The 142,460-nt window shown below is 47.5% G+C and overlaps 7 protein-coding genes across 17 annotated transcripts in view; 6 read left to right on the top strand and 1 right to left on the bottom strand.

Annotated features, from left to right (window-relative positions):
- The first annotated feature begins 2,545 nt into the window (after nt 1-2,545).
- STX8 (syntaxin 8) lies at nt 2,546-13,575 on the top strand. Of its 2 annotated transcripts, none has more exons than XM_032961206.2 (8): nt 2,546-2,687; nt 5,108-5,207; nt 6,409-6,503; nt 8,850-8,963; nt 10,966-11,084; nt 11,176-11,268; nt 12,142-12,243; nt 13,157-13,575. In XM_032961206.2, the coding sequence occupies exons 1-8, from the start codon at nt 2,671-2,673 to the stop codon at nt 13,219-13,221; spliced, it is 705 nt and encodes a 234-aa protein (XP_032817097.1). In that variant the 5' UTR covers nt 2,546-2,670; the 3' UTR covers nt 13,222-13,575. The 2 variants fall into 2 exon arrangements, with proteins under 2 accessions (XP_032817097.1, XP_032817098.1); XM_032961207.2 differs by lacking the exon at nt 2,546-2,687 and adding an exon at nt 2,909-3,048.
- Nucleotides 13,576-30,691: 17,116 nt separating this feature from the next.
- On the top strand, nt 30,692-48,005 carry LOC116946074 (alpha-1,6-mannosylglycoprotein 6-beta-N-acetylglucosaminyltransferase B-like). The gene is made up of 11 exons (XM_076069832.1): nt 30,692-31,236; nt 31,588-31,758; nt 32,783-32,952; nt 40,042-40,173; nt 40,679-40,812; nt 42,079-42,203; nt 43,776-43,922; nt 44,809-44,955; nt 45,425-45,659; nt 45,960-46,182; nt 46,583-48,005. The coding sequence occupies exons 1-11, from the start codon at nt 30,829-30,831 to the stop codon at nt 46,773-46,775; spliced, it is 2,085 nt and encodes a 694-aa protein (XP_075925947.1). The 5' UTR covers nt 30,692-30,828; the 3' UTR covers nt 46,776-48,005.
- Nucleotides 47,800-56,398, bottom strand: LOC116946211 (DCN1-like protein 3). 4 transcript variants are annotated; one of them, XM_032961199.2, is made up of 5 exons: nt 56,190-56,398; nt 53,371-53,734; nt 51,987-52,204; nt 50,401-50,555; nt 47,800-50,107 (listed from the first exon to the last, which is right to left on the bottom strand). In XM_032961199.2, exons 2-5 carry the CDS (start codon nt 53,635-53,637, stop codon nt 49,707-49,709), a joined length of 1,041 nt encoding a protein of 346 aa, XP_032817090.1. In that variant the 5' UTR covers nt 53,638-53,734; nt 56,190-56,398; the 3' UTR covers nt 47,800-49,706. The 4 variants fall into 4 exon arrangements, with proteins under 4 accessions (XP_032817090.1, XP_032817093.1, XP_032817092.1 ...); XM_032961202.2 differs by lacking the exon at nt 56,190-56,398 and adding an exon at nt 56,085-56,153; XM_032961201.2 differs by lacking the exon at nt 56,190-56,398 and adding an exon at nt 55,713-56,000.
- A 219-nt stretch (nt 56,399-56,617) lies between these two features.
- POLR3H (RNA polymerase III subunit H) lies at nt 56,618-62,784 on the top strand. Its single transcript, XM_032961204.2, has 6 exons — nt 56,618-57,043; nt 58,659-58,755; nt 59,005-59,091; nt 60,050-60,113; nt 60,914-61,151; nt 62,639-62,784. Exons 1-6 carry the CDS (start codon nt 56,933-56,935, stop codon nt 62,690-62,692), a joined length of 651 nt encoding a protein of 216 aa, XP_032817095.1. The 5' UTR covers nt 56,618-56,932; the 3' UTR covers nt 62,693-62,784.
- A 5,219-nt stretch (nt 62,785-68,003) lies between these two features.
- On the top strand, nt 68,004-109,820 carry LOC116946210 (mitochondrial Rho GTPase 1). 3 transcript variants are annotated; one of them, XM_032961197.2, is made up of 19 exons: nt 68,004-68,236; nt 70,049-70,107; nt 70,326-70,407; nt 70,528-70,571; nt 71,382-71,435; nt 71,615-71,667; nt 72,589-72,697; nt 73,630-73,731; nt 74,824-74,922; nt 75,860-75,968; nt 76,433-76,553; nt 77,407-77,491; nt 77,596-77,741; nt 78,299-78,399; nt 79,027-79,157; nt 81,559-81,642; nt 85,350-85,472; nt 88,094-88,302; nt 106,522-109,820. In XM_032961197.2, exons 1-19 carry the CDS (start codon nt 68,200-68,202, stop codon nt 106,637-106,639), a joined length of 1,866 nt encoding a protein of 621 aa, XP_032817088.1. In that variant the 5' UTR covers nt 68,004-68,199; the 3' UTR covers nt 106,640-109,820. The 3 variants fall into 3 exon arrangements, with proteins under 3 accessions (XP_032817088.1, XP_075926007.1, XP_075926006.1); XM_076069892.1 differs by lacking the exon at nt 106,522-109,820 and adding an exon at nt 102,570-102,783 and having other exon boundaries at nt 68,006-68,236; XM_076069891.1 differs by lacking the exons at nt 68,004-68,236; nt 70,049-70,107; nt 70,326-70,407; nt 71,615-71,667; nt 106,522-109,820 and adding an exon at nt 102,570-102,783.
- Nucleotides 109,821-119,143: 9,323 nt separating this feature from the next.
- On the top strand, nt 119,144-137,726 carry LOC116946209 (uncharacterized). Of its 2 annotated transcripts, none has more exons than XM_032961194.2 (11): nt 119,144-119,780; nt 127,105-127,182; nt 128,314-128,340; nt 129,059-129,142; nt 129,467-129,564; nt 130,457-130,842; nt 132,297-132,398; nt 132,644-132,757; nt 133,425-133,627; nt 134,164-134,196; nt 135,221-137,726. In XM_032961194.2, the coding sequence occupies exons 1-10, from the start codon at nt 119,712-119,714 to the stop codon at nt 134,185-134,187; spliced, it is 1,185 nt and encodes a 394-aa protein (XP_032817085.2). In that variant the 5' UTR covers nt 119,144-119,711; the 3' UTR covers nt 134,188-134,196; nt 135,221-137,726. The 2 variants fall into 2 exon arrangements, with proteins under 2 accessions (XP_032817085.2, XP_032817087.2); XM_032961196.2 differs by lacking the exon at nt 119,144-119,780 and adding an exon at nt 119,926-120,115.
- A 3,845-nt stretch (nt 137,727-141,571) lies between these two features.
- Nucleotides 141,572-142,460, top strand: part of LOC116946208 (rhomboid-related protein 1) — a 31,665-nt gene continuing 30,776 nt past the window's right edge. The window contains exon 1 of one of the 4 annotated variants that reach the window (XM_032961192.2): nt 141,572-142,460. This exon is cut by the window's right edge and continues 175 nt beyond it. The gene's annotated coding sequence lies outside the window, so the exon portion shown is untranslated. The other 3 variants (XM_032961193.2, XM_032961189.2, XM_032961190.2) reach the window with 3 other exon arrangements.

Here is a 142,460-nt window from a genome sequence, read left to right as displayed (position 1 = left end):
TCATCTGTGCTAATGTGTTGTTGTTGATTGGGTTTATATACGTGTTAAGATAGAGTTGATTTTTTTTCTCAAATTACACGGTTTTTTCAATGCCGCAGTCAGTTGTATGGAACATGTCAGGTGGAATTTTTTACTTTTTTCATTTAGAGCAGTCCAATGTAAACAAATTATTTGGCGATGCTTCTGACGTTGGCAATGGCTCACAGGCACAAACAACGAAAACCCTAACACATTCGTCAATGACACTGTGACCTCAAAAGGGAACGTATTTAATAGGTGACATTTTGGGCAATGGCCTTTCTTTGTAGTACATTCGTGTGCTATATATATAGTTCCCTTTTAGGCAGTGTTATTGACGAATATGTTGAGTTTTGTTGTCTGTAGAACGTCTGGTTGTTTAATGGACCTGACCCCATGGTTACCCTTGCAAAGCAGTATGTGATCTCGGTCGCCTCTCACCTGGCTATTTTAATTCTTGTACATATGGTGTTCTTATTCGGGTCTTAACTGGGTCACTAATTGTGTCAATGTGTTTTTTTTACTAGTGTCCTGACATATGGTGATGCCCTGCTATAGGAATGCGTTGTCATAACTTGGCTCATTAAGGGTGTAGCGATTCAGTGAATTGTCACGATTCAGTGTTGCAGTTAGATGTACGTATATTTACTTTTATTTACATTTCCGTGAATGTCGCGGCCACTGGATGTTAGAAGGATCACGTGAACCAACGCCAGCACGTACAACATACACAAAATCGGAAAAAAGCATCCATACTCACACCGCATAGCAATTCACGTGGCATGAGCTTAACAGCAATTACCGATCGATTCATTGACTCGTTCAGTAATTACACCTCCAACACTCATGAGCGGTTACAAAATGACATGCGCGTGTGGCTATCGAAGGTCACTCTGCCCCCCTCCACCCGCCGAATTCATGCAAATGGACTGCTTGCCACATTCTTTGCTCCCTTCAATCGATATCTTTAAAGGGCTCTCTTGGCTATCTGACATCACCCCACCAGGGGTATTTTCCCTTAAGTTCTTGCCCGATGGCAGTTCTTTGGCTCAAACTCCTTCCAAACCTTATTGAGACATCCCCATTTCAGTATGACGCCGCACCCTCCTTCCCAACATTCTTAACCCTCCCAAAATTTAATGTTTGCAATATTTTCAATTCCATACGTGGCACAGATGTTTTAGCTTTTGCTCTCATTTCTTGTTCGCTTAGCTTTTACCATTTTCTAAATGGGACTGATCTCGTGAGTTTTCACATGGTCAAAGAAAATATACCTGAACTTGAACCTATTGAGAATGTGCCTCGTGAACATATTTGCCTTTTCTTGACCGTTCTAATTAGCCGTCTAACTTGCCAGTACAACCTCTCCACGTTGCTACGCGCCTGCACAATACAGGCTTGTCTCGTGTACCGTGGGTCATTTGTATGCATGAAATCTCTTTGCTCTGCTGAATTAAGACGCTGAATTAATAAGACATCCACGTGGGGGCTCTTTGACCATACCTCACCACGCTGGTCTGTGCAGTTTTTGTTGAAGGCGGGCAACACAGACGTGGGAGCATAGATGCACAGTGCAACAATGGAGCAACAGCTGCTCTCCGCTGCCAACTCGTGTATACGTAGCTCAGTGCACGAAGGTTGCCCATTCAAGCATTGTCCAGGCTCAGCGCCTGCTTAGCTTTTCAGAGATCTGACGCTCCAGTAGCCTAACCTAGATATGAAATATATGTACGTTGAACTTATTTCGCCCCGTACGTAGCCAACCGCGCTTATCGTAGGACAACAACATTACACACACACAAAAGCAGTTCTAAAGAAACGAGTTTTGGATCTAGATTGAAAAGTGCATAAGCTCCAGTGGCTTCTTAATATGGAAAGAGCGTTCCAGACGGCAAGAATACAAACTTTAGAAGTCTGAAGTATGGATTACCCGCTACCGAAGTCACTATCATGAATGTTTATTGTATACTTCTACACTAATGACATTTTTTCCAGATTATAAGACGCACTTCCCCCCACCTGTATTTTAATTTTTAAAAAATGTGGGGTTCGTCGATATGGTCATATTCTAACACGTTTTACTCAGTTTGGTGCGTATTTATAGTCCGGTGCGTGTGCAGTACAGCTTTATTCACGGGTCCTGCGTCTTATAATCCGGTGCGTGTGCAGTAAAACTTTATTCATGGGCCCTGCGTCTTATAATCCGGTGCGAGTGCAGCACAAGTTCATTCATGGGCCCTGCGTCTTATAATCCGGTGCGAGTGCAGCACAACTTTATGCATGGGCCCTCTTATAATCCGTAACAAAAACAAATGTGACTCGAATCACGTGACCTTGTTGCTAGGAGACCCGAGGGGCGAGACGGGGAGGGAGGGGTGTCACGAAAAGTCACGTGCCACTACGCGTTACATTCCCCAGTCTGTATGAGCACACCCCCCCCCCGTCCACCGAAAACAACACACCCCGTGATCAACGCCCCGACCAATCAGCGACAACCCGAGTGAGACGTCCCTCCCCCACCCCGCGCTTATCCGTGGCACCAATTCTAAACCCGACTTCGTCTCGGTTCTGTGTGGCCGCAGGGGTTGGTGGTGGCGAAGAACCGCTTGTTTCATTCTCTGAGAAGGAAATGTCCACGCTTTGAGGACGAGGATGGCGTCGGACAGTTGGTAAGGGAGTCGCCACCCTCCCCCGCTCCCTCCCGGGGCTCGCGAGGAAACTCGGCGAGACGAATAATCGTGGCGACGTCGCTTTTAGTTTGCTCGGCTTGTATCGATTTAACAACAATAAAATTAACCGTTTGGAATCGATTCGCGTCTGGCACCACGCAGGAATCGATGTCGTGCCTTAGGCGCTTGGAATCGATTCCGATTGTGTTATACTGTACGTCGTTTGCATGTCGGCGTCAGATTATCGGGAGGCTAAGCGGGGTTCGAGGCTGGCTCGGTCCTCGTCATGGATAGCCACCGCGCATAGCTAAGTTGTTTATAGGCTTGCGGGTGCTTACGTTGCGGACAGCAGCGGGGGGTGGTAAGTAGTAGCAGAATTGTTGTACCGTACTTCTATGCCCACCACCACCACCCACGCGAAGTTCCAGTCACGAGTTGCGCGCGGCCTTCGCGAGTCGATGCGGAACAAGGAACGGGGAAACTTGAGGCCTAGAGCTCGAGTTAAAACGTCAACAACAAACAAACAGAAAACAGAACAACATACGCTAAGTATGAAACACTTGATGCAAACAGAATGTCCTGAACAGGAAAGTAAACCCACGGTTGGGGGCGTTTTTGTTCAAAGTAAGTGCGCTAATAAATCATAACGCCGATATTAAAAGTACCACGTTACTAAACCACAGAAAGGTTAATGCCACGGTTATGGTTAATGCGCCCAGAACCCTTCTTCATTGTCCATGCAGGATCGATCCCCATCGGCAACTACTCTGTGGGAAGTAAACTCAGCCTTGGCCCTGTGGATAGACTGATTCTTCTTCTTTGGTTCTTTCGGTAAGGTCACGTAGAATGAGAATAAAATAACAATAAAATTATCACGACGTTTCGGCCACAACGCAAGCGGCCGTCTTCAGGTGAAAGGCACAGACCTGTCGGGACGACAGAGCTTCAATGAACGATGTTAAGATTCGTAGCGACTTTTAAGCTGGTTGGGAGAAGTGAGGCACCTTGACAAAGGGGTTTACATATCAAATAGCTGAGGGATTAGCTTGTGACTGGTCACAGGAATGGCTATGTTAAAGTCAAAACCTACACATCCACAGAGGCAACTAGTAATTTAGCATTGAAATAGCTAAGGGATTAGCTTGTGCAAATGGCTGAGGGATTAGCTTGTGACTGGTCACGGAAATGGCTATGTTAAAGTCAAAATCTACACATCCACAGAGGCAACTAGTAATTTAGCATTGAAATAGCTAAGGGATTAGCTTGTGACTGGTCACAGAAATAGACTGATTCTTGTCGTCGGAATGTGGAATTTACACCAATCGCCCACGGGCTCATTTCAAAATAGAGTTGACTTAAGTACAGTTCTGCTCGTGAGAGTATTTGTATGTATTACGTACCTGCAGGGAGATCTCTTCTCAATATTGTCAAAAGCGTTGGCTCCATTTCTGACGGGAGAGTGGACACATTGCCGACAAAGCCATTGCCACCAGAATTACAATTGCATACTACAGTACACCACTGTCACTTCTCGATATGGTATGCCTGTCAACCCATACGGTTTACCCGTATTCTTGTACGGGCAAATGTCGTTTTAGGTCCATGCGGTGTACAGCCGTTTCAATACGGGCAAAATAAGTCATGTTTAAAAAATACTTTTTTTTTAAAACGCGCTTTAATTAAATGTACCGTACGATTAATGACAGAACTCCACAACTCCCAAGAAGTGGCTCCGAAGCTTGCCATAACGTAAGGGACCGTGGTGATTTACTGCCAATGTGAGTTGAACGTGGACAATTAGACCCAAGCCGAAACATAACATATAAAAGATAGTTTAAAAATATATATTTTAGTTTTAATGATAGAATATAGTATTGTCATCAGTATGACATAAGTATGCGAAGTCTGCAATCGATACCACATTGGGAAGTGGGTTAAAATTCAGTTACAAGATTTGAAGATACGACAACAGACAGTTAAATAAAATCATGTAATAAAAAATGTCTTTGTATTTCTCCCTTGTGATGGGACTTTCTAGGATATGAACGGTTCGAGTTATAAGGTCACGGGGTAACCAATAAGGTCTGAATTGGTCTGTAACAAGGTAGGGCACCGATAAGGGATTGACAGGTATGACATGGTCTTGTTTTCTAGAGACTATTTGAAATAGTTGAGGCAAGCAACTGTTTACGCACCACGACTCACGTGTCACAAGAGTCCTTGAGCGGGTGATGCGTTCTTTTTTTGTAATAACATGGCCCCGTGATGTTTACTGTTTATCTGTTAAGAAAAAATATTCTAATCCAATTTGTTTTGTCATTGTAGCCTTGTTTGACGTCTCTTCTTTATACGTGCGTTGTTACTTTACGCATACATTATCTGGATGTACATACAAGTGATGCATTTCAATTCTCTGTTAGGTTGGCTCAGCATGAGGCCACGTGCCGTATGACCCAGGACATAGCGGAGAACATACAGGAGAGGAACCGGCAGCAGAGAACAGGAGGCAATCCTGCCAAGGTACATGTGCTAGCACCATACTGAACAAACTTTCCTTGACAATTCTATCCAGATTTTGTGATTGGTGTCAGAATGAAACGAATGTATACATTGGGATCAATCGCAGAACATTGCGAGAATTGTCCACGTCATTTGATGTCACAAATCCACCTCTTAAGATCTTTTTAAGAAACTTCTGGTTGACACAGCAGGGACAGCACTTTCCACTGCCCCATGATGGTAATTGTTGTCTCATCACCCATCAAACCGATATTTCAATTCTCAGAGCATTGGGAAAATCCAGTGAAGAACCAAATTTATTGTGATTGTTTTTTTTGTTGCGCAATTATTTGATAACGTGGCAGAGACCATCAACTCGCTACACATGAAAACCCAGTTTAATCACAGGCAGTGGCCTGGTGTTGAATCCAGGTTCTCAGCTGTGCCAGCACAGCACTCTAACAAGTATTTTAGATGTGGCTGGGTGGCTTAGAGGTCAAACTCCACGCAATTAAAGTTCCAAAAAAGCAATTTGCATACCCATCACAATTGTTATGCATGTGATTTCAAGTGTTAAATAAGGCCCAATGTATATTAACCCTGGGACGTGTTTGTCTTAAACATTTCGTTTTTCACTTAACATTAAAGGTCAACTTGTGTTTGTGGTGATTTATGGAAAATGTTGCTTTGTATTATGCCTTTAACAGAGTTTGGGGCAACAAGCTATTCCAGCCCATGTCACTGGATGATTATTGTGTAAATAGTATTCAGAAAGAAAAAAAACAAACGAATGTTTAGTGCATTGTATTTTTAGATATAGGTGAATGGGAGTGTTTTTGATTTATTTTTAAAGGCAAACTTCTGAATTTATTTAAATAATTTGCAAGGCTTACTTTTTATCATATATTAAAAGTCACTCGGTGAAATATTGTCTCATCTGTATGCTTTCATATCGAGTTTAAGCCCAGTCTCATAACTTGAGCGTTATCTTCCTGTCCCTTTTGCTGAGGAAATTACGTACGTATCAATGTTATCTTTATGGTGCGTGGTATGCTTTCGGTTTCCAGAGCTTAAGTGCAATGTTGGCAAATGCTGTACAATACGGTATGACTTGCTTTTATATTGCGTGTAGATTAAACTGCACCTTGATGCAAGTGTAGCCTCTATTTGACGCCTTGCTATGCTCATAACTTGTGTTGATTTTCTTTCTAACGTTTGGCAGGTTAGTGTGACCATCCGATTGTCCCTGCAAAACTTGAATCGAGACATCGGGCGCCTGAGAGACGGTCTGCTTCGAGCCTCATCGTCAAACTTCATGTACGCCATCCGCTGAGTGTCTGTTGTTGGTCTGAACCCGAAACAATGGAAGTCACATGCTCACAAAACCACAGCAAGATGTCTTCTTATCGTTAAAAAATACTCAACTGCATACGGATAGAGAACCTTGACTGATATCTCGTTTAAGAATTGGAGAACTATACATGGATATATAAAAAAATCACTGTTGTTTGTCTTGCATGAAGTACCTTGTTATTGCAATGTAATGGTCTAAAAGAGAAGATAAAGCCCCACCGTTTAGTACAAAACATTTTGTGATACAACGCCTCAACTGGCTGAGACCAACTTGTGTTTGATATCTGCCAAACACTGACTCGTATGACTTTGTGATTGCAAAGCGTGCAATTTAGATTATTTTTTCGTACACCAGGGAGTGCTCACGTGCACTGCTAGAGAATGCAATTGTTACATCTTTATACTGTCTATGAAAGAGATGACCACTATAGAGAGGGGGTACTGGCACCGTTGGTGCTGCAACTTCCTAAATAACTAATCAAGCAATTTGCTGCATTGTTGCAATTATAATTACAGCTTGTGTTTAAAGAGCGTCTAATGCCGTCAGTCGCACATCAGAATGCGTTACAACAAAAGACATTGACCTGCATAATAAGGGGAACGGGAATATATTTGTTTATGGGGTGGAGGAGGCAATCGGGGGGTGGGGTAAGGCCAGATAAGGAAGCTGATGGCATTTTAAGGTGTATTTGAATGTATTTCTCGAGGACAAAGTCATAGACATAGAAGAGAATGAGCGTCGAATTTAATGTTTCTCCTTTGTATGGCATTTGAAAAAAAAACGGACCATGTTTATAACTTTTTGTGTAGAGTTTGGAGAAGGCATTCTATGGTGTCTGGCTGGGGCCACCAGATGGATTCCATTTGTACCTCCTGCAACAGCATGTGTGTGGCAATGATTGGTGATGTGAGTGAACGATTGGACTTCACCACAGTCACATTTAGGCAATACCTTAGTTCCCTACTTAGGGATGAGACTCGAATCGAAGCCCATAAACTTAAATAGAGACTCCTAGAGATCCCCATCCTGACATAGACCTACTACACAATGTGATGTGAGTAATGGATCGGACTTCATCGCAGTCACAATTAGCAAACTCCTTGAATTTCCATTTATAGAGGAGGTGTTCGCTCCTCTCATGTACATCACTTAACACGGTTAGCTGCAGTCGAGTGTCTTTGAAATGAGAATAAGCTAGGCAGTTGTTTAATTTGATCTTCAATAAGTGACTTGTTAGGGGAATTACAGGCTGACAACGCTTCTCGCCGTCAGTGACATAAAAACACACGTCCCTCAACATTGCGGCCACAAACACATGGCCTCCGCCTCCTCTTCCCAGATAACAAAAGCATCATGGCATAGGTACAGATATATTTCCTAGACTTTATAGGCAGCTGGGTGTTGCCAATTTTACATCTCGACATGTATCGATTCTGCGCTTGAACTGGATAAAAGAGTCGGGCCTAGATATGATGTCAGGGCGAGGGTTTAGATTTGTCCTGTGTTGAATAATTGTCATATTCCATTATTTTTTTTTTACATTGGAATAAATTGGTGTGTATAGAGGCGCTCCCTGCTTGTGATAGCTCGCGCTGAAACGCAACGTTTCATCTCATTTCTTTTCACTGGGCTGATTCCAGGAAAATGTGATGTCAGGACTTGAATGACATGCGATGGTGAGGTTACGCTTGTTTAATAAACAGAAATAAACTGTCTACAAACAGAGCAGTATTTTTCCAGTGTAATAGTTTATTTAGGTGTCATTTTTGAAGTGCGTTGGTTTGAGCCGGTTAGCAGACGTTTAATCCTGTGCACACTGTTTGGCTATAGCATGCTTGGGGTATTTTTTTGTTCTCTCATGTTCTTGCCTATGTGATATATGTTTAAGTGGTCTAGGTGAGAGAAATAGGGACAATAATAAAACACATGTAGATGCATTTAGTTAATACACTACTGGATGAGGGTCTCCACACGCAATGTGGGTCATGGGGGGTGTTTGACCACACTTCGGCACACTGCCCAGTGCATGTTTGGTGTAGGTGGGGAGCATATATGCGAGACCATCGAAGTACAGTTAAACATTGCATTTGCTGCACTACCCTCTGCTGCTCATCGCATAGCCATTTAAAAAAAATAATCCCTGCCATTTGTGTTTCCTTGAGACTATATTTAAGCGTTTGTTTTTTTCCTGTGTTATAATGACACTCATTGTTCTTTTGTGGCATCTGAGAAAGTGCCAGTAATTTAGACGTGTTCATTCGTAGGTGTCGAATTTTCCCAATTGAATTCATTGTTGTCATCGTCAACAGCACCCAGCGCGAGGCTGAGCGCAGGCAAAGCTTATTGGACGAACTCGAGACCAAGGATCGGCAGCTGCAGACCATGTTCAGTGGCAACGGAGGAGGCACCACCGACTCTGCCAGGTACCGGCTCAAGTGCAACAAAGGGAAATTTCACTAGAGCGGGGGGACTATTAGTCAATTAGGTCGATTAATAGTTCAGCAGTGCCGTGTGGCTCATAGCCCACCAGTTGAAGTTTGGCGTATGGCAGTGTTCTTCACTAATTTTCAGAGGAGGGGGGAGCACTTTCGCCGATAGGACATCATCAGTGTGAGGGCCGCAACACATTGGAAATCATTGGGGTTTGGGTTTGACAGCACGATGTTGAGGGTCTTTTTTAGTTTAACACGTAGGCTTTCGCGACCAATATCATCCATAATAGAGGTTGTTGGGTTAGATCGCGTAACTCTATAAATGTGTCGTTAAAACCCGCCGCCACCCAACACAGCCAACTAGTAAAGGTTGTCACGTAAACAGAACATGCCAATTCGTCACGAGTACAGCACACCGGTGTGCTGGGGAGCCAAGCCACAACATTATCAAACCGAGTACGACGTTTCGCCAGTATTTACAACTTGCTTCTTCAGGCGACAGCCAGATTTGTGGAGAAGTCTATCTGTTTCGTTCCTTGTCTAGAGGCGTAGATGTGTTGACCACCCTTCTGCGCTCTTGCACAATGTGTGGGGGGGGGGGGATTACTGATGTAACGTACATTATGTATGTGCATTATGTGAGCCCTTTGAACTTGTCCTTCCTGTCTATTGTGTTTATTAAAATAGCCCCACCAACGGTAATCCCTTTTGAAGTACGCTGCCCTTTGTAGGCATGCATTTAAATAATGTATTATTTGATGATTCGCTTCCACGCAGCACTAAGACGGTAGCTATCCGAACGGTTAAAATTACATTCTTAGCTCTTTCGGTAAAGTCACGTTGAAGGGAAAAAATAAAATAATAAAATATATAACATTATTTCGGTTTCTTTCAATTTCGATAGATTCTCGAATTGGTCATGGCCAGTCGTAGCTAGTTTTGCATGAAACTTCAACATTATCCAAATAAATTGAGTGTCCTTGATGGCACGCGTGTTCTACTACTACCGACAGTTGCATTTGGGAGAATTTAATATAACATACAAGTCCACATTTAATTACATTCACTCACACAGAGACTCGGACTCGCATGGAGACAAATGACTGACTTTGCCTAGAAAATACATTTCCCTACGTTTTTCCTGTACAGCGTGTTGATGAGATCGCTATCAGAAGCTACGTAAATCAACATCGTATTGCATTGAATAGCAAGACAACACCCGTTTAACACGTAGGCTTTCGCGACCAATATCCGTAATAGAGGTTTTTGGGTTGGTTGTAATTACTGGCGAAACATCGTACTCGGTTTGTAAATGTTGTGGCTTGGCTCTCCAACACACCGGTGTGCTGTTCTAGTGACGAATTGGCATGTTCTGATAACGTGACAACCCTTACTAGTTGGCTGTGTCGGGTGGTGGCGGTTTTTAACGACACATTTATATATTTATGCGATCTAACCCAAGAACCTCTATTACGGATCTATTTACATTTGTGTATTGTTGGAAGCAGCACGTCAGGGACTGCACTAAAGGCCACCAGGGGCCGCCAGTGGCCCGAGGGCTTTGCAATGAAAATACTGGTGTGTGGCATAGTTGGTAGAGCATGCCTCCTTGTGGACAGTCCTCCACTCGCCAGTTACAGGCAGCACGAATGTAAATCAAACATTTGTTCATACTGGCAGCGGTGATGGAGGAATAAATATTGGAGGGGATAGGAGCTTGGTGAGAATTTGGGGAGGGAGATGGTATTATGTTGAAAACCGTATGATTTCTTAATCTATAGGTTGGCTGCTAAATGGTCGTACATGATCCAGTTTAGCCTCAAATTTTCCAATTCATTGTGATCTATTAACTTATATATGACCAGACACCATCCCTGTTAGTGTTTTTATGATATATCGGAGCAAAGAGTATATTGCTAATTTGGTTGCATTCGCAAATTAGCCTGATTAAGTTCGTTTCATCACCATTTTTGCCTGTGTGGGTGCTCCCCAGGATGGGGCTCTTGGGTGGTGGTGCCACTGGAGCCAGCTCCTGGCTGGAGGAGGAGCCAGAGGACACTAGGGGGCGCAGCTTTGCCGATCTGCGACAGCAACAGAAAAGCATCATCCAGGGTAAAGCAGTGTCACCCAATCAGTAACAACAGCAAGTCTGATGTTTAAAATTCTGTGCTTGCTCTGCTAACCCAGATTGTGCGTGGAACAGAGCAGGATGCTGGGCTGGAGGTGCTTTCTTCCATCATAGCGAGGCAAAAGCAGATGGGCCATGCCATTGGAAATGAGCTGGAAACACAGAATGGTAAGTATTCAGTCTTTTTTTGTATTAGTTGTATTTTTTGTTATTTTGCAAATGTGTCATGATTTTATTGCTACAGCTGCATGGTGATTTGTGCAGGAGAATTAGCAAACCTTCACCATCTACTTAAAATTACGCGTTTCGCTGGAGCAGATCCATTGTGTCCAAGTGTAGTTACTGAAAATGTATAAACCTGGATGTTATAATTAGGCAAGAATAATACATTTTTGTTTGTTTGGGAGTGAGCATCCCTGTTAATGAGACTTATTGTAAAGTCATGTAAATGTTATGTTTGCTTAAACATGTGGCACTTTTCTGGTACAAAAATAACCGGAACACCACCACATCATATTACACCCGTCTTGGCCTCCCTGCACTGGCTTCCAGTTTCACATAGAATACAGTTTACAATCCTATTGTTACCTTACAAAGCAGTGAACCATCTTGCCCCAGCCTACATCAGTGACATGCTGCACCCATATATCGCCTAAGATCTGGGAATGCAGATAGCTGCATTCCCAGGTCGAGGCTTCGGTCTATGGGTGACCGAGCTTTTTCCCGTGTAGCCCCCAGGCTATGGAATGCTCTTCCACGAGATATCAGGATCTCTGAATCTGTGGACATTTTGAAAATGCGCTTTAAAACCTATTTATACGCTTCCGCTTATTAAACGCTTAGTTCATTTAGTAAATAATTTTAATATGTATTTATAATATTGTTTTTATGCTGAGTGTCTGCTGCTGCTGTGTTTTGTACAGCGCTTTAAGATCCTTGATGAAAAGAGCTGCATTATGTAATTAGTCATTATTATTCAAGAAAGACACGTGTTGTTAATTGAAATGGCTTTAAAATATCGAGCTGTCCTCTGTGCTGCAGAGATCATCGACGATTTGACCAACCTGGTGGAAGATACCGATGGGCGGATTCGTAGAACCACCAAAAGCGTCTCTGTTGTGCAAACAAAGTCGGCAAACTGCGGTAAGAGCCAACAAGAGATAATTGCACGCGGTGACCAACATCGTCAATTTACTAGCAGCCTTGTACATCTGCAGTAAAAACTACGGACAAAAAGTATTTTTTTATTTTATCAGGTAAGGCCCACTGGACTATATACCTCTTTTTCAGAAGTGACCTGGCCATAAATGATAGCTCAACGAAGTGGCTTATCACGTGGAAATTATTTAGCAGCCAATTACTCTTTAAACGCATGTTTCTAAATGTGGAGGGAAAAACCGGAGGACCTGGAGGAAAATCCACGTGACCACGGGGAGAACATGCAAACTACAAATGTACAGGGGTCGGGATCTAATCCACGACCTCCTGTATACCAGGCAATATAGTTAACATATTGGCACCGTTTTGCCTTAGAGCTGGGCTGTCCAATTATTCTAATAACATATTACTCTACCGATTATTGTTTCGATTACTCAATTGGACAACGACAATATAGTTGGGAAATAAATGTCTTCCCACTTGCTGCTCGATGGGAGGTGTTAGGCGGGGCTTGGTGACGTCATTGACATAATCAGCACGTCACATTTGATGTGATTTGGTGAGGGTTTCCAGCCTTTGAGACACAGGATATTGGTCGGGGTGGTGGACATTTTTAAAGGGGTCTGAGTAATCGGTTTCAAAAAAAGTTATCGATTATAGTATTTTGTCAATTAATCGACTCATCTTTCCAGCCCTAAAATACCCTAGTCTGTGCTGTCACCATAGCTGTCCTGCCCCAGGGGCATGACAGGAGTGCAACTACCAATATGTGTGTGTGGTTGACTGTGTAGCTCTGGACACACATGCAGGTGGTCATTGTGCCTTTGTGTTGCCTGGACTTACATGCTGGTGCTGACATTGACCTTGTGCGGTTGACTTTGTGTTTGTCACTGGACAGGTATGCTGGTGGTCATCGTGCTGCTACTCATTGCCATCATAGTAGTGGCGGTGTGGCCCAAATGAGGCCACCGGACGAAGTCAGGAGGATCGTTAGCATCTCGCTGTAGGGCTTCATGCACTTAAGAATGGCCGGGTTTGTCTGGCTGATCGGAAGATGAGTTGGGCATTGGATCAGATGATGAAGGGCTACACATTCCACGGTTATCTGTTAAGAGCATTCGCTACACGTGGACACATGACACATTCATGATTGTGTTCGCAAAGTGCATTTTGCGTGCGTGAAAAAAAATCCTCAAAACTTGTACATGACAGAGTGCACACGCATTCAATAGCACCCAGACAATTGTACAGTTAGCACGATTATCCCATCGGTAGGTTATGGATTAACCGCGCTTGTGAATAAATGAATGAAATGTTTCTCGTGCCCGCTGGTTTATTTGCTCGCTGCTCCTCAATCGTAACTCGGTGCCCCCCCAAATTTGTTGGCAAGTAAATCGATCACCTTAAACAATGAAAAGCAGAAAACACATTTTACACCTTTGCCCACCATTCGTGAGAATTTTATTGTGTTATTTTATTCTCATTCTACCGGACCTTACCGAAAGAACCAAAGAAGAACCGAAAAAAACAAAGAAGACAATAAATACACGTTTGGCATAACTTAGGTATGTTTTGTAGCATGTTTTTTTTGTATCTGGCCCACCCCTACATCCACATGACTTCAGACAGAGAGTTGGCCATGCACACAGTGCATCTACAACAGACTATGTATTCAACAAGATATTTAAAGTAAATACCACTTTAACTTAGAGCAGATGGATAATGGAAATGTGTGAAAGAAAGTGATTTGTATTTCCTTTTCAAGTATTTCAGATTCAATTTAACGTGTACATTTTTTTGCATCGATATTGGTGATAATTATCTGCACTCAATATCGCAGGTATTCAGTACAATGTATTTCACTGCACGTGGCTCATCAGCTGTGGTTGTTAAAACCAATGCGCGCAAGCCCTAAACAGCAGTAGTGTGACAAGACATCGAGCTACGGAAATAGTACGAAATTTCATTTGCTTAATTTTTGTACAATTATATGCAAAAAGTGATTATTGCTAAGAGACATTTTCATTCCCAACTCCACAGAAGAGCCCCAGACGATGTCACATAACTCCTTCCGAATCACTTCACTAGGTCTCTTAATGCTCTGCAAATAATGTTCATGATATGTGAAAACTTGTGTTTTACCTTTCAGAGCTGTAATATGATATGACAGTTGTGCAGTTAGTTATCGGTGACTGAGCTGAGGCAATATACTATTTATAAAAAAGTGTATTCATGGGTGGTCGCTTTAATTCAAACCCAGTGCTTCTACTGTGCTGTTAGTCCACCTGAGCATGCACAACATGTTCCTAGATAATAGTCACCACATAGATGTGTACACATTATATACGCCACCCATTGCAACGCACAAGGAAAATAGGTTACATTTTGTGTACATGCTTCCGAGCCGTGTACCAGTGATTGTGTGTAGCATGTGCACAAGCTGCACATGCTGCAAAGAATTCGCATCTTACCGGCAAGATAAAGCGTCGGTGTGTTCGCTGTTTTCTGAATGTCTGATTTATATGTGGTGAAACTGAAAAATCTGACTTCCAATGTGTTTGTACATACAGTAAGGGAAAAAAAGTATTTGATCCCCTGCTGATTTTGTACGTTTGCCCACTGACAAAGAAATGATCATTCTATAATTTTAATGGTAGGTTTATTTGAACAGTGAGAGACAGAATATCAACAACAAAATCCAGAAAAAGCATGTCAAAAATGTCATAAATTGATTTGCATTTTAATGAAGGAAATAAGTATTTGACCCCTCTGCAAAACATGACTTAGTACTTAGTGGCAAAACCCTTGTTGGCAATCACAGAGGTCAGACGTTTCTTGTAGTTGGCCACCAGGTTTGCACACATCTCAGGAGGGATTTTGTCCCATTCCTTTTTGCAGATCTCCAAGTCATTAAGGTTTCGAGGCTGACGTTTGGCAACTCGAACCTTCAGCTCCCTCCACAGATGTTCTATGGGATTAAGGTCTGGAGACTGGCTAGGCCACTCCAGGACCTTAATGTGCTTCTTGAGCCACTCCTTTGTTGCCTTGGCCGTGTGTTTTGGGTCATTGTCATGCTGGAATACCCATCCACGACCCATTTTCAATGCCCTGGCTGAGGGAAGGAGGTTCTCACCAAAGATTTGACGGTACATGGCCCCATCCATCGTCCCTTTGATGCGGTGAAGTTGTCCTGTCCCATTAGCAGAAAAACACCCCAGAGCATAATGTTTCCACCTCCATGTTTGACGGTGGGGATGGTGTTCTTGGGGTCATAGGCAGCATTCCTCCTCCAAACACGGCGAGTTGAGTTGATGCCAAAGAGCTCCATTTTGGTTTTATCCGACCAACAACACTTTCACCCAGTTGTCCTCTGAGTCATTCAGATGTTCACTGGCAAACTTCAGACGGGCATGTATATGTGCTTTCATGAGCAGGGGGACCTTGCGGGTGCTGCAGGATTTCAGTCCTTCACGGCGTAGTGTATTACCAATTGTTTTCTTGGTGACTATGGTCCCAGCTGCCTTGAGATCATTGACAAGATCCTCCCGTGTACTTCTGGTCTGATTCCTCACCGTTCTCATGATCATTGCAACTCCACGAGGTGAGATCTTGCATGGAGCCCCAGGCCGAGGGAGATTGACAGTTCTTTTGTGTTTCTTCCATTTGCGAATAATCGCAAAAACTGTTGTCACCTTCTCACCAAGCTGCTTGGCAATGGTATTGTAGCCCATTCCAGCCTTGTGTAGGTCTACATTCTTGTCCCTGACATCCTTGGAGAGCTATTTGGTCTTGGCCATGGAGAGTTTGGAATCTGATTGATTGCTTCTGTGGACATGTGTCTTTTATACAGGTTAACAAGCTGAGATTAGGAGCACTCCCTTTAAGAGTGTGCTCCTAATCTCAGCTCGTTACCTGTATAAAAGACACCTGGGAGCCAGAAATCTTTCTGATTGAGAGGGGGTCAAATACGTATTTCCCTCATTAAAATGCAAATCAAGTTATAACATTTTTGACATGCATTTTTCTGGATGTTTTTGTTGTTATTCTGTCTCTCATTGTTCAAATAAACCTACCATTAAAATTATAGACTGATCATTTCTTTGTCAGTGGGCAAACGTACAAAATCAGGAGGGGATCAAATACTTTTTTCCCTCACTGTAGCTGGCCCACAGAATGTAGCTCATTGCTTCCTATAGGGCTCCCATCTCGTTCAAAATAAAGGAATTGTGGAAGAGGGCGTCGTTGTCATGAAATGTTTTGAAAATGATGGTTTTCAGAGCTTCCTTGAATTGTGATTTTTCAGTTTATATTTTGATGTACTGTAGTGTATGTAGACAGGTCTGGATATAACCAATTCAGCTTCTTGGGTCATGCACCATATTCTTCGGATTATAAGAAACTTTTTTTTACACCCCTGTATTTTAAAGTAAAAGTTGGTGCGCAAATTATCCGGTAGGTGCGTGTGACCAGATTTGTAACTTGATTGACACTGGGCACAAGTTTCGAGTTTGACCTTTTCCGGTGCATCGTGGACAATGTCGGTGTTCAGTCGTTTTTAACGAACCAATACGATACATGATGGCTTCAGGATTAGAATTCGAATCTGTGAATTGTTGATGCGCTCAACATGTACAAAACCAGAGCCCACTATGGCCCTCAGTAGATCAGCCATCACTCGCAGATTGTTAACGTGGTCACTTGATTATTTACTGTGAAATGAGGCTAAAGAAGCACATGTCATTTGCAAAATCAAAGGACGTGTATTATATACACATCAATGCAAGTCAAGTGTAGTTGAAAACCACATGTGCAGAACGCACAACTTTTTCACGTGTATCTTCGCTTCGCAAAGGTTTCTCTCCTACGATACGGCTCGGCAGCTCGGTTCACTGCATCCAGAACCCAGCAAGACACGGTACATTTGTTATAATCCTGTGATCGGCAGCGTAAGCGGGCATGGGCTGGCATCATTGATCACAGCTGTTTAAATGTTATGCGACAGCTTAACGGTATAATGTCACGAGTGGTGGCACACACCAGTGATCATGGCTATGGCAGCAAGGGATGGTGGGTCACAGATTTGTGAATCTTCCCAACCCCGCCTGCTGCGAGGTATTCGGGATATTGGTCGTTAGTTCGTTAACCCCAAATGTACGGAATTTCCATTTTGATGCCATCATGCGTGATCTCTTTCCACAAAAAATATATTTGACAACCCATCGGCCTTTTTGGATTGCAGATTTTTTTTTTTGCAGGATCTGAATCGGCACGAGCAAACTGGACAGTTTTCGACATACTGTGTCTAATCGGCAGAGTCGGGCTTGCTTGAATCAATGATGAAGTTCTCGATGTTAAAGGCAAGCACCCGTTCGAAACGAAGAGGCGAGATAGGTGTTCGTGGCATTGGTCAGTAGGCATGGTGTCACTTGAGAGGGGCGGGACATCATTGAGGGGAGGGGCCACAGGTGGGAAGGAGGCGTGGCATGGGTGAGTGATCTGGGCATGAGTAAGTGAGTTGGGCATGAGTAAGTGAGCTGGGCATAGGTAAGTGGACGTGGCATAGGTGAGTGAACTGGGCATGAGTAAATGAGCTGGGCATGAGTAAATGAGCTGGGCATGGGTAAGTGGACGTGGCATAGGTGAGTGAACTGGGCATGAGTAAGTGAGTTGGGCATGAGTAAGTGAGCTGGGCCTGAGTAAGTGAGCTGGGCATAGGTAAGTGGGCGTGTCATAGGTAAGTTAGCTGGGCATAGGTTGGTGGACCTTGCATAGGTGGATGAAGCTGGGCATGGGTAAATGAGCGTGCAATATGTGAGTGAGCTGGTCATCGGTTAGCAGCAGAATAGTGTGCGAGAGGAGGGGGCGGGAGAAGGGCACAGGCGAGTTGGGAGAGCAACGGCGAAGAGCGCAAGGGATGGGGTGACGTTCAGGTCGTCAAATCGGGGGGAACAATGGGAAAGGAGGAGCCTGTGGGCAACAATGGAAAGGGGAGGGGCGCAGGTGGCAGTGGTCCGGGTAGAACAGGTGGATGGTCGTGGGCGGACTCGCATATTTGGTGGAGGAAGAGGTGGAGGAGAAGCAGTCGTGTTGACATTCGTTGCAACAGGTGTCGTTTACGCAAGCGAGAGACATTAGATTCGGGACAAGTTCTGCTCTAGAAAATCAGTCGCCGCACGTGACAAATGGCATAGAGACGTCAGTGTGAGCAGGAAGCGTCTTCATCTCGGTGCGAGCCCATCGAGACTCATCAACATCCGTGAGCGAGGATCTGAGATAGCCATCGGAAGAGAAGGCACGCCGATGGAGGGAATTCAGAGCGAATATTAATTCGTGTCGAGCTGCGCGCGACTCCATCCTCACATCAGGGCACACACCATGCGTGTCTGCAGACCACCCTGCTACATGAAGTGAGTATCAAACACTATTCTACATCACAGTGTGTATTACTCTATTCTGCATTGAGTGGATCGCTAACCTAGATGTCCCATAACAGTGTGGTCTTTTCATAGCGTCATACAAAGTAAGATAGAAGTAATAATTAAATGAATAGCCCGCCTCCAACCCGTTGGCTGCGCTTCCTTGCAGGAGTGCATATGTTATCGGCAGCGTTGGGTTCGTTTTCAATCTCGAAGATTTAAAAGTGCGAAGCTGCCAGTAGCTTCCTCATATCGGAAGGAAGAGCGTTCCAGACGGCCGCAGAAGCGCATCTGTTAAAGCGCGCGATGCCGTGGCGGTCTTTGTTGGATGGTTGCCTTCTCGATTGTCCACAACTTCACCCGCGCCTCTTCGTGAATGGGGTCCTCTAGAATAACATCATACATTTTATATTTGCAGTGAGGGAAAAAAGTATTTTATCCCCTCCTGATTTTGTACGTTCGCCCACTGGCGAAGAAATGATCAGTCTATAATTTTAATGGTAGGTTTATTTGAACAGTGAGAGACAGAATAACAACAAAAAAACCAGAAAAACGCTTGTCAAAATTGTTATAAATTGATTTGCATTTTAATGAGGGAAATAAGTATTTGACCCCCTCTCAATCAGAAAGATTTCTGGCTCCCAGGTGTATTTTATACAGGTAACGAGCTGAGATTAGGAGCACACTCTTAAAGGGACTATTGTGTGTAGGGTGTGTAGGCATGTAACTACTACTGACCCTATTGTGTGTAGGGTGTGTAGGCATGTAGATACTACTGACAATATTGTGTGTAGGGTGTGTAGGCATGTAGATACTACTGACTCTATTGTGTGCAGGGTGTGTAGGCGTGTAGATACTACTGACTCTATTGTGTGTAGGGTGTGTAGGCATGTAGATACTACTGACTCTATTGTGTGTAGGGTGTGTAGGAATGTAGATACTACTGACTCTATTGTGTGTAGGGAGTATAGCAATGTAGATACTACTGACTCTATTGTACGTAGGGTGTGTAGGCATGTAGATACTACTGACTCTATTATATGTAGGGTGTGTAGCTTTGTAGATACTACTGACTGTTGTATGTAGGGTGTGTCGGCATATTTTTGCCTACAACATAATTTTCTTTTTTTTAGGTGGGTGGGGGGAAGTGATTGATTTTGGTGAAGGGGGTCGACAATTTTTGGAAACCTGTTGTATCAACTTTGTACCTGTTGCGTCAACTTTGTACCTGTTGCATCAACTTTGTACCTGTTGCGTCAACTTGTACCTGTTGCATCAACTTTGTACCTGTTGCATCAACTTTGTACCTGTTGCGTCAACTTTGTACCTGCTGTATCAACTTTGTACCTGTTGTATCAATGTTGTACCTGTTGCATCAACTTTGTACCTGTTGCGTCAACTTTGTACCTGTTGTATCAACTTTGTACCTGTTGTATCAAGTTTGTACCTGTTGCGTCAACTTTGTACCTGTTGTATCAACTTTGTACCTGTTGTATCAACTTTGTACCTGTTGCATCAACTTTGTACCCGTTGCATCAACTTTGTACCTGTTGTATCAACATTTTACCTGTTGCATAAACTTTGTACCTGTTGCATCAACTTTGTACCTGTAGCATCAACTTTGTACCTGTTGCATCAACTTTGTACCTGTTGCGTCAACTTTGTACCTGTTGTATCAACTTTGTACCTGTTGCATCAACTTTGTACCTGTTGTATCAAGTTTGTACCTGTTGCGTCAACTTTGTACCTGTTGTATCAACTTTGTACCTGTTGCATCAACTTTGTACCTGTTGCATCAACTTTGTACATGTTGCATCAACTTTGTACCTGTTGCGTCAACTTTGTACCCGTTGTATCAACTTTGTACATGCTGTATCAACTTTGTACCTGTTGTATCAACTTTGTACCTGTTGCGTCAACTTTGTACCTGTTGCATCAACTTTGTACCTGTTGCATCAACTTTGTACCTGTTGCGTCAACTTTGTACCTGTTGTATCAACTTTGTACATGCTGTATCAACTTTGTACCTGTTGTATCAACTTTGTACCTGTTGCGTCAACTTTGTACCTGTTGCGTCAACTTTGTACCTGTTGTATCAACTTTGTACCTGTTGCGTCAACTTTGTACCTGTTGCATCAACTTTGTACCTGTTGCATCAACTGTGTACCTGTTGTATCAACTTTGTACATTCTGTATCAACTTTGTACATGTTGTATCAACTTTGTACCTGTTGCGTCAACTATGTACCTGTTTTATCAACTTTGTACATGTTGCGCCAACTTTGTACCTGTTGCATCAACTTTGTACCTGTTGCATCAACTTTGTACCTGTTGCATCAACTTTGTACCCTCGCATCTCGGGGGACGGGGGGTCCACTTTCTAGAACTTTTTAATTCAGGCCTTCTGAAAGTCTCTTAGAATTTAGTCGGACAAACGGAACGCCGAGCTTTTATAATAGATTTGAAAGAACGTCGTCTGAGAATGCGCGAAAGACAAAAACAACGCCGTATGTGTACTATAAAATACAAAACAAAAACCACAAAACTCAGAAAATGAAAATGTTTATCTGCTGGCCTCTAGTACCAGGAGTCAGCCTAGCAACAGGTGTCCATGGCAACGGTGTCCCTAGCAACTGCTGGACCAGGCAGAGCATCACAGGGTGCGTAGTTGCTAGGACTGGAGGGAATGATTGAATGAACGAGGTAAGGATGGGAATGAATAATGCAATATTGATTTGAAGCTTTCGTGACTGCAGGAATTCATACTCTCTGGTTCTTTCGGTAAAGTAAGGTAAATATCATTAATAATAAAAGAACACGACGTTTCGGTCGCAACACAAGCGTCCGTCATCAGGTGAGACGTAATGATCTGCTGTTGTGGCTTTATATAGACACGAAAGAACCAGAGAGTATGAATAATACAATTAGTGCACTGCTTTAATATCGGAATGTGTGTTTTAATTAGGTAATGTGAATGAATAAGAGGAAGGAGCAATTAAATTCGGTAAGAATAAGAATGAATTATAGGTATCTATGAATGAGGTGAGAATGAGAGGATCGAGTGATGAGGTAAGAATGAATGAATGAGAGTATTAAGTGATTGAATGAGGGAGGAATGAAATAAATTGACCACAACTGTTTTTAAATCTCACAATTTTCCTTTATTGCATTGTGATATTAAACAACTGGACCTTAAACAGCTAAAAAAAAAAGTTAGTGAATGGGAGATAAATGAGTGAATGAATGGACTGAGAGATTTGAGTAAGGGAGGAATGAGAGAATAGGTAAAAATGAATGAGAGGCATCAGAGTTAATGACGGAGAATTAGGTGAGCGAGTGACTTTGAAGGCTTAGTGGCGTGGTGCAGTTTTGTGGTACAGTATAACGTTAAGTGGTAATGGAACAATGTGGTCATGAACACAAGTGGTGTAGTGTTGCTATAGTGCCGTCAATGCAGGGGTGTAGTAGTAGTAGTACGGTGCAGTGCATGGGTGTACTTTAGTGGTCTGGTGCAGTGTAATGCTGTGGTGTAGTCGTGCAGTGTAGTGGTGCAATGCTTTCATGTAGTGGTGTGGTGAAACTGCTGAGTCTCAGGTCTGTCTGGTGAGGGTCACGTAGATGACAGATGAGTGGTGTCAGATGACTGGTGGGTAAAACTATTTAAACTAAACTTTTTATTAAAATTGACGAGATTATGGCCCATTGAGCTATATAGTTATTTTTTTCAGAAGCGACCTAGCATAGCGATGATAGCCCAAATGAAGTGGCTGATCATGTGGAAATGTACAGCAGCCAAATACTCTAAAAGTGTGATGTTGATGCTAAATGTGGAGGGGGAAATCGGATGACCGGGAGAAAAATCCACTCGACCACGGGGAGAACATGCAAAATCCAAACACACAGGCGTCACGGTCATGATCGAACCCACGACCTCCAAGTATACTCGGCCAGGGTAGCTATCAAGTGAGTCGTGTCGGGCGTCAGGTTCGTGTTGAGAGTCGTCAACACAGGCGGGGTGTAGCAGATGGTGGCGAAATCAGTAAGGGGAGAGTAGTTGAGAGAAGTGGACTGAGCCGATGGGAAGGATAGGACGGGCTGCTCTCTAATATTATCGTAACAAGCTTACACATACAATATGCATCGTATTACAATTGTAGACAGTACATTCCAAAAGGATATCTGCGCCCTGATAACGGTTGTTTAATGGCGCTTTATGAGTGTAAATTATTATTTTAAAAAGGGTTGTGTTAATTAACAGCGTTGTAAGATCTTCCACGGGCATCATTCTGGTTGATGCGCCTTTATTCAAACTGATGACATTTTTTTAAATTGCCGCAAATGATCAGAAAAATAAAAACGCGCACACAAAAAAAGAATGCACAAAACTGGGCCGAAAATGGGCACACTCATGCCCATTCGCAGGCCCGGTGGTGAGTACACCTTGTTCCACAGCAGGGGCAATTGCCACTGGGTGCCACTTCGGCTCGACTAGACTAGACGGTGGCAGGGCATTGCAGGAACGGTTGAGATGAGGTGTTTTGTACGGCGCTTGGAGCTCCTGAAGTGTTTAAGCAACGTATACATTGAACTCCTCGTGTAATTTTCCTTCCTTCGCACCCAAACCCCATCAGGATGAGCCTGCGGCTCTGTCTTGCCGTCTTCATGTCTTCGGGTCTGGTGCTGCTGCTCCTGCAGGCTTATCAAATAGAGCGGGTGACGAGGACGGCCGTGTCTGGCCCAGGTGAGATGGTTACTCACGTGGCACATGTGAGATGGTTGCTCACGTGACCCAGGTGAGATGGTTGCTCACGTGACCCAGGTGAGATGGTTGCTCACATCGCCCATGTGAGATGGTTGCTCACGTGACCCAGGTGAGATGGTTGCTCACGTGGCCCAGGTGAGATGGTTGCTCACGTGACCCATGTGAGATGGTTGCTCACGTGACCCAGGTGAGATGGTTGCTCACGTGACCCAGGTGAGATGGTTGCTCACATCGCCCATGTGAGATGGTTGCTCACGTGGCTCACAAAGCAAAATCTTAGTACTCCAAGGAGCCCAAGAGGCCTCAGTTTCATTAAAAAAGGGACACACCAAATATCGCGTTGAATTAATATCGGAATCAACTTCAACAGCCAATAACGTCATAATACTGGTAGGCAGCTGTGTTGAGCAGGTGGACAACTGTATAGGTTTCGGCAGACACCTGTACAGGATAGGTGAAAACCTACGTAAGACAGGTAGACATCTGAAAAGTACACCTGTATAGGTTTAGATAGACACTTACAAACAGACACCTCCATTGGACAGGTGGACAACTCCATATGACTGATGAACACCTACATATAACTTAATGGACATCTGCTGCTTTAAGTTATGTATCGTCGATGCAGACAGCAGCCTCTTGATGAGTCATGAAGGTTCCGTTCCTTCAAACGTGATTAGGTTCTCGGCAGCAGCCTTCACGTACGATGTTGGCTTTACAGGCTTGCTCTTTTAAAAACCCGTGACCTTTACAAAGCTGAGAGTCAATCGGATGACGTCATTCGTGCTTTTATTTTCATTATAAAATCCACAATGTATATTTACACAATCCTGACCTTAACATGAATGATCATAGTGCAGTTCATTTTAGATCGTTGTCTATATTTATCAGCGTCAACTGTGATGTGTCCCCTGCTGAATAAATACCTCCCAAGCCATTTGCCACACCTCATCTTGTCTCGAATCACCCTGTGTAAGAGTAGGGTCCGCAGAAGTAGACATCACAGATCTACTTCGAAGATCCCTTCGAGCTTTACCTTTTATATCCACTCGTAAGGGCTGCACTTTTCCATTTGTAATTCTCAGAGCTAGGTATTATCCTAATTCAGTATCTACTGTAACAACTGTTACAACTGTTACTGTAGATACTCGTGCGTTTGCACAGCCGCTTGAATTCCACACGTTTTTTTTTTTTTTTACCAGAAATCCTGAACACGCACCCCAAACCAGAACACCACACTTCAATTTCACAATCATTGTTTATTTTTTTTTGGTCAATAATTGGAGACCGGGCTGAGATCATCAGCAAGCAGCTACAATTGATAACCTGGCTTCATCGTTCGCGGCTGAAACCCATGATATTAAAGCCCTTGACCTCAGCGGCGGTGACGCCAATGTTCCCACCAATGCTCCACCTGCTCACCTGGTGCTGAAGATCTCATGAACACAAAAGCAAATGGTGACTCATCACTTTTGACAAAGGGTTTGTATAATGCGATCAACAGTAATCAACCCACCAAGTGTTTGCATACGTATTTCCGTGCATTTGGGTGTTCTCTGAAATTTGTAGTTGCGTGTAGGTAGTGGCAGATCCAAGGAGGCAGGGGCGATGGGGGTGATCACGCTTTGAACCCGATGACACCTGAGGTTCATTACCACTCACAGCCAACATCCGTGATGAATAGATCTGAACCGATCCTGGGCATCTCCCCGGTCAACATAGCCTTAAATGAGTACCTGGCGTGGTGTGTAGACACAGTCACTGGGGAGACGGAGGGCCAGGCGTTGTCTTTGCCACACCACCAACTCATGCGCCGTGCCGAACTTTACAGGCGCTCGCTCACAGCACTTCCCCAAGTCTGTAAAAGGCTACACTGAGGATGTGTGTCTTTGTAAGTATGTGTGTGCATTTAACCCGTATGTGCAAGCATATGTGGCTATGTACTTTGTCCGTTTACCTGCGTGTTTGACTTTCTGCGTGTGGCTTCATTGTACGTCTGCCTGTTTTTACCTGTTTGTGTCTTCATCGTTTAGACAGCATAGACTCCAGTATAAGCAGCCTGAAGCACCTCTTGGCATCTATGGATGCGAAGCTGCAGAGGCTGGAAGGGCTGGAGAGCATCGTACAATCATTGCGCGACCTCAACGGATTGCTCGACAGGTGAGGGCAGGGTGGGGAGGAAGGGGTTCAAATGCTGGAAAATGCTTCTCGGTAGTGGACAATAGTGCCATGATTATTCTTGGTTCTTTCGGTAAAGTCACGTAGAAGGGAAATAATGAAATAATAAAAATAAAACTATTAAATTCTCACGACGTTTCGATTGCAACACAGAATTTTATTGTTTTATTTTTATTATTTCCCTTCTACGTGACTTTACCGAAAGAACCAAGAATATGAATCCCTGCAGTCACGAAAGCTTTAAATCGAAAGTGCCATGATTGTAAATGGTGAAGACGAAATCTCGGTACAACGTTACCGTGTCAGTGACTGAAAAATGCCCTGAGAACAGATCTCAGCAGCATGTTGCAGTGTCGGTGACGGGAGATGGCTGAGACCAGGTCAGTGGTACAGAGTTACACATGGGCAGGAGACACTTGCGAGCTTATCCCCAGTGCAACTCTCTCGGATTTGCAACCTTGCACACCGCAGCACCTCTGCTCGCTTCGTATTCAAACCCGGCGATCTGTGCCACCCTGCCGCTCGGTTTGTTCCCAAGACCTTTGGCAGCCCCCCCCCCCTCCACCCACGAGCTTGCAACCCTGGTCGAGTCCGTGAGTCTGCGACACTGTGAGGCTCGTGAGCTAAGGCTCACACTCCCCATTCCTTGGCCGAGCACCTTGAGTCTGGGACCTGTGCATCAACAGCTATTAGGACCGTGTTGATCACGTTTGTAATCTGCCGAGTACTTTCTCCTGCCGTTGACGTCGATGTTTACGTGACCTGCATTGTTTCGTATCCCTCGAACCCACGGAAATACCTACACATTCCGCGGCGTTGTTCTCTACAAACACCGGTTGTGCAGTGCCGAATTAAACTAGTGTGGGGCCTGTAGCACATGTTATAAAGGGGCCCTAAGTATAAAAAAACGTAAATATTAAAACACACATTTTACAATATTCTTTGGGTCTTTCGATAAAGCCACGTAGATAGAACAAACAATAAAAAATAATAACAATATCACGACGTTTCGATCGCAACACAAGCAATCGTCATCAGGTGACAAATATCGCGGGAGAGCTGCTGAGAATATGTTGTTATTATTTTTTCTATCTACATGGCTTTACCGAAAGACCCAAAGAACATTAATTCCTGTAGTCACGAAAGCTTTAAGACGAATTTTTAACTTGCATAGTAAAGTAATTGTATTTTAAAATTTGCTATACAGCCAGATAATACGATAAATCGCTAACCATAAACACCCAGTCGTTCATAAAAGTTGAAGGCGGTATAGTACTATAGTAATAGAGCAAGTGCAGAATTACTGAACCGGAATTGATAGCTTGAAGGCATTTAGCGCGGGGCCCTTGAAAGTGCGGGGCTCGTAGCTACTACAAAGGTAGCTACTTTTGCTACTAGGAGAATCCGGCACCGCGGTTGTGTCCTACTTTCTCTTAACCCTTGTCCGTGGAATGGAGTTATCTGGATAGGTCTGTCGTTCTAGACAACAACAACAACACGAATTAACTGAGACGTTGTAATTGCGACAGTTTGTGTCATTTGCACTGCGGTTTGTTTTGCATATTAGATCTTGACCAAATTGTAAGGTGAGGATCAATGTCGAGAAAACCACGATGTGACCATAGCCCGTCTGGTGTTCAGCGGGGGGGGGGGGGGGGGGGGTGTGAGTTGTTTGCAGCCCTGGACCTTCTTTCGAGGACGTTTGGGTTGAGGGACATTTTGAGGTTTTTTTTGCAATTTCACCTTTGAGACGCGATAAACCCGAACGCAACCCTCACACAGCGCTTACCTGGCCCAATGTAAAGCCCTGGTGCTGATGCGATCTCTGTGCCACCAGGTGCCGCCCCTGTCAGCCAGATCAACGGCCGGAGGCCCCGGTCCAATTAGCATCTCAGCTGCCACTGAAACAGCCTGCAGAGGTGCCTCGCGGTGAGACCACACAGCCACACCACGCGCTGAACAAAGATAACCCTCGTGTCGCCTTATAGACTCTTGGGGGCGAGTTCTGTTAGCGGGCAGCTATTACGGCCGGAACGGCACATAAAGAGGTTGGTGCGGACAGATCACGTGGCCACGGTTTTGTGAAGAGACGAGATCTCCGCAGCTGAATTGATGGTTGGATGGCAACACAATAGGGGTAGCAACATTCAAGCTGAAAACAGTGACATGGATATTCGCGGCTGTAACAAACGGGACCAAAATAACAACGTGAACACAGTCCCCGGGTTGATCAAATAATAAAAAACTGTTGAGCTCTTGGATGCGTTTTCAGGATGTACCAAGTGTTGTTCAGCATGATTTCCGACATTTTGCTCCATGTGCTGGGGAGCTCCTTCGGGAACTGAATTCAGCACTGCTGTTCCTCATTGTCCGATATTGTGCTGCTCCGCGTACCGGAAGATCCTTCAGAATTCAGGAATCCCCTGGCCTCTGTCCAAGCTCCCAGAACGCGGAGTGAAACGTCGGACTTGGCGCTGAACAACACGCTGCTTGACCTGAAAACACGTTGGAGAGCTGTACAGCATAACCGTGGAAAAAAAAGCCCTGCACAGTTGTAATAAACAAAGTAGTGTGGTCACGAAAGAATGTAATAAACTGGTTGCCATTGAAGTAAAAACACGAACTAGATCGTAACATTTTATCACAATCGATAAAAGACTTAAGGTATGGCCCAAACCCAAAAACAAACGCCACTTAAAGCTACACTTGTGCGTCCCAGCCTGCTTGATCTGTGAAAACCGGCAGACTCCACCGTCCTCCTCCGTCACCTGACCACGCTCCCTTCTCGATCATTCCCGTAGCCACCGGTCCCTTCGCACTCACAGCTGACTCCCCTGTCATTTACCTCCCGTGGCCACGAGTGCATTCGCACTGCAGGCTGACTCCCCTGTCATTATCTCGCGTGGCCACTAGTCCACTCACACCGCAGATAGACTCTACTAGACATTACACATTTATGTAAGAAGTCGTTCTCCTACACACGGCAGTGCACTGCTTACCCGCGGGAGCTCTGAATAGAAATGACGTCACCTCACGGCAAATTTGGAATCCTGATTGGGGCAAACCTACTTGGAGTACCTCGGATACAAACTGGGAGGGAAGAACGTGGACGTCCAAAATCTCCGGCATCCCTTCAGAGGCAACCCTCTCACCCTGTCAAATTCACCTCCCTGACCCCGCCCCCCCCCAAATCGTAAATAATTACAGGACCTGGTAAAAGAGCTCTCTGCACAGGGGAGGGAATGCCCGTCCCCTTAAGCCAGTGCTCTTCATTATAAGGCCCACGGGCCACTGGAGGTCTCCTTGTGACCTTTAGCGCGGCCCCCGACAATACAGAAATGTGAAAACATCCCAACATCATCATTGCCGTGCTGCTGTCAAACCCCCAATTGGTGTCAAATGTGTGACGGAACCTCACACTGATGATGTCTCATCGGCGAACGTGCCCCCCCCCCTCTCTGAAAATGTGTGAAGGACACTGCCTTAAGCTGACCCCCCCCCCCCCAGTTGCAAGATCAGACAAGTAACCCTCGAAGCAAACCAATACGTAGTCCAGACGCAACTGAACAGTGAAGACGTTTGAGTGCATTGGTCCGCTTTGTTTTTTGCATGAAAGAAAGACAAATAAAGTTTTCTGCGACACAAATAATAAGTTGGGTCTCCTGGCTCATTGTGAAACAACAACAGCAACAACAACAACACAAAACATGAAAATCGCAATGTGTCCTGTAGCTTCACAGGACTGCGAAGTTCCACGGGACCCCGGCTTCCCGCTGTGCAGCGATAAAGTGAAGGTGCGTCCGTCTCGCGTCTTCGCTTCGCCCGCCACGGGCTTCAGGTGTCACGCCGGCGGGCGGAGGGTGTGAAACACGGCTCAGGACGGATCAACGCGTATGCGCTGTGCACGTGCATGGTGAACTTCTTTCGCGCCGTACGTCGCAAACGGTGCTCAGAAAACGTTGATGACGCTTGTGATCGTGTTTTTTTTTTAAAAAACAAGGCCGCGTTGAAAATGTTTGCCGGTAGAATGTCGTTGAAATTATTATAATAATTCTTATATAATAATCAAATAATACAAATATAAAACAATCATTGTTTTATATTTTTTATTATTTTATTGTTTCCCTTCTACGTGACTTTACCGAAATAACCAAGAATATGAATCCCTGCAGTCACGAAAGCTTTAAATCAAAATATAATAATCATTTACATTTATTTGTAAGGCTCCTTCCACTAATGTCTCAAGGCGCCTTCTAAGAATAAGGAAAGGCCAAGAGAGACAGAGAAGCTAAATAGAATAAACTTACTTAAGAAGATGTGGGTTTAGACGACATTTAGAAGTGTCCACATTGTCGGATAAATGAATTTCCAACGGGAGGAAATTCCACCACCGTGGCGTAGCGAGCTGCCCACTCACCCCAGGAACGTAGCCGGGATCGAGGAACGCACAGAAGGACGGAGTCTGCAGATCTTAACGACCTTGAGGGCACGTACGGATGAATTGACTCGTGAATATATGGTGGTGCCAGCCGATGCAAGGCTTTAAAAACTAGTGCAGTAGATGCCTATACTCTGGTTCTTTCGGTAAACGTCACGTAGGTATAAATAAAATAAAATACCTACATGACTTTACCGAAAGAACCAATTAGTATGGATTCCTGCAGTCACGAAAGCTTCAAATCAAGATAGTAAATGAATATTAATATCGTCAAGGCAACGATGATTACAGGTCTCGTGGTGATTACTGTCATGATGATAATGATGATAACGAGGAATAACGATGGTTATGATCCTCAACATGATGACGACGATGATAATGATGATTATAGCTGGATAAAAACAACTTTATTGGATGCTTATGGTGGTAAGAAGTTATGGTTTTGATCATGCTAATGGGGATGACTTGATGATAATAATTATGATAGTAAATGCTATGATTAAATATATTGATATTTTAAATATGATGCTGCGTTAGCAGTGGTGCACAAAAGAACAATCATCATTTCTGTTTCGGGCAGTGTTATCAACAAACGCGTGATGTTAGGTGAAACATTTTATGATCGTGACTATTGTGACGATGGCAAAATTGACGAAAAATTAACGATTAAGGCTATGACACGGAATGCCATGATGTGAATAGGTGGTGGTGATGATGATGAATTGCTGATGATAACAACATGTTTATATATTGTATGGTATTACCAAGTGACGCTAAATGTTGTTGATGATGTGTGTCATTACCATCACGATGTGTACCATCATCATCGTCGTCGTTATTGCCCACCAGTACCTGCAGAACACGTGGACCAGAGATCCGTGCTACTCACACTACGGAGTGAACGGCTCCACGTGCTCCATCATCTCCTACCTGGGCCAGGTGGAGCACTTCTGCCCTCCTCGTCGTCAACCAGGACCCAACACAACTGGGATTCTCCCCACGCCAGCGAGTGGCACAGAGGTTCTGTCTCAGCTCTCACCACCACTGCACCTCCGATTACCGCGTTTGGCTACGTCTGGGGCGAAAGAAGTTCAACAGAGAAGTTCAGCTTTCCAAAGGGGCTCCAACCTGCTCTCGTCCATCCATCGGCATGGTTGCGAACATCAGTCAGGGTCAATCCACTGCTAGATGCGGCGCCCTAAATCGTAGCCGTCACAGATGAAGCTACATCGCACGAGCTTAAACTATGACTTCAGAATACAATATTTAGAAAATAAACGGAATATATTTGGGGAATTTTTTTTTAAATACAGGAAATGTAAAAACGACGTTCCCTGTCAAAGAGATGCATGCTTATACTCTTCTCCGGTTTTAAGATAATGTCTTTATCGATCTCCTGTCCATCTGCCCCCGCTCTCTGTCCATCCACTCACCCACTCACCCACCTGTCTCCTCTTTGTTCCATCCTCGTCGTCCTCATCCCAAGGCTGACCGTGTGCGTGCGGACGCTTTGCCTCGCGTCGTTGGCGTCGGCAGGCGGCGATGCGACGCAGCGTGAGTTCGCTGCTCGCGCTCACGGAGCGGTACAGAGCCATGGACGCGGTGCGCTTCATGGAGCGGCGGCTGCAGCAGGCGGAGCGGACGTGGTCGACTGCGGCGCACGAGCTCGCGGCTCGGACGAACGGGACTTCGCGTGCCCGCATGAAGGCACGCGCGCCCGCTCCGCTTCAAGCCACGCGAGGCGCGGGAAAAAGTAGCCGAGGTTTTGCGGGGTGCCCAAGCAGCCCGAGAGAGGCATCGTCCCCAGTTGTGGGGTAGCGGGCCGGTGGTTGAGACTAACGACTGACTGGCAGCCAAAGGAGGGGAAGCTCAACTCGAGAGGACCACCCCCCTCCCCAAGAGCATCAGCTCGTGTGCAGGAGCTGGACGGATTGTTAGGAGATCATAAGACGGTGGGAGATGGCGGAGTGCTTGGGGAGAGAGAGAGAGGCATTCCTTCCCAGCTGCTGAGCGGTGGTCGCTCCCGCGAGCGTTGGCGGACCGTACGCGTGCGTGTGTGCGCGTGTGTGTGCGCTGGATTTCTTTCGCACCGTACGTAGCCAACCGTGCTAATCGGAGGTTGCGGGGGAAGAACAACGGCACATTAAACACGTGCGTTGTCGATCTCCTTTCACGTGGGCGTGAAAGGAGAATGCAGTACGGCAGGTGTGGACCCATCCCCGTGTAGTGGCTGTTTTAGCTTTTACGCACTGATCGTTACCCGTGGTGCATTATGGTTGCACTTTGGGCACCATAATACAGGTTTTTTTTGGGTTAGATTGCGTAAATATATAAATGTGTCGTTAAACCCGCCACCACCCGACACAGCCAATTAGTAAGGTTTGTCACGTAAACAGAGCATGCCGATTCGTTCCTAGTATAGCACACCGGTGTGTTGTAGAGCTAAGTCACAACATTTACAATCTGAGTAAAGCCAACATTTACTTTGGGCTCCATCACTGTGCCAGATCACACTTATCCTCTGAAGAAGGACGAATGCTCACCAAGAGGCTAGCTCTGATAAATGCCCAAGTATCGGTTGACTCGCTATGCTTGGACTCGCTACGCTTGGGCAATTGGGGACCATGATTCATAAACACGCAATCTTACCCACCTTTCTTGACAAACGTTTCGGAGGCCGTTCTGATCTCCCCCCCCCCCCCCCCCCCCACCATCGATCGCCCCTCAACAGATCCTCGTGCACCTGGGCCTGCTGACGGGGGACAGCGGGCGGTGGTTCAACTCGGGCACGGGTCAGGGCGGTCCCCTCGGGGAGCTGGTGCAGTGGGCCGACGCGCTGGCCGCCCTGCACGCCCTCGGCCACTCGCTCTCGATCACCGCCACGCTGCCCGACCTGCACAGGTGACCGCCGGGGCCTCTCACCCTGTCTCCCTCGCGGACGCAGAAGGGGGGGGGGGGCAAAAAAACAATGGTTGCGCAGCGCGCACGTTTGGCATGGAACCCCCAAGCAAGGATTTAAATGGGGCCCTATCCCCTCTTCAATTCGGCCCCCCCAAATAACCCCTCCGAGGCCGCCCATTGGGAGGTAAGCCCTGTGTGGCGAGCATCCCACGTCTGACCACATTTTTCCCGAGTTGACTTAGGAGAAGCCAGGACCAGTTGGTGTACATCGCTTGCTGTTCCTCTTCTTTCGTACGGCTGGTGTAGATGCAGAGCGACAACTACAATTTCACATTCGGGTGGTCAAAACCAGCGAAACGTCGTACTCAAATTGTAAATGTTGTAGATTTTTCTCTCCAACACACCGGTGTGCTGAAGTAGTAACTAATCGGCGTTTTGTTCACGTGACAAAGCCCTTACTAATTGGCTGTGTCGGGTGGTGGAGGATTACGACGCATTTATACTCACGCGACCTAACCCAAAAACCTTTAATATGAATAATATCGGTCGTAAAAGCCTGTTACGTGTGTTCAACTAGTCAAAGCCAGATAGTTTTCATCGATCCCATTTTCCTTGGCCAAGGCGCTGACACTGTGCGAGTTGTTGTGTAAAGGACCTCCGACGAGGTGTAGAAAGGGGGGAGGTGAGACCAGTGGCGGATTACGCTAGTGCGGGGCCTGTAGCATATGCCATAACGGGGCCCTAAATGAAAAAAAAAACACACGTAAATATGAAAACACAATTTTTTTACTTGCATAGTAAAGTAATTGTATTTTTTCATTTGCTATGCGGCCAAATAATACGACAAATCGCCTACCTTAAATACCAAGTCGTTCATAAAAGTTGAAGGCAGTATAGTACTACAGTAATAGAGCAAGTGCAGAATCACTGAACCGAATTGATAGCTGGAAAGCATTTAGCGCGGGGCCCTTGAAAGTGCGGGGCCCGTAGCATCACATGTAGCTACTTTAGCTACTGGGAGAATCCGGCACTGGGTGAGACCTTTATTTAATAGTTAACAACGAGGGCTTTCAACAACGCGAGGCGCGAAGCCAGAATTTCGGCGGCCTGCCTCGCTCGTCGTCCCCACTGATGTCCTCCCACCATGTGTGCAGATACTACTGACTCTATTGTGTGTAGGGTGTGTAGGCGTGTAGATACTACTGACTCTATTGTGTGTAGGGTGTGTAGGCGTGTAGATACTACTGACTCTATTGTGTGTAGTCATGTAGATACTACTGACTCTATTGTGTGTAGGGTGTGTAGGCATGTAGATACTACTAACTATTGTGTGTAGGGTGTGTAGGCATGTAGATACTACTGACTATTGTGTGTAGGGTGTGTAGGTGTGTAGATAGTACTGACTCTATTGTGTGTAGGGTGTGTAGGCATGTAGATACTACTGACTATTGTGTGTAGGGTGTGTAGGTGTGTAGATAGTACTGACTCTATTGTATGTAGGGTGTATAGGTATGTAGATACTACTGACTATTGTGTGTAGGGTGTGTAAATAGTACTGACTCTATTGTGTGTAGGGTGTGTAGGCATGTAGATACTACTGACTCTATTGTGTGTAGGGTGTGTAGGCATGTAGATACTACTGACTCTATTGTGTGTAGGGTGTGTAGGTGTGTAGATACTACTGACTCTATTGTGTGTAGGGTGTGTAGGTGTGCAGATACTACTGACTCTATTGTGTGTAGGGTCTGTAGGTATGTAGATACTACTGACTCTATTGTGTGTAGGGTGTGTAGTCATGTAGATACTACTGACTGTATTGTGTGTAGGGTGTGTAGGTGTGCAGATACTACTAACTATTGTGTGTAGGGTGTGTAGGCATGTAGATACTACTGACTCTATTGTGTGTAGTGTGTGTAGGGTGTGTAGGTATGTAGATACTACTGACTCTATTGTGTGTAGGGTGTGTAGGTGTGCAGATACTACTGACTCTATTGTGTGTAGGGTGTGTAGGCGTGTAGGTATGTAGATGCTACTGACTCTATTGTGTGTAGGGTGTGTAGGTGTGTAGATACTACTGACTCTATTGTGTGTAGGGTGTGTAGACATGTAGATACTACTGACTCTAGTGTGTAGGGTGTGTAGATGTGTAGATACTACTGACTCTATTGTGTGTAGGGTGTGTAGGTATGTAGATACTACTGACTCTATTGTGTGTAGGGTGTGTAGGCATGTAGATACTACTGACTCTATTGTGTGTAGGGTGTGTAGGTATGTAGATACTACTGACTCTATTGTGTGTACGGTGTGTAGGTGTGTAGATACTACTGACTCTATTGTGTGTAGGGTGTGTAGGCATGTAGATACTACTGACTCTATTGTGTGTAGGGTGTGTAGTCATGTAGATACTACTGACTCTATTGTGTGTAGGGTGTGTAGGCATGTAGATACTACTCACTCTATTGTGTGTAGGGTGTGTAGTCGTGTAGATACTACTGACTCTATTGTGTGTAGGGTGTGTAGTCGTGTAGATACTACTGACTCTATTGTGTGTACGGTGTGTAGGTGTGTAGATACTACTGACTCTATTGTGTGTACGGTGTGTAGTTATGTAGATACTACTGACTCTATTGTGTGTACGGTGTGTAGGTGTGTAGATACTACTGACTCTATTGTGTGTACGGTGTTTAGGTATGTAGATACTACTGACTCTATTGTGTGTACGGTGTGTAGACATGTAGATACTACTGACTCTATTGTGTGTAGGGTGTGTAGGTATGTAGATACTACTGACTCTATTGTGTGTAGGGTGTGTAGGTATGTAGATACTACTGACTCTATTGTGTGTACGGTGTGTAGACATGTAGATACTACTGACTCTGTTGTGTGTAGGGTGTGTAGGTGTGTAGATACTACTGACTGTATTGTGTGTAGGGTGTGTAGGCATGTAGATACTACTGACTCTATTGTGTGTAGGGTGTGTAGGCATGTAGATACTACTGACTATTGTGTGTAGCGTGTGTAGGCATGTAGATACTACTGACTATTGTGTGTAGGGTGTGTAGGCATATAGATACTACTGACTCTATTGTGTGTAGGGTGTGTAGGCATGTAGATACTACTGACTGTATTGTGTGTGGGGTGTGTAGGTATGTAGATACTACTGACTCTATTGTGTGTACGGTGTGTAGACATGTAGATACTACTAACTATTGTGTGTAGGGTGTGTAGGTATGTAGATACTACTGACTCTATTGTGTGTAGGGTGTGTAGGTATGTAGATACTACTGACTCTATTGTGTGTAGTCATGTAGATACTACTGACTCTATCGTGTGTAGGGTGTGTAGGCATGTAGATACTACAGACTCTATTGTGTGTAGGGTGTGTACGCATGTGAATACTACTGACTCTATTGTATATAGGGTGTGTAGGCATGTAGATACTACTGACTCTATTGTGTGTAGGGTGTGTAGGTGTGTAGATACTACTGACTCTACTATATGTAGGGGTGTAGGTATGTAGATACTAATCACTCTATTGTGTGTAGGGTGTGTAGGAATGTAGATACTACTGACTCTATTGTGTGTAGGGTGTGTAGGCATGTAGATACTACTGACTCTATTGTATATAGGGTGTGTAGGCATGTAGATACTACTGACTCTATTGTGTGTAGGGTGTGGAGGCATGTCGATACTACTGACTCTATTATATGTAGGGTGTGTAGGTATGTAGATACTAATCACTCTATTGTGTGTAGGGTGTGTAGGCGTGTAGATACTACTGACTCTATTGTATCTACCAGGGATGTGCGGTCAGGGGAGGCAGAGCCTCACCTGTCATACTCCAATAAAAATAGCTGTTACGAAAAGTAAAAAAAAAGAATAATAAAATTAAATAAACTTTAATATTTTTCCACTGATCTGTGTTACAAATGTCATTTCTGTACGATTCCAATCATTTTTATAGTCAAAATCGCCAAATTTGCGGAGCTCCGCTGCAAATACAAGAAGAGACGAGGTGAGGCAGCGACGAGCTCAGCCTCCCCTCTGATTGCGCAACCCCTCAGTAACTGGATGGAGCGCGGGCAATAAGCGCGTGCCTGTTACTATCTCTGTATGTCACCAATGCCATGTTTGTAGACCCCTTCATTTCATGTCCTCGCCTTCCATACTCCAGGTAACTTATTTCACGTACGTGTATAGAGATATTTAGGCTCGCTGGTCTCGTCTATTGTGTGTACGGTGTGTAGGTGTGTAGATACTACTGACTCTATTGTGTGTACGGTGTGTAGGTATGTAGATACTACTGACTCTATTGTGTGTACGGTGTGTAGGTGTGTAGATACTACTGACTCTATTGTGTGTACGGTGTGTAGGTATGTAGATACTACTGACTCTATTGTGTGTACGGTGTGTAGACATGTAGATACTACTGACTCTATTGTGTGTAGGGTGTGTAGGTATGTAGATACTACTGACTCTATTGTGTGTAGGGTGTGTAGGTATGTAGATACTACTGACTCTATTGTGTGTACGGTGTGTAGACATGTAGATACTACTGACTCTATTGTGTGTAGGGTGTGTAGATACTACTGACTGTATTGTGTGTAGGGTGTGTAGGCATGTAGATACTACTGACTCTATTGTGTGTAGGGTGTGTAGGCATGTGAATACTACTGACTCTATTGTGTGTAGGGTGTGTAGGCATGTAGATACTACTGACTCTATTGTGTGTAGGGTGTGTAGGCATGTAGATACTACTGACTCTATTGTGTGTAGCGTGTGTAGGCATGTAGATACTACTGACTATTGTGTGTAGGGTGTGTAGGCATGTAGATACTACTGACTCTATTGTATGTAAGGTGTGTAGGCATGTAGATACTACTGACTGTATTGTGTGTGGGGTGTGTAGGTATGTAGATACTACTGACTCTATTGTGTGTACGGTGTGTAGACATGTAGATACTACTAACTATTGTGTGTAGGGTGTGTAGGTATGTAGATACTACTGACTCTATTGTGTGTAGGGTGTGTAGGTATGTAGATACTACTGACTCTATTGTGTGTAGTCATGTAGATACTACTGACTCTATTGTGTGTAGGGTGTGTAGGTATGTAGATACTACTGACTCTATTGTGTGTACGGTGTGTAGACATGTAGATACTACTGACTCTATTGTGTGTAGGGTGTGTAGATACTACTGACTGTATTGTGTGTAGGGTGTGTAGGCATGTAGATACTACTGACTCTATTGTGTGTAGGGTGTGTAGGCATGTGAATACTACTGACTCTATTGTGTGTAGGGTGTGTAGGCATGTAGATACTACTGACTCTATTGTGTGTAGGGTGTGTAGGCATGTAGATACTACTGACTCTATTGTGTGTAGCGTGTGTAGGCATGTAGATACTACTGACTATTGTGTGTAGGGTGTGTAGGCATGTAGATACTACTGACTCTATTGTATGTAAGGTGTGTAGGCATGTAGATACTACTGACTGTATTGTGTGTGGGGTGTGTAGGTATGTAGATACTACTGACTCTATTGTGTGTACGGTGTGTAGACATGTAGATACTACTAACTATTGTGTGTAGGGTGTGTAGGTATGTAGATACTACTGACTCTATTGTGTGTAGGGTGTGTAGGTATGTAGATACTACTGACTCTATTGTGTGTAGTCATGTAGATACTACTGACTCTATTGTGTTTATGGTGTGTAGGCATGTAGATACTACAGACTCTATTGTGTGTAGGGTGTGTAGGCATGTGAATACTACTGACTCTATTGTATATAGGGTGTGTAGGCATGTAGATACTACTGACTCTATTGTGTGTAGGGTGTGTAGGTATGTAGATACTAATCACTCTATTGTGTGTAGGGTGTGTAGGCATGTAGATACTACTGACTCTATTGTGTGTAGGGTGTGTAGGCATGTGAATACTACTGACTCTATTGTGTGTAGGGTGTGGAGGCGTGTAGATACTACTGACTCTATTATATGTAGGGTGTGTAGGTATGTAGATACTAATCACTCTATTGCGTGTAGGGTGTGTAGGCGTGTAGATACTACTGACTCTATTGTATCTACCAGGGATGTGCGGTCAGGGAAGGCAGAGCCTCACCTGTCATACTCCAATAAAAATAGCTGTTACGAAAAGTAAAAAAAGAATAATAAAATTAAATAAACATTAATATTTTTCCACTGATCTGTGTTACAAATGTCATTTCTGTACGATTCCAATCATTTTATAGTCAAAATCGCCAAATTTGCGGAGCTCCGCTGCAAATACAAGAAGAGACGAGGTGAGGCAGCGACGAGCTCAGCCTCCCCTCTGATTGCGCAACCCCTCAGTAACTGGATGGAGCGCGGGCAATAAGGACGTGCCTGTTACTATCTCAGTATGTCACCAATGCCATGTTTGTAGACCCCTTCATTTCATGTCCTCGCCTTCCATACTCCAGGTAACTTATTTCACGTACCTGTATAGAGATATTTAGGCTCGCTGGTCTCGTCATGGAACTGCAATGAAAAAGCACCAGGGGAGGCAGCTGTCACATCTGCCTCACTGAGGGGGACGTGTCTAACACGCCCCCCTCAGTCTGTGAATCTGGCTCTGACACTAGCCAGTGTCTCCCCAGCCATTTACCTTACCGCACTCACTGACCAGGACGCCTCTAAAAAAAGAGCTGTTATGGCTCAGTGGGCCTTACCTGCTAAAATATTTTTTTCGTTTTTAAAGTTGGCGGAGCTACCTGAGCAGAAGGTGGGGGTACCGGAGCAGTGGGCGGAGTTACTGGTTCCGGTGGGTGTGGCTATCTGAGCGGTAGGCAGGGCTTCCAGACAAGTGGATGGGCAGACGCAGAATCAGTGACGATGAGAGGGACATTCACCCTCGATGCGTGGTGAATGGGTGGGGCTCGTGGTTGAGTGGGTGTCGTTATGCAAAGCGGGCGGCCTGACAGAGGGAGGAGCTGTCAGTCACACTCACGTGCCCAGGTTGAGCCCCCCCATGAATTTGGTAGCCTTATCATAATCTCCTTGAGCCCCAAAAAGAGCCTGAGTAAACTAGGACCCATTCTGTGCCCTCCAGGTTGCTCGGCGTGCCCCCAGGCAACGGTGCCTGCCCCATCGAGAAGGCTTTGCCCTTTGACCTCATCTTCACCGACTACTTGGGCATCGAGCAAATGAGCAAGAGCATGGGCTTGTCGTTCCGGGAGTACGCGTGAGTCAAATGCAGTAGAAATAACAGTAATTACTAACACTAATAGCGCTCATTAGTAATTCATAACACTACGTAATAATTTATATCACTAACAGCACTGATTAATTCTTAATTTCACAGATAGCACTAACTAATAATTAATAAACGCAAACACTAGTAATGCTGATTGGAGTGGAGGGACACACTGCTATGAACCCAGCAAAACCCGAGTTCGACACCCAGCCACGCATATCGTGAGTGGCGAGCGATATCTGAAGTGGTCCTGGATGCTACTCCACGACTTCACCAACCCGCACTGACCATTGTAGTGAAGTATGGTCAAACAACCCCTATGACCGACATGTCATGGGTGGAAGTATTTGTTCAGCAAGGGCTTGACAAAGGGGATAATTTTAAACACTGTTTATAAATGGATAATTAAAAAAAAGAATCATTATTAGGCATACTTAATACAAACTCAAAACATGTATTAATCACTCTGTGTTGTCCATCTGTGGCGGTGCAGGTGTCGCTACCGCGTGGTGGACACGTTCGGCACTGAGCCGGCTTTCAACCACGAGGCCTACGCCACCAAGAACGGCTTCAAGTCCGAATGGGGCCACTGGAACCTGCAGCCCCAGCAGTACATGACCATGTTCCGTACGTCCTCGCTCGACACACTTCATTCGGGCATGAGTTTCTGGTTCAACACTTTTTGCCATTTCGTGTTTTCAAGGACAAGACCCAAAATCTTTTAGTCAGGTTTTCGTCGCGTTTAAATTTTGCCATAATTCAACATGCATTCGTGTGAACAAAAGTGACGTCAACTGATGCCACGTGACACCAGTTTTCTCGGGAAAAGCAAGGAGTGATGCAAGACACGTGACGTCATTTGCCACGAGGTCATACTTTTGGGTTTAATACGAAACAAACTTTTTTGCTTTTCCGATCGTCCAAAAATTTAGAGTCTAGGCTAAATTTACGGATTTTTTTCAGATTCATCCTAAAATCAGGAACACATCACGAATATTATCTAAACAAGGACAAAATATCTCCTGTGTAGTCTGGGGCAATTGCTGTTCGCGAGCACCGATTTAGAGCCAGCAAGGTGCAAGAAGGGTTGATGTGTTAACTGGGGCCTTAAGACTCGGCAGAACACGACCATCATATTACGATATTTGAAGTACTGTACAATTGCTTGTGTTTAAGTTTTTTTTTTCCCCAGTAATCTATTTGTCTAACGTGTGAGTGTTAATTTTCTATAGATGTTCCCATATCCGACATTGGTCAGACGTGTCCACGTTATAGCAGGTAGTCCGTCATGCGCTAGACTCACGTTATAGTGAGTAGTCCGTCACGTGCTAGCCACGCGTTACAGCAAGTAGTCCGTCAAGCGCTAGACTCACGTTATAGCGAGTCGTCCTTCACATGCTAGACTTGCCTTATAGCGAGTAGTCCATGACGCACTAGTCACGCGGTATAGCGAGTAGTCCGCCACGCGGTAGGCTCGTGTTACAGCGGGTGCGGTGCGCGTTAAGTGAAAAACGTTCCATAAATGAAAAAACGCGTTAAAGTGAAAACGCGTAGTGTGACCGCACGTTAAACGGGGATTTACGATACAGTAAATACATGCAGTCCTGCTTGGTTTATGCACTTTTCTGCATTAAACAAATGTTCTATAGTGGCGCAGCTGTTAGCGCACAGCACTATCGAACCGGAAATCAAGTTGTTTCCTGGCCACAGCTAACATCAGTGCTGAGTGATATCCCAACCGATCCTGTGCCTCACCTAGGCCAACTGAGCTGAACAATAAGCAGCTGGTGCGGCGTGTAAACATCAGCACCAGGGAGACGAAGGTGGTGGGCACAAATCCCCAGCGGTGGAGGTTAAATAACGGTGGTGGTGACGATGTTTGTGGATCGGCAGCGCACACTCCGGACAACTCGTTCCTGGGCTTCGTGAGCGAAGTGGTCAGCGAGAAGAAAAAGGTCACGATCCCCAAGGACGACCACATGGCGATGGTGTACGGCAAGAAGGATGAGATGTGGAAGGTAGTTGAGTAGGGGCGAAACGTTGCGTCACAACATCGAGTGACGCAGGCTGACCTCCTGCAGGGAAATTGTTTCAAATATGCTCCATCGTTAAGGTGCTTTGTACCATTAAAAGTGTTTTTGTCTACACTGCGGTTTGAACTCAGGCGTCCTGTCCAACCAATGGGCACAGACCTATGCATTGTAATAGGACACGTAAATAACAAAATCCGCTCAGTCTTGTATGGGATTCACAGTCTCGTATAGGACCCATTGACTCACACAGGGCAAACAGATTTACATTCACGTCTTTTCAGTCGTGTTCTCTCCTTTGGCTGCTTCTTCGTCATTATCCTGAATTACCAGACACCATCCCTACACGCGACGTGTTCACAAAAAAAGTATAAAGTTTGTTTCATGTAACCAGGTGTGAACACAAGAGACCGGCATAGTCTCGTTTGCCAAGAGGGGGCGATTATTTCTGCTGCGTTTACTGTAATCCCAATTGAGTGGTTTGCGGGTAATTTTAACCCGTGACACCGGCACACAATGGCCTAATCTTGCAAATGATGTCCCAGGATCTTTAACGCCCACTTTGAAGCAGAGGGTGTGTAGTAGTAGTAGTATTATAGTTGTTACATCGGCAGTAATATTTACCAGGGTCCACAATAGAGGTATTTTGGGTTAGATCGCGTAAATATATAAATGTGTCATTAAAACCCGCCACCACCCGACACAGCCAACCAGTAAGGGTTGTCACGTAAACAGAACGTGGCCAATTCGTCACTAGAACAGCACACCGGTGTGTTGGAGAGCAAAGCCACAACATTTACAATCTGAGTACGACGTTTCGCCAGTAATTACAACTAGCTTCATCAGGCGACAGTCAGATTTGTGGAGAAGTCCACCTGTTTCGTTCATTGTCTAGAGGCGTAGATGTGGTGACCACGCTTCTGCACTCTTGCACAATGATGGGTGGGGGGGGGATTACCGAGTCAACGTACATTATGTATGTGCATTATGCGAGCTCTTTGAACTTGTCCTTCCTGTCTATTGTGTTTATTAAAATAGCCCTACCAACGGTAATCCCTATTGAAGTACGCTGCCCTTTGTAGGAATGCATTCAAATAATGTATTATTTGATGATTCGTCTACGTGTTAAATTACCAGGGTGCCCACTGGATTCAAACCGTTAACCTCCGTAACAAGTGGTGAACGTGCTACCCTCTTGGCCACATCACCACTCAAAAAGCCCCCAGCACGTGGAGGACGTCAGACATCCTGAGAATTGAGGCAGTGCTCATCTGCAGCTTAAAGCTATGAGCCAGTGGTAGAAATTCCATCATCCTATGGCAGGGACGAGTCTCTCCATCGGACACAAAGTGGTACCTATTTTACGTACCCTGAAGGGATGATGGGTTTGAATCAGCACCCCACGAGGAATTGAACTCACGACCCTTGTGATTGCGAGCCGCTCGCTCTACCGCTGAGCCACCTGGCCGGTAAAGTCCACAAACACATCGGACAGCTACATCGTGACTCAAATGTTCTCGTCATGTTATAACGATGATCACGTGTGCTTTTCTGGCACAGGGAAAGGAGCAATATCTGAAGGTGATCTCTCGTCACATGGCCGTGCACGGCACGGTGGGGGGGAGCCTGACATCATTACCGAAGTTTGTGCATAACCATGGCCTCCTCTCCCAGCGTGACATCCAGCTCCTCCTCCGCAGGGCCAAGGTACTTGTTGCAATACCACACGGGTGCAGGTCGCCAGGGGGTATGGATCTGAAGTTACCAAACTTCTGGGAGGGGGCCATCCATAAATGACGTCACGCACCTGGGGGGGGGGGGTCAGACATTTGTGACGATGTGTGACAAGGGGGGGGGGGGGGTTGAGAAATGTGACGTCATATCAAAATGCGCAACTTTAAATAAATATAGACAACACGTTCTACTTAATTAAATAGACTTTTTAATAAATCTTTTCTCCTACAACATCAGAGTGCAGCGGCATATTAAATACGCACTACAATGACAATAGTTTAAAGCAATTTGAAGCATGTTTTATATTTTTTGGGGGGGCAGAGCTTTTGTACGTCATATTTGAGGGGGGGCCTGACTTTTCGTGACGCCGTGTGACGATGGGGGGGGGGGGGTCAAAAATTGTCCAAAATCGCGTGACGTCAGGATGAGCTGGCAGCTGTCACATCAGGCAGACCTGCGTCCACTTTTCGATAGCTAAAGCCACTCAACCGCATACACCACCCAAATCAGTGAGTGGCGGCCTCCTTGTTCTGACATTGGCCCCACCTACTTCTCATAGACCCCCACCTGCTAATCAGGTAGCCCTGCCAATTCCTCTGCCAGCCCCGCCCACTGCTCAGGTAGCCCTGCCCTTTGACCCACAATTGTTGAGCATGAGGTCAGGAAATTCTAGCGGTTGAGTGGGCACGGCTATGCAATAGTGGGCGGGGCTGACGGAGAGAAGGGGGCTGCCAGGTACAGCACGTGCCCCGGTTGAGCCTCCCAGAAATGTAGTCGCTTTAACGATGTAACTTAGGCTTCATAACCCCCCCCCCCCGCCTCATCCCCCCCCCCACCGTGTGATCGATGATGGCCGCAGATGTTTGTGGGGCTGGGCTTCCCGTACGAGGGTCCGGCGCCGCTGGAGGCCATCGCCAGCGGTTGCGTCTTCTTGATGCCGCGCTTCGACCCGCCGCACTCATCCCACAGCACCGCCTTCTTCAAGGGCAAGCCCACGTCTCGCCTCGTGAGTGAGGCGGCTCGGAGGCTTGCGGCGCAGCCATCGTCGCGAGGCGAGACTTCTTCTCCCGTACGGTGGCGTAGCGTGGTCGCTGTTGGCCCCGGGGCAATAGCCACCAGCGAGCGCCCAATCCAGCCCCGTTGGGTTCCGGTGCGGTTGCACCGCCTGCACACTCGATAGCTAGTCCACTGCGCTCTGTCGCATCGTTCCTCGTGGAGCCATTGTGGCCTCGATGAGTTAGGTGGAAAAAATGATGACTGGTTTATGAGTCCGAGAATCAATGCCAGTCCATAGGTTCTCCCCATGTCATTCTGAGTCTCTGTGCAGGTCTATTCACAGCCTGTGGGTTCTGCGTAGGTCTGTGGACTGTTTGCAGGGTTCATCTCCTCGTCGAATATTCTCCGGGTCACCGATTGACCGGAAATGTTTTTATTTCTCGTATACCTGATGTGGTGTGCTGGGCACGCTGGCGCAGGTGACGTCGCAGCACCCGTACGCGGAGCGCTTCATCGGTAGGCCACACGTGTGGACGGTGGACGTGGGCAATCTGTCGGAGGTGGAGGCGGCTGTGATCGCCATCAAATCGTTGCCGGCCGTGGAGCCGCTGCTCCCGTACGAGTTCACAGCCCAAGGGATGCTCGAGAGGGTGTACGCTTACCTCACTCACCAGGTGGGACTGCTTGCTCACTCGCTCGTACTCGCTCACTTGGGCGATCGCTCGCTCACTCATTAACCTGCCCACTAAATCACGTGCTCGTGAGCTCACCTGCTCACAAAGAAGGTGGCACGGAAGTCAGAGGTCAGAAACACTGAGATGGCACAAGCTCTGTATCTCTGAACTCTGGTTTCCAATCCAGGTTTCAACCTCCCGTGGTTATTAAACGGGGTTCTCGTGGAGCGAGTTGATGGTCTCTGCTCACTTACAAAGTGCTTGCCGCAAATGACTGCACAAACAGAAAAAAAACACACAGACGCACACAGCTACATTAAAATTTACCTAATGGAATAAGTTAGTTTGAATCACCGGGGCTCAAGCCGCGACATGTCCAGCTATCATCGTTTGTTCGTGAAGGACTTCTGCTCGCCGGGGCCACAGAGATGGCCTCCCAGCAGCGCGATGCAAGCGGTGGCGTCGGAGGGCGGCGTCTCGTGCCAGGACGCGTGCTGGGCGCGTGGCCTCGTTTGCGAGCCGTCCTTCTTCCCCCTTGTCAACACGCAGGATGCCTTTGCCAGGTGGGAGACCGCCTCAAAACACTTCCTGTTGAAGGAGAGTAAGGTATGCAGGCCTGCAAGTGCTTGGTTACGCCACTGCTGGCAGAAGGGCCTCCAATACAGCGAGCGCTCTCTGGAGGGTATTTGGCCTACCCTTCCCCCAAGCTAGACGTCATGCAAGCGGTGAGCGCTGCCTGCACTTTACCCCACCATACCTGCCGATCGCCAAAAGGCGCTTGCGTCCAATTATTCAACAATAAAAACTTGCCGATTGCTTCAACTGCCGCAGCGGGCGATCAAATGGAACCGGCAGACCTCTGCGTTGCGAACGCAGCGCTCTCACCGTTACACCACCCGCGATGCTCAGCACGTGGCAACTCGCGACGGCAACAGCATGCCACTGCGACGCGCGTGCACACAGGTTGGGCCTGCGGTGCGGCGCGGTGGAGAGGCGGGCGAGCCACCTGGTGCCCGCATTCACCCACAACGGGAGCCACTGCCTGCTCCAGGAGGAGACGCTCCTCTTCAGCTGCGCCGGCGCCGGCGAGACCCGGGTGTGCCCCTGCCGTGACTTCCGACGGGGCCAGGTAGCGCTGTGCCGGGACTGCTCGTGACAGCCCGCGTGGCGGCACGAAGCGGGCCGAGCCTCGACAATCTAAGATTTAACCCTTGCAATTTTAACCCCCACTGTATTTAACCGTGCCGCCAATTCTGTGCAGGTGTAACGTAGCAGAGATGTGCTTCTGCGGCCGTCCGTAACGCTCTTCCTTCCGATATCAGGAAGCCACTGGAGCTATGCACTTTTAATCTCGATTGAAAACGCATTTCTTTAGAATTGCTTTTTGTGTTTTAGTTTGTTGGCCTTCCCCCGCACCTGCGGTTATCATGGTTGGCTATGTACGGTGTGAAAGAAGTTCAACATACATACGCGAAGTGTTTTTGGGTTTTACCGCCTGCTGTTCAACCCAAAAACACATTGGAGAGCTGCACACCAGAACCCCGAACATTATGCAGTGACATTGTTTTTTTTTACAAAAGCATTTGAATGTTGGTTCTGTGCAATACAGAACCTAAATAAAACAATATCCACCGTTACGGACTCAAATGATTTCTTAAGACCATGTCTGGAACATGAACCCTGCGATTTACCGTGTTCAACGATGTTAAAATCCCTTTACTCGTCGCAAGAGGTCACCGCAATGGAGCTGGCGCCACTGAAATCACGATTTCACATCCAGACAGCTACCTGCGATTTAAAAGGGTTCTCAGGCGGAGATAGGTCGTCACCAACTGACTATTACATTCCAGCTGTAATAATTTCTGTGTTTATGGTCGTGCAATGAAGCCTATTCCCGATGGCAGGGCAGGTGAGAAAGTGCTGCCCCCCCTACGTCATGGACCAGAATTCACTCGAATTGATCTCAGAGATAGGTCCAACGGCCCTCTAATTTGGTGCGATGCACTCATCAGAGATTCGAATGGACTCACTGACATGAAAATGGCAGCACACGTGGGATAAAATGTGAATAAGACAAAGTGGAAAAATAATGTCTCAGCATGGAGCTGGGCACCCCTGTGGCAAATACCACCAAAAACACATTTGGAACGATGAAAGAATTCACACGAGAAACAGGTATATAAAATACAAACATTTAATGGTATAAAGTGATCTTCCTTGGCAACAAAATATCATCTGTACAAAAAAACTGCGCAATCCCTTCATATCATGCCCCCATCTCGTCCGTGACGCACGATGGAACAGAAGCCAAAAAAACACAACTGGGCATGAACCGCTGAGGTCACTGGACAGGCAATAAAAGAAAGGGCCCACAGTACACAAAGTATTGCTTAAAAAATAAAAGGAGAGTAAGAGGGAAAAGGCTGGACAAAGGCAGGGTCAGTGAGGAGCTAGCAGCATCTGGGAGAGAACTGGGCAAATTTGTGAGTGGTACTCAATTACTTTTGCAGTAAGTTTGTTGATTCTGCAATCGGATGTTCATGAGAAGCACTGAACATCAAGTCAGAGGGAGACCAACTGAGGACATTGCCGACCCCACTATAACGTTGTCAACAACAACAAAAAAATCGCTTAACAAAGTCGCATGAGGAATTTTAACCTGACCTCAAACCTGCCTCTGTGGAAGCCTCAGAGCTACAAGTAGGGAAAGTACAAATGTGCTGATGATTTTTTTGCAGAGGCAAGAAAGACAATGGACTCGTTAGGTCAACCAGAATTCCAAACAACGTGAAATATATTAAAAAATAAATATAAATACAAAAACCTATGAAAGAACAGTGCGGCTGGACTTTTACCAAAGGTTTGTTTTTCTTGTTTTAATTCTCGAACTGAATTTTGGACATGAATTCTACTCAAGCCAACAGCGACGTTAAGCGACACACACAAAAAAAAGAATGCTTAACGTCAATACAAAGTTCAAGTTTAACACGGCAGCATCCGCCGCCACCAACAGCAAAAGTCTCGCATACAAAACATGTGCATTCAGGTTTAGAAACGCACCTGGTACATAAAAATCGTAAACTGTGTGGCCGATTCGGCACCCAGCCCCAGCCACACTCTGCAAGCCCAGATCACCACTCGTGACGTGCACAACGAAATCCAGCAAAAAAACGGTCAAAAACCCTTAACACTCGCCACCATGCGCCAACTGCGAAGCACAAACACTCCTCCGATGTGCACTATCAACATCCAGCCAATGTACATTTATGCTACGAAAAACAAAAGCTGTCAACCTGCATACCTTCGAAGGCATATGTGCAACTTCACATTTGCAGTGAGAGAGAATCACCTGTGGGTAAAAATGTCCCCCACTCTAGTGCGTGGCCTCGGCAAGAATGCCAGAAGCCAAGTGTGTTTTTTTTTTAAAAGGAAAGGGGAAATTGCAATCAACTGCATGTCACTTTACTGCGTTCAAATTCCATCAAACGCAAGTGATTTGTGGACAGATTCCTTTTCGGCGAGCACTTTTAGTTCCCGATGGCCACTTTTGGTATTTTGAGGTTTCAAGAAAGATGAACAACGATGCAATATCGTCTCGCTACGCAGTAAAAATCAAAATCAAACAGTTCTTCGCAGAATGTTTGTTACTTATACAGACATGCGGTCTGCGGCTGCCATTGCAAGCCGGACGTCTCCTTAAAGAATTACAAAGGACAATTTCGTTTGTATTATCCTCATGCCTTTGTCCAAATTGATCACTTAGCACCAAGTGGTGGAACTGCGTTTGTGAGCACAGGGACGAGACACGTCTGCGCTTCTGCGGTGAAGGGCGTCTACCCGGGAATTCGGACATCGTGGCCACATGGGCAGTGCAAGGACACACGGGGGAACCCGGCGGTGCCGAAGGGGCGGCTTACGCCATGCCCCGATGGTACCGTCGCTACTGAAAACCCACCGTGTGTAGTGTAACCTGTGCGACAGCGCCACGTTTGTGTAAAGGGATGGTAGTTTTTAACTTCCCCTCCTCCGCGTGTAATTTCCGCAATCGAGGACAACCAATGGAATAACAGACCTTCCCTGATGCAGCTCATCCCTGCTGCAGGCCAATGCCTGAGGGGTCGGCTTTCCCGCCCACGACACAATCCTCCCGCTTTTCGTCATCGCCTTCGTCATCGCCACCCCCATCGTCAAGCCCGCCGGGCAAGGTCCCGCCACCGCTCTCTCCCCGCCGCCTCCTCTCCAGCTCCCACTCGACAAAGGCGTCGAAGAGGCTGGGCCACGCCTCGTCCTCGCTGTAGGAGCTCAGGTCTGAGCCGACGGTCTGCGCCAGGTTGAGGAACATGTTCCACGTGTCGCGCGACACTCCACGAATGCCTGCTGGGTTCTCCAACAGAAACTCGAGCCAGCGGCTCAGGATGTGAGGTGGATCCTGGGAGAACACCAGCCGCCACAGCGCGATCGCCATCTCACATGGCAGCGCGCGCTGTCCTGGAACGCATCAACCATGCAGAAAAGCTCGTTAGCCACTGCACTTGCATGGCATGCACAAACCAAGCCAATGGGATACAAATGCATACGTCTTTGGGATTGTGCTGTATAGCCCTCGAATGTGGTGCTTTAGGTTGTACATTCAGAGGTGCGTTCTAAGTGCGGATACAGAGTTCTAATAAAGTGACTTCAGCAGAAGTTCTGTGCCATCACCTGCCAGGACCATTCTGACACGGGAGGACGCGGCACTGCCCAACTGCAAAGTTTCAAATTTCGCGTTGTGCAGTCATTACCCTCCTCGGCATCCAAGCCAAAGTTGAAGGTGAAGCGGTAGAGCTCCTTGAAGTTCTCCTCCGTCTGCACCTCGGACATGAGCTCGGGAAAGCGAGTCTGTATGGCTTTGGTGTTGTCGGCACGCAGTGCTCGGCAACCTCCCACAAACTCCTCCCTGGGATCCGAGGTGGGGGAGGGGGGGGGGGCAGGATGATTAGAGAGAACACAAGAGAACAGGCGCACCTCATTTTCAAGACCACTGCACTGTGTTACTAATTTAATCTGTACCTTTGGTCTATTATGCAATGACAAATACAAAAGTGCAGTGGAGTAGTGGTGCAGCGGTTCGCGCATCGTGCTCCAAACCCAGTGACACTAGTTCAATTTCCGTCCATAGCTAACACCAGTGGGCAAGCGAATCTTAACCAGTCATGCCCATCCCCACCCCTTCTCAAATCTGCACCTACCAGTATGGTGCAGTACGGTGAAATAACCCCCACGACGCTGCGTGATTTAACGTTCGAACCAGTCACAAAATGTCACTTGGCCCCGCAGACAGGCGAATCCAGGAATCGACAACCAAAATAACAAGAGTCGTTTTTTTTAAAATTCCGTGAAGAAAAAAAATCGATATTTCAAGAGCCGCAATGTACGTGAATACGAGATGGTGCTTAATAAATAATGTCATGAAGCAGTCATTAAAAAGCCTCGTGCGGCTCGGGAGCCGCAGGTTGCCGACCCCTGCAATAAACATTATCTGGCGTGTCAGCAAACACAATCGAAGAAGTCACATAGGTTCAAAGAAAATGAGAAAATAACAAAAAAACCATGACGTTTCGATCGCAACACAAGCGGTCGTCTTCAGGAAAAGGGGGGTTAGCTTCTAAAGACAACTGTTTATAAAGGTTTGAAGTGGGCGTAGCCCAAATGTCAGCAGCCAATGTTAATGTAAGTGATGGGCAGCAACTGCGGCGGTGGTGGGTTTCCCACCAATCAAAGGGCTGCCAGGTAAAAATTAGCATGTTAATGTAACATGCTGATTGGTGGAAAACCCACCACCGCCGCAGTCGCTGCCCACCACTTACATTCTCATTGGCTGCTGACATTTGGGCTACGCCCATTTCAAACCTTTATAAACAGTTGCCTTTAGAAGCTAACCCCCCTTTTCCTGATGACGACCGCTTGTGTTGCGATCAAAACGTCGTAGTGTTTTGTTATTTTCTTTGAACCTAGCTACGTGAGTTGACTGAAAGACCCAAAGAATATGCATTCCTGCAGTCACGAAAGCTTTAAGTCAAGATACAATCAAAGAACTAGCTCTAGAGCAGTGGTTCTTAACCTTTTACTGCAGCCTGCAATAGTAAAAAATGTTACGTCAATACATCGGTTTGATAAAATAAAGTAGTCGTACCTACGTGCCCTGTGCTTAATGTGTTTCGATGATTTACCTTCTAAAAAAATTTGGCATGTCTCGCACCCCCAGAAAGGGCATCTCGCACCCCCCGTGGGTGCATGCACCCCAGGTTAAGAACCACTGCTCTAGAGAATCATAGCTTTAAAGGTCACTGCAAGTGCCTGGAGGGCAATGGCTGAGCAGCGCCGGCACCTGGAGAAGCGGCACATAGTGGCGGCCTGGAACTTCCACGCGAGCGCCAGCACTACGAAGTCTGCGGGCTCCACGTGGAGATCGGCAAGGAACCGCTCCATGCCATCGGCGAGCACGGCGTCCTCCCGGGCGTCGCGGTAGCGCAGGAACATCTCGGCGATGCGTTGCTCCGAGTACTCCTGCTCCTCCAGCGCGGAGATGAGAACGCCCGACTCCACCTGTGCGAACCCAAGTGAATGTGCAATGAATTTGGGTGTTTATGAAGGCCAATATCATGCGGTGGGGGTGGGCTTTTATCGCTGGTCCTGTTGGCACATGCCTGAAGTAAAATACTTTAAAGGGGTAGGGAGGATAGATGCGGAAGCAAAAAAAGTACAGTCAAATTGATTGATTTTTCTGCAAAGCCTGCTCCTACTGGACATCTGTAGAAAAAGGGCTTCATAGCTCTGATTCCGTGTTGACTATACATATAACAACCCGTTTCGACATGATGGTCACTCGAGGCTCTGTATGCATCTGTAAATATTTTTCCTGCCATGTTTTAGTCGTAAAATGTAAGAACACCTCGCACAAGGGTAGAGCCTCCATTTGCCACTGTGGTAGATGTGAGCACAACACACCACTGTATTAACATTTGACACTTTGAGGAAATATGGGTTGTTTTGTCATAACAACTTGGTCTATGCTTTCACTTGGCATACAATGCACCTAGCATGGCACAAGGTGTGGTAGTAGACGACTACATGTGGTGTTGGCCTCACCACCCCTTCCTCTTGCGCCATGCAGGCATCAGTAGGTGCTTACTTCCCACACCTCCGATGAGCACAGTTGGCTATGTACGGTGCGAAAGAAGTTCAACATACAACACTTGCTCCAGCAGTCTGTTCAAGGCTACACAGGGGATCTTTGTGTTTGGAAAAGACACAAGAGGGGCTGTCTGGAGGCAGGGTTTGTGGATCATGCAAATTTCATCAAGTGCTCTCACTTCCACCTGCTCGGGTGCAAGGTTACCAGATGGCAATTTAGGAAATGGGTTTGTGATACATCCGTGCTGTGTGGATTTTTTTCAGGACACTTTAGATTGCGTTCGCATGTAAAATATTAAAAATGGAATTTGCCTCACCCCATTAGATCCTCAAAAAGGAGTATGTAGACTCAATTAGGCTATCCATGATGAAGGAAATGACAAAATATTGAATATGCTCAACCCATTCAACCACGATGCACACAGGGTTGCAGGGCTTCCAACCCGTATTGAACAGTGTGAAGTGTCGTCAAATAACTATCACAACCCACACAGGCGTGGGCAAGCCATCATCCAGTAGTGGATTGATAAAATGGCTATATGTTAACATTATTTCTTCACTGCTAACAATTGTGATACCTTAATCCCCACGCTTTCTGCTCCATCTTTGGTGTCCGCTGTCGGATATTCTCCGGGATCTTTACATGACGGAACTCCACGCGAGGGCGCCGTGCCCACGGCTCTGTCGGGGCACGGCGCTCGTTCTGCCGGGCTGGCAGCGCCACCACCCTGAGACGCCAGCTTGCCTCCCGACACCGCGCCACCACCAACGCCCTTGCCATTTTTGGCTCTCGTCTGTGGCGAATTACGGGAGTCCCGCCTGCACCGCTCCACGCACTGCCCCATGCCGCTCTCTCCCCGTCCTCCTCCACCTCCTCCACCTCCCTCCGTCCCGAGCTGTCGGGCTGGCGCCGCTTAAGGTTTTCCGTGCGGCATCGGTTTCCTGAAATCGCGCGCAGCAGAACAATGAGAGGGGGTACTCGCCAATGGGTGGTGTGGACACATCCTGCCTCTAAAAGAGTGGTAAAAAACAATGCATCTTAACGAAGGGGAGCGATTCCGATACAAAACAGACCTAGGTATTTGCCATCTAACACAAAAAAAAATTATATAGCTCTCCGTTGCGTTTTCTGGTTGTAGCGCAGTATATCGGACATTTAGTTCCGTGTGATGGTAGCATCTTCAAGCTCCCAGCATGTCTGACGTTTGACTCCGCTGGTGGCAGCTTACAAAGCGTCAAGGTCCCGGGCACGTGGAGAGAAACGTCAAGACGTCATGACGAATAGCACACAGCACAACCCCAACACACATCCGAGCTATACAGCGCAACTGTAAATACCCACAAGCAATAAAGGCATCAAAACTAAAATAACCTGTTTAACATTATGCAATGCAATCGTACATACATATACTGTACGTGCAATGTTTACCGCATTGGAAGCAATTAAACGTAGTGTACGTTTGTGTGCTCTATACAATGTTGGCGAGGGTGCCACGTTGCCAGCTTTGCTCTCCCCTGAGTGAACTTCACAGATTAATGAGCGCCGAGACAGAGTTGGATAAACACACTTGCACAGATCCCAGCTCAATCCATTTTAACTTTTGAGTCAAGCGCCGCAAGCGAGCATCTAATAAATTGGCCACGGCTCACGAGGTGGTGGTGGTGTTGTGACAACTACACTCGGCCACCTTTTTGTCTCCCCCCCCCCTGAAAATAAATGGACACACCACACCAGGTTCGTATTTATGGCCGAGTGGAACTCGGGCAAACCCAGAACATATTTTAATACCACCGGCGTAGTGATGCCAACATAAGCTCGCGACTCGAACCTGGGGAAGCTAAGATCACAGCGCAGTGTGCCAACAGCTCTCCACCCATCTGCATACGGTCAAAGCTGCCCCATGAAAGCCAGACAGGGCAGATATTGTGAGCGAGCTCCAGTTACAGCCGCGAGACGCCTATGTTAATACAACACCTATGTATTCTAATACACACCCACATGACTTCAAATGTACACAATAGACCGGATACAAAGACAACCCCCCGCACACTTGCAGCCATAACGCCACACCAATACACATACAAAAGACACGTTCACCCAAACAACATTCACACTCGGATACAATACACATGCAGTAATGTATACGACGAGACACTCAAACATACAAAAATACAATTTACACGCACACAGAAAACAACTTAAGACGCAAACATATAAGACAAAGGCACTTGTACGTACAAAAGACACACGTTCATAGATAACCACACAAAAGACGTACACACGCATGCAGACAGAAAAACAAAGACACTCGTACATACAAAAGACAAAAAACAGACGACAAATTGACACAGCAACACGTAAAAAGACAACACAAATTCACACAGCCGTGTAAACAAGTACACAAAGACGACACAATAAAACTCACGCGGACCGGTAACAGACAACCAGAACAGCCGCCATTCGCCACAAAGTGGCGTGGGCATCACCACAAAGCTCGTGCCAGGCTAGGTGCACTTTAGAGCCACATGAAGTGTCGAAGGCTCGCTGGCAGGTCACGGGGTAGACCCAGGTTGTATGGGATGACCGGCCGAGATTACAGACGCACCATCTGTGCTGCCCACTGTGCCAATTCGCTACACTTTTGCCGCCTGGCGCTCCGCTCGTTGTTGCGAGCGTCGCTCCTCCGTTGTTGAGGGCTATAGCCTCTCGGCAGCGTCCCGCTGAGATCGATCTTCACACCGCTGGTACCAGTCATCGGCAAGTCGTCTCACCTCCATATCCTCTCTCATGCCACATCAGCTCACCCCTCTCCCCTAGTCCGCGCCGCGCCTGTTTACCCCACTCTATCCGGCCAAACAAGCAGCTTTTTTTTAAAAAAAAAATGTTCGTCGGCTGCGTAACGCTGTTGGAAAGCTTTACCTTTGCCTATCGCTCCATGCGAATCTCCCGAGGTCATACCCGGCCACACACAACAGCGCGCACGGCGAAGTGACCGTCCACGCGCCGTCGGGTTGCCCCCCTATTGTTCAGCACAAGAGGCTCCAGGGCACACAAAGCGCTTTGTCGCCAGCGCGTGTCGGTAGTAGGGGTAGCCGGCTCGGCTCAGCCGGGCTCAAACCACCCATCCACGGGCCCGCGATTCACAAGCCCTGGCACCCGGCAGTCTCTCCGTACGCCGCTCAACGCGAGGCGAACCCCAGCGCAGAGCCGCCGAAGAACGCCGGCGAACGCGGCCTAGTCGGGACGCGGAACACGCCGTCGTGCTAGCGGGCTCTGCCGCGTTAGGCGCACCTTTTCCGGTAGGGGAACCCGGCTCGGCCCAGCCACCACCCCCGAGGGTCGGCGAGGATGGGGTGGGTGAGTGGGGGGGGGGCGGTTTCGCCGCGGATCCCTCACCTGTGCCACGACCCGATCCACACGCGGGACGACGGGGCGGGCGGGAGACGACGAAGAGTGCGGGAGACGCGGCGGCACGGTGAGGAGGTAGAAAGCGGACGGGCGGGGAGGGGGGTCGCGACGAGGAGGAGGCGGCGGCCTCACCAACAACCCCGGGGCGGAGAGCCGCGGTCCCCCTCTGACGTCGTCGGCCAGGGCGGCGTGACGTCACCGGATATCGGGGTGGTGAGCTCGCGACCCCCACCTCCCACCCCCTCCACCCCCCACCCCCTCCACCCCCCACCCCCTCCACCCCCCACCCCCTCCACCCCCCACCCCCTCCACCCCCCACCCCCTCCACCCCCCACCCCCTCCTCCACCCCCCACCCCCTCCTCCACCCCCCACCCCCTCCTCCACCCCCCACCCCCACCTCCACCCCCCACCTCCACCCCCCTCCCCCCACCTCCTCCACGTGTTTGGGCCGCTCGTGAGCCCCACTTCTCACCCCCTCCCCGTCCCACCCACGTGTTCAGAGAATTATCAATCGAACCGCGGTTTCTTTTCTTATTTGATAAGCCGACGCGAAGGGTTTAATTTTCACTCTCGTGCCAGATGAGACTCCCGTAACAGCCGCGGGCAGCAGACCGGGCTGGTGCTAGTCGGGTTGGCGGCGGCGGCGGCGTTGTTGCTTGCAGGCCCCCGTTGACTTCGAGGCCGGCGTTGGGTTTCGCGATTGCTGCGTGCCGTGGCACTTTGCTTGGTCATGTTCCTGCTCGTAGAGATGAGCGACACTGTCCGCATCCCGCCCTGGAACTTCGGGGTGAAACTCAACGAGGCCGTGACTGCGGAACTCAATAAAAAGCTCGCCAACAAGGTGAGTAGGAGGAGGAGGATGAGTAGGAGGAGGATGATGGCGCTGCCGCGCGGTTATGTTAGACCGTCCGTCGTACGTCGCTGTCGCTGGTCACAAGTTTCCCGAGTTCGATTCCCGCACACGGACAACAACCGGTGTCGATGAGCTGATCCAGTCCTGGGCCACCCCAAGGTCGGCTCGGCCTCAAACGAGTCACTTGGTGCGGTGTGTGTCAAATTCAAATAAAAACATCGCCACCGGGGGAGACAAAGGCGGTCGGGCGTGGTGCCGGCCACCCGACCCTCTCGTGTGCCTGTTGCCGGCCTTCAAAGGTGCTCGCTCACAGCACTTGCCCCAACAGTATGGTATACGGCTATAGGGTGGGGTGGAGAGGGGGGGGGGTCTTTTGTGCCGGTCACAATGTGGTGTGGGTGCAGGATGTGGGGCCCCAAAGCCACCACGTGCATGGGGACATCGCCCGCCACTGACGCTAACAGTGGCGGCCGGTTCCATAGCGCATTCTGCCTACCACTGCGCCAACGCTCCACCAGCCCACCACATAATCATAATAAACACTGTAACACTAAACACAGGACTTTATTAACCCAGAGAATTTTTTTTCGAGAAGATCCTCATTGGGGAGGGGCGGGGGGGGGTACCGTATTTGGCCAAATCCACTCATCGGCACCCATGCTCAAGCCACTGCTGGATGAAGGTTCACCCCAAATCCGTCGAAATCTCTCTCGCCATCCTGCGATGTAGACGCTTCACGTAGAACCTGCCCACCAGCAGATGTCATTGCTCCATCCCCGCGGGGGGTGTTACCCCCCTGGTGGACGCGTTCCGTCCTTGGGCTGCCATTCCGTCATTGGCCATCATCCCTTCTAGCCGTCGTGGTTGTTTCCCAGGCGCACTGTTAATTATGAACAGGCGCACAAAAGTCTCGAACGTGAGTTGTCTTCTCTAAATGACGCGTTCCTCTTCTTTGTCCACGCAATTCCAAAAAAAAAAATCGCCAGGGCGCTGCATCCGTGTTTCATATTTCGGTTCCATGATCTTCGTCGCTGTCAAACGTTGCCGTATCGCGCCCTTGTGTGCGACCCGTGAATCGGAAACCACGGGCACGTTTAGTATCGAACGCTAATGAATGACATTATTTGCCAAGGAGCAGCCTCGCTTGGTCTTGAGGGTCTTAACTGGAATGTCTGCCCCGTGAATGCCGTACACAGTATTCGAAGTGGCGACACTCGACACTGTCATCTCCTGGCTGGTAAATTCTTGGTGATCACCCATATAAATCACGGTCCATGAGCCGAGGGACAGTGTTCTTCACTAATTTTCAGAGGCGGTGGGCCAGTTTCGCCGATAAGGCATCATCAGAGTGAGGACCGCCACGTTTTTGACACCATTGGGGTTTGACAGCACGATGATGATGATCATGGGGAGTGTTTTCACATTTGTGTATTGTTGGGGGCCGTACTAAAGGCCACCAGGGGCCCCCAGTGGCCCGCGGGCCTTGCATATGAAGAACACAGGCCCAGGAGGTCTACTGAGCCACTGGTTTCTAGCAGCATTTGTTTAGACAGACAATCTTGCAGGAGCGATTGGAGATGAGCAGATATCGCTGTTCCGGCAGGTTGTTTACAACGTGGGGCTGTGCGTCTGCCTGTACGACATCACGAAGATGGAAGACTCCTTCGTGTTCCCTGGCGATGGCGCATCACACACCAAAGGTGCCGTTTCACGCACACAATTCTCGCACCTCCAATTTCCCGCACCTACGATCAGCACGGCTACGTACGGTGCGAAAGAAGTTCAACATACAACTACAAAAATCGCCGTTCGCCTCTTAAGTGGTGGTGGTGGTGTCCCCACGGCGCTTGTGCCAGGCTAGGTACACTTGGAGACTTTCAAAGTACACATGCACCAAGGCTAACATTTTGCCCCTTGATGTGAACACTGTGCCGCTATGTGTCCCTCAGTTCACTTCCGGTTCGTGGTGTTCCGCCCATTTCTGGATGAGATCCTCATCGGCAAGATCAAGTGTTGCAGTCAAGAGGGGGTTCAGGGTGAGTCTGAACAACTTCATGTCTTCACACTCGCACGCCCAGTCCTGGTCACCCGGCATTTACGACTGTAGTATAATCTAATTGGAATGTATATAGCATATATAAGTGAACACATCTCAAGACGCTGGACAGAAAGCGTGGGGATTTTATTTTATAAAGGCAATCGTAGGCAGAAGATTTTTTTAAATTTATGCTGCCTGGGAAGGAAATTCCAGACTGTGACGGCAGCATAAGAGAATGAGCAACCTCACTGGGCGAAGGTTGACTGGGGGTTTTGACAAGGCTTTTGTTGATGGAGTGGATGTTGTGTTGTAGGGGAGTAGAGTAAGATGAGAAGGGACAGGTAAGAGAGAGGGAAGTGAGTAGGGAGATGAGAGGAGAGTGTGTGGAAGGGAGTAGAGTGAGATGAGAGTGCAGAAGTAGGCAGGAGCATTATTAAATTACCCCACATTTGATTCCGATAAATACTTAATTTGCATTTCAACGGAGGTGACTTTGTAAACTTGTAAAGCCGCACCATAATGCGTTGCAAGAACTCGAGTTGAGAAATCCTCATGTCGGGTGTATTCCAAATATAACAACTATGGTTTACTGGCGTACTATTGGTCAATGCTGCTTGTACAGAGGTGTGCAATTAGAGTACGTTTAATTGGACATCTTTCAACAGAAAGATTGATTCATATATTTTTTTAAAGTGTCACGTAAATCAAACGTGCCACATTTATTGCGGCTTCAGCAGCAGCACCGGTGTTGTTGATGAAAAGTTATCTCACAACATTAAAATGATGAATGATGCTTGGCTGGAGATTGCATCCAAGCATCCGTAGGTTAACAGCTCAGAGCTCGAGTCAAGAGTGACCAATTATGTATCATAATATTGGCCGAGAAAGCCCTACGTTTATAGTTAGGTTGATCGTGTTTTTTTCTAATTTCATATGTGAATTTGTTCTATTTCCAGTGTCGCTGGGTTTTTTCGATGACATTCGCATCCCCCCAGAGTCGTTGCAGCAACCGTCCAAGTTGTATCCTTCTCGAGACGTCATTCTTGAAGACAACTAAAATTCTGGTATCTCGTCTTCCACCCTTGCCAACCAGCTCAATATAACTTGTATGAGCTAGTTTTTATAATTGTGTAATCCTGGTAATATCCTGCAAGGGATTTTTGTAACCGGGTACAGTAGCATAATTAGCAACGCAAATGGAAGTCGCGTTCATTCATAGCAACCATTGGCAATTGTGCTGAAATTGTACACAACCATTATTACCAAACGGAGTATTGTAGAGTAAATAAATAAAATGTTCTCGCATGCACACGCTACTGGCTCATGAACTGGTCCTCACTCATCTGGGGATTGTGACTCAGAGCCTACGTGACATCAACAAGAACAAATTACATTCCATCACCTCACCCCATTATACATAAGTAAATATATATATACATTTTTATAGCCTTATAGCTGTCCGGTGTTTTTGGATTGTACCCCATGTTGTTCAGGATGATGTCTGACGTCTCAGGACGGAGCAAACTGCATAATTCAGTTTTGGAATAATTTTGTTGCTGAAGCTCCCAACACATGGAGCGAAACGTCGGACATGGTGACGAACAACACGCGGTACGAGCTGAACACGTATTGGACAGTTGTACAGCACAACTGTGAAATCCTACGCAGTTGGATTAATATACATCCTTTTTTTATCGATCTATTTATTTTATCCGGGTCACTTCTCACCGACTAATTCACCCAGATAATTAAGATTTTACTGTACACGCACACACACGGACACGTTCCCACTGCACGTTTGCCTTGACACACGCTCGCAGCGATGACGGCGAGCAGGTGTGGGTATGGGAGTACGAGACGGAGGAGGGCACCCACGACCTCTTCATGGACGTTGGGGAGGACGTTCGCTTCCGCGTCATGGACGAGACCTTTGTGGACACGACACCGTCGGGCCCCGAGGCCGCCGGAGACGGCACGACGGCGGCCACGCCGGGGTCCAGTGCGGCTTCCGTGCCGGCCGAGGACTTCCAGAAGAAGCAAGCACCGTACTCGCTGACGGTACGTACAAAAATACACCTTGTTTCGGCTGGGCAATGCCTTGGTCATCACCTATTTTAGAGATGGAAAAGTGGTGACAAGTGGTGGGTGGCATTGGCTGAATGGTCGAAGTGTCAATAAATAAATAAACTAATATGTATAAAACATTATTTTCTCCAAATGGACATCAAGTCATGAAATTAAGTATGTATTCAGAACTCGTAGATCAGTTTAAGGATGATTTGTGAAAGCTGATATTATGCAGCTGCTCTCGAGAATCCTTCAAGTGAACTCTGATCTACACAGTAGGGAACAGCATTTCCAACCTGCCGTGCCACCCAGCGTAATGTTTATCGCACGACGGTCATTAGCCCAAATTAAGTGAAACACCAATGTAATGTGTGCAGTCATTGGTGACCTGGCTTAGACCATCAATGCACGACACTTGAAAACCCAGTTTAGTCACGGCTTCAAGCCAATGATCTCAGCTGTGCCGGTTCAACTCTCTGACCTCTGAGCCACCTGTCCACCACAAACTGAAATAAAGTAATATTTCCGTTGTCCAATAGGCCTTTCTGGACAACGTTTTTCATCATACCAGGGCCTTAAGTGTTTATTGGATGGCTTCCTCGATCGTTCGCTGCAACACAAGCTACCCGTGACCATTATTAAAGTACAATTGTGACAACACGTGTGTCATTGCATAACCTCCAAAACAAGTTTTTCAGATGATTATGAATCATTGACATGCTTTATAACGGAAAGAGGGAAAGAGTGCATTGAATAGAAAAAAAAATTCGTGTGAGCTAAATGAATCAAAAAGAGCACAAGATTTTATAAAATGTAGTCCACAATGGTCTTGAAGAATTTTTTTTTTTCTGATGCAGATTGTGCATGGGCCATGCAAGTTATTTGACCTTCCCCTTGCTGATCAGTGTGGATTTGTGGCTTCATTCAGAAGCAGATTAACAAACCACTGTTCGTGTCGATTGTGTGCTGCAAACTGGATCGGTCTTGAATACCTGTGGATGTTTTTTGTTCGCGTGCTGTATTCCCTCGTTATTAACCAGCTTGCTATTCGCAATTGTGTCTATCCGCGAATCGCATCTGGAACGCTACTCAGTGCATCAAAAGAGAGAGGGAGAAAAGTGAGGAGATTAAGTGACGAGAGAGAATGTGATGAGATAAAGTGGTGTCATAGCGCAGCATCATACTTTTTTTAGGTAAGTTGATGTATAAATAATTATTTAATACTTTCATATTTGTATTTACTTTGTATTCGAGAAATGTTTCATGATTATTTTAATCTACTTAATAGCTTATGTATTTAAGGTAATTTGTTTAAAATCATTAGCGGCAAAAAAAACTACTCTTCACGAGCATCTCCAGAACACATATCCCGAGCGAATAACAGGGGAATACTGTATTGTGGTTTTAAACACGTGTGCGATGCGCGTCACTCGTGGTGGGTGCAGTAACACGTTTGTGTTCACATTGACTGTGTGCAGGCTTCCATCAGCGAGCCAGGGCTGGGGTTGCTGTCTTGGTGGAACAACAGCTGATGCGCTTCATCAACATACCGCATGTGTACATACGATATATTTGCGAATGCAGTTAACTATGTTGTACGATTAAAGTATTTTTTTTAACTAAATTCTCTTGACTGTTTTGAGTTCACTCGCACCTGTTACACAACGCTATAACATCTACTGAGTAACAACTTTATATATATAAAAAAACATAGCACGTTCGGGAGTGTAAATCTGGCAGTAATGAATGTTTTATAAACAGCAAGTTGAAGCTGCGTTCGTTGAGCCTGGATCGTGCTTTATTTAGTGATAACCATGCATAAAACAGGTGTTATAGGCTTCTGTGGGGTTTCATTGCAAGCAGAGGGCAGTGCAGCAATAGGGACGTTTGTATTGCACGATGATTCTACGTGTATGCTTCAACCTCCACCGGCCGGGTGATGTATGAATACGGCAGTGAAGTTACATGCCTAGAAATTGCCTATTTGGATTGTAAGAGGCACCCCTTAGGTTTGTCTGTAATCCGGTGTGTGTGTGTTACCAGATGTGTACTGGGCACACGCGCGCTAACCACTGTGGTGGCGCAGTGGTTAGCGTGCTGCAGTATTATCCCGGCGACCCCAGTTCGATTCCCACTCCTGGCCAAAACCAGTGACGATAATCTAAACCGTTCCAGGGCCTTCCCTGGATCTAATCGTCCTCCAATGAGTACCTGGTATAATGTGTAAACCCGTCACTAGGGATAAAAAGGCGACCGGGCGTAGTGCTGGCCATCCACCTCGTGTACCGTACTGGCATTCATAGGTGCCCCCGCTAACAGCACTTGCGCAAAATCTCGGTTAGGCTATATGGGGGGGATATTTCATCTTTGTAATGGGCAGAAGTTTGGGGTGTGTCTTGTAGCTTATATATTTTTTAAAAACGATTGTTATTTTCCACGTTACCCCTCTGATCACAATTCTACTAGATCAAGGAAGTTGTGGCCAAAACCACTTATGCCACCACCACCACACCTCGGCAATGATTTTTATACCCTGCAGCTGCTGCACAAGCGACCCCCTGCAACCTCCAAGGTTTGCCCTGACAGTCTCCCATCATCTGCTCTTAAGTCTCCAATGCATGTCTCGCCATAACCCATGCATCACGACTGGTGGATCCGGATCGAGCGGAAGAGGGAGGGGGAAGTGCACGATGGAGGATTAAACAAAATTATAATGTAGGACCATATTTATTAGTATTGATATTTTGTGTCCACCTCCACCTCTTGGGAGGTTTCTAAATTTGCCTCTGACTGGTTCTGGTGTGAAAAGTTATCAATACACCCAGCACAAACAACCATTGTTGCCTCATATCTAAACACCTTCCATGTTATTCAAAGGAACAAATTTGTACTGTTTGTATAATTCAGTTACTCTCAAGAAAATGAATGAAAGATTGCTTAATTGAAAAAGTATCGATTCGATATAAATTCATTCTCATGAACGTTGTACATGCTTATTCACCATAATTTAAATCTTTTTAGTCATATGTAGAAGCTCTATAATCCTTGAATTCTACTTGTCACCCATCTCTACAATTAAAACATTATTTGGTGATGCTGCGTTGGCAGTCGTGTACAAGCACTAATAAGAATAGGTGACGTTTCAGGAAAATGGCCTTTTATATAAGATTCCTACAAATGTATCTAAATGTCTATCATTCGCCCATCTTCAATTTGCGAAAGCCTCCCTCTATCAGGGGTCGGCAACCTATGGATCACGAGCCAGATGTGGCTCTTTTGATGACTGCATCTGGCTCGCAAATAAATCTTAGGTGACATTTCTTAACATGATAAGTAATGAATAATTCCGCTCACATTTAAGTAAAACATTACAGAAATCACAGTGTTAAAAATAACGTTTAAAATATAAAACATTCTCATGCATTTTAATCCATCCATTTTCTACCGCTCCTGCTCAGGGTTGCAGGTGGCTGGAGCCAATCCCAGCTGTCCGACACCAAAACTCTATTTTGATTGGATAATGCGGTAGCCTACAGGTCGTTGTGAGGTCAAGAAGTAAACTTCCGTCCTTTTAATCAAATAGCTAGCTTGTTTATGCAGAGCAAACCCTTTTGATGAAGAAGATGGTGAAAAGAAAAAAAGATGAGTACTGCACATTTCAGCACGAATGGACAGAAAAATTCGCCTTTGTGGAGAGAGCAGGTTCTGCGGTGTGTCTAATATGCAATGATAAAATTTCATCGATGAAACGGTCAAATATAAAGCAGCACTTCGACACACGCCATGCTACATTTGCATCGAAATATCCAGCGGGGGACAGAAAGAAGGCATGCCAAGAGCTACTGTCCAGAGTGCAAGCTAGTCACTCCGTGTATGGACCAGACGAGGTGACGGGAATTCGGCTAGCTTTGCTGGTTCTTTAGCAATTGTGAGCAACGGAAAGCCATTCACAGATGGCGAGTATGCCTAAACATTCATGCTTGATGTGGCCAACGAACTTTTTGACGACTTTTCGGATAAAGACAAGATAATCAAACGAATAAAAGACATGCCTCTGTCAGCAAAAACTGTTCACGATCGTACCATAATGATGGCAAATCAAGTGGAGGAAACACAAGTGAAGGACATAAATGCAGCGCCATACTTTTCCCTCGCTTTGGATGAGTCAACAGACGTAAGTCATTTATCCCAGTTCAGTGTGATTGCAAGGTATGCTGCCGGTGACGCACTGCGTGAGGAAAGTCTTGCTGTTTTGCCAATGAAAGGGTCAACAAGAGGGGAGGATGTATTCAAGTCTTTCATTGAGTTCGCTAAAGAAAAAAATCTACCGATGGATAAGCTTATTTCGGTGTGTACTGATGGTGCTCCGTGTATGGTGGGGAAAAACAGGATTTGTAGCGCTTCTTCGTCAACATGAAAAAAGACCAATCCTAAGTCTTCACTGCATTCTACATTAGGAGGCGCTTTGTGCTCAAATGTGTTGGCGAGCAGCTTGGTGAGGTGATGCCACTGGTCATTCGGGTGGTCAACTTTATTGTTGCCCGAGCTTTAAATGATCGCCAGTTTAAAACACTGCTGGATGAAGTTGGGAATCATTATCCCGGTCTGCTTTTGGACAGCAATGTGTGTTGGTTGTCAAGAGGTAAGGTGCTCAGCCGTTTTGCGGCTTTCCTGAGCGAAAACCAGATATTTCTTAAAATGAAAGATGTCGAACATCCTGAGCTAGCTAACACTGAGTGGCTCCTGAAGTTTTACTATCTTTTGATTTAAAGCTTTCGTGACTGCAGTAATTCATATTCTTAGTTTTTTCGGTAAAGTCACGTTGAAGAGAAACAACAAAATAACAAAATATATATAAAACAATAAAAAATTCTCACGACGTTTCGACCATAACTCAAACGGTCATCATCAGGTGTGTCGGTTTGCATAAATGTATTTTTAAAACGGCACATTTATTTATTTATAAAAAATAAATTTATGCAAACCGACACACCTGATGATGACCGTTTGAGTTATGGTCGAAACGTCGTGAGAATTTTTTATTGTTTTATATATATTTTGTTATTTTGTTGTTTCTCTTCAACGTGATTTTACTATCTTGTGGACATGACTGGACATCTGAACCAGCTCAATGTGAAAATGCAAGGCATTGGAAATACAGTCTTATCCCTTCAACAAGCAGTGTTTGCATTTGAAAACAAGCTGGAACTCATCGTGGATATTGAAACAGGTCGTTTACTGCACTTTGAAAAAATGAGAGAATTTAAAGATGCGTGCACAGCAAGTGACCCCGTTCAACATTTTGATCTCCAGCAGCTAGCTGGCTTCACATCTGATCTCCAGCAGTCATTCAAAGCATGCTTTGGAGAATTTCGTGAGCACACTCGTCTGTTCAAGTTCATCACTCATCCACACGAGTGTGCAGTGGACAAAGCCGACCTGAGTTACATCCCTGGTGTCTCCATCAGAGATTTTGAGCTGGAAGTTGCTGACCTGAAGGCCTCAGACATGTGGGTGAATAAGTTCAAGTCACTGAATGAAGATTTGGAAAGACTTGAACGACAGCAGAGCTGGCGAGCAAACACGAGTGGACAGAAATAAAAAAAAACTTAAATCCGCAGACCAGCTGATTGAACGCGCTTCCTGTCACATACCACACACTGCAGCGTGTGAGTATTGCTGTATTGACCATGTTTGGTTCTAGGTATTCATGTGAGCAGTCGTTCTCACATCTAAAAGACATCAAGACCAACAACCTACGATCCCGTTTAACGGATGAAAGCCTCAACGCCTGCATGAAGCTTAACCTCACCACGTATCAACCAGACTACAAAGCCATCAGCAAAACCATGCAGCACCAGAAGTCGCATTAATGGTAAGAAGTACTTTATTTATTATTGGTTGTTGGTATAACGTCATTAAAAAGGATACATTCAGAGACTTATATTCTAAAATTGGTGGTCTTAGTTAAAAATACACGCATTTAGTTGTATTCAGTGTTAAAAAAAATATTATATGGCTCTCACGGAAATTTATTTTAAAATATGTGGCTTTCATGGCTCTCTCAGCCAAAAAAGGTTCCCGACCCCTGCTTATAATACAGTACAGACTATCCCCGGGATACGAACGTCCGACTTATGAACATCCGCACTTACCAAGGAACCGCTGTAAGATTATCTTTAAGCATCCGACTTGCGAACAGTGGAACTATTTTGTTCGGCTCCGCGAGATGTAATGGATCTCCTTATAAATGCTCCCCACAAGCAAGCCAGCATCAGAACTCAAGGTACTGAACCCCGTTCGTAAGTCGCGGCCTGTCCGTACACTCTATTGACTCCTCTATTTACGAACATTCAGAGATACCAATAAATCTGCCTATATGTCCAGTTGCCTGTTTTGACCGAGAGTCGTAAGTTCAACCGCCGTACAATAGATGGCCGTGGTGGCATCTAAATATGCAGAACGTGACGAACCAGTGGCGTCCAGAGGAGGTTATACAACCTTTAAAGCGATTCCCCGTGTTTAGTGTCCACGTTTGGAATCGAGTTTCACTCGCGAAAAAAATCGACTTACGAACAGATACCCTGGAACCTCTTTGTTCGTAAGTAGAGGAGCGGGGAACGTTGGGCAGGGGGGGGGTAGGGGGGGGTGAGACACGTGCTGCACGGCACGCGCTCAGCCTCAACCACGCACGTGTCGCCGCACTCGTAAGCGCAACCCTGCCCGGTGGGGGCGAGGGGAGAGGGGGGCGGGGACAGAGGGGGAGGGGACAGAGGGGGCGGGGGAAGGGAGAAGGGGGAGGGGAGTCGTTGACCTCGCGCGAGACGCGTGACGTCGCGACAACGCCGCGCTCCCATTGGCCGGCTACCTCGCCTCGGCGGCGGAGACATGGAGGTCGCGCAGCGCGGGCTCCGTTGAAGCGCGCGGTTGGGGAGACGGTCGCGACATCTCCCCCCCCCCTTCCCACAAACTCGGCTCCCGCACGGAGTGTCCCCACACCACACCCACCCCCCTTCCCCCAGCAAAGCGACCGGGAGCCATGAAGAAGGATGTGCGAATCCTGCTCGTGGGAGAGCGTGAGTGACCGTCGCGAGCAGGGCCGTTTGTGTACCCTCGTCGAGGCGGTAGGCCTCGCGGTCGTAATTTTGCAGCCTCGGTTGCGGCCTAGTTGAGGGGCGGGGTTTGGAGTCGGTGTCGCCGGCAGAGCAGGGTGGGGCGTACCAGCCTGCCCCACTCCTGGAAACGTGTACTGACTGGATCGTTAACTTTATTTATTGCTCAGTTGAATTGCGTACGTGCTGTGTGACGCGGTTGCCTTTCTATACGATGGAAGGTTTAACGCGTTTGTGCCCCTACTTTGCAGTATTAATGCACCCAGTATGCGTCAAGTCGGTTGGACAAATATTTACATTTGAGCTCGCTATTGTCATTTTACGTTGTCCATGTAACGAATCAAGTTCTTTTTTTTTTGTTGAGTGGAAAATCAACGTCGACGTTTCGGCTCGCCTTCCTTTGACATCTTGTTTTTAGCACTATACTATCGCTTGGAAACAAACTTTGTGCAGTGTCTTAAACAGTTACAAGATAGCATTTACTGTAAATCATGTCGTGTATACCGTGGTGTATCCTTTAAAGTTTACGTACGGTCTGATAAATGCTGAGAGTTGGGTAGGTCAGGAGGAAAGGGATGATTGATGGCTAATGGGCATAAATAAACGACGGGATTTACTTCTGAGGAATGAAACGCGTTCCATCGGACAGCCACCCGGAGTTCGTGAGGAAGGCCTTCTTTCAGCAGTGAATAGATTATGGTCCGTGATAAAAAAAAGTTTTTTATATATATAAAGATTACGCACACAGCTAAGAAGCAGTTGTTACTGCGGCCTGAGATGCCATTTAAACCCCAATTGACTCGGCCTTAAATGCTTGTTACGTTAAAGCCAAGATAAGTTGAAGATGAGCCATCGCCTGTCTGCATGTCCGAACAAGCTTTATTGTGCTTTACACGGCGCAAGCACGTGATGTTATCGATGCAGTGCATCGTTGGCCTTACACTTTGTATTGCACGCGTTTATAAGCACACTAATTTATGTCGCTGCGATATTGGTGTGGAAAAACTTGGAACGCCGTGTTTTTACGGACAGATAAGTTGTGTAAATGTCGCATGTAATGAATGGAATTACATTTTTAGGTAGTCGTTCGTACTTGAAATCTGCGTCCAGTAACGAACAATTAACCGTCATGACCAACTGATCTGGAATGCGTCCGTTCTCGCCCGGTCTTGGAAGCTTCAAAGGGTTGAGTGGACTTGGATGAGCGACCATGCATGAATCAGACAGGCGTTTTAGGCTTCCGCTGGGGGCTATGTGGTGAGCAGCAGAGGGCGATGCAGCAAAATCTATTGTACTGTATTCATGTGAAGAGGCGTCTGAGAATAGTTGAAACACTTCTTTAATTAAACAACGAACAGCAACACTCGTTCCAAACCAACCCCGAGCACACGTCCCACAGCCCCCTTTTAACCTCTCCGCCCTTGCTCCCAATACACATCCACGTTTGGTACACTTCTGGACCGGGTGACATCATTTGCCCTTTAACCCCTGACCCCCGTCCAGCGTATTCCCGCGCGTTTGATTGGTGCGTGTTCGTGAGAGCGGAGATGTCGTGTCTGCGTGGTGCGTGTGCGTGAGGGTGGCTCGCAGATCCCTTACACATGTACTCCCACGTCTACGCTCCACATTTAGTTACATTATCACCACGATCCACATGGCGTGGGGAGGCCCTCATCCAGCAGTGGACAGGCACAATAGCTCTACGTGCACGTCCACATTAACTCCCCCCAGTAATTCATTGTTGCATGTTTGTCATTTGTCGCATGCGTGGTACAGCCAAGGTGGGCAAGACCTCACTCATTATGTCACTTGTGAGTGAAGAGTTTCCAGAGGAGGTGAGATGAACACCAACATTTCCGAGCACTTTATTCGTAATTTACGTACACATACCTACAACACGTTACCTTTCTTGGAAATATCTCTCTCCGTTTAAGTTATTTTCGTAGTTGAGTCCAGATTTTACTGGTTTGGCTGCGTGTGGTATGCGACCAAAGATGTGGTGACAATAACCTTCAAACGCTGACTTCTGGCCTGATTTGTTTTGGTTTTTCAGGTGCCCGCCCGCGCAGAAGAGATCACGATTCCAGCTGACGTTACGCCAGAAAAAGTGCCCACACACATTGTTGACTATTCCGGTAGGTGGGGCTTCATTGAGATCGTGTTGTCAAGTTGGCTACTTTTCTCGCAAAGTTGTGAAACTAATTATACTGCTTCTGTCAAAAAAAAGTTAATGTGTTTTCCTTTTTCTCTGGCAGCTGCAGAACAGACAGATGATGATTTGCAAGATGAAATTTTAAGAGTAAGCTATTTTCTATGTGTTATGCTGCATGATTTAGTCATCAGTTGCCAAAGTTTGCATTTACTTGTAGAGAACACAATCTATTGAGTTACTTTTTTCTTGGGAGGATTAGTCCAAGATATTGGATCATGTGACTGATTAGGATAGCATTAGCTCTTAATGCCATTCGTATAAATAACTTCTTAAGTCTTCTGCTATTGCTGATGATGAGCATCTGACCTGGTCATTATGTAAATTGAAGGTTATGTACAGACTTCACAAAGTCCAAATTACAGTTTCCAGAACCTGCCGGACACTACATTGAGGATGTCTGTTAATTCGGTCATGGTCACAGCTGAGCTGAATCCCCCTCCTCGTTCACACGCTTAATCTGTGCAACAGGGTTGGAATTAGGAAACGAAAAGTGACACAAACGATGTGTTTTATATCACTATGTTCCTTGAAGTGTGTTCTGACGTTGCCAATGTTCTATACAAAGTTAAAAATTTATTTTGTTGAACTGGGTGAGAACTCAAGAGACCAGCATAGTCTTAATTGCAAGAGTGACCTGGGGTGATGGTTGTTATGTATAATCCTAATGAAGTAACGTGTGGGTTAATTTGTCGGTAGCATTGCACATTGTTAAAATTGGTGTTGTTTAGAACTGCAGATTTTATCTCAAAAGTGTTACTTTATTTTAAATAGTTAAAGCATGAATCCTCAAAACGAGCACGAATATTTGGATATCATTAGCAGAATCACCACTACTGTGTGTGTATTTGTAAAAAGGTTGCAAGGCCAAAACAATGTTGTTTGTATTGCTTCTTGCAGGCACATGTAATCTGTATTGTGTATGCGGTGGACAATGAACGTTCCATTGAAAAGGTAAGTGCAATTTTCCGTAATGTTTTATGTTTTTTCTTTAACCACTTATATTTTTTCGTGTTTAATGTACACCCAATTCATTCTTTGGTTTGCTTTGATATTTATTTTTTGCTAAGCCTGCACTGAATTTATATCATGCGTTTTTGTAAATAAATATAATGAAATCTTTCTTCTTTTAGATCACAAGTAAATGGGTTCCTCTCATCAATGAAACTATTGAGAAAGATGAGCGGTGAGACACAAATGCATATGAGCCCAGCTGTGAATATGCCCTTGTGGTATAATAAATTGAAAATACCCCTTTATTTCTAATATGCTTATTGACACCACATGTTCAAAGTTGTAAAAAAAACATTCCAGGAAAATAATTGTGTTACTGTAGTGGAATGCAATGCTGCATGGTTTACTACTGTGATTTTATTGTCTGCTATGCATCATTGCAAAGTGTTATTCCGCTTGTGACTTTTATCTATGTTTCTTGTTTGTTTGCACAATATAGTTGAAAGTATTGACTTGCATTTCCTTCATACAATAATAATGCCCTTCATGAACCAAGAATGGTGTCACTCAGATACTTTTCAGAAGGTTCCTGCATTGAGATGTTGGGAAAATTTATATATTGAAAATATGATACTCAGCTTTAGCTTGTTGCTATTTGGAATGTGGGAGGAAAGCAATGTTCCTGGGAAAAAAAAATGCATTGAGGGGCAATCCTGAAATTTCAGATATACATCATTGCAAAAATAGACTATAGAACTAATTGCAGTACAATGTACAATATAGCCATTCATTCTGTCATCAAAACTGCCCTTCCGGCCTTGTAACGTACCATTAAAAAAAAGTCTCTCCTAATATATGATTGCTACCAATGTGCAAAGGCACAACAATACATTGATCACCGCGTTTGTCATCAATGCTGCTTTGGAGAAATAAAACTATCCATATGTATATAGTAGGCTTAAATTGAGGCAGTGGCCCCCCATGAGTGCAGGGAGACAGGGGCAGAAACTATTATTGTTGGTCCATTGCTGCATATTTTTTTGTTACAGGTTGGGTCTGCATAACTGCCAATGTAAATCGCTTGATTTTTTTTACCAATCCTAAAGGTATTGATCATATTTTTTCCCTGCCGGGCCGTGACGGAATTCCACAGGATTCCCATCATTCTGGTTGGTAACAAGTCTGATGTGGTGGACCACAGCACCATGGAGGCCATCCTGCCTATCATGAACCAGTACACGGAGATTGAGACCTGCGTGGAGGTAAGGCACACACCCCGTCTCCAATGCTACCCATGCGTCTATCACTCTAGCGCTCGGCATTTTCAGCCATTAGCAATCAACTTCTGGATGAAAGCCTCCTCAAGATGAGCTTATATCTCATAGTCCCTCAATGTAGCAACTGGTCCACCACCTCCGATTTATTTAATCTCTCCATTTCCACTGTTGATTTTCTCTCTATGCATTCTCTCCTTTGGCTGCCGTATACTCCTTACGAGCAAAGTGCTTTGCCTATCACAATTTTCTCAAACAATTACACTTAGATTAGGACCCCTGCATCCATGTAACCACATGTGTTTGCACCCACACAAATGCACGTGTTTGTTTAAATAAATACTTTCTTTTTAGATATATAGATGTGTTTTGTTTTAATATAAATTTTCAGCTTTGTTAATGTGAGTAAAAACTAAAAATTAAGTCAGTTGCTCTGTCAGAGCACTTTTAGAGACATTACAATAATATTGCGAACATCACACATTGTGTAGAGGGCATTGCCCTGGGACTGGGGCTTATTGGGTTTCGGGCCCCTGGGGGAGGGGTTCCTGGGGACTAGTGCCCATTGCTGTTGCCAGGACCCATTGTTGTTGGGCCCCAGTCGCTTTCTTCTGGCATGTGCTGCGGTGTTGCTCTCTCATCTTTCCTATGTTGTCTGCCCTGATTCTCCCCACCACTATCTTGTTACCTTCATGTAGTTTTTGTTCATTTTCATGAAGTCTCTTTTCAGATGCAACTTTTTTTATCGCGCTACCTAAATCACCGTATTGTTGTTACAGTTTTTCAACTATGTAAAGCTCCTTGAGCTAAGACGCTCTATATAAAAATAAGATGCGATAAGGTGAGTAGGCAGTTTTTGACTAAATGACCAATGAGGTTGAACGGATGTTGAACCAGGCGGGTTGTCGTTGCTTCCTCAGTGCTCAGCCAAGACCCTGAAGAACATCTCGGAGGTCTTCTATTATGCCCAGAAAGCCGTACTGCATCCCACCGCCCCACTCTACTGCACCGAGGACAAGGAGGTCTGACAGTTCTCAATTCCTCTCTTTGCCTTAGGAACCACACAGGGTATCTTCAGCTAAGCCGTCCGATTATTTAAGTAATCAAACACTGACTTTTATTGGTTCCATTGCTGGACTAATTGTAAAAGACAAAAAATAGTGGGGTAGGGGGGAGAGAGTCTAACCTATGTTTTCAAGTGTGACGATGGACAGCGTTTTTTATTATTTTATCAGCTTCATCAGACGTATCACGCTGGGCCGGGGCTTGTAGAAGCGGCTGTCATTAAATGAGCCCGAGTATTCGACCGCAAAAAGAGACATTGTCTACTTATCTATTTTGGTACAAAAAAGAAGTCTGTGATACATTTTTACAGCTCTACACTGAAAGTTGTCTCACACTGAAATAGTTTTCTCTCTTTAGCACACTTGTGATTTATATCACTTGACAGCAACGCTAATTGTGTTTTTGTGCCAGAATTTTTTAACAGGTAGTGCTTTTCGTAGTGGAATGCGTGACCTTTTTTAGCCCGTGCCTTAAATACGAGTCCTGTTTTATTGTAAAATGTGTATTTTAACGATGAATAACATGCAGAAAAATAAGTCTTAATGTAGTCTATGGTAGAAGTCAATGTTCTACTTGTATAAAACCTTGTTTTATAATTTTTATCTTGAGATATACCTATGTCCAAGTCGCCCAAAATGTGCCTTTCATCAAGTCCAGGAAGCTCAGTAGCAGATTGAAGTTTGCTTTGAGCTGCAGGGCTATATTATAAGCAGTAGATGGCAGTGCAGTAATATATATACAGTAAAACCTTGGATTGCGAGCATAATTCGTTCCGGAAACGTGTTTGTAATCCAAAGCACTCGTATATCAGTTGTGATCACGTGACACTCGGCAGACAAAGAGTATACCTACTACTCGTATTGCAAGACCTCGCTCATTTATCAAATAAATATTTATTTAAAAAATTTGCTCGTCTTGCAAAACACTCGCAGACCAAGTTACTCGCAATCCAAGGTTTTACTGTATATACATGTGGCAGTTGATGACATTGTAGTAGAGTTATTGACAAAATCTCGTCTGAATTTTTTATGCATCGCTTCCATCCACAGCTGAAGCCAGCTTGCATCAAGGCCCTGACACGAATTTTCAGAATCTCGGACCAGGACAACGATGGAGTCCTGAATGACACCGAACTCAACTTTTTCCAGGTGCTCGTCGATTGAATGTGCGAATACTAATAGGAAGCCGATGTGTGCAAGTTTGGTGGCCTGTCGTGCAATTCACGCACTGAGAGGCAAGTGGCAGTATAGGCTTGAGGGTCAAATTATCATTGTCAGTTTTCACGTTAAGTAAATTAATTTGACCCATGATCAACATTGAATCATTCACAGTAGTATACGAATGTCATGATCTATCCTTGTCTGTCCAAAAATTCAATGAGTTTTTGAGATTTGTAGTCTTGATTCAATTACATTTGTATTTGCGTTGTGAATCATTTATTGTCCTGTTTGTGCGGTCATGCGCTGCATTGGCCTCAATGTAGCAGCATATACTTATCAAGGAATTGGCATAAATTATGAATGTAGTTAATTATTATACATTCTTGTTGATGTGTATACCGTCAGCGTAAGAATAAATATGAATTCATGAAATGTTAGCGTGGTGAAGTATGATCAGCAATCCTCATGACCAAAACGGCTTATGGAAGCCTTCATCCAGCATTGAATTGACAAAATGGTGTCGATAATCTTAAATGTATGGAATGTATTTTATTTTATAATATCTTCAGTTTATAATGTCATCAGGTGCCGTGACACGTGCCTTACAAATATAATCTGCGATTGGACTCCTATTTGCAACTTTGTACCCCTGGGACACGATGGGAAGGGGGGTAGAGTCAAGAATATAAGGCATGGAAAAGTAAAAAGGAACTGGAAGAGAGAATGGAAAAGATGAGGCTGCATAAGGGCCTCGACGCTGCACAGAGCAGCGTCTGTTTTCACAGGGAGTGGGGAGAGTGATTCGGAATGGGGATGGCCACACAGAAGATATGTGATTTTTGGAAGGCTTGAACTGATTTAGATGTAGAACTAAGTTTCTCCTAATATTTTTTTTGTTTATTCATTTGGAAACCGACCCACTCAGAGGACATGCTTCAACACGCCGCTGGCGCCTCAGGCCCTGGAGGACGTCAAGAACGTGGTGCGCAAAAACACGACGGACGGGGTGGCAGAGAACGGTCTGACACTCATGGGTGAGATGCCTTTTACCATGCCATCATCCTTAACGCTTTCCAAATTCAGTTAAAAGTGACATTGTTTGCTCGTTTCTCCTTACTTAGGGTGGTGGGGGGGGGGGGTATAATAACTCTTGTAATGTTGAACCAATATGAAGCAAACTTAAGGATAAAGTTACTGAATTTATGTCAGGTTTGCCTTAACTATTTGTATTATAAGCAGAGCGAAAGGGACTCAGAAAATGTGCGATACTGTTAATCAAGTAGTTACAAAGTCAGCACACATTGGAGAGCGTTACATAATCTGGCATACGCATGCTTTTTTCCAATCTTCTTGTTTGCACCATTGGTTGGACCGCGTTAATGCTTATTACAGCAGCCTTATAATGGCTTGCCATGTTGGAGCACTTCAGAATCGTCATTATTATGTTGTTATAATTTCATACATTGTGAACATTAACCCTTGAATTTGCCGACAACAGGGTTCCTGTTTTTGCACACGCTGTTCATCCAGCGTGGGCGGCACGAGACCACGTGGACGGTTTTGCGACGGTTTGGCTACGATGACGACCTTGAGCTCACGGACGACTACTTGCACCCACTGTGAGTTTTCGTTTTTCCACAGCCCCCTGGGCTTGCTGTCGCAAATTCAAAGCCACAAGGTAGCCTGCCCCACAGCGGAAAACCTTCACAAACATAACTCGATCTCGTTTGAATGCAAGGCTAAGCTTTCACGTGAGTTTAAAATTTAATTGGTGCATGGGTGGGTAACCTACGGCCCACACAGAATGTCAGGGAAAGTGCTATTAAGGCCAGCACGGCACACAAGGCATATGGTGTGGTCACTGGTTCCGCAGGGGCCTCCAATGAGACCTCCATGACCATGTTGCTCACTCTACAGAAGCGCAAACACATATGAGGGGTGGAGAACCTACGGTACACAGGCTGAGATCGTAACTTAATTTCATAAAGCCTATGGCCACTGAGGCTTACCACTTCGAAACGGCCCACAAACGATATTTATCTATCACTGCGAGCATCTTAGCTGCACTGATCAGGTACTAGAAGGGATTGTGTTTTACTTGGAAAGATTGTTTTTAAAATTATGACAGTGCATTTAGTCAATTCTATCACTGCATGGGCATCTTAATGCTTGGTCGAAACTCATTATTTTTTGCCGTTATTGTCCATGTTTGGCCCAGCAAATTTATTTGAGTCCTATTTGGTGCTTAGTAAGGTACAGAGTCCCAACATGCTGCTGCATTAGTCCTACCCCCTGCATTAAAATACATGTTTTCTGTGCTGTGACCGTCACACAAGATTGAATAATGTGAACTGATATTCTTAGACATTTACGAATTGCTTGCTCGTGGCTCTAAGCCCTTGGCTCCGAGAACCTCAGCAGTCTCAAATTGTTTTATAAGCAGAGTCAAGTGAGTCTCTCTCCCCATGATAGGCTTAAAGTGCCCCACGACTGCACGACAGAGCTGAACCACAGCGCCTACCTCTTCCTGCAGAGCATCTTTGAGAAGCACGACCTGGTAAGGCACAGCACAGCCTGCGGAAATCGATTTTATTTGGCGAGACACGTTGTCACGTGCCTAACTATCGCATATTTTACATGGACGACGCGGTTTGCGGCCAGGATGGCGACGGCGCGCTGAGCCCCGAAGAACTGAAGGATTTGTTTGGCGTCTTCCCGTACATGCCTTGGGGTCCTGACGTCAACAGCACGGTCCCCACCAACGACAAGGGCTGGATCACCCAGCACGGATACATGGCGCAGTGGACGTGAGTGTGTGCACGTGTGTGTGAACTCGCGACGCCGACTCACCTGGCATTGAAGCAGCATGGCTCATCCTGCAGGTGGCACCGTTGGACGCGCGAGGAAATCTGGACACTCCCGAGGGCTAACGTTAATGTGTCTTAGTTGTGTCCAATATTTGTGTATCGTCACATTTCAGGGTTATGTTTTTCTTTAATTTCCTCTCGCAGGTTGATGTTGAAATCACTTGTCCACCTTATTGCCACATCATCACGTTCATTTAGGTTGTTACACATTCCTGAATCATTACATTGGTACTACGCACTGATTAAAAACATTTAGACGCTTAGTTATGTTGATGTATCATAGTCAGCTTTCCAAAAAGGCTCCAACCTGCTTTCGTCCAGCTTTTATTTAATAACATTAATCCCGGTCTACTTTCAATAAACGTCCAATGTGCACGTACTCTGTCATGTTTTTTTACTTGTGTTCCTCCAATATATATCTCCGACTTAGCAAATGTTATGCTTCTGGTGGTTTTGTCATATGATGCAACTCAAGGCTGTGTGTCTCCCTGTGGCAGGCTGACTGCCTACCTGGATGTCCGTCACTGCCTGGAGTACCTGGGGTACCTGGGCTACCCATTGCTCACTGAGCAGGAGACGCAGACATCTGCCATTGTGGGTGAGCTGCTCCGCTTTGAGTTGGTTTGGTGCCGTAGATTCTGATTATCAGGATCATCATTGTAGATTTCTAGCTTCATAAATACATTCATTGACAATAGGTTATGTTGTACGATACTATGCTCTTATGTTGATTTTTTTCTTCATGAAATTTCTCACCACTCGTGGGGTTTGCATGCCTGGTCCACTTATTCCTGTCCTGGGCCATTGCCACATCCACTCCACAGTCTTTGATATCCTGGATCACCACTTTAAGCTACATTTTCCTCGGCCTGCATCTTGGCCTCTACTCTTCCTTGTGCTTCCATGTTCATCACCCTTCTTCTGATGTGGTTTTCCTGTCTCCTGCCTTCAACCTGCATTGACCCAGCATGTTCAAATAACTGGCATGGCATAGGTAGGCGCTCATCCTGTGATGGATTTATTACAGCCCTTTCATATGTCCATAAATGTCTTTGGAATGGTATAACGCACACCATAAGTGGATCCCATCTAGGAGTAGCCATTCAGAAGCACTTTGGAGAAAAAAGTAATTAGCTGAGACAAAAAATTAAGTTACATGTTTTTACCATGTGTGTTAACCTATTTTTTTAAAGGCCTTGAATTTGTGTGTTAACCTATTTTACAGTGATGAGGGATAAGAAGATTGACCTGCAGAAGAGGCAGACTCAGCGCAACGTGTTTCTGTGCCACGTCATTGGCGCCCGCGGATCAGGAAAGAGCGCTTTCCTTCAGGCCTCCCTGGGCAGAAACATGGCCGTGAGTCCCAGGGTTCACCCGTCCATCGTTCGAGGGTGTCCCTTGCCTCTGCCGTTGTTGTTCTTGATCCGATGAGTAGCTCATGGACAATTAATAATATGTATGTATGTTGAACCTTTTTCGCAGCGTACGTAGCCAACCGTGCTAATCGTAGGTGCAAGTAGCCCTCCGTATGACATGGTAACGCTACTTCCCATCTCTGACTCGTAGGACTTCTTTTTTTAGGAGAGTCCTGCATTGCATTTTGATTTTAAGATGTTTTCAGCCAATGAACCCGTTCCGAGATGTCTGCAAGTTGAAGGGCGGGGTCCCGTTCACAGCTGAATCTCGGAACGCGCAAGCAGCTCAGCCTTAATTTTATTTAGAGAGGCATAGCACCGTTATTAAAGACATTGTACTCGCCGCAGAGAACTGTAGCGACACGACCGCACCCTATGATATATAGGGTGCAGTTTTTTTTAGGATACTGTGTAAGTTGTTGCCTCTCACAGCAGGGTGCGCTACAAGTCCTGTGTTTTGGATTGTTCGGTTGTGTTCCTCGGCACTGTCAAAATAGCTTGCTCGTAAAAACCCTTGTTTGTGTCTCCCAAATGGAGAGACACGTTGAAATGACCCAGAAACCCTCTGCTCATGTGTACTGGTTAGGGGTGTTCATTGTTTTTTTGTAATGTATTATTTATCGATGTTGGAATCGATTATTGATTCCTAAAGTCATGGAATCTGTAATCGAATCCTGTTAAATTTCACTCGCGATCGAACTACTCGGTATATGTGATCGAACATTCAAATCGCACGGTGCGTTAATATTTGTTTAGTTGGTGGCAACCATCAGGCACTAGCAGTTGGCCTTATCAGTCACTACTTGGATCGCTTGCAAAGATACAGAAGATGTGTACGGTAAATGGATAATCCCGTTTTTTTCATTTGCCTTCTGCAATTATCTGGTCTTTTTAGGATTTTGCATGTTGTTTGCAGTGTCTCTTTGCAGTACTTGCTTGTGTTATGTTGAGTGTTGTTTGTGACTTGTGAGCACTGGGGCGGGGGTTGCTGAACTAATGCAGCCGGCGACGATGACGCAAACAAAATAGAGCTCACATGCCCAGGGCATCCGGCTTTCGTCCCGCCCTCTGCTCACTTGCCAGCGCGCCGGGGGACACGCGCGCAATGTGGCGAGTGATGCCAGCTTACGTAATGCACAGCGCCTCTCTAGCCACCACTATTATAGAGTGAGCTACCGAACAAGTTAGTTGTAAACTAATTTGTTCTAAAGGCCCACTGAGCTATGTAGCTCTTTTATAGAAGCAACCTGGCCACAAATTATAGCTTATTTTGTGAAAATTTATAGTAGCCAAATGCTCTAAACACATGTTTCTAAATGTGGAGGTAAAAACCAGAGGACCCAGAGAAAATCCACAGGGAGAACATGCAAACTCCAAAAGTACAGATGTCAGGGACGGGATCGAACCCACAACCTCCTGTATACCGGGTGAGGCAGTTAACATCTCACCACCAAGTCGAAAGTCCAAAGCGTGGGGTGTTTTTCTGCGTCATAAAATCTTTTTTTATTTGTATCACTTATGAGCATCATGCTTTGGGTATAATGGCCTAATTGAGAAGCTGTGCTATTATCTAAAATTGCTATGTACAAATGCATATGCACTGAAATGTTGCATGGGTGTTATCTGACCTCATGCAAAACATTGGCTGGGGAATGATCTAATGGTCTGTGTGTGTGTGTGCATATATATGGTTTGCATTTGTAAAGCAGTTGAAGCTTGGTAGACTTTTCTAATCCATTCAAAGACGCGATGAGGTAATACACCTGTGTGTGTACAGTAGTTTCATTAACGCATATGAAGTCAGCATTATCCCGTCACCACATATATGCGGAGCACCATTTAGCTATCTTATAGAGCTTTATGTTACAGAGTAGTGCATCCAATGTGAAGCCAGTATGCCAATGTTTTCTTACATTGTACGAGTACAAGCCATTTTCCCACTGCCAAATGCGTTTTGTTTGGGACATTTTGAGCAAAACCACACGGGTCCGTGCAGATTGGTGAAGATGAGCAATGATGTGGGAGCATGTCAATAAAGCACAAGAACGTAGTCCCGCAGCCTACAATAACCTGCTGTGCGTTGCGGCCACCCGTCCAGGGACTAACCAGGCTCCATCGCTGCTCATCTTCCGAGATCTGATGAGATCGGGTACAATCCCGATGATTTTGACGTGTACTTTTTTCAGCGAGGCTTTTTTTTATTTTACGACACAAATTCCTGAGCGCGTCCTGCAACTGCGGTGTTCAGTTCAACGACAGGGAACTTTGCGCTGGTTTTGATCACGATGCATGAATTAACTTTCTTCTCCATGTTTTTCTTTCTGCGTGTGTTTATCGTGCAGAAGCAGAAACAACTGAGAAGCGATCACTGTTCTTTCTATGCCATAAACTCAGTGCAAGTGTACGGACAAGAAAAGTACCTGCTGGTGAGTCATAGCTGTTCTCGCCCGGGTGAAAGTGTCTTCGCTTCCCACCGCAGTCTCTCACTGTTCCACTCCCTCTTCCACTCCCGTCCCTCCTTCCCAAACACCTTTCCGGGGTGATTCACGTGAGCTGCGTCGGGCGTCGAGATTACACTGGTGACCTGTGTGTGCACCTGCTTAATCATCACCGGATGCTTTGAGTAATGACGAAGGTGATAGTGTGCCAACGGCACGTGATGCGCGTGCTGCAGGATCTTCAGAGAGGAAGCTGGAGTCATGCATCAGTCAAGCTTGTGTGGATCACAGCACCTAGAGCCACGTCATGCCTCATGTCCTCGGCATTCACTCCCATTTGGAACAGCTGGTAACCTGGGATTCAATTATCGACGAGACCAAAATACAAAAAATGTGATTCTGGGAGATAAAATGCAAAGATGTTGATGGTTGGATCTTCGGGACTGGATGCAGGTAGATGAGAGGGGCATGTGGCTTAGAGAACATCAGTACATTAAAGACATTCTAACTGTAAAAACATTAGTTGGCATAGGATTTTGGCCAATGGTTCAGAATAACAAGAGATGGGCAGCCAATCTATCATTAATCTTGAATGGAACGCATCCGAGAGGACGTCCACTGAGGTTATGGAGAGGTAAAACGCGCTCATTTGCAGGTGCCAGGGAGATTGTTACATCGCTGGATTGTGAGAGATGGCCTGAGGAGGCCTTCTTCGCTCGTTGGATTAATCGTGGCCTATGATGGTGATGCATGGATACAAAAATGCCACGTGGCGCTAGCAGCCTCGTTTGAACGTGCCTCGCACTGTAAGGTTCCCCAAGACCAGAGTCAATGATCGTTGTGTGTATTGAGCACTCCACTATCGATTCCCATTCACTGCAGATCGACGTGTCCGTTTCTGTATAAACCGAGGAAAACGTTTTTGGAAAAAACATTGACTGTTGGGACATTATGACCACTGATGCCATTACCGCACTGACAACGTGCCTGGCTGGACGCATTTAAATTATAAAAAAAACGTCAGTTCGCACACATCTGATGGCTTACTCGTCTAACCGGCTTGTCTGGCTTTAGACGGAGAGGGAGATTTGTGTGTAATGGGTGGGCGCGGTGCCACTAGGAGAGAGAGATAAATGATGTAGCAAAGCCGGAAAAAGGGGTAGATCTTGCACTCATCGCTGAGCCAGTTCATACTGGCTTGCTTGGCCTCGGCCCAACAGGAGTAGCTTCAGCAGTAGCTGAGTCATTTCTGCTGGGCTTTAGCAAAGCGTGCCATCTGTTGAAAAAGAGCGGATGTTAAAGACCATCAGTCATGGTTGGATGACTAATGGTCTTTAATCTAAATTTGCCACATTTGAAAAAAATGCACACTTTAATGAGCAGCATTTTCATTGTAGAAGATGAATGCTTGCAGTCACGAAAGCTTTAAATCGAAATTTTCATTGTAGTTTTGATCCCTGGGCTTTCGTGAGAAATAGATAATGAATGCTTATACGTGGGGAAATTTAACACAAATTTTTTTTTAAGAAATACTTTAAAACAATGGGATGGTGCGGTGGTACTGAAGCTGTGCTGTGATTCCGGCAACCTAAGTTGGATTCTCGCCCACGGTCAACATCGGTGGCGAGTAATAGCTGAGCCGGTTCTTTTCACTTTATTTTGACCCGCACAGACCAGCGTGGTGAAGTATGTTCAAACAACTCCCGCATAACCGAAAGGCTGCAGAGAGGCCTTCATCCAGCAGTGGATTGATAAAGGGCTGTACATTACACTTTAATTGTGATTAATATAATTAATGTGCTCTTGTAGATAACACGATGAAAACATTTTGACAAGAGTGTCTTTACATAAGACACAGTTGTATCTGTCTCTTTACTTTTAATACATGACATTGCGACTTTGTTTTTACTGGAATAAGTTGATTAACTGGATGTGTACTATTTTAAGTTATGCACTGCTGAGCTCACACAATAGACAACACCTATCGGAATTCTAAATATATCTGTCTAAAATACATACTTCATCTTGCCTCACTTCACGTTTTTTTGCATTTTACGTGTGTAGGGAGGTGTTACACGTGTAATAACATGCCTTTAGATAAGGTTATGGTATTCGACATCTCGCGCTCATAACTCTCAAATGCTGGCGCCATATGCTGGCGCCAGTGTTTTGCACCAGGTCACCGGTGCCGCATGAGTGCATCATGTGCATAGAGCAGGATGGAAGGGGCCCTGTTTCCGAGACCAGCATTGGAGTGGTCTCCACGTGTCCGGCGGCCAAGGGGAAGACCTAAGCGCAGATTGTAGGCTGCTGTGAGGGCAATTCGGCGGGGAGGTTCCGTGTCTGCGGTGCAGCAGCTGCGGGATCTGGCTAGAGGGTAGAGAGCGTTGGCGAGGTGTGGTGGCATCAACAACGGCTTTGGCCACGATGCCATCTTGTTCTTGAAATGAGCAGGAGAGAAACTAGCTGGAGAGATCAAACACGTAAACCAATCAAATGCGATTCCTGTAAATGCTTAGTAGTGGGCAGCTCGTGCAGTAGCATTTAAATCTCTACCAATAGACAAACAGCTGTTACGAAGTTTAGGGCCTCACTTGGCTGGCAGTTGTCAAACATATGTGTCATTCGAACCCAGGCGATTATTTCAAGTCCTGATTAAAGGCAGGACTTGGCCGACAATCTAACTGCTGCTATTGTTTGCAGTGGCGGTGACAGCCCTCTGTGGTGTGACGGTTTTGTAACTCCCCGGGCAAGTCGGGACGAAACTGGCCCGAAACGTAAACTATATGTCATCATCGAGCGTTTAGCAAGCGTCATTCCATCAGGCTGTGCTCTTGCTTCTGTGAGTAATCGGTATAAAATCGTTCCAGCTGAATTTATAAAAAGCTTAGTTTTATCCAGGGAGCACAGTTGCCTACGTCACACAGTTCTGCTCATACTTATTTTTATTTTGAGCCAGCATATGGGGGGGGGGTCTAAAAGGGAATTAAAATGTGTTTGCTGCGCCGTGGTGATGAAATGTCACCAGTGCATCGCCTCGCTCGAGTTCTCTATCGTTTGATGGATTTAGTGAACATATCCGTCACTAGGCGCTGAGAACAACTCAAGGGCATTGCTTTGCATTGCTCTACGAGGAACGCGCACACGGTAGATTAGATTAGCGCGAGAGATTAGCCAGGATTTTCAACAACTACGTTTGTTTTTATTTTAACACGTTTGGTTGCAAAGTGTACGTGTGGAAAAATACTATCGTGTTTATGGACTTTACTTCCCCGTCATGGCTCAATGTGTTTTTTTGACCCCCCCCCCCGTGGAGAAAATGCATGAATAGCTAAATTTAGATCTGCCAACTACTCAGTGACTCTTTGTTGAATGTAATACACATGTAATGTGTACGTGATTGGAAATCCTTGTCCTCTGCAGCATGCTCGCGTTTTACAAAAAGAACTCGCGAGTATATTTATAGAAATGTAACGACTTTAATCTTCTTTCCTTCTCCGCCCCCCGCGCACACAAACAACCGCATACTCGCACACACTTGTCATGCGATCCCACAATCCAAACGAATGGCCTTCACTGCCCCATTCACCTCTACCCTATGATTCCCCCGTCACTCACTCCAAACCCCCTCTACCCCCTCTCACCCCCCCCCCCCCCCCCGGATGCAATAAAATCCTGAAAATATTGCCGTGAAGCTACATGAGATCGATACGGAGTCCGATCTCCTGACCTCGGCCGACACGGCGTGTGATGTGGCCTGCCTCCTGTACGACGCACACAACCCCAAGTCCTTCGAGTACTGCGCGACCGTCTTCAAGGTGGGGTGCTCATTCGCTTCACTCCCGTTGCCAGTTTTTGCGGTTGTGCCATGTTGTACGAACCGGGAATGCCTTTCCTGAACAAGCTCCCAGCTTGTCAAGTGAAATGTCGGACATCTTTGCCGAACAAAACTCGGTGCAAACAAATTGCGGAGAGTTTGTTCTTTGTGTTGGATGTCTTGATTGACCTTTATAGTGATGCCTCTGGCAGATGTTTTTTCCAGTTCTCATGGTTAAGGCATTCTTCCCTCAGCGTGTCCAGTTTTTTCTCCTCTAAATATTCTCGACGCCATACAGCCACCCAGTGTTTTGGAGGTCTCAAGCTCGTATCCCTTCAATAACGCCTTGGCAGCAATTGCTCGTAGGGGATGAATGACGCAAAAAGCCCACGCATGGCAATGACTCGGATTGCCGTTCAGTTGACCCTGTTGGAGAATTGGCCATAACAGAAACTTCAACATAAACTCGACCCTTAGATTCGTCTCGGCACAGATAGAACATAGCCACGGCCTTCATGTCATCCTGACACTTGCCAATTATATATGTGCTTAGCTGTTTGGAAATGCTTGGCTTGCACGCTGCCAAGCCCTAATTACAATGAGGTGTCCTTCAGGGCACATGTAGATGAGGCTGTGTTTGTGTGTGTCTGTACGTATGTGTGTGTACGTATTTGTGCATGTGTGCGTGTTCCCTTGCCCTTGAGCCAACCAGCATGCCTGGCACTATTATTGACTTATTGCTGATATGACGTTGGTTGTCCAGCAGTGGCAAAACAGCGTGGGGAATGTTGATAGAAAGGACCTCCCTGTTGTGGTGTGTTTGTCAGTGACATCTCTCACTTACTGTGCCTTTGTTAGATTATAGCTGGGGCTATAATATAGCTTGTTTGGACTTGACTTGGTGTCGTAAAATTGCTTCCTTGTATGATCCACGTATTTGTGTAAGGCTCATTAATAAGTCAAAGGTGGTGAATTAACAAGAACCCCTGCCACGATGTTGGGTGGTAATGTCCCCACACTCGAGAGTTTGGGGGGTGTGGGTGGGGACAAAACTGGAGTATCTGGCACAGCTCACACTGTACGCCCTTGTGCATCTCCTCCAGAACTTCATTGTCATCTCTTCATCCCCGCTGCTTACATGTGTCGTGTAACCTCCGACATTGTGTTAAACAATGAATGAGTCACCTTCGGTCTCAGACAATGCAATGTGTGGTCAGCCTAACTTGTTTAGAGACGTGAACTCATTGAAATATTTTTTTAAATAAAATAATTGGAGCTTTGTTGAGAAGGGGCATTGTTAACCCAAGTCACAATTGCCTTTTATTTATGTTAATTGACAGACCAATCCTAGATCCATGCACAGCAAGCAACAGCTCATTTGTATTTGAGCATAAAATAAGTAGATTGCACAACTTATTGGCCGCACTGCCTTCTGGGAGTGCATCTTTTCAGCAGCATTGGTTCAATAGAAGCAAATACTGGACTGGTTTCTCTATCACCGTGTCATGAGCAGAGTTAGGCCTGCTTGAACCAATACTGATGAACTGCCTTATGTTTCTTACCTGTGAATGACGATAAAACCCATTGTATGAAAATTATAAGTGCAGGCTGGAATATGTGAAGAGCACTGTGCTGTTGTGTATATGCAAAAAAAAACAATACTTCCTGTCGAAATGCATTGTGGTCCTCTTGTCTTGTTTAAAACTTATACCCATTGTTTATAGCAAAGGGCCCTTCATCTAAGAAATTGGTCCTAGTTTGATGGAAAGCTGTACAATGCAACACAAACTAATCATTGGGGTGCATTTTGGAGAATGCTAACGAAATAAATATTGCCTACTCCCCATATTTGTTTCCACATGAAACAATTTGAAGTATCCATGCACGTGTCACCTGGGACTTAGGAAGGCTTTTGAGCATGTGTCATGCTTAGTTGCTTATTTTCAAACAACGAATGCTTTTTAAAAGTAACAGCTGAGAGCCAGAGGGGTGCTTTGAAAGCTGCGGCTGTGTCCATGTGCGTCCCTTTGCGGCTTTGTCGTTTGGTTTGCCGAATGTCGACCTTTGTTTCAGATCTGTGAGTTAACTTGCACTTTCGGGTCCTGTATGTTTCAATTTTTTTTACAATTTGGAACGCTGTTTATCACTTTCAAATTTATGGGTGAAATTCTTTACAGACTGCAGCAAAGGCTGTTGCTGTATTTTTGTCCCACATTAGCCTTGTAAAATAAATCTCTTAGTGCATTGTTACCTATCTGTAAATATAGCATATATGATAATAAAATGTTTATTTTTTTTACAGAATACCAGAAGTTAGAAAACAATACTGTGTTGTTTTTTTGTTATTGGAGTAATTTTACTTGTTCACGTGTATTTTGAAATCTCATTAACTTAACCAGGAAAGCTTCATAATCTAAAGGCCCCCTCAGAGGAGGGTCCGGCAATAAGGGGTATTTGGCCTGTTCCTGCGAAATGAACGTTTTTGAGTTTGCTGTGCATGCTGTGCAAAGCGGCCGTTCGCCTGAGACCCGGGGTCTCGGGTGGCGCCGCCTGGCCTGCCTCCACTTAACGACGCTCGTGTTTCCGCCGCCGTCTCCCAACTGTGCCCGCGCGCCGGAGCAGCAGCACTTTGCGGAGCGACGCGTGCCGTGCCTGGTGTTGGCCAACAAGGCGGACCTGCGCGACTCGCTCTCGGGCGCCTCCTTCCTGCAGAGCCCCGCCGAGTTCTGCCGCAAGCACCGGCTGCCGCCGCCGCTGTCCTTCACGTGCAGCACGGGCAACAGCCCCGCCAGAGACATCTTCATCAAGCTCGCCACGCTCGCCGCTTACCCGTGCGTACCACCCTTGCTCGTCGCTCCGCAATCGCCCTTGGGGTTGATTTTTTTGTCTCCTTCTAATGTTGTTTGCCATTTATTCATGAGAATGCACTCACCCTTGCTGGTCGGTAAGCAACGTCCGCACCCCTGATGTCAGCACCTGTCAAAGCCCACAATGAGTTAGTGGGGGCTGTAGCCTTTGTAATCGACTTGGTCTTAAATGAGTTCTTGGCACGGTGTGTCAACATCGGCACTGGGGAGACAAGGGTGGCCGGGCGTGGTGCGAGAACCACACCACCCTCTGGCACGCCGTGCCGGCTTTCATAAGATGCACTTGTTTTTTGTTTTCTTTTTGATCGTCATCTCTGGGGCTATGTGGTGGGCAACAGAGGGCAGTGCTGAAAAAGCAGTTGTTGCACTGCACTGTGCTCTCTATTCTCCTACGTCAACGCTGTCCGCCTTCACCAACGCACACTGACCAGCATTGTGAACAAATAACCCCCACGAGCCGCGTGGCCTGGGAAGGCCTTTGTCCAGCAGTGGATTGACAATTGAAGCTGCACGTGTACATACGTGTACGTGCTGTCTAAAGGCGACCACATCTCAAGACGCTGTGCAGAAAGAAATAGCGGGCATCTTTATTTTATAGAGAGAAGCAGGATTTCATTGGCAGAGGGAAAAAGGTCTTGTTTTATTGGTTTCATGCAGATCGATACACAGGTGACCTTTATAACATGGTTATAACCCATTGAAAGGTCGATTTTTCAAGGTAGAATTGTCAGGAGATGACGGCATTTTCATTTGGAACTCCCATGGTGAGCAGTTTGTAGCCTTGTGTTAAAGAATGACCCCGGAAGATGATTTCATACTGCTACTAGAACCCTCACTCATGCTGTGGTTTCAAAAGAGTGCTCATTGCGTATCAGTCATGAGTAAAATTCAGTGAAAAACTAAACTTACAAAAACTCGATTTTATGCAATGCCATTCACACAAGGCATGACAGCACTTTGCATAAAGTAACTCGGCCCTTTTTAGCATATATAAACTTTAAACCGCATCTATAAATAACAACGTTTATATTTTGGGGTGTTTCTTGGTGTGTTTGTTGTCCAAATGACCCGGGTTGAAACAACTCCCAACTCGTGAAGACCACTTTTAATCACAGGTGGCCCTAACCCGAGATTTCAATCCGAGATATCAGCAGTGCTGATTATTTATTGATTCCTGTCATGAAATCATTATTATTTCTCGTGAAATAGCTTAATAAGGCTGTTAACTGTTTTTAGATTTGGTGGTGGTAGACTTCTACTGAGAGGGAAGGTGAAGACATTTTGAGTACAACAGGTGATTATGCGGTGAAGCAGTGGTGCAATCTTTGACCAGAATGGTGAAGTATGGTCAAACAACTCCCACTCCCAACGTGGAGTGGTGAGGCCTTCATCCAGGAGTAGCTTGCCAAATGGCTACATATTATTATTTGTTAACTACTAGATGGTTTAGAAAGTTTGCCTTCTGATAGCAATCCTTTTTTTCAACAAGCTGCCTCAGTCACCTCATTTGTATGTACATGCCTGCACTCAGTCATCACTCGGGTCAGCACTGATAGAAGATGTGTAAACCAGCTTATCATAATACTCCATTGTATGAGATGTTGACCAACTCCCAGATGACAAGATAGCATTTTTGGAGCCTTTGTTTTGTAAGAGGTGGGTGCTTGCACCAGGCAATGCAGTGTTTTTTCAGTTTTTTCAGTTTATTTATTTTGGTATAGCCCTGTGAGCCATTCGGCTCTTGATTCGGGTGCAACCACAACAAACAAAAAAACAAAAACACGAACAAGAAAAACATCTTAAAGTGACTGTGACTGTGCAAACAGAAAATCCATGAAAAAACAGCAAAATATTCCTGAAAAAGCACCGTACACCAACGCTGTGTGCAAAAAATCCCAGTTGGATGCAAGTCAAACAACAACCACAAGAAAACGTAGATTAAGGCCATCAGTCTAACTCCGTACTACAAAAAAAACAAATATGTCCAAACCAAAAAACTTTTCTAAATCACCAAAAAATAAAGCCATAATTGCAACGTAACAGTGATCACAGGGACTGTGACCGAATTTTTACATTAAACTACGTAGTTCATAGTTCCATTTATTTGGTATAGCCCTGTGAGCCATTCAGCTCTTGAATCGGGTGCAACCACAACAAACAAAAAACAAAAACATGAACAAGAAAGCATAAATAACATGTAACACCAAATCCTAGAGCCATAGCTGGCTGCACGAGTTACTCCACAACAACAGAAGCATCAGTCGGAGTATCAAATTTTTCAATGCACCTTTAAGATCAGCACGCTAAATCAAAATACAGATAATACTTTGCAGTGCCATCCGGAGCGAAACATTTTATTTTACGCCAAAGAATGAATAGCAGTGGCAGCTAGGGGTGTACAACTCCTAGATCAGTTTTGAGAGAAGATCTCATTGGTAGCTATTCAAGTTGCAGTTTATTGGCAATAGCATTCCAGACCCTGGGGGCATCAATAGCAAAGGCCCTTCCTCCAGTTTTTGTACGGCAATAGGGAATGTGAAGCTGGTAAATGAGCGAAGACCTGAGGTCAAATTTATTCTTTGAAACAGAGAGGAGATCCAGCAGGTAGTCTGCGGATTTTTTTGTAAGTACATCGTGAATAAATAAGATCTGGTGCACAAGCCGTCGAACATTAAGATATGTTAAGTTTGACCCAATGTAGAGATCACAGTGGTGAGTCCTATATGGGCAGTTGAATGTAAATCTTAAGGCCGAGTGATAGATGGAATCAAGCTTCTTCAGTACAGTACTTGGGGATGATTTATACACGATGTCACAGTAGTCAAGTAGAGGCAGTATGGTAGCTTTTATCAATTCCAAACGGAACATTGGGGGGAAGCAGTGCTTGTGTCGATACAGAAAACCAATTTTTATTCTTGTCTTTTTACCAATATAATCAATGTGATCTTCAAAATTCAGTTTTGAATCCAGGATGACCCCAAGATACTTATAGATCTTGACTTGCTCTATTTTATAATTATTTAAGGAATGTAATTGGGGAAAAATAACTTCCTGCTTTAGTCCTGGTGAGAAGCATAGCACCTTGGTTTTGGAGGTATTCAGGACTAGTTTAAGATCAACTAGCTGATGTTGTAGTTTGTTGGAATCACCCTGTAGCTTAGCAATCACGTAATCCGGAGAGAGGCCAGCAGTAATCAGTATCGTGTCATCTGCAAAAAGATTTACCCTGGAATGATCCAGGTCAGTGCCCAAGTCATTGACATAAAGAGAGAACAAAAGGGGGCCGAGGATGGAACCCTGTGGAACCCCTTTTGTTATCTTAACACTGTTTGACCTCCAACCATCTGTGTTTGGGTGCGAGAAAAGAGGTAATTTTGTAACCATTTTACTGCGTTTTCGGAAAAACCGAGGCAACTTAGTTTACTAGGCAGAGTGTTGTGGTCTACTGTATCAAAGCTTTGGACAGGTCTAGAAAAAGACAGGCACAGTACTGCTTATTATCAAGGCTACTGTAAATGTGATGCAGAGTGTCTAATGCAGCACAGATGTGGTCCTGTATTTTTTTCAGAACCCAGATTGTTTTAGATGTAGTAGATTGTTGGTGAACAGGAAACTGCTAATTTGGTAGGTCAATAATTTTTAAAAAATTTTCATCAACGGGGACAAAATTGAGATAGGTCGGTAGTTATTTTGATCATCTTTAGGGCCCCCTTTGTGAAGTGGACGGACATAGGAATGTTTCCATTCTAGAAGAACTGATGCTTCTTTGATGGACAGGTTGAAAATATGGGCTATAGGTTTGTATATTAAGTGACCAACAGTTAGTAGAGAAAAGACGGGAATACTATCTGCTCCGGTAGAGGAGGACCCTTTGAGGTAGGATAGTTGTTTCAGAACATTACTTTCGTGGATTGGCTGGAAACTAAATTCGTTTAATGTTTGGACAGGGGTGTAGGAATTTGCAGGAGCAGGGGTGACTCCCAATACATTATCAAAAAGATTACCAGCTTCAGAAAAATGAAGGTTAAAATTATCAACTATTTTTTTGGGATCTAAAAAATATTCCCCATTTCGGTTAAGCTCAACGGGCTGATTTTCTGTTTTGGATGCCTTTTCGATACATTTGATTGTTTTCCAGAAAATCCTGGCATTTCCTTGTGCTTCCGGGAGAGTGGAGGAATAGTAGGCATTTTTTGCATGCCGTATTTTTTTGGCGCATCTATTCCTTAAATCCTGTATTCTAGCCAGTCATTGACCAAATTACTTTTCTGAGCATATGCCCAAGCCTTGTCCCTAGTTTTCATGAGCTTTGTAATCAAAGGGTCAAACCATGGTGAGCGGTTGCCTTTAGTTTTAAATCTAACCAACAGAGCATGTTTGTTAAGAATTTGGAGAAACTTGTACCTGAAGGTCTTACAAGCCGTAGTCAGGTTGGGGATATCACAGACCTTGTCAATATCCGAGTGAAGCACATCATTAGTAAATGCCTGAGTGCTGAAGTGTCTCATAGAGTGCTTCTCAACCAATTTAGGGGGGGCTTTGGGTCTGGCTGATGATCTCACCCCAAAAATGAAGGAGTGATTACTAAGGTTATTACCCAGAACACCAGTCAGTGTGAAATTGTGAGGGGCATTTGTCAATAGGACGTCAAGCAGAGATGACTGTCCCGGATTTTTTAGGTTGGGTCTTGTGGGGACATTTATTAATTGAAACAGATTAAATTCATCTGCAAAATTAGTGGCCACGGCCGGCAGGTTTAGCCAATTCCAATTTAGATCACCCACTAAAACTATTTCACCTTTAGGGAGGCCCCCAAAATGTTCTCTCAGTGCAGATGCAGGTTCAACATCTTTCCCACTCGGCGGTCAATAGCAGCACACTACCAATATCTGTTGATTATTTGGGAGAGTTATTTTGAGAGCCAGACCTTCAAAGCAACATTTTTTAAACAAGGAATGAGCTTGTGAACATTCATGGCAATTCCACCTCCTTTAGATCCTCGGTCAAGCCGAAAAAGGTTGTAGTTGTCAATCGCAATCTGCAAGTCTTTGACGGCAGGAGTGAGAAATGTTTTTGTTAGGCAAAAAATGTCCGGGTCAAGATTTTCCACTTCTAGTTTTAGTTGACTTAATTTAATCACAAGCCCTCTGATGTTGACATGTATAACACTAACACCTTTCCTGCCAGAAAAATCTACAGAATTATACGAGTTCTTTTCATTTGGGCCAGCATGAAGCTCAATACTACCCAGAAATAAGAAAAGTAGAATTAATAGTTTGCATAAGTGATTTCTGTCAAAGGATGAAGAGCGGCGAACCTTGGACGAATAGCAGTAGCTCGCAGATGGTGTTATTTTTAAGTGCAGGATGAAGTTTTGAAAGAGTGCTGGTGAAGTAATGGGACAAAGATAGGGTTTAAAAGGATACAATGATGGAGTGTAGAAGTGTCTATGAGCTGTTTCATTAGCAGGTGTAGTGGCAAATCGAGCAACAAGTATGGACGCAAAGTAATGAGGGTAGCTTTTTGTAGAGTTGAGTGTGGCACTAGATATGGCCGGGAGGGACAGCAGTAGGATACCCGGCAGGAGAATTGCCATCTCTAAAATATCCGAGGTAAACACAGATTAACACACAAGCGGAAAAGAAAAAAATATATATACTTGTAGGCCGAGCTCGAGAAAACGTCTTGCTGCACTCGTCACACATGCACGGCTTCTCGCCCATGTGCTAGGGTTGAAAAGCGCCCCCCCCCCCTCCCAGACAGGGACAGCAGATTTTTGGCTGTTGTGGGCTCGGCTGAACCGCTTGCACCACCTCCTTTCCCCGCCACAGGATGGTGCTCGAGCTAGCCCTCCTTGAGCTCAGCCCACGACTGGAATGTCGTTTCTTGGCCTCTCGTGTCTCTGTTGCCCGACCAGACGGCCCCACTGAAGCCCACACAGGGGACTCTTCATTCACGACCCTTGGCCGTCTTGACGATCTCCGTGAAGTTTTCCAGGAACATAGCTTGGGGTCCGTCGCAATGTTGCCTTGGCAGGAACACAGCTTGGGGTCCGTGGCAATGTTGCCTTGGCAGGAACACAGCTTGGGGTCCGTGGCAATGTTGCCTTGGCAGGAACACAGCTTGGGGTCCGTGGCAATGTTGCCTTGGCAGGAACACAGGTTGGGGTCCACGGCAATGTTGCCTTGGCAGGAACACATGTTGGGGTCCGTGGCAATGTTGCCTTGGCAAGAACACAGCTTGGAGTCCGTGGCAATGTTGCCTTGGCAGGAACACAGCTTGGGGTCCGTGGCAATGCCGCCTTGGCAGGAACACAGTTTGTGGTCCGTCGCACTATTAACTAGGCCTCACTCAGGCTGCGCCATGGGCGTGATCAACCAGGCCTCACTCAGGCTGCGCCAGGTGCACGATTTACTAGGCCTCACTCAGGCTGCGCCAGGTGCACTGTCAACCAGGCCTCACTCAGGCTCCGCCTTGTGCATGATTAACCAGGCCTCTCTCAGGCGTGTTGTCCTGGTCTTTGGGGGCATTGTGGTGCCCACGTGAACGTGGTTGTGCAAGCAGTGCCTGGCTGCATGTCCTGGAAATATTACACAGAGGCAATAAGCCTCTTGTGTAAATGAGTCTCCGTGTAAAACGTGGGACCCGTTTTAACTCGTGACATTCGACGTCTCCCAGAGAAACTCGGCACGGGATGAGATGTGCAGTGCCTTTGCCCGAGCGTAGCTCGTGGTAATGGATGACGCACTTGTCGTAAGTCAGACAAAAACAATAAATGTCAACTTATGTTTTCCAAAACTTGATAATAATAACAATTTACATTTATTTATAAGGCGTCTTCCATTAATAAGTTGTTGGTAAGATGCGATTATCACTGAAATAAATCCAAATTGGCAGCCTCATTTTCCCTTCATGGACAGTCATGACCTCAGGATATTAAGTGTCCTGAAGATGAATTTGCATGCTGAATGTAACACAAGACCTTGACATGTCAATGCCACATTAGAAACCATGGATATCCAGGTCTAATAACTAAGCCTATGACCAGATCATCAAGAATGCACCCCGATCTCGTTGAATGTCAGATCCTGAGAAGATTTGAGCCTGATTAGCGCTTGGATGCTTGACCACTATGCATAACAAGGGCTTTGTTGTGGGCCACAAAATCTATTGTACTACTGTTATATTCCTATTTCTATGCTCATCACTTCGAACCCGGATTGACCAGCGCATTGAAGTATGGTGAAACAACCCCAGCGACCTGCACAATAGTGGAGGAGGTCCTGGCTTAGCAGTGGATTTGCTCAGGGCTGTACAAGTATTGCACATACATCCCACATGGATTTAGTTATTGAAAGAGGGGACTCATTCATTGGACTGGCTTGCACCAGTTTTCCAACACGGTGCTTCACATTGCATGAACTTGTGTGTGTATGTTTGTGTACTTACACAGTCGAAGGCTTTCATGTTGAGTTTGCATGTCAGTCCAGAGGAGTGACTTTATTAATCTGAAATATCCACAAAACCGACTCCAGGTAAGTCCAGTCATCCATGTCACTCAGGACAGATAAAAAACAGTTGTTAACAGGAGATACAGCAGCACTCTTGTAAAATAAATAATAAATAACACAAATGGGTTGGGTTTTTGTTAGGGCCCAACAGGATTTGTTCTCCCTTTTCCGGTTTTGTATCAGCACTTCTTGTCTTTGTTTGTACTGTGTCCAGTAGCATCTTTGTCTTTGAAGGCGATTGTGGAATTGTTTTGGTGTACCTTGTTCGCTTAATCAATGTATATTTCCATGGCAGAGTAGGGTACAAAAAGTGTAAATTAGTAGTTTTTTCACATCTAGAAACATGCATTTAGAGTATTTGGCTAGAGTATTTGGCTGCTATACATTTCCACATGATGATAAGCCACTTCGTTGAGCGATCAATTGTGGCCAGGTCGCTTAAGAAAAAGAGCTATGTAGCTCAGTGGGCCTTACCTGGTAGAATAAAATTAGTTTAGTTAAATAGGATGTGATAACACGTAGGTGTTGTCAGGAAGTTGTGATGACTGATGCACGTGTGCAGGGTGGAGGAGGGCAGGTTATTGAGCAACGAAGGGGAAAAGAACTTGAAGCCAGATTGTGGAATACTGTAAGAGCAGCCCTTGGAGATGGTGAATGTTTAACAACTGGTGGATCTTAACAGAAGGAATGGAAGGCGTGGTGAGGTGTGCTGGCATCAACATAAGTGGCTGTGTTCACCTGTTGACCTTGATTGTATCTACGTGTGTAGGGGTAGCAATAGTGGCAGTATTCTATGGGTGTGGTGGTGCTAATGGTGGCGTTGTGCCTGCGTGTATCTAGTTATGCCACCCTTGTGCTGTTTGATATCTGCCAGCGCTGTGCTCTTTGCAGCTGCTATTGAAGCCTTCTCTCAGGCTCTCTCCAGATATTCTACTCCACATCTGCCACTCTGGGCAGATCCTAAATGTAGATGGTGACGCACTGCACTGACATGTTAAAAATAAATGGTTTGACTTTTTCGGCAATTTTATCTAGATTATGTTATCGGCGTTGCGTCAAGAGACGAGGAATACATACGTAGCCCTCACAGTGTAGTACAACCCCATTTTTAAGAGACTAGACCATGGAAGTGGTTATCACAGAGCTACTTCGAAGATAACTCTAGTGGCATCTGGTCACCACAGTAGAGGGCAGAATATCATCACCCACCCTACCACAGAGTAATGTTTTATCACGTAAGAGTAAAAACCGATATTCTTGATCATCAGTACTGGAATTTAGCCAAATTGAGTGGGGAACCAAACTTAGTAAGACGAGGTTTTGTTTTAGAGTCATTGGCAACCAGGCTGAAATCCATCAATTCGCTACAAGTTGAGAAGCCAGATTAATTACGGTTGGCTGCCTGGTTTCGAATGTAGGATCACAACGGTGCCAGCCCAACGATCTGAACTCTTAGCCATCTGGCCTCCCTACGCACACTCGCAGCTTTTAAATCAAGGCTCATTCGCCCTGTGGTATTTTTGGCTCTGTTTATGTCTTTTTACATTGCTGCCAGCCATCAGCCCTTGCTTTGCTTGCTTGCTCAATAAATGCTTTACAAAACGTTGTCTTACCCAGTGCTGACTGATTTAGACAATGTTCACTCAAGTATCCTTTATTGCTAAAGGTGGATGCCAAACAATGGAGTTGGTTGTGTCGGTGTGTTTTTTCACTCCTGCAGACCAGTTTGGCCACTGCTTCACTCTGTGTTTAGATTTTTCCTTTTGCACGCACAAAGTGAAAATCTTTAGCTTTGGTTCTTCAGCAGCCTGCTCAGACTTGTTTGTTGGGGTGAGGTTTTGGGTTGAGGCTGGGGGTATGCCAGAGAAGCTTCAGACACGGGGCTGGGTGGGGGGGTGTTTAAGCCGCCTTGGTGTGCCCATTTCAAGTTGAGTAGTACTGCCCACAGTAGCCATTCAAGTTTGTGTTGCGGTCAAATCAGGTGGCTTGTGACACAGATTTGCAGTAGGTTGCGTTCGAGTTGATAAGTCACCTGGTGGAGTAATTACATTTGCTTTGCTTATTAAATGATAGCTTTTTTATAATTGTTGTTTCGCCGCTTGGTTAATCCACTGCTGGATTAAGGTCTCCCCCACACAGTTGTGGGTCATGGGGATTGTTTGAACATGCATTACCCCACACTGGTTCGGGCAGCTTTGTGAAGGAGGAAGCGCATATACTGCCGGAGCCTTGTACGGTACAGTGAAAGGGGGTTCCTTTTGATTCACCTCCGCATAAAATATTTCCCCTCCCAACAAGTCATGGGGTTGTTGGCCATGCAGGTCATCAAAGGGGAGAGTGCCATGACCAGGTACAGATATCACTCAGCCACTGATGGTAGCAGTGACTGTGACTCCAACTTTGGTCATCATTTAATTTTTTTATGACTTTGAAGTAAAAACCATTGCACGTGTGTGTGCCTGCCACTTGTAGTCCATTCAGGTGCCTTGAAGCAGAGCAGGGGCATGCAGGTGGCTGTTTGTTAAATGGAATCCATGCATTATTGATGAACCTTTAATGTGATTATTCAGCCTAATTAATAATTTGCGAAAGGGGTTTGGACGCAGCGCATCATAGGGCATTGCGTCACAGCCAGTGGCCACGGAAGGGGAACTTTGGGCAGGTGTAGCAGGCGTGGCTTTTCAAGTCGTGTATGTTTGTGCGCGACTCCAGATTGCCGAATGGGGCTATGATACTACCAGGAGGGTGATATCACACAACAAACCTGCGTGGCTCACTAGTTTTTAGGCAGGCACTTGATTACAATCACCTTGGAATTCACGTGCAGCTTTCACTTAGTGGCCTATTACCGACATCGCCCGGTATACGTCTGATATACTCGTACCTCGGAAGCTAAGCAGCGATGAGCCTGGATAGTTGCTTGGATGGGCGTTCCCAATACATAAAACAGATGTTAGAGGCTGTCTGGGCTACGTTGTGGGCAGCAAAGGGCAGTGCAGTAATATCCATTGTTGTAGGTTTAATACGTAGGCTTTCGCGACCAATATCATCCATAATATAGGTTTTTTTGGGTTAGATAATGTAATTATTAATATGCATTGTTGTACCTTACATCTATGCTTCCCACACTGACCTGTGGGAAAATCTTAATCCAGCAGTGGATTAACAAAACGGTTGTTGTATATGTTCCCTTCATACTGGGTACACGTGGTTAGAGTATTTCGCTTTTATACATTTCCACATAAGTCACTTCATTGGGCTATCATTTGTGGCCAGGTCACTTCTGAAAAATAGCTATACAGCTCAGTGGGCCTTAGCTGGTAAAAACAAAAATAGTTCAGTTTTTAAGTTTGTAATGGTTAACCCAGGGGTCGGCAACCAAAATTAGAAGAGCCATTTGGTTGCTTTGGTAAAAAAAGCTCAATATTTAAAGAGCCGCAATGCATGTGATTACAAGACGGTAGTCCTGAATAAACAATGTCACGAAGCAGTCCTTAAAAGAGCCGCAGGTTACGGACCCCTGGGTCAGCCGGACACAACGCATTGTCCTGTAATCCATTTTAAAAGGTGAAGCTTTTTCAAAGGTCCAGTGGAACCCTGGGGGAGACCTAACCGAGCTCAAGCACACACTCCCAACGTCACCGGCTACAGCTTTTTGGCCGACGGTTGCACACGGTGGTGGCGCAGTGTCGCAGAGAGGAGAGCTGCAAGTCTTTGGCCAACGTCACCGGGCGATCGTGGTTGGGCGACATGTTGGCCTTTCAGCGAGTCTCAGCCCGAGGTCACTCTCAAGAGGCTGTGTCCAAGATGGAAGATGTTGGGGGGGTTGGCGGTGGGGGGTGCAAGGGGTTGGATCCCATATTTTGTAAACCGCAGCGGGAGAGCAAATGAGATACAATGTCACCTGCACGTTTGGGTCGTAATTCTCCTTGCGGCTACGCGGGTGTGTGTACGTAAGTGCCCACCAACTCTGCAGCGGTCGTTGTCCGGCCGGTCTTTCAAGTTAAAGCAGCGCGTGTTGATGGATGGCAGATTTATTGCTGTTGAAGGGCAAGTGCGTCGTTCCAATATTGAAGAACAATTGAAGTGAAGTTCTGAGCATCTCGGTTTCAGGGTTGGGGCGTTTGGTTTTGGGTTATTTTAGGAAACCGCATGTCCGTGCAACAAGCGCCTGCAGTGCTCGCAGTCACACAGTGCAGTGATCTCATTTCAGTTGATCCTAATAGCAGGTTTCGGTTTAGCCGGGGCTTTGTGTTGTTGTCTTTCTTTGAGGTGGGTTTTTTTTTTTATGATGGAGGGGGGTGTACTCTACTCATATCGTGAGATAATTCTTCCTCAGGCATAATTCACGGGGAGTTTCTACCAGCCCCTGGTTGAGTTCAATCGAGAGCACACACACAAGCACACAAAAGCTCTTAATTTTAAAGATAAAAGAAATGTGTGTAGGTGCTGGGATTTATTGTGTTCCTGGCTGCTTGGCTGAGTCTTCATCCAGCAGTGGATTGATCTTGGCCGATGATGCTGCTTGTTTAAGAAATGTATAGTTCACTGCGTAGGTTTTCACGGTTGAGCTGTACAGCTCTGCAATGTGCTTTCAGTCCGTAAAATATGTGGTACAACTCGACAACATAGCTGACATGTGATCCATTAGTTTATACCATTCTACAGACATGTGACTTGTGACGGTGACGATATGACGCCTATTTTGCTGCGTCTATAAATAACTTATTTTCGCCCACCTACTTTGGCTGTCATGTCACGTTGCTTCTCAAACTCATTGCCTACTCTTGCTGGCTTTGCCACGCAAGGACCTTGGTGGTACGGCCAGCAGCAAGGCAGGAGGAGTTAAAAAACGTGAAGGAGTCTGTCGCATGAAAACGAGCAGCTCACTGGGCCAGGTAGCTTGGAGCCATTGCGTTTCTTCTGAGGAAGTCCTCGGAAGACTTTCTCTTATCACAATTTTCGATCCAGGCGTAAAAGCTTCCTGTAAAACCACTAACTGCACCAGCCGTCGCTCGCACACCTTTGTACGTTGCAATGTTTTGCGTAGTATACTGGTACTTGAAAATGTTTGACCGTGTGTGTGTGTGTGTCCATAAGAGGTTTTTTTTTTATTTTCCGAGTGCCGTGGGGGGGGGTGGAGTGTGGTTCTTCTTGTGAGTTCTGCCGAGTGAAAAGAAATACAGGGGGATGGGGGGGTGTTGCTTAAACCGGTTTATGACGTCGCACCACTTTGAACTGATGACATCTCCTTTGTGTCGAAGTGTGAGCAGTCATTTGAATGACAACATCAGGAGTCAGGACTGGTCGTTCACAAGTTGTTTATGCTCGGGCAATATGCTCGCCTGCTCATATTTGTATAATCACATTTGCATGTAGTATTGAGAGCGAATATTTTGGCATGACGTCCTCATTAAGTATACTGAATCTCCCATTCAGTAGATACATTTCACAAGTAAAATACCGATGAATCTCATTAAGACCATAGCAAGTGTTAGATACAAAAACAACATTGTGCCATTGCAACATGTAAATAGCAGGTTGGCTGCATAAACGGACTGCGTGTTGTTGTTAAATAGGGCTAAGTCACGTGTTTTGGAAATGTCTTGCAATTGTGTAAATTTCAGCTTAGCTTAATAATCACTCCTGTCAGTATTTGCCTGGCCCGGTTACAGTGAATAAATAGGAGGGGGAGGACCCTCTTCTTGGAAAGGTAAATGGTGAGTTTCGACTTAGGTGTGTTGATGTTCTTGTGGGAGGGGAAATCCCCCGGACACGTTGCTGCATCCTGAAGAGCCTGTGAGGCCTCCGCGGGAGTGTGTTGCTATGCAGCTTGAACAAACCTTCTAGACTCTTCTGTCTTGTCACGTTGCTCGCACCACACTCTTAGCTACACATTGATCTCTACTCCTACTTCCACCACCCTCAACCTGTAACGTGCACGGTTTGCATGCGCCCTGGTGCAAGGAATAAAATGGGGCCCCGATCAGTCCCAATTTTTCTGTTCTTCCCTCGACCGCCCCCCTTCGTAGGCCTGCGCCTGGGTACCTCCAGCCCCATGGGGCCTGGTGCAGCAGTTACATTACACGTAGCCTACACACTCTACAGACACTCCGCTGCCTCCCATCCCTATCTGGCTTTAAAATAAATGAGTCAATTTTGAAGCCAAGTTTAATTGTTTAACCAGGTGAGAAATCAAGAGACCAAGTTAGTCTCAGTTTTTGCAAAAGTGACTTGGGTCACCCAAATGACAAAATAAAAAAAAACTACCGTCAAGTATAAGAATGTAAACAGAAGTAAATGAAACCAAACGGGACTCGTAAGTTGACATTCAGCTGTGTGTTTAGTGACGGGGTTGACAAGGCGGGTCGTCTATGATGCCGTGTGGGCATACGAGCGCTCGCCTTGGCCTGTGCCATTTGAAACGAGACGGGGCCTTTCACAGCCGCTGCTCGGCGACTTGTGGGCCATCACTGACATTCCGTCTCACGGCTGGGCCTCAAGACGACGCGTACTTTACACTTCGTTGGCGACCGAAGCTTGCGATGGCTCCCCGCCGCGTGTATTTTTATCTTCGCGCGACTCTGCACCCGTGCGTCCAATGTCGCTGCGCCCGCGCGGCTGCTGCAGTTGCAGCGTCTCGGGTTTTTGTTTTATTTCCCCCCGCCTGCTTGGGGTGATCCTCACCTTTCCTCTGTCCCCTCCTTGTGCACTCAGCAGGTGCTGCGTCAGTAACATCACTAAGTCATTGAGGGGTCGTATTTTTGTGTCGCCGTGCTTGATGTGCAAAACAACAACAACAACAGTCGCTGAGGTCAGTGCAAAGGGTGACTTTGCCCGTCAAGTCGGGGATTGGTTCATTAAATACATTTTGCAAACGCTTAGCGGCATCGGGCCAGTGCCTCAACCAGGATCTTGAGTTCTCAGAGTACAGTAAAACCTTGGATTGCGAGTAAATTGGTCTGCGAGTGTTTTGCAAGACGAGCAAAACATTTAAATGAATATTAATTTGATAAACGAGCTAGGTCTTGCAATACGAGTAGTACGTATACGCTTTGTCTGCCGAGCGTCACGTGATCACAACTGATATACGAGTGCTTTGGATTACAAACACGTTTCCGGAACGAATTATGCTCGCAATCCAAGGTTTTACTGTACTTTCCAGGGTGTTGGTAGACCGGGAGGTGGCACGTGACTGGTTGCAACAGCGATATAGAGACGTATATTGGATGTGGTATGCCCAGGTGTGGAAATATTTTCAGGAGCCCAGCCCCGGACAACTTGGGTTGAAATTAAGGCCGGTCTGTATTTAAATCTACCTCGATGCAGCCAATCTCGCGAGAGCTCGGAAGTTAAGCAGGGTTTAGGCTGGAACGTGCTTAGATGGGCGACCACGATGCACAATTAGGTTGTTATAGGCTGCAGAGCTGCACGGTTGGCAGCATAGGGCAGTGCAGCAAGCTACAATGTTGTACAGTGAAACCTTGGATTGCGAGCATAATTCGTTCCGGAAACGTGCTCGGAATCCAAAGCACTCGTATATATGATTAATACAAAATACCTTTTTATATTTTTATTATTTAAATTTAATATAAAGTAATCAAATTTATTAGTTACATTTAATCGTGGCTGGTGTGAGGGAGACGAGAGAGAGGAGGAGGAGGGTTATTGTGTAGGACGACTTTGACTTGCAGTACAGTTACTAAAGAACAGTCACTACACCTGGACACAAAATAAAAAAATGCTTTACGCACACACACGTGGTCACAACACTATAGTACTGTAGTAAACAGTATACGCTCGCACGGATGTTGACTATACGAGTGAGGCACGCCGACTGAGACCGAACATGGGAGATGATTACCCACAATCCCGCAGCGAGAGAGAGAGAAGAACCATTGGCTCAGTTGTGATCACGTGATGCTCGGCAGACAAAGCGTATACAGTACTGCTCGTATTGCAAGACATTGCTCGTTTATCAAATTATTATTTATTTAAACAATGTGCTCGTCTTGCAAAACACTCGCAGACCAAGTTACTCGCAATCCAAGTTTTCACTGTACTCCATTTCTATGTTGTCATGTCTGCTGCCCCCTTTTAGCCTGCCCTTGGCCATCGTGGTGAAGTACTCTTAAATAACCCCTATAACCTAAACGGAGTGATGAGGCCATCATCCAGCAGTGGATTGGCAAAAAGGGGCTGTACACGTACACATGATGTTTGTGGTTGGCTTAAACAGGTTTTTTTTTCTTATAGCCACACACCAAAACACACGGCAGATATGAAGTTTTTCAAACAGCATTTACAACATACACAGAGGCCTGCATTCATTTCAGTGTTTAATAAAATGCAATATTACGTGAGTGCTGTATGAATACGGGTACTCAGCCTAAGCCCGTGAATGAAGTCAGCGTGACTAATTACCCGTTTTTGAAACCTCTTGAATGTAACTTACATTACCAGTTACACAACAAACAAACAATCGGCTTCAGCATATGCAATTTCATTTAAAACCAAGTTGATGAATGACCTTTTATTCATTTTTATCAAAGGTGACACATGTTGTGGAGTGGTGGCGTAGTGGTAAGGGCACTGTGCCTAATAACCCCAGCCACCTGAGTTTCATTCCTGGCCACCACTAATGCCACTGCCGAGCGATATCTGAACTTGGCCTGGTACGTGCTGCCCAATTCACAGTGGGTGTTAAACACCCCGTGATGTCATTTGAAGAAAGTGTCATTTCACGGTCCAAACGCCTGAAATGTTTTTAATCACTTGCAAAATACTTAATTGGGAAACGCATGGCAACCATTGCCCCCCCCCCCTGTACTTCGAAAATGTGCAAGGCTCTCCTGGATATATGTCTCGAGACTTGGGGAGTCTCAAGACATAGCACTATTTCCCTTACCTCCGATTAGGATGGTTGGCTACGTACGGTGCGAAACAAGTTCTACATACATACTAACCCACACCAACTCATGTGGCGAAGTGTGTGATCAAATAACGCCCCTGTGATGGAGACCTGCACCAGCAGTGGATTGACATGCTGGGTTTTGTTATGATTTTTAGTCACATCTTCATCCATCACTTTTCCAAACTATCAAGTGGATATTCTTAGTTTTTTCGGTAAAGTCACGTTGAAGAGAAACAACAAAATAACAAAATATATATAAAACAATAAAAAATTCTCACGACGTTTCTCTTCAACTTGACTTTACTGAAAAAAACTAAGAATATGAATTACTGCAGTCACGAAAGCTTTAAATCAAAATTTATCAAGTGGATGTCTACGTTTTCAGCGCTGCATTCCATAAATGCCCAGTGTGTGTGTGTGTGCCTCTCTCAGACGGGGGTTGTTTATTCCGTTGCCATTCAATTAAATTTGTCACATATCTTTCCAACCTTCTGCCATTCATCTCCAATACCCTGAATCCCACGGCACGTAATTTAACAAGGCGATGCCGGCAAACCCACCGTAGAGAGTAAAAATGCTTTCAGTCAATGCCTTGATGGACAGGCGGTCCCCTGGTTCCTGTGTAATTCTGCTGACTCGTGCTCAATGGCTACCCGCTGGAGCGCTGTCTTGTAAGGTCGGTCGGTCCCTGTGTGTTCCCCCCACTTATTTATTTTATGGATAAATTATTTAGTGAAATCCTCTTGAGAACGACAACTGCATCCAGCTGATGTCCCTACCTCTAAAAATCATTGCGCGCGATTGCAGAGGGTTCTATTGAGCCCCTCGGTGCTAAAATATTTAATGAAGTGTGAAATTACATTTACAGTCAGCTCTTGATTATATTATGCAGGGTAATGGGGGAGGGGGTGAGGGAGGGGATTAGTGGCCTGGATAAAAAAAACATTGGATCGTGCAAAACATTATATTAGACGAAAGCACGTGTATCTTGCTTTTATTGATTTCCTATGTAGCGTGGGTGTAGAGCATGTCCTCTCTTTATGTTGTTTCTTAAAGTAATTGGTTTACTTGGGCGACGTGTTTATAGTTGAATGGGTAGCGGGGTCACTCAAGGAGCAACTAATAATTAAACCGGGTGCACTTGAAGGTATTTTTTACTTCTCCGAGGAAGGTTAAATAAAAAAAAACATATAATCCACGCGTGAATAATCAATAGTTCACTCCAATAGCATGGCGCACCTGATTAATAAACCTTCTTCAAGTCACAGTTGTTGAGCGCAAGCCCAAAACGCCAAGCGACCAGCAGCAACAAACCTCTCGACTAAAGGTCTAATAGGTAGGGGATGAGGTCACGAGGTCAAAGGCATCGAGCTGTAGGACTTCAACATGTTGGTGCTGCATTGAAAACCAGCACGAGCCTGCCCTGGCAGACTAGATTCCGAATTCTTCCACCCATGTGGAGTAGGGTGAACTAGACAGTTTTGTCTCATCCATGCTGTGTCCAACTACCATAATTAAGGTCACAACACAGTCACTCACTTGCCCACTCACTTACTCACCACACTGCAGGTTACAGCACCTCTCTTTCTGCTTCTTCCCTCGCACTTCTCCGCTCGGAAACATCATCTTATTAAGTTTTTACAACTGCTCGATTACAGAAACATTTTAACCCTTTGACTCCCGGCCCCCTGTCCAACCCCCCCCCCCTTCCCAACACCCCTTTTCCAACCCCCCCTCCCTTGCTACCCCCACCCACAGACACCTGAACGATTCTGACCTCAAGAGCTCTTCGTTCTGGCTGCGCGTGAGCGTGGGCGCCACCATCATCACCGTGCTGGGCATCACGATCTACAAGGCACTCACGCGGGTGCGGTGATGCCCCCCCAGCCTTCACGCGAGTGAGGGGGGGGGGAGGGGGCTGCCCTCGTCTGTTTTCCTGGCGAGCGAATTCCAACAAACCCTCCCCCGGCCAAGCGGCCGGGCAGCTGGCCGACCGCCCCGATCGGCCGGCCAGTCGGCTGGCCTAACACGCATACCGCAGCAGACACACATGACGTTGCAGTCCACAGCCAAGACTCGAAAACAAATGTTGCGCTTGCACAACTTTGTTTGGTGTGAAGAAAACTTAAGGAAAAGGGGCTCATTCATGCAATGATTCAACTCCGTCGCGATTTGATGAATGGTCGCGAATCAGGGTTGTGGCTCGTTTAACGACTCGATTATTGAATTTTGCCGCTTATGAATGTCGAGCCTCTAGCGCAAGGGTGTCCCAGCTTTGGTGCATTTAGGGCTGGATTGACTGACATCGCTGAGGGCTGTAGGCCACAGACATAAACTAAACAAACAAACATGGAGATCAGATGTATATTGAGACAGGCTGATAGGAGAGAGAAGTATTCACAGGAGATGTGAGGAAGATGGGAGAGATGTATTTGTTCAGGAGAGATAGGGAAAGGATATGTATTCATTAGAAGGGAGATATGCCTTCATAAGTGGTAGAACATAGTTGTATATTCAGCAGAGGTCAAACAGAGATATGAGACATTGAGCAGAGGTCCATAAGGGAGATATATAGGAGAGATGTACTCCGAATAGATTTGAGATAGGAAAAGAGATGCCTTCAGAGAAGATGTGAGAATAGAAAGGAGAGAGATTGACCAGACCCGCAACCATCCACCACCCCATAGCCACAAATCCAACATGCTGACCAAGACGGTTCACTTAATTATTTCTCAAAAGGTTTATAGTATTAATTTCACGTTAAGGCCACAGCAAGCCATGTTAAATGAGCCAGCAGACCAATTTTAGCCCGTGGGCTGTAGTTTGGACAACCGTGCTCTGGTGACTGCTGGTCACGTGACCCAATCCCACACAACTTGTACCAGCAGTAAACAAACGATTCTCATGCACACGATTCTACACGTGTCGCGAGCCTAAGAATCGATTGATGTCGATAAAGAGATGCATCGTTACATGCGTACACAACGGGAGGTAGTTTAAATGGAAACGAACACGGGCTTGTTGTCAAGTTTGTAACGCACGCAGTAATAAACATAAAATTAGTTCTGCTGGGCTTCGCCAGTGGCGACTTCAGAGGTCGGACTTAATCAAGACCTTTGTGTAGTTCTTGTCAACAGGATCCAGTTGGACTCTGATCCAAAGCAGTTAAGTTCTTTCCAGGTCTGATGTGAACCGATGCTCTGGTGTAAACACGGGTATCTGCATGCAGCAGACACTCCCATTGCTGTGCCAAGCCCTGCCCAAGCCCAGGTCAGGATCAGCCGGCAGTCTTTTATATTGCGCACAAAAACATACCCCGGTGTTCACTACTCCGCTGAAGGGCTCGGCGGTTTTTTTTTTTTCGAATGCGAGAAAAGCGCATTCACTTTAGCCGAGTGCAGCCCGAATACAACACAAGGTGCACAACGCACCGACGATCCTCAGCCATATTTAAGTCGGTAAAGGTACCCCCCCCACCTCCCCCGCTAACTGAATTTCCCGCGTAAATGTAGGCAGACTAAATCCTGAGTGCTAAAATTGCCTGAATATCGACCCCCCACTCCCCCGAGAACCGGCCGCTTGCTAATCTTGCAAACACTTTAGCAATAACACGCCATGCAAACCGGTCACGATGGATGACCCCTGTTAATTTGTGGTGGTGGGGAACGGGTGGGTAAAGCTGAGAATTTTTTTTAGCAAGGTTAATATGCATGTTATCATCAGTCCTCTTGACACACCTGTCCGGCTGTCCGGCAGTAACCAAATCATTTTCCCATTGTTTCTTTTATGCCGAGCGCATGGGCGTGCGAATTTTACGTCTCTTTTAAAAAAAAAAAAACACGCTGCCCTCCAGTTTTTGTATAATGTTCTATTAGTCCCAGGTGCCGTAATGGGATGTCTGTACATATTGAGTGTACGTGTATAGATTTTCCAGGACCTATGGCATTCAGTTACCTATACCACTTTTTTTTTCCACTGTACAACCGAGCCATGTCCGAGCTGGCCCCAGGACGCGCCAGGTTTTTCTACAGCAGCACACAAGCCGGGCCGCTGACGTTAACACGCGATGAATGAGTCAAGCCGTGTGCAAATGTGACGTGGCGATGCTGTGTTCTAGTAATTTACTAACTGATGTCACACGCAGCGAATTGAATGATTGACACCGCCCCTGGCCAGGCTTAGCCCTCTAGCCAGATGCAGATGGGAGCCAGATTGAGACGAGTTGTGAGGTCAGCTTGATGGCTTGGCCCCTGGGTTCGGCGTGGCAAATCGCCCAATGGAAACTACTTGTACCGTGAAGGCCCCCTCGCTGGCACGGCTCGGATGGGCCAGTGGAAATAGGTATATTGGAGGAGCGCAGCAATCTGTACGGCGCGCAACCATTGTTTCAGTTTATTTATTTTGGTATAGCCCTGTGAGCCATTCGGCTCTTGAATCGGGTGCAACCACAACAAACTAAAACACGAACAAGAAAAAACATCTTAAAGTGACTATGTGACAGTGCAAACAGAAAATCCATGAAAAGAAACAGCAAAATATTCCTGAAAGGGAGCGCGAGGTGCTAACATGTGAGCTAGGTTTTAAAGAGAAATTCTTATTTTCCCATACGTGTGGCTTTTTCTATGCTTAGGATTCTCACCATTGAAGATGGAATGCTGGGATTGGCGGGGTGACATTCGATTGCTTTTAAATCAAATGTGGAAACCTTGAGAATGTTTGCTGCAATTTCACATCGCTCTCTCACGCCTTCTGTCTGTACATAACGAACGTTATCCTGGTCACAGCCACCGGACGCTGTTAAGTTGCTGTGAATCCGTCTCACCTTGAGCAGTTCTGAAATTGCACCTTTGTGAATGTAGGCCGTTTATTTATGCAGATCGCTGGTATTGACTTGGGCTTGATTTTGTCTTTCCCTTTTCTCGTTTATTTGGCGAGCGCTGTCTTGATTACGCCCCCCTGTCGTGCGAGCGCGAGCAGCCCACCGCACACCCGGGTGAGACGTGCCCTGCGATGTCTCGAAGAAGTGAGCAAAAATACAAAAAACGTCTCTTCTTTTGTTCGTGACTCCCGTCTGTTTTATTCACAACCCCCGCAATCACACAAGCATGGACGTAGGAACATGCGGACCAGTCCGGGGGGAGGGGGCATCTGAACTGCGCCCCCCCCCCCTCCCCATCCCATGATTAAGCGGTGATGCAAATCAAATACTGTGACCCCCCCCTCCCCATCTCAACGTCGGTTATGGGTCCCCTTAGCTAACATGGGTCTCTGGGCCCTTGCTCTCGAATGTTTTCATTGATTCCCACATGGCTTGAAAGGAGATGTTCAACGTGCGCGACAGGAGTGGAGTTTGTGTGTGTGTGTGTGGCTGGTACATGTGCAGCCCTTTTGTGTATCCACTGCTGGATGAGGTTCTCCCCAGGCTGTGCGGCTCACGGGGGTTGTACTGTATTTCGATGCTGCTACATTGATGCCCGTGCCCCCCCCCCCTTCACCGCCAACCCATGGCAAGTGCGGTGAAGTACGGTCAAATAACCCACACGCGCTGGAGAGTGCCCTGTCTGGCAGTGGATTGACAAAAGGTGTATGTGCATGTACATACGCAAAAACTATTGCCAACGCAATCTCGTCCATTTGTTTACTTGGTAAAGGGCGATATATGCGTGAGTTGACACCCGAAGAAAACAATAACCGAGTCCGGGAGTGGTGGAGTGAGTGGTCTCTTTGTTGTGGCGTGACTGACACCGTCTGCAGTGAGTCACAGAGGTCGCTGGTTCATCTCCTGATCTCGCAATCCCTCGGTGATTAAGCGAGCTCCTGCCCATTCTGCGAAGACGCGATCGCTGTTGAAAGAGGGGTGGGGGAACCCACAGTCCGTGGGCCGGAAGCTGCCCGCGACTTTCATACGGCCCCGCGGCCAGATGAGATTTACCACTTCTGACTGGGCCTGCATACGAAATATTTACCCAAATAATTGCACACATCTTCACTGCACTAATTGGGTACGATTAATTTCAACTGTATATATGTTCCCCCTTTCTGGTTGTTAGTCTGCTTGCTCACATCTCACTGCAAAGGGCCTCTTGGAATGACCATTATTGACGGACTGGCCATAATCACGACCGGCCTCTGTCTATCCAGTACTGACGTTTACACAATGTAGCAGAGGTTCATTTAAGGCTGAGCCGACTTCGGGGAGGCCAGGTTCTGATGTTAGCCATGGCCAGGAATTGAACTCTTCATCTTTGGGTTCATAGCACAGTGCACGGACCACTGCACCACCACTTAAAAAAATTCCGACGACCATCATTCGCCACGAAGTGGCACTAGTTTCATCACGGCACGTGTGCTATGCTCGGTAAACTTTGAGGCCATGAGAAATGCCTAAGGCTTGCTGGCAGGTGGTTGTGGGACAGGTCCATGTGTTATGGGTTAAATGATTGAAATTGTTTGTTCGAAGATGGCGGGCGACGGCAGCGAATTAAGTCAAGAATCAATTTGAACAATTGGATGCAACTGGGAATATCTGATGCAAAGCTCTTGAGTAATAGCGCTAAATGGAAGGCCATGCTCACTGACATTTAATAAATTACATGGCACAGAGATGCATTACAGAGAAAAGATAAAAGACCCACGGTACAGACTTTTGGAGCAAGTGCAGTATGCGAGCATCTATGAAGGCCGGTACGGTACACGAAAAGGTGGGTGGCCAGCACCACCCCCGACCGCCTTTGTCTCCCCCAGTGGCGATGATTTTACACACCCGCATCAGGTATGTTTTGAGGTTGAGTCCACCTAGGGGAGGCCACCTAGTGGAGGCCCAGGACCGGTTCAGAGAATCGTCACTGGTGTTGGGCGTGAGCGGGAATCGATCTCGGTTGGCCGGGTTCGTAGCGCAGAACGCCACCGCCTCCCATGACACCTCCACGGACATACGTAGAGGGCGCGATCCGGGTGTGTCACCGCAGATACGCATCTCAGACCCAGGGCGTCCTGTCAAGTTTACGCACCGTCTGCTCGGCTTCCTGCGCGAATAATTTTGTGCCTGTGTGTCATTGTGTAAGGAGCTGGGTATCTCTAGACTCGGCAGGATAAATGAACTCAGCAACCCCGGTGATTGATGAGCCCCGCTGTCGTTACAGCGGCCGCCCCGCCGTGAACTCGACGCGCTCACCGTGCACCCGCCCCGTTGGAGACGGATTATTATTACTACAATGCGGATTATTATAATCCGTCTCTGCGACACGGTGTTGGTCCACGTGGGGACCGGGGAGGAGTAACATTGAGGGATTCGTTTCTCGTTGCACTTGGCCGCGCGAAACATTCAAGTTTTTTTTTTTCCCGACGAACGCAGTGCACAGGCAATGCCGATGTGGATTTTAAAAATGCAGTATTCAAATGTCCCGATGGGTGTTGTCTTGCTATTCAACGCAATACGATGTTGATTTATGGTACATCGCGTCTGATAGCGATCTCATCAACACGCTGTACAGGAAAAACCTTGGGTGATTCATTTTCTAGGCCAAGCCAGTCATTTGTCTCCATGCGAGTCTGAGTTTCTGTGAGTAAGTTCGAGTCTCTGTGCGAGTCAATGTCATGAAATGTGGACTTGTATGGCGTCTCGTGAGCAGCGTATTTATTTTACACAGCCTAAATGTGCGTCTATACCGTACGGAACCATGTGGCTGTATTTAGAATATACGTGGAACCGCATGTCAGGACGCTGTGCGGGTACATTTTGCTTATTTAACTTATAGAGAGACTGTCATCAGTCTGTCCGAGTCGATGTGTACAATAACACTTGGAATCGCACAGCCTCTAAGTACGACCGCAGCTCTGTGCGCGTTATACGTTCAAATCGCATATGACTGTTAAACGTCGATTCTTAAGACTCCCACGCTATCACGCGTGTTAGAAGAGCATGCAAAAGGTTACATTATTATGTTCGACTAATGGTCGTGAACAAAGATGTACAAAGGAGACCAGAAATTAATCGAGAAACGACACAAACGAGACGTCGGAGGTTTCCAACAATGAGTCACGAAAGATAATCGACTCGCAACATCGCCCCAGAGGAGGGTGGTTAGTGCGTCACACGAGTCACTCGATTCGAGCGTGCGTGCGTGCGTGGGTATTAAAAGGTCACTCGAAGGCATCTCACAAGCAGTTCTGTTAAGTCTGGCTTTTGGAAGCCCTTCTCTCTCGTCGCACAATGCGTACGGTTACCCTGCCCCCGGTAGAATGCGTCTCGTCTTAAACGATGAGCGCCAAATCACTGCGCGCTGGCAACGTCTCCCTCCGCGTCGGGATGTCTCCCTGCTTGCTGCTTGCTGGCTGTCGTTATGATTTTTAAATGGGGTTGTTTAGTTGCGGTGCTGTTGGTGGTTGCGGTGTGGTTACGTTGCCGTTATTTTTACGGCTGCGGTTGATGCGGTGTGATTGATATCGCCTCCAAAAGGCTGGATTCACAGATCTTCACAAAGACAAAGATCGCCCCCACCCTCCTGACAGACTGTTGGGCCACGTGCCTTTATTCAGCACCTATGAAGGCCGACACGGCGCAGGATGGGGGTGCACGGTTAGCACCACGCCCGGCTGCCTTCGTCTCCCGAGTGGCGATGTTTACACATCGCACCATGCACTCATTTGAAGCTAAGTCGATTTAAGGGCACGCCCAGGGACTGGTTCCGATAGTCGTCACCGGTGTTGGTCGTGAGCCGGGAATCGAACTCGGGTGGCCCCGGTTTAGGAGTGTAGCGCGCTAACCCGCTACACCACCGCTCCCACAAACACACGCGCGCTCTCCTCGAAAGGCCATCGCGGAGGGCCCAATTCGATTTCGGTGTTAGTTTTGTTTCGGTGTGAGATTATCCATAAATAGCCCTCGTTGCACACAGCAGCGGTGCGCGACTCGACGCCAGCCCACGCGCAAACCGCCGCTCGTTGTCGTTTGGCACGTGGCTCCCACGTGTGACCCCCTCCAATTAGCTTCACCCGCAGTTCCCAGACACCACGCGCGTCGTCATCTTCGGCCAGTGACTCCAGTGGCTGCTGAGAGACGGGCAGACCTCAGTGTAGATGCATCAATTAGGCTCTGCTTTAAGACCAATACAATTATGTTCAACAGATTATTGCGCTGCTGCATTGGCAGTGGTGGACAAATAACAAAGATCAACACATTCGTGAAGAACATTGTGGCATTAAAATATATATTTAACGAGCAACGTTTCTGGCAATGGCCCTTCTTCATAGAACATAATAATATTGAGTTATTCTGAGAGTTGGCCTGGGACGATTGGTCGATTAAGTTCATTAATTGGCATGAAACATTGTAAATCGATCGATCGAACCCATTTAAAAAATAACGACACCACCCTCCACATCATGCCACGCAACCGTGTCACGCGGCTGATGATCGTGTCAATGACGTCACAAAGCCCAGCCACTGGCGGAGCCAGTGGGGGGTGGGGTAGCACGTGCCCCCCCCCCCCCATGATCCGATTGAAATCCATAATTTCGATCGCATCATTGGAGTTTATTAGTAATAAATCGGCATTTTGCGACCCCCACTGCCACTGTGTAGCATATTATGATGTTCCAGGGACTCCATGAGATGATAGGACAATAGTCTGAGTCCATAATTGGCAATAAGTAACGGCAAAGCAGTTATAAGTGACTCAGAATTGTGCGCAATTGCGTATACAGTCCACGACTTCCCTGAAGGCATCAACACCTTCAGCGAGCGCGATGCCGATCACACAACGCGGTTCGAATTCGACCCTCGATCGATGGCTTCGCGATCGCCGCACACGCGTCGACTTAAAAGCAAGGGACAACTCCTTACTTACTAACAACCTCTTACTTACTAACAAGTCCTTACTTACTAACAACTCCTTACTTACTAACAACCTCTTACTTACTAACAACTCCTTACTCACTAACAACTCCTTACTTACTAACAACCTCTTACTTACTAACAACTCCTTACTAACAACTCCTTACTTACTAACAACCTCTTACTTACTAACAAGTCCTTACTTACTAACAACTCCTTACTTACTAACAACTCCTTACTTACTAACAACCTCTTACTTACTAACAACTCCTTACTTACTAACAACTCCTTACTTACTAACAACTCATTACTAACAACTCCTTACTTACTAACAACTCCTTACTAACAACTCCTTACTTACTAACAACTCCTTACTCACTAACAAGTCCTTACTTACTAACAACTCCTTACTCACTAACAACTCCTTACTTACTAACAACTCCTTACTAACAACTCCTTACTTACTAACAACCTCTTACTTACTAACAAGTCCTTACTTACTAACAACTCCTTACTTACTAACATCTCCTTACTTACTAACAACCTCTTACTTACTAACAACTCCTTACTTACTAACAACCTCTTACCTACTAACAACTCCTTACTTACTAACAACTCCTTACTTACTAACAACTCCTTACTAACAACTCCTTACTTACTAACAACTCATTACTAACAACTCCTTACTTACTAACAACTCCTTACTAACAAGTCCTTACTTACTAACAACTCCTTACTTACTAACAACTCCTTACTTACTAACAAGTCCTTACTTACTAACAACTCCTTACTTACTAACAACTACTTACTAACAAGTCCTTACTTACTAACAACCTCTTACTTACTAACAACTCCTATCATTTTTCATTGCTGGAGGGGTTGCCCCCTCTACCTGAAAATCCTGGCTCCGCCATTGAGCCCATCCGATCACCTCCCGTCCCGCAGTACCCGTAGGAACGGGGGTAAGACGTGTGTCCAATAATTTCGTGCTGTCCGATTATTCGGGATATCGAACCGAAAATCGGTAGGGCAATCAATTGACTAACTAATCGCATATCCCTGCTCGAAATTCAAGTCCATAAGCCCAGCGGCCAAACAGTGTATCAGTGTTTTCCAACAAGCATGTGTGTAATAATGTGCCCTGGGTCGACTCAGCCTCAAATGAGTACCTGGTACGGTGTGTAGACATCGCCACTAGGGAGACAAAGGCGGCCGGGAGTGGTGCCGGCCACCGGCCCCCCCTTGTGTACCGTTTCGGCCTTCATAGGTGCTCGCTAACAGCACTTGCCCCAACAATCTGTTATGGTTATACGGGGGGGGGGGGTCTTTGTCTTTGGTACAGCCCTTTGTCAATCCACTGCTGGATGAGGACCTCCTCGCGTCGTGCAGATTGTGACAGTTATTGGATCGTACTTTTCCACGCAGGTCGAGTTGTCGGTGCCGGATGATGAAGGCAAGTAGAGGGGGCAACAACATAGATTGTTGCAGTACAACAATATATGTTGTTACACTGCCCTCTGCTACCAACGTAGTTCCAGCAGCAACCTACAATATCTAAAATGATCACCCATCAATGCTAACACTATACAGGGCTCACCCCTTGCTTAGCTAACTTCCTTAGCTAACTGCCTCGCCTGGTAGTTCGGTGGCGAGATGTTAACTACCTCGCCTGGTATACAGGAGGTCATTGGTTCGATTCTCCGACCCTTAAACGCCTGCTGTGTATTTTATAATTTGCATGCTCTCTCCCCGTAATAAAGTTTTTTTGGGTTAGATCGCGTTATTTATAAATGGGTCGTAACCCTCCACCACCCGACACGGCCAATCAGCAAAAAAGTGTCACGTTGACAAAAGACAAATAATTCACTTCTTTAACCCACCGGTGTGTTGAAGAGTGAACAACATTTACAGTTTGAATACGACGTTTCGCTGGCAATTACATCCAGCATCATCGGGCGAATACATTAAATTGCGCGATGATGCTGGATGTAATTGCCAGCGAAACGTCGTATTCAAAATGTAAATGTTGTGGATTCACTCGTCAACACACCGGTGGGCTAAAGTAGCGAATTATTTGTCTTTTGTCAACGTGACACTTTTTTGCTGATTGGCCGTGTCGGGTGGTGGAGGGTTATGACATTTATAAATAACGCGATCTAACCCAAAAATCTTTATTATGAATAATATTGGTCGCGAAAGCCTATGTGTTAAACTCTCTCCCCGTGGTCACAGGTTTTCCCTCCACATTTAGAAACACGCGTTTAGGGTATTTGACAACTATACATTTCCACATGATAAACCACTTAGTTGAGCCATGATTTGTGGTAAAATACAAAATCGTTTAATAGCTTTTGACATCTGACAAGATCGGGTGCATTCCGGAGGTAAATTCTTCCGTATGGCAATATGTGCATGAGCTAAATGCTCATGTCCAACTAATGTATCGCTTTGTAGCTCTCTCTCTATATGTCTCTGTGGGATTACTCTGTGGTCCATATCTTTGGTGGCATGGCCACAATTGCGCTACTCCGGCCTCTCTTTCATTTTCCATTCATGAAGAGGCGCGCATCGGCCCGTTCGATGATGCTCTGATGCGTTAGACGGTTCTCCCGGCGTCTTCGAGGAATGGCAAAGCCCAGTGGTGTGCGATGGTTGGGTCTCGAATGAGGTTTTTCTTTTTATTCTGGACGTTGGCGTCTTCCGTGGTGCCTTAATCGCACGCCGTTCAACCTTTGACGGTGGGCGAAAATGCAGCACAGTGCGGAGACACGCGCGCACACGCACACACAGACGAACTTGAGTGTTGAGGAATGCGTGGCATGTGCGTGAGTTGGTAACGCAACATTACATAACGCAACTTATGGCTCCACCAGTGGTCATCAGAGCTCACGCGAATGCAACCCCCCTTCTCAAGTCTAAAAGCATACACGTATAGCAGTATATTCTACCGTGGTGGTGGTAATAGCGCAACTGGACTTGCACTCCAGAGGTCGCCGGTTTGATTCGATCTTCAGACGATGCAGTTGAAATTGAATGTATGTAAGCATGTTGTATCTCTCTCTCTACATGCTGGGCAGTGCTGGTTGGTGGAGGAGGAAGGGGGTAGGGGTGAGAGGGGGCACGCAGGACCGGTTCACAAATCACGTGCCACTGATGGTAGCCGTGGTCGTGAATTACGCTCAAACGTAGGTGGGGATTTTGGTAACGCAGTGCACTAACCACTACCCCGTCGCCCCCCCTCCCCCCCCGGGACTTTTGTGAAGAAAGCAACACTCGGCGAACAAGATTTGATAATGGGCGGGATTTTTTTTCTTAAACAAAAAAAAAACCCCGATACATTTCGCGCGCGAACAACGTTCACTGATCGTGCGTGTTGCGCGCACGTGCGAAATAAAATAGACGCCGCCACCCACACTCGCGCCCTTCTTCTCTGTCGCGTTTGCGAACCGAGCAAAGCATCCCCCCCCACCACACCACCCCCCCCCACCACACCCCCCGCCACCACACCACCCCCCCCACCACACCACCCCCCCCCCACCACACCACCCCCCCCCACCACACCCCCGCGTGGCGCGCAGCCACATTGTGGGGCTATTGGGACTTCGAGACCGCAAATCACGTTTAATTGGCAGACGAGAAACGCACGGTGGTCTATATTTTCGGTATAAATGTTTTAATTTAAACAGGTAAAGGTGCAGCCCTGTGAGCGCTTGCTCGTGCCACTGCTCACGTGGTCGCCTCTTCTCAATTTCGAGCGAGATGTAGAGGCCTTCTCAAGATGGTATTGTAGCCGACTCGTACACACTGGCCGGGCGTAGCGGTGAGAGTCAACCACGTGTTACGCCATCGCAGGCGACCTGCCGTTTGATGAACTCCGGTAAACCCATTTCGACTTCTGGGTGGAGGACATGGGGTGGAGGTCGGTGGGTGGATTTGGAGTCTAACCCGGACGGCGATCCATGGCCACCACTTTGGGAGCGTCCAAAAGATAGAGAGATACAGGTTTTTTTTTTAAGAAACCCTTCCTGAAATCGCGACGCTTACTGTCGAGCATATTCCGAAACTAAATGCAGATCATCATGAAACAAACACGAATATATGCGCACCAAGGTAATTGGTTTATTTCTGATTGAATCACAATTCATACTGACAGCGTGACATTACCTCGTGACAGCATCCTCCTCCTCTACCCCGCCTCCCCGAGGATCGCCTCCGCTTTGTTTTACGAGAGATTGGACGCGTGATCATATTCACAACATCAAGCGATAACTCGAGGGATGTAGTTGTGCGACCGCCCAGAGCGAAGAGGGCGAGAGTCGTCACCGAGATGACTTCATGCAAGAAAAACCGGCGCGACTGGATCTCCGAGCCGAGCAGCAATTTGCTCATTACGGCGTCTGTCTGTGGATGAATCGGGGTGGGTGGGGAGGGGTACTGGAGGGGTGAGGCGTAGGGGAGGGGAAGAGAGGGCGGTTGTGCAGAGAGAGAAGCGATTGGGGGCGAATTGGTGATGGGGGAGCTGGAGGATTGGGGGGGGGGATTGAAAGGGGGAGTTGGGAGGAGCGATGACACAAAAGCGCTTGCCCCTGCCCACAGCGCTCACAGTTGAGGCGACACCGAGGTCGTCAATTCGAACCGGTGGGGTGGGGGGAGTGTGGACGGACGGACGGACGTGGTTAGTAATAATATCGACGTTCGCGCGCACGCGCCGCGCGTTACTGTTGCGGAAGACGAGGGTTCGACTGACAACAGCGGTCTCGCCCTGATCATCGGACTGCTTTGGTGGTGGTGGTGAGCAACTCCCGACGACGTTCGGGTTTCAGTTCGGCGTCGTTTCGTCTTGAGAGGAAGGGGCGAGGAAGAAGCAGAAGGCGGAAGAGGAGACGCGAGAGGTGGAACTGAAGAGCAAGAGGCGAGGTGCGACGCCTGCGAGTGAAACCAGAGCCACTGTATGCCCCACGCGCCGATATATATAGAGAATAAGAAGACACTCTCTCGTACTGTATAGGGAGGGGGGGTATTCGATATCGGGTCGTGTCGCTCGCTCCCTCGCTCTCGGATAACCTCGGCGTCCGCGACTCGAGCAAAGCAAGGACAAGACCACACGTGCACCATGACTGACATCCTCTCCCTGCCGGATCTCCATTTAGAGGGCTTCCTGGAGAAACAGAGGGAGAAACTGGTGAGTAGATGGATGGATGGAGTGGTAGGTGGGTCAGCGGGGTGGATGTGTTTTAGTAAGCGAGTAGGTGGACGAGTGGATGAATGGGGGTGATGGGTGAGCAGGTGAGTGAAATGTGTGCGTTGATAGTCGGGTGCGTCGGTGAGTAAGTGAATTGGTGGGTGGGTAGACGCGTGTATGGCCGAGTCGGTGGATGGCTGAGGAGGTGCATGGGTGAGTGCGTGTGAGGTTGAAATGAGTGAAACGGCGGATGGAGGGCAAAGGACCTTCAACGGAACCATCACGCAAACGCAGCGTGGACGGCGCCTGCGGTGCGATGCTGTTGGAGCGGGCAGGTGTGAAATACTAGAAGAGGCGTTGGGGCATGGAGGCGGTTCTACTTGAAGACACGAGTGGTTTGGCTGTGTGGTGCTGGAAGGATGACTGTGGCCGAATAAGGCTTTTGTTACAGCTGCGTGGCGAGGCGGTCGTGGTTGTGCAATGCCGTACATGCTTGTTGGTGCTGTGTTCCTAAATCGTCAAGGCTGTAGAAGGGCCATTAGGAAGACCGCGTGATGTTATTGGGATGGTTGTGCGGTCCTCTACAATTCTATCGGGACGGTTGTGCATTGCTGTGTGATGCCAGCGGCATGGCTTTACTGTTGGGGGGGGGGGGGGCGGCTATTGTTCCTACAGCGACGCGCTCTATATGGCCGAGTGCTCGTGCAGGGTTCACTGCGTAACGCTGTCGCTGTGACTGCGATGCTCTGAGAAGCTGTCGCTGTGGCTGCGTGGGGGGGGGGGGTCCTCTCTGTGCTTTGTGAAGCGAGGAGACCTCGCGCACAACCCCCACGCGTCGCGATCAACGTCGCCGCCTCGTGCGTCCCCCATTCATCCGTCGCTCGAGAGATCGCGTGGCTGGCGCGTGTGGTTTGTGTGTGCGGTGTGTGTGGGGTGTGCGGTGTGTGCGGTGTGTGTGGGGTGTGCGGTGTGTGTGGGGTGTGCGGTGTGTGTGTTTTTGGGTGTATAGCTCGTGCGTGTATTTTTGGTGTGTGTGGGGAGCGGTAGTGTAGTGGTTAGCGCACGGCGCTACAAACCCGGCGACCCGGTTCAATTCCCACTTAAAATCAACACTAGTGACGATTATCTAAACCGGTCCTGGGCCTCGCTTCGGTCGTCCCAGCCTTAAATGAGTACGCGGTTCGGTGTGTAGTAAACATCGCCACTGGGGAGACAAAGGCGGCTGGGCGTGGCGCTGGCCACCCACCCCCTCGTGTACCGTTCCGACCTTAATAGGTGGTCACTAACAACACTTGCCCCCTACAGTCTGTTAAGGCTACACGGGGGGGGGGGGTCTGTCTTTTGTTATACGGCGGGGTGTGTAGTGGGGTTCGTGCGGTGGGCTGAGCGGCTATTGTGGGTTTTTAAGGGAGCGGTGGCGCAGCGGTTAGCACACCGCGCCCCGATGCCGGCCAACAGCGGCAAGTGATGTGCGAACCGGTCTCGGGGGGGGGGGGATTGGGGGGGGGACCCTCTTCGGTCGACTCTGCCTCATGGGTACTTGGTACGGTGCGTTAACGTCGGCGCTACGAGGCGCAAGTGGCACCACTACGTGGCGCGCGCCTTTTTCAATATCTGTTGACGATGAGCAATTGCCCCCCGCCCCCACGCCCCACGGGGGTTGGGGGGGCATCTTCGTCTTGCTGTACCCTTGTGTGATGCGACGGCGCGTGTCGCAATTCGTGCCCCGAGTCGCAGGCAGCGTGTGCGGTCATGCGCCCCCCCCCCCCCCCCCACCGCGTGCGCTCCACGCCTCGCCTGTCGCATGCTTGTGTGTCTGTTATACAACAAAAAGACAGACCCCCCCCCCCCCGTATAGCTTTAACAGAGTGTAGGGACAAGGGCTGTTAGCGAGCAGCACCTGTGAAGGTCGGCACGGCACACGAGGGGGTGGGTGGCCAGCACCACGCCCGGCCGACTTTATCTCCCCAGTGGCGATGTTTTACACACCGTACTGGGTACTCATTTTGAGGCTGAGTCGACCTAGGGAAGGCCCAGTACCGGTTCGGACACTCGTCGCTGGTGTTGGCCGTGAGCGGGAATCTATCCCGATTTTTGGCGATGGTTAGAGTCGCAGGCAAGGTTTTGTCCTGTGGTTATAGTTTGGGTGAGGTTGTTTGGGTTGGGTGACGGAAGGTTTGGGTTAGGCTAAGGTTTATGTTTTGGAGTTAGGAAGGGGTTGCTTTGGTGTTGTGCCAAGGAATTAGATTGGGGCCCTCGCTGTAGACTGGCCCCTGGCCCCCGGTGCAATATCAGCACCTACACACTCTAACTATGCCACTGGGTTGGGGTTGGGTAGGTTTAGGGTTTTTAGTGTTTTAGAATTGAGGTTCACATTACGTGTTTAAAGTTTAATATCAATGTTTTAGCAAGGGGTTAATGGATGATGTGGTTTGGATGAGGGTTGGTGTCAGAGTTTGAGGTGAGGACTTGGAATTGATTGGGGGGGGGGATAATATTTGTGTTAGGTTTGGGGCAGTTATTTATTAGAGGAGTAAGGATTGCAATGAAGGTCAGGGTTAGCCTTGGTGAGGGAGAGGAGTGGAGTGGGAGCACAGTGGTCCCTGCACTTCGCTATCACTCCGACCTGAGTTCAATTCCAGGCAATGGCTCATCGGTGGCAAGTAATATCTGAACCGGTTCTTGGCTCCCCTCCAACCAGCACTGACCAGCTTGCTAAAGTGTGGTCAAACAACCCTCACGACTCGCACGGGTAGGCCTTCATCCAGCCGTGGATTGACAATGGCCTATAGATTAGATAAGGGGCAGGGTTTGGATGGAGAGATTGACATTTGGATAAGAGATCGGGTTGGTGTCAGAGCTAGGGAGGGGAACTGCGTGACCGCGTGCCCGCGTGCCCCACGTATATTCACAGGGGTGTATCCGAACACCTGGCAATCTTTGTGGTTTGTTGTCGTTTTATCCTTTTGTCCATCCTTTTTCTTACAGCAAAGCCGTTTAAATTACCTCGTGTCTCGGGTAGGTACCCCGCTTGCCCAGCTGCCCGTGCCATGCGCTTGTGTGCGTACGCTCATAATACGTGGCCTCAAACGAGTACCTGGTGGGGTGTGTAGTAAACATCGCCACAGGGTCGGGCGTGGTGCTGTCCACCCACAAAACCCTCGTGTGCCATGCCGGCCTTCAGAAGTGCTCTCGAGTGGCACTTGCTCTAAAATCATGTCAAGGCTATACGGGTGACCTTTGTCTTTGTGCCACACGCTTCACGATTCACCGAAAGAGAATGGTGGAGGTGATTAAGAATTGGCAATGAAAAATATTTTTGTTTAGCCATTAACGCCTCCTTTTGAGTCTACAATATATTTTTTTCAGGAGGCTCCTGCTACATGGGGTGCCTGCCACGGTGGCGAGATGTTAACTACCTCGCCTGGTATTCAGGGGTTTCGTGGGTTCGATCCTGACCCTGGTTTCTGTTTATTTGGTTGTTTGCATGTTCTCCCCGTAGTCGCGTGGATTTTTCTCCCGGGTCCACCGGTTTCTCCCCTCCACATTTAGAATCAACATGCGTTGAGAGTATTTGGTTGCTGTCCATTTCCACGTGCTAAGCCACTATTTTGAGTTATCACGTGTGGCCAGGTCGCTAATGCAAAAGAGCTATGTAGCTCAGTGGGCCTTACCTGGTAAAAATAAAAAAAATATATTTTGAGTTTACATACCCTCTAGCCGTGCTCTCTAGAGGTCCCACGAGTGGAAGGGCCCCTTCTTTGGTGAGGAGTTTGAGTGCGTGGGGGTTTCTCCAGGCATTCGTGCTCCTACCATAACACAACTTTTATCTCAGAAAAAAAACACGTGAAAATGGCCAAACATTACATGGCAGTACACGCCTGAGAAATATTATTTTTAGTTTTTTTTTAATCGGTACATTTTCTTGAGTAAATTGTACCTCCCGTTGACGGTGTTTCCCGCACCTCCGATTAGCACGGTTGGCTACGTACGGCGTGAAAGAAGTTCAGCGTGCGCATAAAATAAAACTATTTGACTACTTGACGAAAACAAAGCGTGACACAACACCGAGCGTGATTGATTGCATTCGCAGATTATATTTGGCGGCGGCGATGCTGCTGCTGCGTTGGCAGTGGTGTACGCGAGCACAACTAACCAAAAAAAAACCCCAACCTCGACGCTTTCGTCAACAACAAGACTGCCCCGAGGCAACGTTTTGGGCAATGCCCCTTCATCACGGCGCATGGCGCTTCACTGGCCCGTTGTCACGTGCTATGCAGAAGGGTCGTTTCCTGAAACGTCCCCTATAATGTTTTTTTTCCTTTTCATGCCGCAGTGTTATTAATACATTTGTTCGGCATTTTTTTTCTTCTTAAATAATTGCAGCACCACAGGCGTTCGCACAATGTGCTTGTCTGACGTGACGCTGCCGCCCCCGTTTGCGCCCTGTGATTTACCGCACACCCCCCCCCCCCCCCCGATTTGAAAGGGGGCAACGTAATCACGGCGTGCACACCACACGCACCGCATGTTTGTTATGCCAGTGATAATTATACTTTTCGAGTCCTCTTCCTGCCCGTGGCTGTTCCGTGTGCGTGCCTGGGTCCATGGTGGCCCTGAGCGGGTATCAAACCGGCAAGGCCGGATTCGGTGGGTCGGATGCCAGGATGGCTCGAGCTGGAACTGTGTGACTGTGTGTGTGTGACTCTGTGTGTGTGTGTGACTGTGGGGAGCGATAGTGTAGTGGTTAGCGCGCTGCGCTATGAACCCAACGACACGGGTTCGATTCCCGCTCACGGCCAACACCAGTGACGATTATCTGAACCGGTCCCGGGCCTCCCCTAGGTCGATTCAGCCTCAAATGAGTACCTGGTGCGGTATGTAAACATCGCCACTAGGGAGACAAAGGCGGTCGGGCGTGGTGCTGGCCACCCACCCCCTCGTGTACCGTTCCGGCCTTCATAGGTGCTCGCTGACAGCACTTGCCCCTACAGTCTGTTAAGGCTATATGGGGGATCTTTGTGTGACTGAGGGGTGTCACAACACCTGCTGAGGTGGGAGAGAAATATAGAGATGGACAAACAGACACGTGCACAAACATGGACACAGAATCACGGAGACAAAGAGACACAGAGGGACAAAGACAAGACTGAGAAAAGCGGAGTGGCGGGCTGGCTGCTGGTTCATAATAGACTGGAGAATATTTTCTGAAGAATGCCGTTCCAGCAAAACAAACTTCAAATACATATGTCGTGACTAACACGGAGACCATAAGACTTGGAGGCACTTCTTTATTAACGAGCACCATCGGGGCTAACACTCTTAATAATTAGGCCGTCTATTGCCGGCAACGTTACTCAGGACAGTTGGTAGGCCGCCTGATTGGTGGCTCCCCCCGAGATGGTAGGGACGACGACGAGAAGAAAGGACTTCAACAGCACGACGGGAATCCCACTCCGTCGTGCCCCGAGGTCCCCCACTTATATCGTCGCCCCGCCCCCGGCCACGCCCCCTTTCTGGAACCTACCGGCAGGTTCCTGGTGGGCCCCTTGCGTGTCCTTTTCCCGTAGATCTCCCTCTCGTGTCTATCCTGGCCTGCTGACGTCAGGGCTTCGGTACGCCGCAGATCCCCGTTTCTGCCAGCAGCCAGCGCTATGCCACTACACATGCTTTGCTGTTGTTTACAGTAAAAGAACACGGCTATTTTTTACTTATTTATCATCTTCGCATTTGTAGTACGAGTTGACTTAAGCAGCAACTTTCCACTGAGTGGACGATCCCAATGATGGGACATTGGGAAACACACACTGGACAACCCGCAGCATTTAATTGACCAAATTTAGGCCTTCTGTTGAGACTATGCAGATTAAGTGGATGATTACATTTTTTAAATAAATCCGTCTATTAAAAGGTTCAAGGTTTGGCCATTTGTGAGGTGATGATTTTGTATAATTGAAAACCCCCAAAAATAACTTGAGGGCAAGGTGTTCCAAAGCACTTTGCATGCTCTGTATACAAAGACAGACACCTTCCTCCCCATATAGGCTTTACAGACCGTTGGGGCAAGTGCTGTTAGCGAGTAGCACCTATGAAGGCCGACACACCACACGATGGATTGGGTGGCCAGCACCACGCCCGGCTGCCTTTGTCTCCCCAGTGGTGATGATTTTACACACCGCACCAGGTTGCTCATTTGAGGCTGTCGACCAAAGGTAGGCGCAGGACCGGTTCAAATAATCGTCACGTGGTTTTGTCTGTGGTGGGAATCGAACTCGGTTCGCTGGGTTTGTAAGCGCAGCACGCTAACCGCTCCACTACCACTCTCACGTATATACACACACACCAAGCGTGGGTTATACTCACACATTTATAATGTGGGCCATACAATTTGTTTCCAGCAAGTCCCTCAAATGAGGAAGTTAGTCGTGGCGACACAGGAACGGCCAAAGTACCTGCATGGCCCCAGGTATGCGCTACCCTCCTACTGTGCGCAGAGGTATGCGAAGAATGCAACCCGGGTTCGATTCCCGGACACGGCCAACGTCCGTGGCAAGTGATGACCGAACCAAGTCTGTCGCGGGTCGGCCTCTGGGTCGATTCAGCCGGCCCTTGACGAGCATCTCTTGCGAGGGCCGTGATTGTCCGCACTGGTGAGACAAAGACGGCCTTGTGTGGTGCTGGACCACGCTATCTATGCCCAGCGCGCCGCGCCGGCCTTAACAAGCGCGCGCTCACGAACAGAACTTGCCCCAACAGTCTATAGGGTGGCACTGTGTGTGTTTTATTTTTGAGTGGACATTTATAACCACATGGCATCATCACCATCATCATCCAGTGGATGTCAGGTGTCAGTGTTGCAAGTGGCAACATTTTGAATGACGGTCAGTTCCGGGGTCCTTTCTGATCACAAATGACCAAATCCGTCCGACATGCTCCAGATTCTCACCAGACCCCGTAAGATCCCCGAAAATAAAACTGGATTGAGCCTGGATAGATCGTTAGATGGGCGCGTGACCGCCGCACACAAACTGGTCGCTATTGGCTGCTGCGGGCCTGCTTCCATGTCCCCTACATCCACGTTCCCGCTTTCACCAACTCGCATGAACCAGCGTGGTGAAGTATGGTCAAATAACCCGCATGACCCATGTTATGGGGTGATGTGGGGCACTTCTCCATGACTGGATTTTGCAAGAAAGAGGCTGCACAGGTTCGTATTCACAATAAGATTATGTATGGTGTTGCTGCTGGTGATTGTTACAGTTATCGGATCGCTTACCCGTATGTGTGGATCTGTCCCCCCCCTTCCCTCCCCCTCTGACCTCAGCGCTTCCACTGGCGACGCTACTGGTTCGTGCTGAGGAACAGCTCGTTGTGTTACTACCCCAGCAGAGGCAGCCCCATGGTGAGCGACCACAGCAACACCAAAGACAACGATTCCCCCCGTACAGCCCAAGCAGACCGCTGGGGCAAGTGCTGTTAGCGAGCACCTAATGAAGGCCTGCACGGCACACGAGGGGGTGGGTGGCCAACGTCACGTTCGACCGCCTTTTTCTCCCCATTGGCGATGTTTTTACACACCGCACCAGGTACTCATTTGAGGCTGAGTCGATCTAGGGCGGAGGCCCAGGACCGGTTCAGATAATCATTAGTTCGTAGCGCAGCATGCTAACCAATACACTACCGCTCCCCACAACCACTATCAACAACAGCACCAACTTGCGCAAAGAAAGAACACCACCACTACCAATATCAATTCCACCGCCATCATCATTAACAACACCACCATTGTTTCAGAGATCTCGAAACTGTGCTCTGGCTACTTAAGCCAAATTAAGTGACTGCTATGAAAAATGAGAATGTGTTGACCCTTTCTGCCAACAAAACAAGAGTCATGTTCAGATCTTTAAACACCAAATAGAAACCTTTTGCGAGAAATCAAATCTGCATTAACCACACCCAGTACTTGTGGTGTGCATGCAAACAAAACATGCTCTAATAATATATGGCCATTGTCTGGGAAACCGATTGACCTATACCACCAGCGACGGCCTTCTCTGTGGCCTCGTCTCTCACCAGTGTCAGACCAGAGAACAACGCCAAAATGCGGGCAGTACAAGGACAATGCCACACGTGTCGGAGCATTTGTAGCTCGCGGTGAGCGGCTGCATCACGGGCTACCTTTTTTTTTGTGACCGCTACCAGTGGCCGCTTGGCTCGGCGATCACAGTTCAGGTCAAACGTGAGGAGTAATGTTGGTCGCTGGCCCCCCTCCCTTGCCCCTGGCGCTCACTGCTGCAGTGTCCCAGTACCGGTGGGGCACTGCAGATTTTGCAGGCATTGCCTCTGCAGGCTCTGCTCGAGGGGGGTGCGGTCGCTCATTGAGCCAACGCGATTCAGCTCACGTCCCCCTGTTAACGTGCCTGGTGGTGACGACGACGATGTGATTTATTACTCCGGCAATTAATCTCCTCGTTCTGCCACCCCTGCCCATTTTTCCAACCGCCCCCCCCCACCCTCTCTCACCTCACTTCAGCCCCGAGGGAGAGTGGACGTCCATTCGGTAAGTGGTGTGTGCGTGAGAGCTCGCGTCTGCGTGGGACGGGGGGAGCCCTTCGTGCGTTCGCACGCTTGGACCGTAGAGGCGGTGCCGGCCATGGTGGTTGCGTCAACGTCACCACACCGGCCTTGCAGGCCAACGGCCGCCAACCGGTTCAATCTCCCGGCGCGGCAGGCGAAGCCCTGCGCACAGCGCCTTCTGTCCCCTTCCCCACCCCCCCAGCCCCTTTCCTCCGCCCGGCAGCGGTGTAAATGGGTACAGCCACAGCCAGTGGATGGGGGATGCCGCATGTGGTGGGGTGAGGTGTGGGTACTCTACCGCCTTCTCCGTCACGCCTGACGGGCTCGCTATCGTGGAGGCACGTCCGCCAGTAGTAAGCGTGAGCGAGCAACTTCAGGGCCGTACCTATTTGACCTTTTAACTGAACGAGGGCAAAAGAACCACCCGGTGACCTTGGGCCTGCCGCCGTGTGGTTTGGCACGCTTGTCGCGTGTGCCGAATCGGTGCATTAATATTGTCGCTGTGTAATTCCACCGGATTTTATTGCCGATTCCTGACTTTCGTGAGTCGGAGATCTATTCTGAAAAAAAAAACGATTACCCGATTCGTGGCCACCATGAGTGGCGAGTCAAGGTTAAGCTGCTTGGAAATTGGACCCATGCCAAGGGACCGTGCTCTGGGAGCTTGGTTCTGATCCGGACGCTGGTTCCGTGCCGTGCAGGTGCAGTCGGTGCGGGAACTCAACACGGTGAACCGCGAGCACGTGTTCCAGGTGGTGCTCAGCTCTGGCAAGGTCATCATCTTGGTACGAGAGAGACACCTACCACCTCCGACTGTGTCATCATCTACATCACAGCTGTCATCACGACATCACACCTATCATCGTCATCGTTAAACCTGTCATCATCATCATCATACCTGTTATCATTGCCGTACCATTATTAGGATCACACGTGTCATCACCATTGCGCCATCCTCGTACCGTCACCGCGTCACCCCCATGGCATTACATCATCACCTTGTGTGTGTGTGTGCGTTCGATGGCAACGATTACCGCGAGTACCGCGAGGTGTGTTTACGAAAACGCCGACGATGACGGCGGCGTCTCTCCGTGTGCCGTTGCGCGCAGGCTGCCGCGTCGGGCGAGCAGCGCTCCGTCTGGATCCAGTTCCTGTGGAAATGCATGCAGCTGCCGGGGCCCGGCCGCAGCGTGTCGGCGTGCGCCTGGTACGTACGCGGCGGTGCGCAGCGGCGGTGCGTAGCGGCGGTGCGTAGCGGCGGTGCGTAGCGGCGGTGCTTAGCGGCGGCGCGTGCGTGCGTATTCGTGATGACGGGTTTTTTTTGGGGAGTTAGATTGTGTAAGCCTAAATGTTTTCCCCGCCACCACCCAACGCAGCCAATCGGCAAGGGTTTGTCGCGCAAACAAAACGTGCCCGATTCGTTACTACTTCGGCACCCACCGATGTGTTGGCGAGCAAATACAAAATATTTACAATTTGAGAACCAAATTGGTAATTGCAACCGGCTTCATCGGGCGATTTTAGCCAGAATTTTACTGGATGTCGAACTTATTTCGCACCGTACGTAGCTAACCGCGCTAATCGGAGGTGCATAGCTGCCAGGGCTCATTCCAGACCCAAACATGGCACCCTCCCTGCTGTATCGTTTCACCCGTCGCCTGTACGAACGAGTGAGCGGAATACGGAGAAATGAAAAATAGAGGAGGGCATCGGTGGGGCGTGGGGGAGAGGGGGACCCAGTGGTACGAAGTATCGTCGACCAAAGCGAGACTGAGACGTTATGGTCTTGTGGTGCGCAATGAGGGGGGGGGGAATCGTTGCAAATGGAGTGTTTTACAAACGGAGATTGCAGGAACACGGGGAAGAGCGGGGATGAGCTGGAATAGACGGGGACTTGACCAGTTGCCGCTGGAGTGAGAGGTGGAGGAAGGAGACCGGGCAAACTGAATCGGAATCCGAATATTGGATTCGTACTGGACGAATCCGATGAGCCATAAAGCTCTTTGTCACAGCGGGCCCTAAGCAGGAGGGGTAGGAGCGCCGCCTGTACGGACCGAGGATCAAACGGACGCGTGGCTCTCGCCCGCCGCCCCCCTCAGGCACGACATCCCAGAGCTGCTGGAGAAGGCCACGAGGCTGCGGGAGGAGGAGGAGGAGCGCGGCCTGGAGAGGAGCCTCTCGGAGCGCACGGCCGGAGGCTCCTGCCGATCCTCAGGCATCGAGTCCGGAGACGGCGGAGGGCGCGGCTCGGCGGGCCTGGTCAGATCCGCCACCGTCACGGCCGTCACCCCCGGCGGCGCTCGACGTGGCGACGCGCGTTTGTCGGGAACGAAGTCGTCGTCGTCGCCGTCGGGCGGCCGGTGTCGCTCGCGCGGTTCGCGCGTCGGTGTGACGGTCACGCAGAGCCTGGCCGACGTGCTGTCCTTCATCAAGCCCGGGTACCGCTGCAGCGGCGCCTCCTCCTCCTCCACCGCCTCGTCCGACAGTAGGTGTCGCCGTCAGCCGTTTTGCGCGTCATCGCGATTGTCGTCGCCATCGTTGAGATTGTCTGTTGGCGACGTCGTCATCGGCGCTAACCCCGCTGTTGACATGGGCATCTCGTGGCCATGAACGATGAAGCGGCAACAGCAACAGCAACAACAACAACAACATCGTCATCGTCAGCGCTGTTATTCCTCGGCATCGTTTTGTAGTGGGTTCCAGGACACGGAGACGGCAGAATAGAAGCAGCACTATTTATTTAAACCTTAACAAGGGTTACACTAGAAGGGGTAGCGGCCCCTCCACCCGTATAACTCAGGAACACACCCCGGACTCTCTAGCCTAAGCTCTAGGCTCCCAGTTCCTCCTGGTAGGGCTCTAAGGGAGGCTATCAGATCCGGCCCGGGTTAGGCACAGATCTCGGCACCCCGCCGACCAGACCGGCCCTTAGAAGGACTCTGACTCTGGGGCTCTGGGGCCGCACCACTGGCTTGCTGTGCCGGCCCTGAAAAGGGCAGCGGTCACAGGAGTTCCAGGGTCTCACCTAGCTGGCCTTCTTTCTTCACTGGTTGCTTCAGCCTCGGGCCCCACACTCTGCCCCGAGCTCCCTGGCTCCCCGCACTTTATACCCACTGGAGCCTTAGCGGACGTTGTTGTAGCCACCAAGGTGTGGGTGAACCACACCTTCCCGTGCCATGTGTTTATTCCCCATAGCACCCCTACAGTTTTATGAGATCACCATTCGTGCAACTGTCATCATCATCGTCATCATAAACAGTAACAATGTGACCATCATCATGATCACCATCAGCATCATCATCATCATCATCCTCGCTGTCGTCAAAATGTTCTTCGTCATCACAATGAACTTTATCGTCAACATCGCTGTTGATACGCCTCTGATAATTATTGACATTGTAGCAGTCGTTATGATTGCTTCAATGTAGATTATGATCATCATTGTCAGCAGCAGCTCTATCGCAGATGAGGACCATCGATCAGCATCGTTATCACCGTCATCATTGCATCGTTACTAATATCGTCGTCAGCGTTAAATAGTATCTAAATTATGATGACCATCGACATTCTTCACAGGAATGTTTCACCGTCATGACGATGCAAATGTCATAATTGTCATTTACCTCATTTTGGTTTAAAAATACGCATGCACACTCCCTTATGCTCACCACACTTACACTCGCTCACAATCTTCCGCACTCTCTCACTGAAACTCGTACTCACCGACTCGCAAGCTTCCCCCCTCCCTCCCAATCTCCCTCTTACACACTCGCACACCCCACTTGCTCATGCTTACTCGCACTCTTACACTCACACACACACTTGCACCTCGTTCACCTCGCTCACCTCGCTCACCTCGCTCTCCCCCACACACACACACTTGCACCTCGTTCACCTCGTTCACCTCGCTCTCTCTCCCCCCCCCCCCCCCACACACAGGTGACTCTCAGACCAAGAGAGACAGCCTGGACTCGGGACTCTCTGACATGGCGGAGCAGCAGGGCTCCGAGGGGCTGACTCTCGGCAGTCGGGGAGCAAAAGGTACCGCCCTCTTTCCCCTCCTCGCCAGAAGAGCTGCCCCCCCCCCACCCCCCCAAACAACAATAAACGAACAAAAACCACACGCGTTCCTCCGTTACGTTCGTCGGCACGCGTCACCTTGTTCCGTGTCCGCCGCGCATACGTTCCGTGGGTACTCTGTGTGCGGAGATCCCCCCCCCCCGTGTGCCTCACGTGACCGTGTACCGTGGGCCGGCGCTGGCCGTGCTCTCTCTCTCTCTCTTCAGACGCCGCGTGGGAGCGGCCGGACAGCCTCCTGGAGGCGCCCGGGGAGCCGAGACGCGCGGCTGAGGAGGAGACGCACGGACAGATTCACGCGGCACCTCGCTCCGGCAGCGCAGGTACGTGGCGGCGCGGCACGGACGGGGGGTGGGGCACTGCCTGTGCGGGTGGGACAGGTGGACATATTGGGGAGATGGGCAGACGTGTAAACAGGTGATGGAGAGGATGGACAGTATTACTGCCTGTGTCCATCTCTCAGGGTCGGGGTGACTCTTTATTGGATGTGTGATTGTGCATAGATTCGTCAGTTAATATTGATTTGTGCACTTCTGATAAATGCGTACAATTCTGTGTGAGAAGTGATTTTTATGCTGTTATTGAATATTCTTTGCTGAGAATCTATAAAATGGAGGCGTGTCGTACGAGGTTGGCTCATGCGAACCACCGCCCCCCCCCCCCCCCCCCCTACAGTTTCTGGGTAGGGTAGATTCATCTTCACAACAACACAGTGGCAAAAGAAAGTTCCTCGCACCTAACTATGACTTCCCCAAACCGTGATGAGCCTTTAACATTTCGAGGGTGGTGAGAATCAACGATTTCGCCGTGTAAGGTTTTCCACGGTTGCGCCGTACGGCTCTACTCCGATCGTGCTTTCCGGGTTTGTTGCCGCCCGTTGCCCGGCGCGAGACATCCGACGTTTTGCCCCAATGTGCGCCGGGAGCTTCTTTGCGAACGTGAAATTGGCGGACGGAGAGTTGACGCTCGCCCTCTGCGTGTGTTCGCCAGCGCCGACCTGCGTGGAAACGGACGGCAGCAGCGGGACGCTCTGCGCCACCACGGACGCCGAGGCCGCGAGCGGGGCCCCCGCCTCCCCCGGCGCGGGGGAGGTCCCCGACCCCCCCGAGGGGGTCTCCATCGACGCAGCCTGGGGTCACGGCAGCGAGGTCGTCTTGGGGTCGAACGCGAGGGAGTCGAGAGACCTGGAAGAGGTCGGTGGCGTTCGTTGTACTGCGTCGTACAGATGATTTTAAACGTCGGCTTTCAGGTCGCCAGTGTTATGAATCGTAATTAGTTGAATTTAGGTTTGATCGTATTGTCACAAAATTTGTTTAAGCTCTCCACCACCTGGCACGTCATGGGCAAATGTGATCATTGATTGGATTTTTTTGCAAAACTGGAGCAGGTGGGGGAACGTTGTCAAGCGAGCAAAATCTGTCCAATTTTGTTGTCGTAACAAAAGTTTCTAAAAGGTCTTTAATGATCCGATGCGATCCTGGACATGAATAATGTGATTAAATATATATCAGCCGTAGCTGACCACATAGGCTGGTACGGAGTTGGGTGCAGGCGGTGCGTGCTCGGAACCGTTTATTCAGCGTCGCGGGCGATCGTGTCGCGATGTCTCCCGCCTCTCCAGTGCAGTCGCCTCTATAAAAATTGGTCACCGTGGCGCGTCACGATGAATCTCACCGAGGTGTTGTGCTTGGACCCTCAACCCCACCCCCCCCTCCCGCTTACCCCGTAGGTGCTGTACGAGGCGATGAAGTAGCGAGGACAGGTCAGTAGTGGTCGATCCCCGTTGCTCCTCTCTCACGGTTGCGGCTTGTGGTGGTGCTGCTGTTCATGGTCGCTACAGTGGTGGTGAAGTTGGGTGTTGGTGATTGTTGTGGTGGTAGCGGTAGTGTAGCGGTTAGCATGCTGCTGTGCTACCAACGTGGCAACTCGAGTTAGATTCCTGCACGCAGCCAACAGCAGTGACGATTATCTGACCCGGTCCTGGGCCTCCACTAGGTGTGCTGTATATATATATGCATCTCCCCGGTACGTAGTGTGCTCTCAAATCACCTTATCTATGGAGGCAATTGTATACAACTATTCTTTGGGTCTTTATTCGTTTTGTATGCAACTAATAAAGATGGGTGGGCCTGAAAGGCTTGACGCCAGGGAGCAGACCTGAAGGGGGACCAGGGTTTGAGTTTGGTAAACTCTGCATTTTGTTTGCATTAAGTTTACTGCGGTGGAACTTGGGATGGCTTTGTCAATTCCTTGCATCTCGGTGCATGCAGCTTTGCTATAGAGCATGCGCGTGCGCACGCGCATGAGGGGTGATGGGGAATGTCTGTGTCCTGACATAGGAGGAGAGGTCCTAGACAAGTGAGCAAAATGTTCCATTAACAGACAGAGTTCTTCCAGGCTGGGATAAAACATTTGGGAGATCTATGACGATAATGACAGTGGTGATGGTGGTGGTGTTGAACACCAATCGCACTACCTCCCTCAAGGCAACACTGTGTGAGAGACTGCAACAACTTCACAAAGGGACACTCCTCCCTCTACTATTCGTGTCAGGATTATACAGAGATCCCGCCCCCCGTGGCTTCGTAGGTATCAATGCGTCACCACGTGTGTTTTATATGTATGTATATTGAACTTCTTTCGCATCATACGTAGCCTGTAACCACTGCTTGAGATGGCGGTTGCATTCGGACGCCATGCAAATTGCCACGTCACGTGGTAATAGGAGAGAAGGTCAGCTCTACTTACGCTTGTGTTCATTGCTGCTGTGTTCTTCACTTCTGCAGGACTGGTGGACAGCTTCCTGTGGTGCCACGAGGTGACGGCTTCACCGGTACCACCACCATCTTCTGGCGCCCTCGCTGTTCATCACGAAGCTTCGTGCGGCTACGGTGGACTTGATGGGGTTTTGTTTTTTGTTTTTATTAAACCGTGGTTTTAATCGCCCGGGATGGACATCGTGAAGCGGGGATGTGGACGCAAGCGAGTGAGCGGCACTTCACGGAGAAGATGGAAAAACTCCCGGACCCCACTTTGCGTCTCGATCCTGCAAGTGGGATCTCTTTTTTTTTGTTTGTTGGAACGTACCGGCGACCGAAACACAACGGCGGAGACGAGATTGGACGACGTGGACGGTAGTCGGTCATTTCAATCCATTATTTTTTTTACGAAATAATTATTTTAAAACACATTCACAAACGGTGTTGATATATTTTTAATCGAAGGCTTTTGTTAAGTTTTTTTTTTATAGTTGAAACAAGAGAAAGGAGCTGTGATTTATAAAATGTTCGTGCCAGAGTGGCCAGGGTTCACCCAACGAGGCATGGACGCTGTGGGAGAAATTAATTTATGCCCGGCACACCACACCCAGTATACTTTACGCTGTGGCTGCGGCTATGCACGTGACATCCATACCCCACCTGCTCAAGTCTTCCAGCAACTTGGAAAATATTTTCCGCAAACCGGCACACCACATCCAGTTATTCCTCTCGCTATGGTAGTGCGGGTACTACTGGTCACGTGCCACCGACTCAAGTCTACTAGTGACCCGGGAAAATAATTCATATGAGAGATGTAAAGCCCTGGACGCCAGTCACTGAACACAAACTGTGCTTTCTGAGTCCTGAATGTCGACCGCTGGAATGAAGAAAGGGTTTATGGTGTGTGGGAATTTTGGGGGATTTTTTTTTTTGTTTTTGGTCGTTATGCAGTACGGTAAACTTGTTAATGGTGTTTTGGGTTGGTGGGTGGTGGGGGGGGATGACTTATTTCAAACCAGAGCTTCGAAGAAAATCCTACGCTCCCTTTCCTCTTCCTGCAACTTGCGGCGCCGCCGTACAGATTTCCCTCGCCGCCGTATGCGGATTTCGTTTTTGTGCGATGTCGCTTGGCTGCGGCGAACCTACTCCTACCAAAAAATGTGCTGTTCTACGCGGTTGGAAATCACTGTACACGGAGCGGTGTGGTCGGACGTGGGACAATATTGTGCGTGCGCAGTGCATGCGCTGCACGGCGAATGGCAGTGTGGTTTTGCTTTGTACGCACCCTTTGTTTTTTTGGGACGCATTTACCGTGTAAAGTGAGGGGGGGGGGGGGGGGGGGACCCGTGCGTCACTCTTCCTAAAGCCATCTTCCTCTGCCGTAGGTTTTCAAACCGCTCCAGGTTTTAAAGTGAATGCAAAGGCCGCCCCCAGTATTCCAGCCAGGCTGGCTCGTGCGTGGAGGGGTGGGCAGCTGAAATGGAGACCCATAGAGGCGCACGGATCCCACCCCGATAGCCTTAACACACTTGGACGAAGGCTGTCACAGCACACGAGGTGGTGGGTGGCCAGCGTGATTCTCGGCCGCCTTTGTCTCCCTAGTGGTGATGTTTACACACTGCACCAGGTACTAATTTAAGACGGCCTAGGGCACTGGTTCTTAACCTTTACTGCAGCCTTGCACCGCTTTGGTTCTCAATCGTAAAAATAAATATAATATTAATACATAGGGGTTTGATGAAACAAAGTAGTTCTTACGTTGCCCGTGCTTAATTTGTGTTTCGACGATTTACCTTCTAACAAAATCTGGACATGTCTCGCACCCTCAGAAAGGGCATCTCGCACCCCAGGTTAAGAACCACTGGCCTAGGGGATGCCAAGGACCGGTTCGGATAATCGCCATTGTTGGCCACGAGCGGGAAATCGATCCCGGTCGCCGGGTTCGAAACACGACGTGCTCGCCACTGCACTACCGCTCCCCGCTAGAGTCGCACACGGACCCACAGAGATCAAAACACGCACTATTTTAGAGCCATAGACTGGCACATGTACCACCCATCGGCTCCATCGTTGAACACGGAGAGCCACAGACCGGTGCACGCAGCTTCCTACAGGGAACCCGGTCTGGCGGAGCCCAACACTTGGGGCATCATCAGCATCGCCACCGAACGTTGCCTTTTGCGTGTCACTTGTCAATGAATCCACGCGCGCCGTGGTGTTATCAATTTGAGAGTGGAAGCCACGAGGTGGAGTTTTGTAGCCTCCTCAACCCTGGAGCCAACGAACCGGCAGCGCCCACTGCATGATTAAATGTTTCATGATAAAGAAAAAAAAATGCCGTGCCTGTATTTTGTAATCAAAGTGTTTATTGTATTAACTTATTACGCAGCCTTTCATGGGACTTCCTTTCGCCGGTAACAAGGTTGTGAACATGACGAGGCCCCATGCGACGGCATTGTGACGTGCGGACTACTTTCATATGGACGATTCTCGCGATTTCAAACGAAACCCTCCAATAAACTGGAAACGAAAACGTCTCGTGATGGGGGTAAAAAGATGACGCCGGGGCTAGGTTTGTCATCGAGGCTTTATTTCGGACGGAGCTGTACAGGGCTGAGCTCGGGAAATGGGCACGTGTCCATGGAGTGGGGGGGGGGGAATCTATTAATATTGAAAACATAAGTCCTGGGTTGTCATGGTGTTATCGGTCGTCATCCCATCGCCTCCAGCAGCGCGTTCATCGCTGGTCTCGTATTCATCCGTCATCAATCGCGTTCGTGTCTCCGTCCATCTCCCTGTTATGATTGTGGGTGGGAGAGGAGTGTTTGTGGAGCGATGCTTGGGGGGAGTGGCGAGTGTTTCGTCTCGCTGATCTCTGATCAATATCGGGCACGTGGTTGAGGCTGCTCGTTCTACGTTTAACCTCGCGGCGGTAGTGACGACGACCATGCGACAGGTGAGATCACGGACAGGTGAGGGCTGGCGAGTTTAGCCGGGGGTGATGGGATGAGGACAGGTTGACAGTGCGGACTTGTGTGTAGGGACATCGGTGAGTTGGGACATCGGTGAGTGGCTTGACAGGTGGGTGGTATGAACGGTGACAGGTGAGAGGTTAAACAATGGAGTGGGCTAATTGGCCATAATATGGACGGGTAAGCCGACTGACGTGTGAGAGAGTTATTTCGCGAGAGGGCATGCGGGGGAGAGTCTGCACGCAGGCTAACGGGTGAGCGGGCTAACATGAGAGGCTTGACAGGTAAGCTGGTAGCTGAGAGTGCAGTCACGCGAGCGCGTGAACAGGTGAGCGCTTGGGTTCGGGCAAAATTGATTGCAGTGAGCAGCCGCACAGGTGAGCAGACGAACTTGTTTGAGAAGCGTGGCAGGTGAGCGTGGCAGGTGAGCGCTCAGAGGGGCGCGCGTTTCGGAGCGACCACGTGGCCCAGCGACAGCGCCTTCGCAGCTCGTTTCCGAGAGAGAGAGGGTCGCGGTTCGCGCCCCAAGGGCCGTCCTGGTTAATACTGCGCTGTGTATTAACCGGTGCACCCTGAAGCTAACTAGGACTACTACGCGCCGTCTGCTTCACGGTAGTCGTTAAAGATCTCCTGACAGTACGGCACTGCTACACGTGCTCTGCTAGGTGCATCGGCTTTGTACTGTTCGCATTTTGGCGTTGTTCTATGACACTGGTGAGACTCGGCCATAAAGAAGGCCGTCTCTGGTGTAGGCCGTCTCTGGTGTAGGCCGTCTCTGGTCTCGGCCAATCGGCTTCAAAGACGATGCACATATCAGAGCATGTTTTGTTTAACACGTAGGCTTTCGCGACCAATATCATCCAACACACCGGTGTCCTGTACTCGTGACGAATTGGCACGTTCTGTTTACGTGGCAACCCTCACTCGTTGGCTTTGTCTGGTGGTGGCGCGGGTTTAACGACACATTTACGCGATCTAACCCCTCACCCACCCCCCCCCCCAAAAAAAAACAACCCTTATGGATGTTTGGTTTGCATGTTCACCACAGGTGCTGCGTGTGGTGGTTAACGCAGTCACACGATTCCTTGCGAAAGTGGCGGAATCCGTTTGGCGTTTGAACGTCTCGACACGAAACGTTGCCAGCAAAGGGGGCGAACGCGTCTTCACGCAGCGCTGCAGCTCGTTGCGCTCGGCGTCATGGATCCACATTTGGACGAGGTGGAGACGAAAACGATCTCCCGCAAAAATCTCCCGGTCCCGTCGAGCGCCAACATCGCGAGCCTGCTGGCAGAGCCACGTGCCCGCGCGTGCGCGCGTGCGTCCGTCCGTCCGTCGAACGTGCGCGCTCCCAGAGAGCGAGAGAGAGAGAGGGGGAGAGACATTGGGCTGTGGATGCCGAATGCGCGGTTCACGTCGCGTTAGCCTCGCGATTCGGCGAGCCCCGCATCCCTCCCGAGCGCCTCCACTATGGGGCGACACCGCTCGAGCCAAGGGGCGCGGTGTTTTTTCGCTCATGTTCAGAGGCGGGGCGGCGGCGGCGGCGGCGGCGGGGGGTGTCCCCACATTTCGCCGATAAGACGTCAATCAGTTGTGTGCGCGGTGCCGCCACACATTTGAAACCATGATGATGATGACGGGGGGGGGGGGTGTTCACTCCTTGTGTATTGTCGAGGGATGAGGCACACTAAAGGCTACCAAGGGGTCGACAAGTAGCCCGCGGGCCTTGCGTTGCAGAACGCTGAGCGAGGGTGATGGAACGCAACGCTGCGATTCTTCCCTCCACCGCCAGGCGGCGTAGCGTCCCACCACGCTGTGATGCCCTCTCGGATCATCTTTTGTTGCACAGTCCCGCGTGTGAACATTGCTCATACAATGCTAAGGTGTGCGTGGTTGGCCCACGCCAGCGATCCGGCGAGCGTGGAGTGCAAGGGGTTGGTGGATCACGCAAGGATTTTAGAAATTCAAACATGCAAACCAAGCCCCCCCCCCCCCCCGGGATGAGGTGGGGGGGGGGGGTGACCGTGGGGTGGCAGCACAGCAAGGGGTTCGCGAGCGCACTTATGCGGGCTTTTTGGAATGGTCCTTTTACGTGGTGGTTGGTTTTCCCCGGGTACTTTGCTTCCCACCCAGACGAAGCAGAAGCGCTCGTTATGAAGACTAAATATTGGCCAAACGACTCACGACAGGGCCAATCCTAAACGAGAGTCTTGATTTCGATTTAAAGCTTTCGTGACTGCAAGGATTCATCTTCTTTGGTTCTTTCGGTAAAGTCACGTAGAATGAGAATAAAATAATGATTAAAGAATAAAATAATATTTTTTTATTATCATTCTACGTGACTTTACCGAAAGAACCAAAGAAGAGAGTCTTGATGATAATGAATATTGTTCTGGATGCATCGTGAGAGCAATGTTAGCATTATTGCCATTGCAGGGTATGCAATAGAGCGAGTATTTTAATGGCCATGCTGCGGAACGAGATTGATTACATTTGTAAGGTAGCTCAGAGGTCAGCGCATTGAGATGTTGCGGTAAGGCAGATACAGTATCTGGGAAGTGCCGGATGAAGCTAGTGCGGGACCTGTAGCACATGTTACAAAGGGGCCCTAAATAAATAAATAAAGCACGTAAATATTTAAACACATTTTTAACTTGCATAATAAAGTAATTGTATTTTTTCATTTGCTATACAGCCAGATAATACGACAAATCGCTAACCTTAAAGACCCAGTCGTTCATAAAAGTTGAAGGCAGTATAGTACTATAGTAATAGAGCAAGTACAGAATCACTGAATCAGAATTGATAGCTTGAAAGCATTTAGCGCGGGGCCATTGAAAGTGTGGGACTCGTAGCTACTACACATGTAGCTACTTTTGCTACTAGGATAATCCGGCACTGTATCTGGGGTTCAATTCGGGTCTCGGCCGCCTGTAATTGTTCCGGGTTCTCGAGTGGCAGGATCAGACATATTTAGAGTGGAGGAGGAGTCCCAGTTGTAGCGCATTGATGGCCCCAGCCCGTTTTGCAAATGACTGTGGCAGGACGCGCGATGAGAGGTCACGGCGCTTCCGAGTGTCTGGCAGAGGTGTCACTTGAAAGGAATCTCAAAAGTAGTTCTGTCATATCTCCTTCCACGCGGTGGGGGGATGCCTTGCTCGGCGAGCGTCAGAGCTTACACCTCATCTCATTTACGCGAGGATGAGATCACAATTGAATTACAACTGGGGAGAGTAAAACGAACAATGTCACGTCCGCTATTATAGGCGGTGCAATAATGTCGTGATGCACTGACAATCTAATACGGTAATTGCTTGGAGTGGGTGGTCGCACCCTGCATATAAGATGGTGTGGTGGTGGGGGGGGGGGGCTATGGCACGCGGGCTGAGAGAGGGAGCGAGGTTGCAGCGTGGGGGGTTGGGAGTGGGAGGGGAGTTGCGTCTCTCCTAAGAGATGGAGGAGAGGCCCACCCACGCGCACACGCGCGCTGCGCCACAAAGACGCGCGCACTTCATCTACGCATGCAACAGCGGCAGCAGAGGCAGCGGCAGCAGCAGCAGCAGCGTCGTCTTCATTTTCATCTTCGGTGGCTCGCGGAGCTGGCGGTGGAGCGCGCCAGGGTAGCGCTGGGTGGACAATCTTCGCGGCCAGGGTGTCCCGCGAGGGTGAAAGGACACCGCGTGTCGCACACGTGCGGTGGGGGGGGGGGGCACGCGAGATTCGTCAGCTCCGCGACTCGAGCGTGCGGAGCGGGCAGAGCGCCTGAGAGCCACAGCTGCATGTGCCCGGTGCGTGGACGGGTGAGAGTGTTCCTGGACAGGTGTGTGCACAGAGACAGGTGTGAGCCTGTAAGCAGAAGGGCCAGCGTTCTTGGACGAGTGTGTAGTCCACCATTCTGATGTCGTTAAAGTGGCCGAGCCGGACGAGGCGTGCGTGTCACCGACTAGGTGTGCGCTCTCCTGCATAGGCGCGCGTTGCTGGGCAGACGTAAGCGTCCTCGGTACAGGCGTGGGTGTCTTCTGTGACAATCATCTCCACGCGAGAGCCGTTCTGCTTGAGCCGATTGTAAGAGGACGAAGCGGCGGAGTACTCGTCCCTGGGCAGCTGTGCGCGTCGCTGGCCCAGGTGTGTGAGCACGCTCAAGGACACTGCTCTGGTGGAGCTGCCGAGTGGCCGAGAGGAGGAGGAAGGAGGAGGAGACGATGGGGTCTGGGAGAAGGCGAGGTACTGCAGTGGCACACAGAGCGCGGCGCGTGTGAATGAAATCTCACTCCGAGTGCGACGATCGAAGAGGGGGT

The sequence above is a fragment of the Petromyzon marinus genome, chromosome 26 (assembly GCF_048934315.1).
Source record: "Petromyzon marinus isolate PM22_M1 ecotype Great Lakes invasive population chromosome 26, UKy_Petmar_22M1.pri1.0, whole genome shotgun sequence".
NCBI classification, from domain to species: domain Eukaryota; kingdom Metazoa; phylum Chordata; class Hyperoartia; order Petromyzontiformes; family Petromyzontidae; genus Petromyzon; species Petromyzon marinus.
This window is presented reverse-complemented; position numbering and strand designations above follow the sequence as displayed.

Coding starts and splice junctions, on each gene's coding strand:
- STX8 (XM_032961206.2), top strand. Junction 11,085..11,175: donor ACAGAAAAGCATCATCCAGG/GTAAAGCAGTGT, acceptor TGCGTGGAACAG/AGCAGGATGCTGGGCTGGAG. Junction 12,244..13,156: donor AACAAAGTCGGCAAACTGCG/GTAAGAGCCAAC, acceptor GTCACTGGACAG/GTATGCTGGTGGTCATCGTG.
- LOC116946074 (XM_076069832.1), top strand. CDS start 30,829: ATGTTGTTGATGATGTGTGTCATTACCATCACGATGTGTACCATCATC. Junction 32,953..40,041: donor ACGCTGCCCGACCTGCACAG/GTGACCGCCGGG, acceptor TGTGCCCTCCAG/GTTGCTCGGCGTGCCCCCAG. Junction 40,174..40,678: donor TTGTCGTTCCGGGAGTACGC/GTGAGTCAAATG, acceptor GTGGCGGTGCAG/GTGTCGCTACCGCGTGGTGG.
- LOC116946211 (XM_032961199.2), bottom strand. CDS start 53,637: ATGGGGCAGTGCGTGGAGCGGTGCAGGCGGGACTCCCGTAATTCGCCA. Junction 52,205..53,370: donor CAGAAAGCGTGGGGATTAAG/GTATCACAATTG, acceptor GGGTTCGCACAG/GTGGAGTCGGGCGTTCTCAT. Junction 50,556..51,986: donor ACTATGTGCCGCTTCTCCAG/GTGCCGGCGCTG, acceptor CTCGGATCCCAG/GGAGGAGTTTGTGGGAGGTT.
- POLR3H (XM_032961204.2), top strand. CDS start 56,933: ATGTTCCTGCTCGTAGAGATGAGCGACACTGTCCGCATCCCGCCCTGG. Junction 59,092..60,049: donor CAGTCAAGAGGGGGTTCAGG/GTGAGTCTGAAC, acceptor TTCTATTTCCAG/TGTCGCTGGGTTTTTTCGAT. Junction 61,152..62,638: donor AAGCACCGTACTCGCTGACG/GTACGTACAAAA, acceptor GACTGTGTGCAG/GCTTCCATCAGCGAGCCAGG.
- LOC116946210 (XM_076069892.1), top strand. CDS start 68,200: ATGAAGAAGGATGTGCGAATCCTGCTCGTGGGAGAGC. Junction 70,408..70,527: donor ACACATTGTTGACTATTCCG/GTAGGTGGGGCT, acceptor TTTCTCTGGCAG/CTGCAGAACAGACAGATGAT. Junction 81,643..85,349: donor GACAAGAAAAGTACCTGCTG/GTGAGTCATAGC, acceptor ATTGCCGTGAAG/CTACATGAGATCGATACGGA.
- LOC116946209 (XM_032961194.2), top strand. CDS start 119,712: ATGACTGACATCCTCTCCCTGCCGGATCTCCATTTAGAGGGCTTCCTG. Junction 119,781..127,104: donor AGAAACAGAGGGAGAAACTG/GTGAGTAGATGG, acceptor CTCTGACCTCAG/CGCTTCCACTGGCGACGCTA. Junction 129,143..129,466: donor CTGGCAAGGTCATCATCTTG/GTACGAGAGAGA, acceptor CGTTGCGCGCAG/GCTGCCGCGTCGGGCGAGCA.